Source organism: Talpa occidentalis, unplaced genomic scaffold (assembly GCF_014898055.3).
Source record: "Talpa occidentalis isolate TD23 unplaced genomic scaffold, MPIMG_talOcc4v2.1 talOcc4.2, whole genome shotgun sequence".
Lineage (NCBI taxonomy): Eukaryota > Metazoa > Chordata > Mammalia > Eulipotyphla > Talpidae > Talpa > Talpa occidentalis.
Genome location: NW_023602073.1, coordinates 128,212,020 through 128,356,198, shown reverse-complemented (window position 1 = coordinate 128,356,198; position 144,179 = coordinate 128,212,020). Strand labels below are relative to the sequence as shown.

The following is a 144,179-nucleotide window of genomic DNA, read 5'->3' as shown; positions in this document are numbered from 1 at the left end:
TTCTTCCGGTACTTTCTTCTCCCAGGAGATGCTTACCTGGGCAGTGGGTGGCTAAGAAGAATGGTAACTACCTGAAAAACCTGATACCAACAGGGGGAATCTTACTCACCTCTTGTTTTTTCCTTCTTACCCTTTTCTGTGAGAATGTTAGGGGGAACAGAAGAGATATGTCTAATATATATGTGTATGTGTGTGTGTGTGTGTGTGTGTGTGTGTTTCAGCACAAATTTTTTCTCAAAAATTCTGTCTTTCTCTGAAAATTTATATAAAACATAAAATAGTTTATCTATTATCTGACAAAAATCACATATATTCTTGCTTTTCTGAAGGAAACGTTCAATTGCTCTGAATATGGAAAAGGATCTTGCCCAGAAAATGAAAAGCCACTGGGTGTCCGAGCTGCCATGTATTTATTTATGTCAGGAGCCATTTTCATCACGGTGTTTGGCAATCTCGCCATGATCATTTCCATTTCTTACTTCAAGCAGCTTCACACACCAACCAACTTCCTCATCCTCTCCATGGCAGTCACTGATTTCCTCCTGGGATTCACCATCATGCCTTATAGTATGATCCGATCGGTGGAGAATTGCTGGTATTTTGGGCTTATATTTTGCAAGATTCATTATAGTTTTGATCTGATGCTCAGCATAACATCCATCTTCCATCTTTGCTCCGTGGCCATTGACAGATTTTATGCTATCTGTTACCCTTTGCATTATTCCACTAAAATGACGATTCCAGTCATTAAACGGTTGCTCCTTCTCTGCTGGTCAGTCCCTGGAACTTTTGCATTTGGGGTGGTCTTCTCAGAGGCCTATGCAGATGGAATAGAAGGCTACCGTATCTTAGTTGCTTGTTCTAGTTCCTGCCCAGTGATGTTCAACAAGCTCTGGGGGACCACCTTGTTTATGGCAGGTTTCTTCACTCCTGGGTCTGTGATGGTGGGGATTTATGGCAAAATTTTTGCAGTATCCAGAAAACATTCTCGTGCAATCAATAACTTGCCAGAGAATCAAAATAATCAAATGAGGAAAGACAAAAAAGCAGCCAAAACCTTAGGAATCGTGATGGGGGTTTTCTTATTATGTTGGTTTCCCTGTTTCTTCACAATTTTATTAGATCCCTTTTTGAATTTCTCTACTCCTGTACTTTTGTTTGATGCTTTGACATGGTTTGGCTATTTTAATTCCACATGTAATCCTTTAATATATGGTTTTTTCTATCCCTGGTTTCGTAAAGCGCTACAATACATTTTACTAGGTAAAGTTTTCAGCTCACATTTCCATAATACTAATTTGTTTACTCAAAAAGAAACTGAATAAACTTATCCTGTATAAGTGAATAGAAGCAAAAGGATTGGGACTTAGGAGAAGTGTGTGTGTGTGTGTGTGTGATTTCAGTTTCCATGAAAAGCAGTCACTCTAGGGAAAAAGACATCTTCTCTTTGAATCAAATACCCTCCTTTTTAGAATATTTCATACACCTACTACTTCCAAGGGAAAAAGAGTCAGAAAGGTAAAGAGAAGACGAGACTATGGAATAAAGAGTACACACAAAAACTTGAATACTGTTTGGAAGAGATCAAAATATAAATTGAACTTGAGAATTGCTCTCCCCTCTCACCATCACACATATTTTCCATCTGTTTTTTTTCAGTGCCTAATCAAGTGTATTTTAAAACATCAACAATGAAAAATTAAAGTAAATGAAGAAATAATTTCAAAAGGCATATTCTGTTGGGAATCAGTCATTTATTAGCTGAGTTAAGCTTTCACTAGAGTTTACTTTTGTGAAATTAAGTATGTTTTAAATGAAAGAAGAAATGAAAACTGTGTAACTGAGGTCATAGACTTCACCCATATTTTCATTCATGTGTCATCTTAAATCATAGCAGTTGGCAATTTCTAGTTTATTAGTAGGAGAATTCTATTTAGTACCTCCCTTTCTTCCTCAGGTTCATACACATACACATTTTACATTGCTAATTGGTCTTCTCACTTTTAATAAATGTTAAGTATGTACCAAAAGAAGTTGTGTTTGGCCTCCCGTTGTGGCACAGTGGTTGAGCGCTGGGCTGCGAAGCTGCCCACAGCCTCTGCAGTGCTGGTTCAATCCCCAGTCCCTGGCAAGAGTCCCACATGGCACGCAGACATCTCCTGCTGCCCGCTGCTCCCCTCAGCAGTGTACTTGATCAGTCTGCCTGTTCCATTCCCTGCTCTGGCTCTGGTGAATTCTCTCACCCTCCCATGCTTCTGACTGTACCCAGTGCTTGCATAGATAAATAAATAAATCTTTAAAAAAAAAATTCCTCAAAAAAAAAAAAGAAGTTGTGTTTTGAATCCACCATTGTTTTTGCTTAATACATATGTATTAAAATAATGGAGTAGTGGGAAGAGGAAGCCATGAAGAAAACTAGTATTTATAGGGGCCCCTCTGGGGAATAGAAATTTTATGTTATCTGGTGTCTTTATAACTGTAAGTTGAGACCCATTAATAACTAGTGAAATCAATTTAGTGGTCTGCAACCAGCGATAGAAGTTGAACACCTGGCTCTGGAAAAAAAAAAATGCCTGGATATGTAGAATTCGACGATTTCTTTGGTGTATATACACACACACATAAGTCTTCATTTTGCTATTTTCAAGCTACAAATATAAGGTCAACTTATTCAAAATTCCTGAACAAACCTAAGTTTGCAAGTGGGCATGAATGGCTCCAGTATAGCATGGACTACAAACATTTTTCATGAAAAGCTAACTAGAATAGAAGAAAACAGATCATCTCAGAACACAGCACTTGAATTGAGGGTAAATATTGCCTTTTGAAGTTTTAATTGTAGTTATATTTATGCATGTGTTTGTGTGTGTTTTACATGCATAACTGTTTCACTGAAATATTTTTTGTTTACTTTCTACATATTCATTCTATTCATGAATGAAATTATTTTTTCCCTCTTTGTGAAAAAGTTGTCATTATTCCTAAATTTGCTTTAATTTTAGTTCATTGCACAGATCACGATTAAGTGGTCACATTCAGTAGTCAGTTTAAATGTTAGTCTATTGCTTACTTGTTCAAAAATGGGCCTGCCTAATATTGCCTTAACCTTCTACTGCCCTTCTATCCTACCTGGCCTGCTGGTAGGTTGGTCCCTCACTTAGACTGTAGAGTAGATGTGGAATAATGGAGCTTCTTTGAAAAGGTGAAAGAAACTACAAGTACAAAATAAATGAAAAAAGTGATTTACCAAAATACAATCATTAAAGCCTGTGGCTTGCATGAGAGCTAATGTGGTAGATGGGATAGTATTGAGTCTACTTGGCAGTTCTTAATGAAATGATGTTTATTTTTGTTTTGGTATTTTGTTTTAATGTGTTGTTTTGGTATTTAAATATGCACACGTGTAAAGACTATGTATTTTAAATGACTAGTTGCTAAAAAATGAGATTTTAGCTTTACTATATATAAAGTGGAATTATTTTGAAGTTATATTTATTGCACTTACCTCTCAACTCATTAACTTGTTTTTAGAAAATAAAAACTAATTATCTTGGTGTGAAGTTGCCTGTTGACTTTTGTTGGAAAGTAATAAAATTAAAATTTGACACCTCTATGTGACCATAAAATTTCTTATGATGCTTTTTCTCTCTTTATTAGACCCTAGTCATATTTTAAAATATCGTTTACTCAATTAGCCCCTTCTTAAAGTTCTGCTCAGTTAATCTCCTTTCATGAAAACATAATTTTCACTGTACCTTTTCATGGCACTTTTTTTGGTCCAGACTATTTATTAGTGAAAGAGGGTGATCCAGACTCTTAGGCACTTTCTACCCTCCCTTTCTGCCCCACTGGTCCTACTTCCACTTCTCAGAATTACCAATGTATCCCCTTCACACCCATAATTTTATAAAAAGTTGCATGACAGAAAACTGAGCCCAGAGAGATTAAATGATTTGTCCTGATTTTACAATTAATTATCGAAACATGACTTGAATCCCACTCTTTCTTGATTTCTTATCCAGTATTCTGTGTTTAGTGAACTATTTTTTTCAAGATTTGTGATACTTCAACTAGCTTTACTTCTTTTTTAACTAAGAGTTTTAGTCAAATTGGTACAAACTGCTAAAGTCAATATAAATACTCCCCTCACACTCCAACATCTCATTACATGCTGGAATCAGTGTATAAACAGAAAACCTTTTATGATTCAGATAATTATTCCTTTTTGGTTCTCAGCCAACACTGAATTTATCCTACAGATGTCTATATATTTTTAATACACAGAAGTTTCAGTACTTTATCTTCCCAAAGTGAAACCCAAATAACCATGATATCAACATGAAATTGTTTTCTTTCATTTGGAAAAAAGAAAGAAACTGAACACTATCTGGGAATTAAAAAAATATAGAATATTTCATTATTTCCCAGGAAAGAGAGTAAAAGAGCCACTCCCCTCCCCCCAGGCTCTGCATTTAGTTCCTTTCTTGGAATTCCTGGATCTTACTTCTTCACTCTAATCCTCTTGAGAGCAAACACAAACTTATATAAATTGGATATCTCAATGGTTGGCACTACTCCTTCCAGAATTTCCTGGTGTCATGCTTGCAAAGCCACTAGAAGACACTCAATGAATCACAAGTAACTTTTCAGGAGAGGGAAGGTACTGGGTCAATAAAAAGAATTGAATATATATTGTATTTTTTAAAAATTGATTTATTCTTTTGAAAATAATTGGGCAGTATAATTAAATTTTATAGTGAACCAGAAATTGTTGTAAGTAAGACACAACAGTGAAGTTAGGTTTTTTTTTTTTTTTTTGGTAGCTAGAAAAAAACAATTATGATATATAAGTTAAACAAAGGTCTTAAATTTTCCATTGAAATTTATTGATAAAGTTTATAAATTTCTATATGGTTGCATATAAAAATGGTTTTGCAAAATACAGGAAGTATACAAGACATGATTTAGTATGTATTTCAATAATGCTAAAATAGACTCTCCTCTTAGAGATTATGTCTTAATAAAAATTTTTGTTATATGCTATTTAATTCACTGCCAGATACAACAGATTTCATTTTTGGTATTTTATCATCTTGAAAGCGGCACTTACTTAAGATATATTGCTTTTTGCTCCTGAAACCTATACACTCATTTCAGATACAAAAAGTGCTTAAACTAAAAATGAAATTTTTCTGCTGTCAAGAAATATTCTTGAATTCAACAGATAGAAAAATAACAGATATCTTACTAAGGTGCACATTTTAGGGTAGGTGTGAGATTTTTCTTTTTGGCAAACATGTCTCCAGGAGATGATGACATGGCTGTTTATAAACCATACTTTGATTAACAAGAATTAGATGGGAGAAACTATAAGCAGATAAAGCCATGGAATTCCTTGCTGCTCAAATGGGTCAGAAATGAATTGTTGCCTATGATTAGAGATGGTGAGGGTGATAGGAGGTTTACTGAAACAGAAGCAAGATATAAATGTTAGCTCCAGTGTTTAGAAGCAATGGCTACCTCTGGAACGTGGTCATTTACATGGAAGAGTTGGTAGGATGTAGAGAAAATATGCCTATCGAGTAATTTAAAAATTCTAAGTCATCTGGAATTTTATTGTTCATTTGGTTTCATTTGGAATACTGTTTGTTTTGGGGAGAGGTTTATTAGCTACCTTTTAAACAGCAGGTACTGCCTTCCTAATATTTTAATCTTTCTCAAACCAGATGTCTCTAGCAGCATAATAACTAGGTTTCATGGTTTGTGGGAATTAAATTTCTCCCATTTATTTCAACAAGCTGTTACTGCTAACCTGCCTTGTGCAAACACCTCTGTATTAAGTGCTACAGGCTTGGAAGGTTAATGGGATGCCTTTTCTCAAGAAATTTGCAGTTGAGATAGTTAATTGCAATGCTAGAAGAAGGAAACAACGGTATTTGAAATCAAAATCAGCTTTAAGATGAGGAAGTGGAACCACCATTCTCTAAGATCCTGGGATACCACAATAGTCTATAATTTTGTAAGATTATCTCCAACTGGGAGAATAAAAAAAAAAAGGCTTCTAGAAGAAAATGATATTTGAGCTGAGCCTTGAAGTGGTCAGAGATGAAGGAACTGGCAATCAGCAGAGGAAAGGGAGTTAATCATGCCATGAAGTGGGCATTGTCAGGGCAAGATGGAGAGAACTGTGTTCAGAGGGGGTGCGTGCATTGCAGTCTGAAGGGAGCAAAGGCTACAACCAGATTATGTTTGTAGTGTGCAAGACCATCTCTGCTGTTCTAACCAAGGAGTGTTTCCCCAGATCTTTTCCTGGTTGTCCAATAAGAAAAGGTATGTGTGGTCTTGATAAAGACTTAGATCATTTCTTCATGGACCCATTATTTTTAACACATTCTTGAGCATTTAATTTTAGTGAAAATTCTACTTCTACTTTTCAAATAATGTTGTAATTGATATCTAATGACAACAATTTTGTTTGGTTTGAAGTTTCGCTCTCCTTTCTGCCACTGCTTTCTGAAATGGAGGTTTCTCTGCCTATTCTTCTTGTTTATTGTCACTTACCTGTTTACCCTGTTCCCTGCTTATAAGAAGAAAACATTTTCAAGATTTCATTGCTACCCATTACCAATTGCTCTGTGCTTTTATAAGGCTAATTTGTGAACCGTGAGCTATTTGGAATAAATCAGATGCCAGATACTATTTTTGCTTTGTGATGTCATGATGTGTAAATTTTTTTAAAGATTTATTTATTTATACAAGAACCGGGGTACAGGCCAGATATGCGGGTGGGTGAGAGGATTCACCAGAGACAGAGCAGGGAGCAGAACAGACAGACTGACTGAAATACACTGCTAAGGGGAGCAGCAGGCGAGACAGGAGAGGTCTGCCGTACCATGTGGATATCTCCCCAGCCGGCCAGGATCACACCTGCACTGCAGAGGCTGCGGACAGCTTCATAGCACAGTGCTCAACCACCTGTGCCATCAGGGAAGGTCCTGTAATTTTTTTTTTATATAGATAGTTATAGAATAGATTCATAGAAGAAATCTTTTTCTTCTAGCTTAGTTTCCAGTGCTACATTTGAATATAGCCTATTTGTCAACCCTGGAACTACTTCCAAGTAGCCTTTGTTACTGTAGTGTGTAAATTATCATTATGGTCCATCTTAAATATGAGAGAATGAACAAAAACATTCAATGTCATGAATTTTCATAAATTTCAGCCTTTGCTTATCATTTATATTATACTAAAAATAACATTTACACTTCTATATTAAGATACTAATCCAGGGCCTCCCTGGTAGCACAGCCATTAAAGTCTCAGCCCAATCATGTTATTGCCAGCCACTGCTGCATGAGATTGATCCCCAGCCAGGGAGCTAATCCCCAGCCAGGAGATTGATCCACAGCCATGGCACAGCAGACCTTTCCTTTCTTGCCCGCAGCTCCCCTCAGCAGTGTATTCAGTAGATCTGCCTGTTCTGCTCCCCCCTCTGTCTCTGGTGAATCCTCTCACCCTCCCCCTATCCTCACCTTTGGCCTATATCCCAGTTCTTGTATTAAAAAAAAAAAAGATACTAATGCAAATTTGGAAATTATTCAAGATGTGCTATAGCCCTGCTTATTAACAGGTTTAATTGAAAATTAACACAATCACCCCTTTGGGTGAAATTTACTTTTAGGCTAAGGAAAGCTTTGGAGTTTAAAAAAAGAATTTATATTTGAAAATTTGTAATTCAATTTTTAAATCGTATATATATAAATTGACATTTTCTGAGTGTAGTAAAACATCAAACAGTCATTATTACTGTTTATTCCAGGTTTTAATCAGTGCTGGTTTCGATAAGAAACTTTTCCTAACTCTTTCCCCCCTTTGTCAGGAAAGATTGACAGAACATGAAAGAATGAAAGGATTTCATGATACTGTCAGATGATAAAGGGACACTGTGTGCTATTTCTTAGTATTCTAAAGTGGAACTAAGTTAAATCTGCCTAAATATATGAGCTTGCTAAACATGCATGACAATTGAATTTCTGTGAGTTGGGAGAATCCAACACAGGTGCAGAGTGCCTCTTCTGTCTGATTCATTCAAGATTGGGCCTGCTTTTCTGTTGTTCACAAAGTGGACTTGACACTTTGTTAAAGGCAGAGTCAGGCTTCTCCAGAGCCTGTCAGTGAGCTGTTTTTCCTGGCAGTGTTATCCCAAAGTAAATAGGAAGGTGAATAACCCACTGAATTGGATGTATGTCAGTTTGTCCATCTTCTCTTATTCAGCCCAATGTTACCAACAGGAGTCACAGGAGATTTGATTCACCCAAGTCTTTAAACATGAAATTTGTGATCTTTATGAATCACTCAGGGATCGAGTATATGACACGGCTTCCCAAGTTACAACCTAAGATAAGGCAGATAACTCAAGACACAGAGGAAAGGTGAGTGGAGAGTGAAGGAGGGGAGGGGAAGAGAGAGAAGCAGAGAGGAGAGAAATGAAGACAGAGTAGAGAGGGAAAGAGCAATGGAGCATTGACCCAGGCTAGAGAGACCTGGATTCCTGTACTCTTCCATAGCCTTATGCCATTTTGAACACATCGGCAGCCTTTTTATTAAATATTGAAGATTTCAAATTAGTAAACAAATGCAAAATGAAAAGCATTGTGACTTCACTTAGTTTATGTGCAATTAGAATTTTTTTTTAAATATTTTATTTATGTATACAAGAGCTGGGGTTCAGGCCAGATGTGCGGGAGGGTGAGAGGATTCACCAGAGAGAGTGGGGAGCAGAACAGGCAGATCTACTGAAATACACTGCTGAGGGGAGCAGCGGGCGAGACAGGAGAGGTCTGCTGAGCCATGTGGGTATCTCCCTGGCCGGCCGGGAATTGAACCTGCGCTGCAGAGGCTTCGGACAGCTTCACAGCACTGCGCTCAACCTGCTGCGCCGCCAGGGAGGCCCGCATTTAGTATTTTTAAGGTCAAAGAGAATTTACTTGTAGCTCAAAGAAGTTTTTAGGAAAGTGCTCTAAATGAAAGCTGACAACAAATTTTTTCCCCAAAACTCTTTTCTTCAAAAAAATAGGGATAAAATAAGATAGACTAGAAAGATAAACAGTTGAGTTTTTTTAACTTTCAAATACAAGTAACTCAGAAAACAAACACAACTGATATAATTTAAGTAAATTATAACTGAAACGAATTAGTAACAGGTGATTAAACTTGACTGTACTCTTAGGAGCTGAAATTTACTGGAAACATTTTGAGAAGAAAAGAAACATTGACTCATCTTGCTAGAAAGGAACTTGAAGAGCTAAAGCACCATGGATCTAATTTATATTCCTGAAGACCTATCCAGTTGTCCAAAATTTGAAAATAAATCCTGTCCTCCCACCAGCCGCCCTTTTCATGTTCGAGTGATCATGTATTCAGTTATGACTGGAGCGATGGTTATCACGATCTTTGGCAACCTGGTTATCATGATTTCCATATCACATTTCAAACAGCTTCACTCTCCCACCAATTTTCTGATCCTCTCCATGGCAACAACTGACTTTCTGCTGGGTTCTGTCATCATGCCCTATAGCATGGTGCGATCTGTGGAGAGCTGCTGGTATTTTGGAGATGTCTTTTGTAAATTCCATGCAAGCTTTGACATGATGTTAAGCCTAACTTCCATTTTCCACCTTTGTTCCATTGCTATTGATCGCTTTTATGCCGTGTGTTACCCTTTGCACTACACGACCACCATGACGGTCTCCATGATCAAGCGACTGCTGGCATTTTGCTGGTCAGCCCCTGCTCTTTTTTCCTTCACTTTAGTTCTGTCTGAGGCCAATGTTTCTGGAATGAAGACCTATGAGATCCTTGTTGCTTGCTTCAATTTCTGTGCACTTACTTTCAACAAATTTTGGGGGACAATACTGTTCACTACCTGTTTCTTTACTCCTGGCTCCATCATGGTTGGTATTTATGGTAAAATCTTTATTGTTTCCAAAAGACATGCTCGAGTCATCAGCAGCATGCCTGAGAACACAAGGGGGGAACTGAAAAAAAATTTATCTAAGAAAAAGGACAGGAAAGCGGCTAAGACCCTGGGTATAGTAATGGGGGTGTTTCTAGCTTGCTGGTTGCCTTGTTTTATTGCTGTTTTGATTGACCCTTATTTAGGCTACTCCACTCCCATAATAATACTTGATCTTTTGGTGTGGCTTGGGTACTTCAACTCAACTTGCAACCCCCTAATTCATGGTTTTTTTTATCCATGGTTTCGGAAAGCTCTTAAGTACATAGTGTCAGGAAAAATATTTAGTTCCAGTTCAGAAACTGCAAATCTGTTTCCTGAGGCACATTAATTAAAAATAAAAAGTCATGACAAAAGTTTATAGAATATTGAAAATGAGATTGTTATTATTTTAACCAAAAACACACACCTTACATCCCTAGATCATTGCAAATATTATTCCATTAATTCCTGTAACCCAGAACAGTGTTCTATAACCTGAACAAGAACTATGTTCTGTATCTTTGACCAATCATTAATCAAATATTTATTAATTGTGAACTCAATATCTAACTGATATCTCTGAATGCTGGGGAAAATGTATAAAAGAAATATAAAATTCAGACTAAGTGGGCTTCTATTTATACACAAGACAATTAAAGATCAATGTAAGAACCAGCAAAATAAAATGCTAATAGTTTTGGTTCCCATCTGATTCCACTCTAGGAATTCAGAAAAGGGAAGATTGTTGTGATCTGCAGCTTTGTGGAGAAAGTGTGACAGTATGGTCTTTACTATCAACTATCAAGCAATCCACCTGTCATTTGGCCTGAGACAATTATTAACCATCATTATATAAATTATTCAGTTATTTCCTCATACCCTGAAGCTCCCTACAAAGAGCTCCTTTTCAGAGAAACAGTTGATTACAAGTCAGTACCTGCAATTTGAGCTCTTATCCTTGTGAATTTTCACTTAGTGGCTTATATTTGCAATGACTTCCTATTTCCTCTGTCTCTCTCTTTTATAAAGATTTATTTATTTATGCATACAAGAACTGGGGTGTAAGCCAGAGTTGTGGGAGCGGGGGTGGGGAGGTGAGAGGACTCACCAAAGACAGAGTGGGGAGCAGAACAGGCGCATCTATTGAAACACACTGCTGAGGGGAGCAGCAGGGTGAGACAGGAGAGGTCTGCTGTGTGTTGCTCACTGGCCAGCCATGATCTAACTCTTGCTGCAGTGGCTAGCGATAGCTTGATAGCACTCTGTTTAACCCCTGCGCCACCAGGGAGGCCTCTTCCTTTGTCTCTTGACCTGAAGATTGTGTCTACACCACTGGCCACTGATCTCAAGGACTTTCCTTGTACTTAGTGAAAATCCTTCCAGGAGTGATTTTTCTGTGGTCAACTGAAATAATCACTGCTGTGTAACAATTCAGAGAGAAATTTATTAAAGAGATGATTCAGAGTAAACTGAGGATTCCAGCCAGGGGAGACAGCACCAGATATTTCTCTGAGTGTCAGTCCCATCCTGTAGTTGTTCTAGATTCAGCAACATAGGGATTGTGCACATGGGTTACATCACAGAACAGGTAATTCTTCTATGGAAGAGAGAAAGGAGACAGCTGGTTATATTTTGGCAAATAGAAAAAGGAGGGATGTTATATATAATATCAGAAGTGATCTCTTATTCTAAAGAGTCAGATATTATGGGAATTGCACAAGAACTTTAATGTATAAAGATCTTTCTATCCCAGAGGGTGCTTTTGCAGATGTGAAGGTCTGTCTGTACAACTTATCTCTGTTTCTTCCTCCAGCAACAACCAGGCTGAGAAGGGACATGGTGGCCTTGGTGTGTTGAGTTGGCTGTGTGACATTTCACAGCAAAACAATTACTTCTGTTTTTTTGTTTTTTCATTTGCTGACTTTCAGTGTCCGCAGCTGCAGCCTCAGCAGTTTCCCAAAATGGAGACATGTGTGACGAGCAATAGGATTTTTCTTTCAATTCTCACTGTGAGACATTAACAGACTAACAGAAACTTTCCTTTATTTCAAGAATTGGGAAGTACATGAATATATGTGATCATCATGTCCACATCCCTTCACACTTGGGGTTAAGTTGTAGGAGAAGAGAAGAAGGAGGGATAGACTGATTTTGAATCCAATTTCAGCCTTAGGTCAAGTGATTCAGAAAATTTAGTTTTGGTGTTTTCCGCTCTCTTTGAAGCCCTTCTCTCTAAATATCAGGACACTCTAGTTCTATCCATGGAACATTACCTGGGCTTAACTGCGTCTCAAATGTGATTAGTGAGCGGACCTCCTGGTGTTGCAGTGGTTGAGCGCTGGGTTGCAAAGCTACCCACAGCCTCTGCAGCCCTGGTTCGATCCTTGGCTGCTCCCATTCCCGCCCCCCCCACCATCCGCACCCCCCACCCCCGGCTGTTACGGGGGTCCCACATGGCGCTGCTCCCCTCAGCAGTGTACTTCAGTCCTTCTGCCTGTTCTGCTCCCCGCTCTGGCTCTGGTGAATTCTCTCACCCGTGCTTGTGACTGTACCTAGTGCTTGTATAAATTAAATAAATAAATAAATCTTTAAAAAAAAATATGATTAGTAAGGGCCACTCTCCATCATCAGTATGGTTTTCATTCCCCACAACAGTTTGTAGAAAATAAGTTGCATAAAAATACATAATAAATAGCCATGAAATATTTTTGTGTTCATCAAAGGTTATTTACTAATCCTGTGTAACTTCTGGTCTTGAATAAACATGTCAGGCTGTGTCCAGAAATCCAAGAGGGTGTGAGAAACACTGTTACTGATACCAAACGCCGGCCTCAGTTTCCCTTAGCCAATAAAAGGAAACAGAGTTTGAGAAGAAGGAAGGTAATGTGTTGACAAATGAGGAGGGCAGCAGACTCGGAGTCTGAAAGACCACTGTGCTGCTCTTTGACAGAGGGCAGGGTTATTTATACAAAGAAGTGAAACAAAAGGAAGATGGCAAGGGTTGGCATGTCCTTTTGATGCAGGCATATGGAGATTTCAGGTGGGTGCCTGCTTGCTTGGTTCACACCTGATGTTTAACTTATTATTCAGGTAGACCACTCCATTAAACTTCAAGAAGACAAAGTTAAATGCAACAGATAGGAATGCTTATCTAATGGGGCAGGAAGTGAGACCTGTCCTGTTTCACTGCATCACCAGGAGACTTCTGGAGCCTCCCACACCAAGGACCTCACCCAGTCATGCCTCTCCCTGACTCGCCCACCTCAGTGGAGACAGACACTCCATGTCCAGTGAGCCTTCTGCTGAGCGTGGCTTCCTCTCAGTCCCTCGTTTGTTTCTCTACTTGTGAATTAGTTTTTGATCTAAAATATGGGGTGTGTTTGTGTGTTACAGAGAAAAAATTATTCACTACACTTCTGGAAGGTGAGAAGGTGACTCTTCAAGGGAGACTACTCTAATGGGGTTTTTGTAATAGGGGAGAGAGAGCAGACTCCAATCTGAATCCAACAAACCCCAAATGGGGATTTATACCCCAGGAACAGGGCAGGGCAGTGAATGGAAGTGACTGTGAGGAAGCCTCAGGGTTAAGGAATCGTGCTAGGATGACTCAGCAGAATTCTTGCTGAAGGCAGGCCAGGGAGGTAAGATACTGAGACAGGTTGGCCAGAAAGGTGGAGAATTTTTTCTAAACTGACTTAACAGTATTCTTGTTCAAAGTGGATTCTACAAGGGCAGAGAGAGCAGCCCCAGCCTAGGCTCAGTCAAGCAGAGCAGATGACCCAAGGACTGATGGGACAGCAGCTTACAGGAGAGTGTTGCACTGACTGTCCAGGGGCTTCTCCAGAAGCTGCTTTAGGGGTTGCTTGTCAAGGGGAGAAGGGAACTTTGCAGGCAGTCAGTTCTAGTGTGTGGGACACTGGCCTGCGTACACTGAGCGCTGTCAGTTGATAAAAACTATTGATTATAGCGGAGTGGTCTACCTGAATAGACTTAGGTAGCCAGTGGCATGAGCTATGTAGCTGTAATGGTGCAGGGAAGCAGTCCCTAGCCATTGAGATGGATACTGAGTACGCAATACAGGATATAAATATTGATTTAGAAATCACTGTAACATCTCTCCCCCGGCCCATGTTAACTAGAGTTCTCACTCCTGGTGTCACCAGTTTCCAATCTGCTCTGCACAGTTATCTGAAGCTGACACTTTTCCTTTTGAATACCTTACAGTTTCTATACTAGATCCCTTTCGATTTTCCTAGATGTCTCCAGTCTCTGTGTGGGAGGCGCTTTATCCTGGGGTGTTTCATGGTATTTTACCACAGCAGTGGGAGGTGGGAGGAAGGATGGTAGAAGGAGGGTGAAATCTGGGTTCCTACCCCAGCAGCCTCCTTGCTACTTTGCTGCAGGGCAGCTGTGTTCCTCCAGGAAGAGCCTGGGGAGTGTGCTTCCTGCAGCCACCCTCTCCACAGGCTATAGCTGCTCCCTCCCCTGTACTTGGGCCCAGCCTGGATGGTTCCCTGCTGTTCTGCCTCAGGGCACAAGACTGTTTCTTGCAGGTTTCTTTAAATGCTGCCCACTTCCTTAAAGAGAATCCCTTATTAAACCCTCTTCAATAATCCAGGCAGGTTGGACCATCGCTTTCCTGCAGGCCATCTGTTTCCTACCTGCTGGATGTAGTTAATCATTGCTCTGAGATAAAGTCTTAAAAATTTCCCCCAAGGTACCTAGTCTGTACAAGCTCTGCTGGCCTTTCTTTGTATTTCCACATGTGGTTCATGCTCTGGGGCCCACATTCTTCAGAATCTTTGGCATCCAAGACTTTCCCCCAGTTTGCCCTGTCTGGGGCACACTCACCTTTCTCTTCCACTCTCAGGTTTCTTATTTGTTAGAACAGCTGTCATCTTGAAAACTTCTGGTGTCATTTTTGCAAATGGAAAAGATTATTTAAAGTAGTACTGATTTTTTAATTATTATTTCATTTATATAGTAATATTGAAAAATCAGGTGGGGAGGGAACACAATGGACTGTGCGATGGACTATGGGGGCCTTGGGGGTGGGTCTGCTACAGTAACAACACCTGAAGGGGGGGCCCTATGTTTCTATAAAATACTAAGAATGATGTAAAGCAATGTTGCCTCAATAAAAAGATTTTAAAAAGAAAAATCAAGTCTTCCTTAAAAAAACATATTTACCATACATTTTATTTCTTCTATTTTATAAAATTTATATAACTTACAAATGGAATATGTTGTTCTATTTATACATTTAGCAACTTTTAAAAACTTTAAAAGGGTAATAACAGTCTAGTTAATGTTGAATTCCCTTACATTTTATTTATGTCTAGCAAATATAATATTCATCGCCCTTTTTGATAATTTGTCAGATTAATACATAAAACTGTTATAGGGCAGGATGAGAGACATCCTGTCATCTACTGCACCAAGGAAAACATACTCCAGTGCGTAAAACCTTCAATAGAAAATAACCTTAATACAATTAGTGTGCAATAAAAAGAACAGGAAGAATATAATTTCAAAATCAAGAACCCAAAGTTACCCAGCCCCTTGTGGATAAATGCCCAGGCAAATGGGGTTGGCCCAAAGCAGGACCACTGAGGCTCAAAAGCTTGCCACAAGTCTAAGGCCCCTTTTGGTGGGGACACATATAAAAGGGGCAGAAGGGGCCAGACAAGTCTGAAAGGAAAAGAGCAAAATCACCTATGTCTGTAAGTGTCTCCTTCCCGGTGTCCCAAGTTCCTGGTAAAAGCCTAAAGCAGAGCAGCAAGCACGGCTTCTTCACATGTGTCTCTGTTCCACGTCCCTCCTCCAGGTCTTCTTGATCTCCCTCCTTCCTTCTCCCAGTCTAGAGTCTCTAGATTCTTCTTCCTGCTCATCTCCATCTTTCCTTGGGTGGGGCAGGGAAACTGGACCCTCTCCTTTCCCTAGGGGCTATCTTGATACAAAACTTCTCCAATGCTTAACTAACTTGTAAATTTAATGACTTATAAATGCATTGAATTCTAGGGTTCCTAATATTAAAATATCCTTTATACATTTAGAAAATTTCTCTTTTGTCTTTTAAGTTAAAAATAACAGCTATATCAATTATTAAATATCAAATTTTAAATGAGAATTACAAATACTCTTGATAAATAAGCTTTTGAAAAATACTCTAAAATGATAGATTCTCTTAAATATTACCTAACTAAACATGACAAATGTAAAAGATTACTTTTAAGCTGGACACAAACTATACTAATACTATGATCTTGATTTTCTTCATCATTTCTACATATAATTCAGAGCCTTTGGGAACAAACATAAGCAGTCCTTATACTCTTCTTATAGATCAAATAAAGTTTTAATTACATTAAGCTTGAATAACAAAAATAGGGAAAAAGTTGTTTAGGAAAAACTATCTTTTTAAAAAGGAAACATGGTAAAAAACTTCAACAGGAACTCAAGACTAAACACTAAAAATGTCTCCCTCTGATCATTGTCCTGTGGGTTTTTAGGCCTCTTTCCAGAGATAAACACTTTCTTATGTGACTTTCTAGTGCTGTTCAGGTATAGCCACATACCACTATATATGTACATGCCACTCTCACAAAATTAAAAAAAACTGGCAGAGTGATATCCAGGCTACTCTACAACTTGGCTGCTGCCCTTAGTATTATGTCTTAGAGATTCATTCCATTTTAGGAAAGTTAACAGCTGTCTGATTTTTTTTTTTTTTTGAAAAGTCTGTAGAATGCTCCATTGTTTGGAAATATCATAGTTTCTTTAACTAACAAAATCCCTACTGTTTCTGGTTTTTAAAAAAAAATCAGAAAAAAAGACACAAATAGACCGTATTGAATGGGAGAAAATATTTGACATCATAGGACAAGGGAGTAATAACCAAAATCTACAAAGAACTCATACAACTTACCAAAAGGAAAGAAATAGCCCAATCAAAAAATGGACAAAGACTCTAAACAGACACTTCTCTAAAGAAGATATAAAGATGGTGGGGCCTACCTCGTGGCGCAGGCAGTTGAGCGCCACCTGTGAAGCTGAAAGCAGCCTCTGCAGTGCGGGTTTGATCCCAGCCAGACGGCGAGGATCCCACATGGCGAAGCAGACCTCTCCTGTCTTACCTGCTGCTTGCCTCAGCAGCATATTTCGTCAGTCTGCCTGTTCTGTTCTCTACTCTGTCTCCGGTGAATCCTCTCACCCTCCCGCGCATCTGGCCTGTACCCCGGTTCTTGTATAAAAAATAAATAAATCTTAAAAAAAAAGAAGATATAAAGATGGATAATAGCCACATTAAAAGCTGCTTGTCATCACTTAGCATCTGGGAAAAGCAAATCAAAACCACAACAAGATAACCAGCTCACACCTATGAGAATGGTTCATATCAAAAGACCAGAAATGAATGTTGGCAACAATGTGGAGAAAAAGAAACTCTATACACTGTTGGTGGGGATGTAGACTTGTTCAAACCATATGGAAAACAGTATGGCGGTTTCTCAAAATATGATTCAGCAAATCCACTTCTAGGTATCTACCCAAAGAATACTAAGGCACTAATTCAAAGGGATATATGTACTCCTGTGTTCACTGTAATCCTATTTACACTAGCCAAACTATAAAATAACATAAGAGCTTTAATCCAGAAAAGTGGATGAAGAAAGATCTGGTATATATAAACAATGGAATACTACTCAGCCATAAAAAAAGATAATTTTTTTTGCCTTTGATACAATAGGGATGGAACTGGAAGATATTCTGTTAACTGAAGTAAGTCAGAAGGAGAAAGAAAAATAATATATGATATCACTTATATGTATAATACAGAGCAGCAAAACAAAGGGTCAGATAGAACCAGATCAATAACCAACCCTAGACATCTAAATGTAAAACTGAGACTAGAAGAGGGAGATGGAGAGAGAACCACGTGGAGAGGAGCACAATGAACTATGGTGGAGCATCCTGTGTGTTTGGTGGTGTGATGACACCTGAAGTAGGTGATGCTATACCTCCAAATCATTTATAATGGTGCAGCCAATGTTACCTCAATTAAAAGAAAAAGAACTGTTTGAAAACATCTAGCATTTGGTATTAAGTGGAGTGAGTATATGTTGGATTTGAGCTAAATTTTCTCCTTCCTCCATCCTTCCTCTCTTCCTCCTTCACTTTCTTCCTTTCCTTTCTGCCTTTCTTTCATCTTTTTATTCTTCTCACCATTCCCATTGTGTGAGGCTGTCCCACATCGTTCCTCTGAAGGGACCATATCACTAAACTGATTCACCTCTCAGAGCCAATACTCAGGTGATTTGCTGTAATCTCTTGCTGTAATAACACTGAAGGTTGTTAAAGGACACACCTGTCAAAAGCAGGATGCAGGTAATTCAATCTCAAGAGGCATGTCCTGTGTATAAATGCCGGTGATGGCACAGCCTGCCAAGAACCTGTGTTAGAGATTGGGCCTAAGTGTCTTTTCTGGAGACAAGTCAGTGAGGAAATGAGCCATGGAGCATGATGCACATTTGCTTGGTAAGAAAGCTTGGCAACACAGAAAAGTCACCTTTCAAAGATTTTAGCTCCAAATTTCCTAGTGAAACAAATTCTAGAAAACTTAAGGATATATTTCTAAAGTGAAAAAAAAATCACATTTTTTTTTTGCATGTTGATAGAATGAAACTTAAAATAGTGGTCTATAAAAATAATTTGAAAATTTAAAAAATCATTCAAATTACAGAGAGGAAATGAAAGCAGAGAAATTTCTTAAACCTACTTTGCAGCTAATCGCCCTTACCTAAGAAACTACATATCACTGAGATTTACCAAAGTAAGAGGAAATCATTATTTTTACAGAAATAGTCTCAGACTGGAATGTTTGAGTTATATAACTTATAAGAGAAAAAAAATCTGCCTGAAAAGCAGGAATGAGGTGTCTTCTCTTAGTTTTTTTCTCCCTTATTTACATTATATTATTGAGCTTGTTAAACCCTCACCTTTAAATTTGAGGGAAATACATATGAATGTCGACACAACTTTAGGCATTTAATACTTGGGGAAAAATTATCACATGTCTTCTTTTTCATTTTTTCCCCAAAATTCTGAGAAAATTTATATTTTCAAAATCATTTCAGAACCCTTTGTCTCTTTTCTTATTCTGTTATCTTTTTTTTTTTTTTTTTTTTTAAAAAAAAGATATATTTATTTATTTATACAAGCACTGGGTACACTCAGAAGCGGGGGAGGGTGAGAGAATTCACCAGAGCCAGAGCGGGGAGCAGAGCAGGCAGAAGGACCGAAGTACACTGCTGAGGGGAGCAGCGGGCGGCAGGAGAGGTCTGCGCACCATGTGGGACCCTCCTCCGGTGGCCGGGGAGCAGCCGGGATTGAACCGGTGATGCAGAGGCTGCGGCAGCTTTGCAACCCAGCGCTCAACCGCTGCGCCCCTTATTCTGTTATCTTTCTCCTTTAAGAATTAGCTTTGAACTAAAAGGCAATGCAATTCTTGCCCGTCTCCAGAATTATCAGTAAGTATTTGTTTTCACATCCTGGCAAAATAATGAACAATTTTCTGTGCTTTTGTTTGGGATGCTGTCATTAATTTGGTCATTTGTTAAACTGTTACTGATAAAAAAGAAAAATAATGGCATAACAACACAATTCTATGATAAAAGTGAGATGTTATAGAGGAATTGGCTTTATTTTATTTCATTAAAATTTTACTGGATCTTTTTTTGTGATGAATTTCCAAAGGAAAGGAATCTCTATTCTGTTAAGTTTTTAAATAAGAAACAAAAACCTCACTTGTATTTAATTTCATGACAACTTCCTTTTCTTATTAACAAAGTAGCAGTTCAGCACACATATTTGATTTCCTTATTTCTTGGTAATGTTAGGGCAAGAATCTAAAATAAGGGCTTAGTTTAGCAATTAATTCATGTATAATCTTTCAAAGAAATGCACATTTGCTATATACTTTTATCGTAATCTGGTACTTAAATGTTTAAATTCCTGTTATGTGTAACCATGCATTAATTAATACTACTAATTTTTAGCAACTGTTTTATAACCTGTTTCAAAAATAAAAAGTAAGCAGTGAAATTCCTTTTACAAGTAGAAAGTTAAATTTTATCAAACTATTCTGATATCAGACTTTCAAAAATGAAACGTAAAGCTTCAAAAATTGCACCATAATTATTGAAGAGTGTCTATTTTGTCTTAGGTTTGCAATGTATATGAATATGTAGTTTCAAATATATGTTTTTGGGGGTAATTATTAGCTATCTTTAGAGAAAATAATTTTCAATTAAAGATTTTTTTAATTCACAAAAACAAAGAAAAAAAGGTAGGATCAATTGAGTTTATTAAAGAAAGTCATTAGATAGTCAAAGTGTCATTATATGCAGTATTTTAGAATTTAGGAATCAAAGTGATTTCTAATCAAATAACTTGTGCTGTGTCCCAAGATGGGTAGTCTGCAATTTATATTAAAACTGAATGAGACTTGCCTTCCTTACATTTTACTTTCCTCTGTTTGGTTTCTCAAGTTCAGCTCAATTGTATAATAGTTGATTGGATTGGTCCTACTCAAAAATATCTAAAGAACAATGCTAATCTGAGAAATTGAATTACTATATCCAGAGAAAATAAAATGTGCCATAATGTGAAGTTTCAAATGATATACATTAGAAAAAAATGTTGAACTAGAGTATCAAATACTGTAAATATTATTTTAAAAGGAGCTTGTATTCTCATTAATCTCTTGCAAGTAAATCTGTGAGGACGTGCTTATGGGTTCATTTTCCCAGTGGACCAGTGAGTGTTAGTCTATTCTCAGGCCAAAGTTCACTTCCCCAACCTGCTCCTAGATCTAACAAACGCTTGTCATTGGTCATTGGTTACATGGAAATGGAAAAGCAAATTACACACTTGTCATACTCTGTGTGAGTCGTTCCCATTATTTTCACATTTTAAGGGCAGCAGCATAAATTATATGAAATGACAGTTTAAAAAATGAACAAATCTGTATGTCCAATTGTTATCAATGTAATATTCAAAATCTATGGACAAGACAACCTCCTCTTGCATTTGTATACATGAATGCAGCTGCCAAATGGCAAGAGAGTACCTGTGAGATTTACAGAATCTATCATTTGAGATTATATATGTATAACCTTGTAGACTTTAGTATATTTTCAGCTTATTAATATGTTGCTCCCAATTCTAAAAACTATGTGTTCACTGTGGAGAGAAAAATGTCTTCTCAGTTGAATTGTATGTAGTAAGTGCCATGAGAAAATGCATTTATAAATACCCACAAAATTAAAAAAACAACACAATCTTCAGATTGGAGTTATTCTTTATACTGAACATTAATAGTTCTATAGCACTAGCAAACTGATTAATTTAAATGAGACAGGGAAATTCTTGACTTGCATATGGATTTGGAAACTTGTGTAAGGGCAACATGTTAGTGCAATCCAAACATGCATCTACCTGGTTTACTCAGATAGTGTTAACTGGGTTACTTAGATGTTGGGTGACAGAATATTCACTCTGTTGTATTTAGTCTCTTCCTGGATTATGGATGGGGCTTAGACTAACTGGTAGCTCCTGAGCACTGGTGAGAAACAGACTCTCAGCCTTGATGCCAGCATCAGCATCTGTGTTTTGCAAGATCCCCACACACTAAAGAGATGCCACACACACTAAAAGATGGGAAGCAATGCTCCTGGTCAGCAGGGAGTTCTGCTGAGATTGGAAATGCAGGCTGTCTGGCTTCTCTGAAAAGTTCCCTGCCAATGACTTTTATTATTTTTCCTCTTATTTTACAGAAAGGAGAACACAGTGCTTTTGATAAAATCTCACAGTGCACACCGGCACAGACAATGAATTCTCTTGATCTTTGGAGCCCCCCAGAAACAGAATTTTGCTTTGCTTTGGTTAACAATTCATGCTCTAGAAACGTGAGGTCGGTGCTGAGTGTGTGTGCCATGTACGCTGTCATGGTTGTGGCCATAGTGATGACCATGCTGGGCAACATGGTGGTGATCATTTCCATTGCCCACTTCAAACAGCTCCACTCCCCCACCAACTTCCTCATTCTCTCCATGGCCACCACTGACTTTCTGCTGAGCTGTGTGGTCATGCCCTTCAGTATGATCAGGTCCATCGAGTCCTGCTGGTACTTTGGAGACCTCTTCTGCAAAGTCCACAGCTGCTGCGACATCATGCTCTGCACCACCTCTATCTTCCATCTCTGCTTCATCTCAGTGGACCGCTACTATGCTGTGTGTGACCCTTTGCATTATGTCACCAAAATCACCATCCCCGTCATAGAGGTCTTCCTGCTCATCAGTTGGTCTGTGCCCATCTTTTTTGCCTTTGGCCTGGTATTCTCAGAATTAAACTTAATTGGTGCTGAAGATTTTGTGGCGGCCATTAACTGCACGGGCCTGTGTGTGTTGATATTTAACAAGCTCTGGGGGGTGCTGGCCTCCATTATAGCTTTCTTTCTCCCTGGGACTGTAATGGTGGGGATTTACATACACATTTTCACAGTGGCCAGGAAGCATGCTAAGCAAATCAGCGCAGGTCCTAAGGGCAAACAGGTTGGGTCAGAAAGCAAAATGAAGGCATCCTCTAAAAAAGAAAGCAAGGCCACCAAGACTTTAAGCATAGTCATGGGGGTGTTTGTGATGTGCTGGCTGCCCTTTTTTGTCTTGACCATCACAGACCCTTTCATTAATTTTACAACTCCTGAAGATTTGTACAATGTCTTCCTCTGGCTGGGTTATTTCAATTCCACTTTTAATCCCATTATATATGGCATGTTTTATCCTTGGTTTCGCAAGGCATTGAGGATGATTGTCACAGGGATGATCTTTCGCCCTGACTCCTCCACACTAAGCCTGTTTCCTGCACATGCTTAAGTAGTGGTCTCCATCCTCTAAGATTTTTCCTGTAGGGACTCTTACATGATTTTTCTCCCAAAGGCAGGGCCATGGACTGATTATATAAGAAGAGTCTTCCAGTTGGTCTGAGAGACACCTAAGCAGGAACAATAGATCTACCTTCTGAGTATATCAATGCTACCAAGTGGTCAATTTCTGGAGTTCTGGGGTTCTGAGGAGGGAACTCAAATAAAAAGAAACTTTCTCTCTCTCTCTCTCTCTCTCTCTCTCTCTCTCTCTCTCTCTTTCAAAGTTTGCTGATTTCTAAATTTCCAAAATTAAAAACTTATCATTTCACTCCTTTTGCTTAGATTAAATAGGGATCTTCTCCTTTTATTTTTGTAAGCAGCAAAATAGGAGATAAACTTGGTCTTTAGACTCATTGACAGCCATGTATAAGTGAGTTTATCTAAATTTCTCTTGATGTTATTTACAATACTAAGGGAACTGGGGAGAGAGCTTGAGAATTCTGGAAGCCTGAATTATGGGGCAAGCAAATGACATGAAAGGGGAGAAGGTAGCTGAGAATTGTAGTTCCTTCCAATTTTATTGGTTTTAATTTAAATCTCATTTCAGAAAGAACTCATGTGAAGTCTGTAATACCAAAATAAAATAAAACGATCCTATTAAATGAAAATAAAGAGTAAAGAGTTTAGAAATATATTCTTTCTTTTTCTCAATATATACTTTTGATCTGAGGATGCAGTTTATGAGCAGACCTACAGGAGCTGTGTGGCTGTGGTATGTGCTTGCTAAGGCTCATCATGGTAGAACTTTTTCCACAAACTAAAGTTATTTCTTTTGCCCAGAGTTTTAGGATATTTCTTGCCTCTACGACTGTCTCTTCTCTCTGTCCTATTTGCTTTTCTCTTCCCTCTTCTATCCCATAAACTTACTTTACCAAATTATGTCCTATACTAAATTCTTTTCATTCTTCACCTCATCTTTCTGTCTCTCCAATCCTGTAGTTCTTAACCAGAGCCTATTTTTGCCCACTGGGGACATTTGAGACTGTCTAAAGATATTTTCAGTTGCCACAGCATGACGTGTATCTACTGATAGCTAGAGAGTGAGGTGGGGGGTTGTGTTCAAGTTCCTACAATAATAGAGTAACTCCCCACAACACAGAATTATCTGGCCAAAACTTTCAACAGTGCGATCAGTGAGAGTACCTGCTCTAATCTTATCTAATCTGAAAGCTGGAATGTTTTATCTCAAATATATTTGTTTTCTTTCCTATCAACCCTTGCCACACCCACTCCCTCCCACCCCACACCAATTTGAGTCCCTCATTTTTTCTACAATGTATTTCTTTTTGGGTGCTCCACTAAGTCCTCAAACTCATCAGATATGGCATCTTCCTTCTATGTTCTATGTCTACTGATCAAATCTGTCTCTTTTGACTTGTGCTTTGTACCAGACTTGGAATACATAGGTGTGTTGGTTCTTTACCTAGATGAAATGATTCTTATGTCCTTATATTAATGATATTTGTATTCCACAGTGCCTGAAATGGTGGCTTTTCATAAAAATCTCTGAACATTCAAATGGATAACTAAAACATAGAAAATGAGGAAAGTTATTCAAATACACAGACATAAATGATTATAAAACAAAGACTATTGATCAAATGAGGCTCTTGCCCTTGGGAGGGAAGTTGAAGAATAGTGCCTATTTGTTAAAAATAGTTGAACTGAATATAATTCCTGTTCTCATGGACTTTGGTCATAATCCAGTTTTGCACTGGTGCACTTGTTCAAATATACAAACAATCTTATTAAATGAAAATATGTGTTCAAATTAGGAGAATGGTGATATTTGACCATCATCAGTCAATATTCTGGGGAACTCTGCTGGTGGGATTCATTCACAACTGACAATGTGAAGGTCATGCTGTAAGTGGGTAATGGACTAGGGGCAATGCTTAATTTCTGTATGACTCTTCTTTCTTGGAATAAAGATAAAGCTTTCCTTTTCCTTTATAAAATATAAACATGACAGATTAAAAACTTCGAAAGAAGACTTGAAGTCACAGGCAATATCTTCCTTGATATCAGCCTGAAAGATATGTTAGTATCAGTGGCAAGGAAAACAAAAACAAAAATAAACAAAGAGGACTACATCACCCCAGAAGGGTTTTGGATGGCAAAAGAAACTTGGATCAAAATGAAAAGACATCCAACTGAATGGGAAAATGTCTCTGTATATGATACCCTTGACAAGGGCCTGTTAATTCCAACTGTTGATTCCCTCCCAACACTCTGACACAGTTGGAAAGATTGCAAATTTGTGCAACCTTTATGGGAAACAGGATAGATTTCTCAAAGTGCTTAAAACAGAAATTCCACAAGATCCAGTTATCCCACTTCTGAATATTTATCCCCCAAAAGCAAAAACACTAATTCAAAGAAATACATGCAACTTCATGTTTATTGCAGCATTATTTAAAATGGCAAAGAAGTGAAAGAAATCTAAGTACTTATGAACTGGCAGATGGGTGAAGATGTTGTATATAGACACATGAAATACTATTCAGCAATAAAGAAAGCTGAAATCCTGTTATCTGCCACAACCTGGATGGATTTAGAAGGAATTGTGCTTGTTGAATCAAACCAGACAGAAAAATACCATATGTGATATATAATAGAGAAAATTGACATATTGATTAAAGCAAAAAAGAAAACCTTTGGGCTATACGACCACTTGGTAATTACCAGAAGGGAAGGAAAGTAGGTAAATTGTGAAAAAAGAGACTCTGGTATGGTGAAGTATAGAACAGGACTTTTAATGTTAAACTTTATGTATTATATATACTTGCTTCTCCATAATGCATACATGAAACATATAGGATGTTATAATGCAGTGTTACTTCTATAAAAAGAGAAAAAGAAATAGGATGAATGAGTAGAGAAATAATTATGCATGCTTAGTGTGAAGAACAAACCAAAACTTCAAGTATCACAGAAAAATACAGCAAAGTAATTTAAAAACTGACTCGAGATCAGTTAGCTGATTTGTTAGCTCTTTTTCCTTGTAAAAATAGACCCATAGAGATAAACATACTCAACTTTACTATATTTGTATACTTGATATCTTCCTTTTTCTCAATTAATATGTTGTGAATTTATTGGTCAATCATATAGAACTATGTCATTAATATTAATGACTGAAAAGATCTTGCTGCATGAAGTCTACTATAATTTGTTTAATCTATCCCCAATTAGAGGACAATTCAATAAAAGGTTAATTTTATTTTTAACTATTACAGCAAGTGTTCCATAGAATTTCCTTTAGTGTGTTTAGTTTGTCCTTATGTGGTCCTTTTCCTGGGATGTATTCCTAGATATGGCACTGTTGATTCCAAGGATTCATTATTACCATAAAATCTGTATTTTTCCATTTTCACTTCTTGTTCCAGAAAGGATTTCAGCACAACTTACATAAATGCATGCAAGAATAAGGGACATAACTAAATTTGAATTTCTTTAAAAACCCATTAAAAAATGAACTCAAGGAAATGAGACTAGAAAAAAGTGTGGTTTGTACGACAAACATGAATCATAATTATGACCTCCTGACTCACAGGAAATACTCTTTCCCTGAACCCCAATGCTGCCCTCTCTCGGATTTCTCACCCCTCTCTTTGAAGCCCCCTCCTATGTCCCTGTCACTCCTATACTACATCTGGATGACTGAGGTCACATCTTTGCAGCAGCATGATTTCTAAATGGTTGCACCTACTCCCCATGTCTATGAACAGATTTAGTACCTGGGAGGTAGAGGAAAGAAGCTACTGATTAAATTTGCATTCAGTGATTTTATATATATAATAACCTACCCTGTTATCTTGTACAGAAAATAATTAGCTACATTTGTACATGTTTCTTGTGTGACTAATACATGCCAGGCTCTCAGATAGATGTAGGGTTTTAATGATGCCTAAGGTGCAGTCCCTCATCTGATGTAGATTTACTTAGCGGGAGGCACAGTAAGTAAACGGGAAACATCAGTGTTTTAGGAGCTTCTATGAAAGAGGGAAGTACAGAGTATTAAGAGGCACAGGAGTAGACCATTATCCAGTCCTTGGGAATTAGGGACTAAATACTTTAACATCAAAGTACAGTGCAGAGGAGGCTCTGCAGGAGGTGGTGGGGAGACTTGCAGAAGATAAAAAAATTCCTATGTTTATGGTGTTTACTAGTACAATAAGATAAAAGATGAATTAAGAACCTTTTTAAAAGCAACATGAAAAAAGAAACATAAACAATAAATAAATACACCACATAAAGTGTAAATTCAGACCAGATGCAAAAAAAAGAAATTGGGTAAATGAATTAACGATTCTAAAGTGCCATTATATTGAGCAATAAGATTCATTTTATGTAACCTTCTGAACACTCTAAAACCGCTAGATTACAGGGGCCTCCCCTGATGGTGCAGCGGTTGAGTGCTGGGCTGCGAAGCTGCCCGCAGCCTTTGCATCGCCGGTTCGATCCCCGGCCACCGGCAAGGGTCCCACATGGCATGACAGACCTCTCCTGCCGCGCTTGCTGCTCCCCTCAGCAGTGTACTTCGTCGGTCTGCCTGTTCTGTTCCCGGCTCTGGTTCTGGCGAATTCTCTCACCCTCCCACGCTTCTGACTATACCCAGTGCTTGTATAAATAAATAAATAAATCTTAAAAATAAATAAATAAAACCTCTAGATTACAATGCTTATTCCTTTAAGAAATTATACTTTACAAGAGTACACGATTCAAAATCAGGTCTGTACCTCTTCAAAGCTCTTGCTCTTTGCCAGCCCATTTTGAACCAAAGTTTCCTCCTTTCATACGCATGACATTTATTTTGAATTATGGCAGAGGTGATTACCTAAAAGCAAGAAGTCTTATATGTCTTAAACAGATTCTGGAATTGCTTCTTCACATAGACTTTAAGAGAATTGACTTTACTATTTCTTCAGTTAAAAACCTCACTTCTCAGCCCCTCGTCATCAATGGTGATTGTTTTTCCAGATGGCAAACATGGTAGAGGCAATTACTAGGAACTTACTTACTAACTTTCCCAAATACCACTGAGGACATATGAGTTCCTTGAGGGTTTTCAGTTAGAATTTTTTTTCAGCTGTCTCCAGGTACCTTTCTCTCTCCCTAACCAACACAATTTATTTTGAAGAAGCTGGATACTGCTCTGCATTAGGAAAACAATAACATTCCTGCCTTGCATCTAGTAACATTAGTGTTATTAAAGTTCAAGACTGTTAAAATGAAATTTTAATTATAAACACAACTTTTGACTTGTTTATAAATATTTCACTTACCCTTATTTTCTATTTATAAAATATGTAATCATTTTGAGGAAAACTTTGATAATGGAGCATAAATGAATCCCCAAATTAAGCAGGAAAACTTAGAAAATGCAATTTCCACTTACTTTTGCTCCTGATTGTTATGTAACCGGAATATATTTTTGCATGTCAGTAGAAGATGGAATAAGAGCCTAACTGGGGAAGGTGAATAGTGGCTCTAGAATAGATAGTCATTCATACTTCTGTCCGTCCTACTTGGTTTATTCTCTGCCAGGGACTGTTCTTAACATGAATTTTAGCTCGTGGGTCTTCATAACCCTCTGGTAGTGTAGGTGTTATATTATAGTTAATTAATAGATGAGAAAACTTGACACAGAAGTGTTAGATAATCTCTGACAAGGTATCACATCACTGGAAATGGACTTTATAAAATTAAACAAATCCAAATACATTTGTGATTACGTGTTACTTTTCAATAGGTTTGATGAAATATATCCCAGAACCAAAAGCCTTTTCTGAGTTTCCTTTTCCAGGCCTTATTGTAGTTGTAAGACATTTGTTCTCATTTTTCATGAATTCTTGGTCATATTAAATTAGAGCTATAGGGACTCCTTGGCAGATTGTATATGAACTATGACTATAAACAAAGGGGTATAATGGCATATAATAATGTAGGATCTTCCTTTGTCTGATGAAGTTCTAGAATCAGAAGTCTATTTCTCATATGTGGATTTGATACAAGGCAAAATTTCTAGCAGTCTTTAGGCTGCAGGGAGCTTTAATTTGGGAAACAGGGTGTAACTAGGACTTTTGAAAGAAGATGAGGAAGAATCAACCTCCTTCATTCTTTTGACCTACCCCAATTTCTCTTACAGGCCCCACTGGCAGATCATCATCTGTTGTGACCTTTAGAATACTGTCATGTTTGCAACATCAGCTTGGTTTACTTTGTGGAATAACTTTTCTGTGACTGTAGGAAGCCATTGCATGTTCTGGAGGCTTGGTGCCAAGACATTGAAAATACAGATATGATTGAATGTTTTATTGTGCTTAATCTAATCTCTGTTGAGAATAGATATATGAGTCTAAGTGTGGTTACTTTGAGCAATGTAGACACAAAAGAAGGGAGAGAATAAGTGATAACCTAGAAATTAGCAGAATAAAAATTTAACTCTGTTTTCAGGTTAATTGTTTCACTACTGTGACTTCTTTGACTGGAACAAAACCTAGAGTTAAAAAGGACGTCATGATGAATAAAATGTGTGGTTACAAACCAAAGGGCTTATGATCAATGATGTTTTATGTTGAGAGAAATATGCACAAATAATCCTAAAGCAGAAAAGATATATGAACTCACAAAAAAAGTTGAGCAACAGAATATTTAAACCTAATGACTTTAGATTTTTGCATCTAATTAATTGTCAATTTAAATGATCCTGTATTGAGAAGGAAACTTAAACTACTGAGACCTGTGAATACTGCAAACTAGGTCCCTTGGTACCCCTTCAGTGTCCATTTGAATAACATACCAAGTAAAGGAGTAAATTCTGTTTGGAGTATAAAATCATTAGCTGCTGCACATTTGTCTTCTTTGCTGATGGAAGAGGAATCTACATTCCTTATGCCCACCTGCTACTAGAAGAACTTCTCCCCATGAAGTTATTCTGATTCTTAGGTCTGTAAGTAGCTTAGAAATTCAGAATTCGATTTACTACAACTTGGTTAAAATTTCACAGGGTAATGTTAACACATTCAAAATACATTTTCATATCAGGCAGTTGTCTTAAGATGTACAAATACCATGTGTTATCTTCAGAAATGACAGCATGTAGAATTAAAATAGGCTAACTCTCTTCTATTTTTTTTATTCTATTACTTTTATACAGCATATTTCCAATTTATACTTGTATAGAGCAGAAGAGATCAAAACAAAAATATACTTATATATTTATAAGAATTAAATGGTTGATTGACCTCTGTTGCCTCCCAGTGTTTTAACCTATCATTTCTTATTTTTGCAATTTAAAATGAAATTTCTTTTACTTTTTTTAATTGAGGTACAAGTGGCAGAGACCATTACATAAGTTTCAGGTGTTTGGTATAATGATTATATGTTTGTATATATTGTAAAATGATCACTACAGTAAATCTAGTTAAGCATGTCTTTATTATTCTGCATTTATCCATCTCTCCATTCTTTCATTTTATGCCACACTTTTTTCCTGGGAAGCATTGACATGAGATTAAAACCCAAAATCTGTTGATTTATTTTCAATTTACATACCCCTGGGGGCAAGTCAGAAGTTGCTCCTTCCCTCAGTAATGATTTGTTTGCAATAATTAATTCTTCACTTGGTTCAGACTCATAACATTAAATCTCCATTTAGCAGCATATATCTTATCAAAATGTAAGGGATATTCTCTCAAGAATTGTATGCTATATACACACTGTGACATAATCAATTTTTTCTTTCAGGAAACATTTACCTTACTTTCCTTAGTTTCAAAAGGACATAGATAAAATAGGACTAATAGAAACAATTCTCATAAAACTTTGACTCTCATGCTGTATTTGACTAACATGGCACATTGGATTTAGAATCCAAGAAAATAGTATTAGGCTTCAAAGCACCCTTTTGTCCTGCCTCTACTATCTCACTTTCCAATTATTTAGCAGACAAAGATGACTTTAATTTATTTTTCATTTTTGTGGAACAGGTTATCAGTTTCCAGAGAGTGAGGAAAATAGAAACCATAAATGAGTGCTGTCCTCAACCAAGGTGCTGAAGAACAACCCCTGGTCTTATGCTACCAAGTGAATGGGTCTTGTCCCAGGACAATCCATCCTCTGGGTGTCCAGTTGGCCATCTACTTAACCTGTGCAGTAGGCATGCTAATCACAGTCTTAGGAAATTTGTTTGTGGTGTTTGCTGTGTCCTATTTCAAAGCCCTTCACACTCCCACCAACTTCTTGTTGCTTTCTCTGGCCTTGGCTGACATGTTTCTGGGTCTGCTGGTGCTGCCCCTCAGCACGATTCGCTCAGTGGAGAGCTGCTGGTTCTTTGGAGACTTCCTCTGTCGCCTGCATACCTACTTGGACACCCTCTTCTGTCTTACTTCCATCTTCCATCTTTGTTTCATTTCCATTGACCGTCACTGTGCCATCTGTGAGCCCCTGATTTATCCTTCCAAGTTCACAGTCAGGGTTGCCTTCAGGTACATTGTGGCAGGGTGGGGGATTCCAGCAACTTATACTGCCTTCTTCCTCTACACAGATGTGGTAGAGAGAGGGCTCAGCCAGTGGCTGGAAGAGATGCCTTGTGTGGGCAGTTGCCAGCTGTTGTTCAATAAGTTTTGGGGTTGGTTAAACTTCCCTGTGTTCTTTTTCCCTTGCCTCATCATGATCAGCCTGTATGTGAAGATCTTTATAGTTGCTACCAGACAAGCTCAGCAGATGAACACCATGAGTAAAAGCCAAGCTGGGGCTTCCAAACGTGAAAGAAAAGCTGCCAAGACTCTGGGCATTGCTGTGGGCATATACCTCTTGTGTTGGCTTCCGTTCACCATTGACACACTGGTTGACAGCCTCATTAATTTCCTCACCCCACCATTGGTGTTTGATATCTTCATTTGGTTTGCTTACTTCAACTCAGCCTGCAATCCCATCATCTATGTCTTTTCCTACCGGTGGTTCAGGAAGGCACTGAAACTCATCCTCAGTCGGGAGATCTTCTCACCAAGGACACCTACAATTGATTTGTACCAAGAATGACTTCTTTAACTGAATGCAAACAAGGGGCAGAGCCTTTCAGGAAGAATGTATGATCCTGTGGGAGTGGGCTGTGTGGTGATATGACTATGTGGGCATGCTGCCAAAGCAGTGTGGTTTAAGTGGAGTAGAAAAAAAAATTCAATTTGAAAAGAGAGAACAGCAATCTTTTCCTATAATATTTCTATTATAAGAGAGCAAAGTCATCTAAATGCTAATTGCTTAAGTCAAAGCTCTGTGCAAATATTTGGCTTCTCATTTGTTATTTCCTTGAGACAATTGTCATAGAGAGGTGGAGGGAAAAGAGCACTGTGGTCAGGATTTCTGGGTTTTTGTCCTAATTCTGCCACCAGGTCAATCCTCAGCAATCTTTTTCTCTTTCTTCCCTTACAGAGTCATCACATCTACAAGGTTAGGGGTTTGTATGTCTGCTCTCTAATACATTCTTAAGTTCATATATAAAATGTTGTTTGAATACTAATTTTGCATCAATTTGTCATAATCACAGGCCAGTCTTTGGAGTATCTCTTTATCAGAATATTCTTTTAAAACTTCCTGTCTCCTGGGAACACAGTGACCAAGCAGGTTTGTAATCTTGATTTATCCATTTCAGTGATGACTGAGAAAATGTATTTGCTATATTGCTGAAGGAATTTCCCTTTCTTTTCCTGAATAACTGAAATGAACTGAAATAACTTGAAAATATGTGGAATAGTCTGTAAAATGATAATGACTCACATCTTACCACCTAAATTTTTACTCCTTTTCTGAAAAAAAAAAAAAAAAAAAAACAAGAAGGTTAGACCTGCTACCTTTCTTTCTAAGAACATCAGTACATGATTTCCTTTGGAAAAGCAAGTCATGCTATATGCTTGTTCTGAATTGAAACAAATATCTCTTAGGAATTATTACTGGTCAAGTACTGACCCCTTCATTCACAGGCTGCTTCTTTTCTTCCTAAATCTTTTCTACAGGTGTCTCCTCACTCTACTTCCACATTTCTGATGGACATTTTTTCCCAAATTAATAATTGCATTGGAAAACTTATTTATAAATTGATTTGAAGCTTCTGATTACAGATGTATAGAGAAATATAGATAAAATATAGATTGGTTTATGAAATCAATCAGTAAATAAAGAAGTAATTCCTATTTTGTGAATGAAGTTACCTGAAGTAGATTCATTCCATTCCATTTATTCCTTTTTTTTTGGCTAGAGAGATAACTTCTACACTCTTTCTTTTTTCTAACTAAAAATAATTTATAAAAAGATATTTCAATGCATTTGGAAAGCTTAAATTTTCTTTGAAAGTAATAATTCTTTCTTCTCAATATTGCTCTGTAATATACACAAATGTTAAGTCATTACAGCTGAAATAATATATTTGGTATGTAAACATACTTCTACAAAACAACAGGTATAACCCATATAACTCTTAATCATTATTAGAAATTAATTTTCAAATGAATTGTAAATTAAAAGATATCATAGTGCACATATATAGTTTTGAGACATTAAGGAACCAGGAACACTGTGCCCTAGATATAGCAATAAATATAATTTTTAAAGTATAAATCAGTCATAACTTTAAATAACACAGTCCTGGAAATGAATTAATTGTCAATTAATTGCTTTTCTAGAAATGAATTCACATCTGTTCTCAATGCACTGGGCACAGCACTGGCAGTCCCGAAAGTAAGAACACTCAGCTACTTTACAAGGTGGAATGCTTTGTGTTAGCCACTTTTCACAAAGCTGGAAATAATTCTGCTCTTTCACATCTTATGGCTTTCTGATAGATAGGTTAGTTGCATTAGTCAGGATAGACACCAGAACAAAGAGAGGGGAAAGATGGGATGGGAGGAAACTAACATTTACTGACAGCCTATATTGTGGAGTATCTCACAGGCCACACTCACTGGGGCTGGTGAGTGTGGGGGACACTTATCAACCTGTGTTGCAGATTAGACACACAGAGATTCAATAATTTATTTTCTCCTCCTTATTTGAAACCCTTAATGTATTTACTATATCCCTTTGGTATTAGGAAAAACTGTGCAGCTTATAAACTTTTGAGTAAGACTAACATCTAGCTACGTCTAGCTGGCAGGAGATTGGCTTTTAATGAATCATTGAAATGTGAGAGCATGAGTGTCGTGGCTCAGTGCTTATATCACCAGTGAACCCGAGGGGAATGAGAACAAAAAAAATCATATCCTTAGTGGACACCACAAAGGGGAGCAATGTGCGTGTGTCGACAGGATCGAAAGCCCAGCTCCTTCATCTTTGCTATGAGAACAGGATGTAACAAGCAAAATGTGGCGATCAGAAAATCTGTTTAGGCACTTGGACAAATGAACGTTTTTGTTTGTTTATATTTAATGATATTTTCCATGAAGTATGAGTATAATACCATAGTATAGAGGAATTTGACTTTTCTGGGAAAATAGCCTTCCTTCTTTTTTTCTAACAGAGTGAGAATTAACTAAATTAAAACAAATATTTCTAAACTTTTCTGCCATGAACTTTTTTGGTCCTTTGGTAATGACTATGGAGGCGCTCTCAGAATAAGACTTTTAAGTGGATAAAATTAAAAACAGAATTATAAAGTAATGAATTTATATTGAAATACAATTATCAAAGTATCTTTTAAATAACCAAGTTTGCAATATAATCATAGATGTGCCTCTTTATGAAAGCATTGGGTGAGAACTTGCCAGGCAGGTGCAGGACTAATTTCAAAGTAGTGATAAGCAATAAAACAAAAATCTCATGATATCTGCAAAAACTATATTGTGATACATATTTGTTTCTACTGGTGATAAAAATTAGAAGTTGTGCTGATATAGGTACAGTTTTTGCCTACATTCAAAATAGAAGGAATTCTCCATATTTCAAATAAGATTAGTGAATATAAAGACAATATTTCCCCTGTAAAAGTTTATGAACTCTCTGGTTAAGGAGTCTTCTTTAATGCAGACGTCAGGATTAGGGAAAAAAATAATAACAATACAAAACACAACACAACAAAACAAAACAAAACAAAAACAAACAGTTATAAACCAGAGACAACCTGCAGGGGAGGAGGAGGGAGAGGGATCAGAGAGAGGGAGAGAGGAGCACAGGGGACTCTGGTGATGGTGCACAGGTGCAAAAATTCTGTGGGGACTACATTGGGAGGTGTGGGGGTGGGAGGAGCAAACATTGTTTAAAAATGAACAATGATATAAAAATATATATATAAAAATAAATGTGGACATCAGGGCAATCATCTGAATGTGACAGTTTTGTCATCAAATGTGAGCAGACAGCAGTGGCAGTCAGACCTCACCCCACTGTGCAAGGTCTCCCTCCTGATCCTGCTTGTCCACAGCAAGAGCATGCCATTGAGAAGTGGGTCAACAAGCACAATCATTTCTTGGTATTTAGACACATGCCTAGAATGTTTTTGTCTTTTAAAAATCTTTCTGTTTCACATAAAAAATCAACGTGGTCTCAAATTCCTGCATAGACTTTTTTATTTTTTTTGTATGAACTGGTTCCTTATTTTTCTCTCAATATCTCTCAACTTAATTACATCACTTTAATACAACTTAGTCAAACTAGTTTCCAGATTAGCCAAGCTGGCATGTGTGGGTAGAAAATACACATATGTGTATGAATATAAGTACACACATGTGTATGAATATAAGTACATGAAAAAATGCCATGTAAATTGTTGAGACTTATGAGCAGTGCAATTTCCAGAGCAACAATCCCTTTGTATTGCATCTGAATAGCTTTTTTCCATTAAGTTAGTTCTTCAATGGTTAACAATAGCAAATGTTCATTTTTGTTCATGTTATATGACAGCAGCTCTGCTCCCAGCTGCAGCTAGCCATGGGTCAGTTCTTCACTTCTTGTTCTAACACCAGAACTGAAGGTGATGACCCTAATGACACAATTTGTTCTCATGACAGAGAGCAGTAGTTCAAGAGGTGGGCTAGAGCTCATAAATTCATTTAACTCTTCTGTTGGAACTTGGAAAGAGCCACATTGATCCATTTTTGTTTGTTTGTTTGTTTTTTAAAGGGATTTGCAGGCTTTTTCTTTTTAAAGATTTATTTATTTATTTTATACAAGAACCGGGGTACAGGCCAGATGCGCGGGAGGGCTAGAGGATTCACCAGAGACAGAGCGTGGAATAGAACAGGCAGACGGACCGAAATACACTGCTGAGGGGAGCAGCAGGCAAGACAGGAGAGTCTGCCGCGCCTTGTGGGACCCTCGCCGGGCCGACCGGGATGGAACCGGCTCTGCAGGCTGCGGACAGCTTCACAGTGCTGTGCTTAACCGCCTGCGCCACCAGGGGAGGCCCTGACCCATTTTGTTTTGATCAAAGCAAGTTCCATAGCCAAGCCCAACATCAGCGGGCCTGGGACATTTGACTCTTTCAAGGGAGTAGGTGCCAGGGACATTACAATGGGAAAAGAGCAACAAATAGAGATGGGAAGAGCGGAAGAGAAAATCTCAGTGGCTTCTTGTGATGGCTGTCAATGGCCAGGACTGAGGATGGTGAATCCCTCTAGTTTCAGTTTGGCTGCCACCAGAGTTCCAGAAAGAGCTTTGCAAACTGTAAGAGTTTGCATAGCCAGACGGAGCCTGATTCTCTTACACGCTCTAAGTCCCTGTTAGTGACCTCCTGATTCTTCATGCTCCTGAAGAAATACCATTGCAACAGGGTGGTCCCCAGGAAAGGGGGAGGTTCCCTGCCCCACCCAAGGGAGGGTGGAGCTGAGCAGGAAGAGGAGAAGCTGCAGAAGAGACTGAGGAAGGAAGCAGGATGGAGCCAGGAGACCTGGAGGAGGCGACCCTCCCTTGGGTGGGGCAGGGAACCTCCCCCTTTCCTGGGGACCACCCTGTTGCACCATCACTTTGGTCTGGGACATGCTGCTTGACCTGTTGAGACTTTCATGGCTTTTCTGACAGGAATGCACAATGGTAAACATTTTAGAAGCTTCTCTTAAATAATTAGTAAGAAAAGTGACTATGGTGATTGTGGATGGGTGAACTGGTGGTGGCAATTTCATGGGGACTACACCTGAGAAGAGAAAGCATGCATTGTACAAACATGAAGAATGATGTAAAAAATATATAAATTTAAAAAACCTAAAAAAGAGCAAAATATATGTTGCACATAGAATACTTAAATACACTGGGGAAAAAAAAAAACACCCACAAGGAACATAAGCTGACAGATGCTATATTGTACTCTCTGCCTCATTACAGCTCACTGGTATCTTCCCGAAAGGAACTTATACTCTCATCTGCAGCCCCAAGTTTTGTAACTGTAGCTCAGCAGCACCTCCAGTTCTGCTTTGGTGGCAGTGGGTCTTGCACAGTTCTGTACATATTTGCATTCTTTAGGAATTACTGCCTGAAGGTCTGACTTCTAATTAGTTGGAAGCTAGGTGTTATCCCAAAAGAGTCTTCCCTATGGAGCAATAACTAATCTTCAGTGTCTAAAATCTAAATAAAATAAAATAGGGTGGCCCTCCCTAGTGGCGCAAGGGGTTGAGACACAACCTAGGAAGCTATCAGCAGCCACCACAGCGTGAGTTCCATCCCCGGCCAGGAAGTTACCCACATGGAGCAGCAGACCTCTCCTGACTCATCCGCTGCTCCCCTCAGCAGTGTATTTCAGTCAGTCTGCTTGTTCTGTTCCCCACTCTGTCTCTGGTGAGTCCTTTCACCCCCCACGCCTCTGGCCTGTACCCCAGTTCTTGTATGCATAAATAGATAAATCTTTTAAAAATAAAATAAAATAGGGTGCTTGTAAATTGTTATTAAATAATTTTTATTGAAACAACATTGCATTATAAATTAAATGAGCTTCAGATATCCATCTTTATAAGTCAATATTTATATATACTATATTAAGTTCACCAACAAAAGTGCACTTTTATCCTTCACTATATAACTGATTCTTTTTGATCAACTACTCACTTCACTGCCACCTTTGCTTCTAGTAGCCAGTAATTATCCTTACAATCTAAAAGTTTATTTTTGTTTTATTTGTGATAGTTGTTTGTTTGGTTTCACTATATATCACACATGAATGAAATCATATGGTGCTTGTATTCCTCCATCTAACTTTTTTCACTAAAATTAATACCTCTAGTTTCATGTATGTTGTTGTACATGGCAGGATTTAATCATTTTTTTTAGCTGAATAGTATTCTATTGTGTGTGTGTTCATATCTATATATGTCTATCTATCTATCTATCTATCTATCTATATATATATCTTCTTTATCCAATAACTTAGGTTGTTTTGAGCTCTTGGATACTGCAAACAATTCTTTGAAAAACATGATTGTGCATATGTCCCTTAAATTAGTGTTTTTTATTTTTTAAGTCAACATCTGAAAGGGGATGATCACTTGATATGGAATTTCTATTTATAATTTAATTTAATTTACTGAGAAATCCTCAAATTGCTTTCCATTAACACTGTACCGATCTATAAACCCACCAGCAGTGTACAAGGATTCTCTTCTCTCCACATACTCTCTGGGACATGTATCATGTCTTATGTAAAACAGTCATTCCAACAGGTATGTGATAATAATTCATTGTAGTTTGAAATTGCATTTCCCTAGTGATAAGAGATGATGAACATCTTTTCAAATACCCACTGGCCCTCTGTAAGTTTTCTTTGGAGAAGTGTCTTTTCAGATCTTTATGCCCACTTTTTGACTGCGTTATATGTTTTTTATTTGTTGAATAATATGTGTTCATTATATATTTTGGATATTAATAGTCTGTTGGACAGATGATATACAAATGTCTTCTCCCATTCAATAGTGTATCTTAACTTGTATGCAGTTTTCTTTTGCTGTGCAGAAGCTTTTTAGTTTGGTACAGTCCTATTTGCTTATTTTTGCTTTTGTTTCTCTTGTCCTTGGAGCAGAGACCCCAAAGACACTTTAAAGATCAGTGTCAAATAACATATGCCTGGGTTTTCTTCTATGTATAGTTTTAGAACTTACATATAAGTCTTTGATCCATTTTGAATTAATGTTTGTGTAGTGTTAGATATTGGTATTGTTTCATCTTTGTCTATGTGGCTGTCTAGTTTTCCAAGACCATTTATTAAAGAATCTTTTTTTCTTTTACTCCAGTGTGTGACCTTGGCTCTTTTTTTCATGACAGTGGCAAAAGTGAATTTAAAATTATGCTAAAATGAGGCCATGTGCCTAAAACAATTTTGGAAAGGACAACAAAGAGAAGACATATAAGTTGTCTTATTATAAAGTTTCACTCAAAACAATAAGTTATTGAGCCTCCCTGGTGGTGCAAGGGGTCAAGATGCAACCTATGAAGCTCACCACAGCCACTGCAGTATGAGTTCGATCCCCGGCCAGGGAGCTACCCACATGGCACTTCAGACCTCTTCTGACTCGCCCGCTGTTCCCCTCAGCAGTGTATTTCAGTCAATCTACCTGTTCTGCTCCCCACTCTGTCTCTGGTGAATCCCCTCACCCCTCCACAACTCTGGCCTGTACCCAAGTTCTTGTATGCATAAATAAATTTTTAAAAAATATAATAAAGTATGCTTTCAAGGCAAAAAGTTGATTTGAAAAAAATCACCACAACTAATTCATAAAAAAAGTTGAAACTGAGTTTTTTCTAGAACGCTAGGAGGAAAAGGAAATATGTCACTGGTATAAATACAGAATTAGGGGCCTCCTTGGTGGTGCAAGGGGTTAAGACACAACCTATGAAGCAATCCGCAGCCTCTGCAGCACAAGTTCGATCCCCAGCTAGCCAGGGAGCAACCCACATGGTGCAGCAGACCTCTCCTGACTCACCCATTGCTCCCTTCAGCAGTGTATTTTAGTCAATCTGCCTGTTCTGTTTCCCACTCTGTCTCTGGTGAATCTCACCTCCCCCATCAAACCTCTGGCCTGTACCCCGGTTCTTTTATGCATAAATAAATAAATCTTAAAAAAATTAAATTAAATTAAAAAAACAGAATTATAAAATTACAAAATCCACATTAAGAGTATTCTTTCATTATATTATATATGTAAAATTTTAACAATGGTTCCCATTTAGAAGCAGAAAATCTTAGTTGGAAGTGCTTCTACATTTCCATGAAGAAAACAATTATATACCATAACTTTTCCAAATAAGAATTACTAAAACTATTTTAATAATGAAATGAAATTAAAGCTTTCATGTGAAATGGAATATTCCAAATTTTAATATACGATGAGTCTGCATTTCATTTCTTTAACACGAACTAATACTGGAATGGATAAAACAGCTTATTTTTAAAGAGCTGAGTGGTCTTACAAAATGAGTGGTCTTACAAAAATGAATATGCAAACTTCATTAATTACAGGGTAAACAATGTGTCTCTCACAAAGGGGAGGGGGCACAGTGGGCTATGGTGGAGGCTGAGGGAGCCTTGGCGATGCAGTGATGAGCCTCTAAGGAGGTGTGATCCTATGTTTTGCTTACATACCTTGTAAACCACTGTTACCTTAATGAAAACAAAACAATATGTCCTTCAAATTCTACAAAAGTTTTTAAGGCCAGACACTGTACATTTTTAATTCTAAAAACTTGAAAGGTCATCAGGAAACTAGATAAACATAACGTCATTATTAACAGCTTTATTTCCACACCTTATACTATGGGGATTCAAACTTAAGGGCTTTGTGTATTTGGAATCATTTAGTTAGTTTCCTGAGGGGACAGAATGTCCTGGGCATTATCCTAGCTCCAATAAATTAGGAAACAAACACCAATAAAATGTGGCATTCATGCGTGACCATGTAACAGCTCTTTGAAGATCTGTGCTTCTCAGGTATGAAGGAATAGGTAATGCAAAAGATGTATTTTATAAATTTTAGATAAACTGCATTTTATGCAATGATGAAAATCAACTGCTTATTCATTTGGAAGTGAATTATTTTATGAAATGAAGATACAGATCAATTTCTAAACATGAAAATCAGGATCTGCAATTACAAAGAAACAGGGGTAGGATATACTGGCCATTACTGACGTATTGTGTATATCATTTTTTTTTTTTTTTAGGGCTTCTGAGGTTTGGAATGACATTGCAGCCATAGAGAAGGACAGTATCTCCAAATATCAAAATAAAGCATCATGAGTAGTGACTTTCCCCCTCCAGCAGCTGAGCTGCTGTGCTATGAGAATGTGAATGGATCCTGTATCAAAACTCCCTACTCACCAGGACCCCGCCTGATTCTATACACAGTGTTTGGCTTTGGAGTTCTGCTGACTGTATTTGGAAACCTCTTGGTGATTATTTCAATTCTTCATTTCAAGCAGCTGCATTCTCCAGCCAACTTTTTGATCGCCTCTCTGGCTTGCGCTGACTTCTTGGTGGGAGTGACTGTGATGCCCTTCAGCACAGTGAGATCTGTGGAGAGCTGCTGGTACTTTGGACAGAGTTACTGCAAATTTCACTCTTGTTTTGAAGGGTCCTTCTGTTATGCCTCTATCTACCACTTGTGTTTTATTTCTCTCGATAGGTACATTGCGGTCACGGACCCGCTGGTGTACCCAACTAGGTTCACTGTATCTGTCGCTGGCATGTGTATTGCCTTCTCCTGGCTCTTTTCAATTATTTTCAGTTTTTCCCTTCTTGGTACAGGTGCAAATGAGACTGGGCTGGAGGATCTAGTAAGTGCTCTCACCTGTGTGGGAGGCTGTCAAATTGCAGTGAATCAAAACTGGGTATTGGTAGATTTTCTATTATTTATTGTTCCCACCCTTGTGATGATAATTCTTTATGCCAAAATTTTCCTTGTGGCAAAGCAACAAGCTAGAAAAATTGAAAATATGGCCAATAATGCTGAGGGATCATCAGAGAGCTACAAGGAGAGAGTGGCCAGGAGGGAGAGAAAAGCAGCAAAAACACTGGGAATCGCAGTAATAGCCTTTCTGATTTCGTGGCTGCCATACTTCATTGATTCAATAATTGATGCCTTCCTAGGCTTCATCACACCCACATACATTTATGAAATATTGGTTTGGTTTGGCTACTATAACTCAGCAATGAACCCTTTGATATATGCTTTCTTTTATCCTTGGTTTCGAAAAGCAATCAAACTAATTGTTACTGGTAGAGTCCTGAGGAAAAATTCCTCAACAATAAACTTGTTGCCTGAGTAGCTTCTGGTTTCTGATTGGGGAATCTGAAGATAGACTCACAGTGGTACATAATAAGGTGAAAAGAATCATAAGTAAACAAAATTCAAGCCTATCATGCTTTAGGAAATATAACATTAACACTCATTTGTAATGGAAACAGTAAAGTGTTAGAGCTAGAAACTCCTGGATTGTAATATAAACTCTGCCTTCTTTTTTTTAATATTTTATTTTATATAATTCTTACTTCATTTTTCATTTTTGCACAATGTATGCATTTCATTTTGGTTATATTCCCCATACAATTAAACTCTGCCTTCTTAGTTGTGATCTCTAGCTACTTAGTTTTCTCTGAGTGTCTCTGTTTTCTTATTGTTAATAATCTCTCCCTTGTAGTATACTTGGGAAAAGTTAAGAGTATATTGTTATTATAAATCCTCACTTATTACTTTGTACTGAAATTCAATCCATGGCTATATCTTTTCTCTGTTACTTCGTAGTATTTTTCTAATGTAAATGCTACTAAAAGATTCTTAAGAGACAAGGGGGTTCCTTTCTCAGCGAGGGCGAAGGCTTTATTCTGTTTTGTCTGGGGTCAGATTTGCAAATGCACAAATGTGAGTCAGTTGAGATAGATATATTCAGAGTCAGTTGAGATAGATATATTCACTATGATATCATTTCAATCACCTACAATACAATGGGAAATATAACTGGTGTAATAATTTGTATTTGTAGGTTCAGTGAGCTTTTTCCTCATGTCTGCTCATAAAATTACATCAGAGTTCAAAAATTTAACCAGTGAGTATATACTTAAAGCAAGGGTCTTAAGATTGTCATTGTTTGTTACCATATTTGAGAACTGATCTATGATTTATTCACTTAAATTGTACATTGTTCGAAGAATTCTTTACAGGGCTTACTAAAATGTGTAACTTAAAATGTGTTCAAAAGAAAATGAAAAAAAAAATAGAAGGCATAAAACAAAACAGAGACAGAGCTGGAAAATGTATTCCTTGTGACCCAAAAACTTAGCTCCAAAGCAAAACAGGGAAACTAAATTAATTATGCAAATCACATTGGCTGAATTCCAGTCAGTTGTTTCAGAGAATTGTTCTGGTACAAAGACTAGAGGACACTGTATGTATGTACAATATGAATAAATTACTTGAGTCTATGCTAGATTTAGTTGTATCATAGACATAAAAATTTTAAAATTGAATTATACTTAAAGTCACTCTAGATTGCTCATTGTACAAATGATTGTTCAGTTCCAACATAAAATACCATCAATTTATTTCATTTCTAGTGGTTCCAGTACAGCACTTTTTCTAACTCTGTCCCAAAGCTGTAGAATAATCATATTGCCTCATTTTGTGACAAAATGTTTAAGAAATTTAGTGGCTATCATGAAATTTCTGGATTCAAGTAAGTCCTTCTAGTATTAGATCAATGCATTCTTAATTTATTTTTCCTTTCTTAGTAGATTTCTATTATACTAAGCAAATCATCTATCACTTCCTTTTCTAGAACCACATACTGTCTGTTCATTTTTATGTGTTTGAATATTGAAAATTTTGATTGTTAAGAAGCAAGCTATGCCACAGTATTCTATTCTGTATACTACTCTGGTGGTGTGAGCACTAGTTAATTCACATTTGTTTCAGTGAATGCTTATTGAGTGGTTCAGTGCACAATACTTGGGCCATAAAACAGAAAATTATAAAATAAGATCAATTTAAATATAACAGGCACTTAGGCCTAGGACTGCTTTACCTGCACTCATTCACTGGATCTTCACAACATATGAGTGAATGAATGTTGTTATTTCTATCTTACATGAGGAATCTGAGGATAAAGAGATGTGCACAAGGCTAAAGTGGCATATTTCTTAAACAATAGGAGCAGGATGCACATGAGGGAGTCAAAAAGCAGGGAAAGAAAACAACTTTGCTCCCCTCACATAGGAGACTATGTTCCAACCACTCTACTTAAGTCAGTGAGAACAATTTGGAGCACAAGATCTCTACACATATTTCTACAAAGGGAAGATAATAATCATCATAAAGGAAAATAGAAGCAAAGCTCTTTGGGTATTGGGGATATTGGAGGGAGTAATTAATTTCCTATAATAACATTTTAATCAGTAGTGGAAAATCATAGATTTCTGCACATGCATATTTCTTATTATTAAAATAGTATTTTACTGAGAAAGACTTTTTCCTCCTTAGGTGAGTGGGCACTCCTTCAGATAAACTGTATTTTAACTGCTAAGCAGGATCGATCTGCACAAGAAGCAAAAACACAATCTTATTGTTTTGTGCTATTGATTCATTTGATTCCTTTGCTCACTGTCTCCGAATAATCCATTCAATCTTTTAAACATTGTTCAAATTAAAAACAGCGGTTAGCTTTTTTCCATGGATATTATTAGTTCATTTGTATGAGGAACATTATGATTATGGTTACAAATTTTATGCTTCTTCTTTTTTTTTAAATAAATTTTATTTTTATATTCCCTGTACAATTACAATCCCCTTATTTTGACCCCAATCCCTCCCCTCCCCACCCCCCACCCCCATAGAGTGTCTCTTGTTCATAGTTGTTTGTTGAAAAATTTTATGCTTCTTTATTTGCAACACATGTATTTTACAATAACTTGTTTTTATTTTATCTTTAGTATGTACAAAGATTAAAGAAGAGAGATTACAAGTGGATTTCTATGTATCCTCCTTTCTGTTATGCATAGTTGTTTCCCCCCAAAGCCATTCCTCAGCAAAATGTCTCACAACTTCTTCTTTATACCTCCAGTGTGGATCTAATATTATGCTTGGAAAGAACAAAATAATCAATAACATTTACTGAACAACTAGGTATTTCCTTTAAATATTTAATAGGTCTACAAAGAGCAAACATAGAGTTTCATATTAAGAAACTATGATTCTTTGTGGGTCATTCTTTATCCATATGTGGATATGATGCAGTTGATGTTAATTTGTGCCATGAGTGTTGCCATTATGTAAATGAGTTTTATTTGAATTGACATCTGGAAAGGGCCTCCTTTTCTAATTGTAGCATATTTGTAGAAAAATATCCTCACCAAAAATGTTTTATTTTTCACCTCTCCTACTATCTGCTACTAGAATGGCATGCTAGACTCACAAGATAATAGAGCTGAAAGTTCTTTTCATTCATTTGTGAAATATGAAGCAATAAGACAAAGGAACAGTCAAAACTGAACCAAAACAAGCCCTGGAAATCTGATGGCAGAAATGAGGCTACCAGAAAGCACTGTGTTGGGGGAACAAAAAGAATAGGAGACCCAATGGACTATGATGGAAGATTATGGGTGCTTTGGTGCTGGGCTTGGTGTGACAGGCATCTGAGAGGTATGAACCCACACTCCTAAGTTATGTACAATGTTGTAAAACATCATCAAAATAAAAAATAATACAATTTGAATAAACAATTTAACCTAAATCACCTTTCTCATTTTTGTTTATGTTAATTTAGTTATGATTCTTTTACTGATGAATCTTTGATTTACAATTCCATATCTATTTCAATACAAAAATCTATGGTTTTTATACATGCAAACCACTAGAAAAGAGATTAAGAAAACAATCAAAAGGGATAAAATACCCAGGAAGAAAGCTAACCATTCTTGTTTTAATGCAGAAAACAGCTTAAATAAACTGAGCAAGATCATACAACCAGAGTTTCATGAATTCATGTAGGGAGCTAGTCACTGCAGCCATGTCCAATCGTCCACAGGTCCTGCATTGGTCCACCCTCATTTCCTTCAATGTGTGGTCACAATACAACATTCCCTTCTGAGGATGTCCTTAACCCCTCCCCCTCCCTTTATATATAACTTGCCTGGTACTATAGATCCTTAGCTGTCTGTGTGTGAGTGTGTGCGTGTATATATATATAAATTAGATATATTGGTTGTGTGACCTCATGCCAATTGATATTGATGAACAGTTAAACACTTTTACTCTGTTTTTGGTTGGTTACCTATAACCTTTAATACAAAGAGCCAAAAATATGAATATTTCTTTTTCTATTCTCTCATAAGCTAACTTCTCACTTTGGCACTGGGAAGAGCCCAGAGCACCATTAAAGTGAATTTCTTCCACCTTCCTCGTCTCACACTCTTAGTCATTGGGGAGATGATGTATTAACTGGAATTTGAGGATTATCTTAGAGAAGTTCAAACTTGCAACCCGTGTGTCAATTACAGGTATGAGACTGAAAACTTCAGATGATGCAAGACAAACAAAAGATTGCTTCTGAATTCTGCTTTTGTGTTAGAATCATTATCCTTGTGAAACATGACTGTTGTCTAATCCTGCTCGTTATTGGATGTAAACGCATTTCCTCAACATGGTCTGAGAGCAGGACAGGAAATGTCATATATGTGTCTTTAGGAGCCTCTAATTGCCATGTCATCTCAGCAAGGACTTGATGCACTTTAGAGACTCAGCCTAAAACTGAAAATATGCAATAACTTGGAAATGAAGGACAAGCTTTTTCTTTTCATAGTAGATACTCGGGTTGCTTTCTCCAGGTAACTGACTCTCTGGACATGTCAGATGAATTATCATTCATTTTCACTCTCACTGTTTTTATGCCTGGAGTTGACCAGATGTGTCTCTCTTTTGTTTTGAGGGGAATAATAAAAGGCTTTCCTATAGAAACAATCACCTATGTTATTAAAAATACAAATGGGGGCCTCCCCGGTGGCACAGCGAGTTGAGCGCCTCGCTGTGAAGCTGTCTGCAGCCTCTGCAGTGAGGGTTTGATCCCAGCAGGCCAGCGTGGATCTCACATGGCGCAGCAGACCTCTCCTATCTTGCCCGCTGCTCCCCTCAGAAGTGTATTTCTGTCGTCTGCCTTTTCTGCTCCCTGCTCTGCCTCTGGTGAATCCTCTCACCTTCCTGCACCTCTGGCCTATACCCCAGCAGTTATATAAAAATAAATAAATAAATCTTTTAAAAAAATAAAATAAATAGGGGCCTCCCCGGTGGCACTGTGGTTGAGCGCTGGGTTGCGAAAGCTGCCCGCAGCCTCTGCAGTGCCGGTTCGATTCCTGGCCGCCGGCGAGGGTTCCACATGGCGCGCAGACCTCTCCTGCTACCGGCTGCTCCCCTCAGCAGTGTACTTCGGTCCTTCTGCCTGCTCTGCTCCCCGCTCTGGCTCTGGTGAATTCTCTCACCCTCCCGCGCTTCTGACTGTACCCAGTGCTTCTATAAATAAATAAAAAATAAATAAATCTTTAAAATAAATAAAATTAAAATAAAAACGGATCTGGATAGTGGATCCTAGAAACTTGGTTTCAACATAACTTGACAAAAATTTGGAAACCAGCAGATAGTGCCTTTGTTACTTCAAGACACAGAAACAGCAGCTTTAAGTGCAGAGAGTACTATTATATACTATGACATGATAACATAAGTGTATTTTATTAGGGAACACTTTTATAACATAACCCAAAGGACAGTCCTGTAAATAGAATAAACTTTCCATTGCAATCATGTTTTCCATTCTTCTTTTTCTCATTTTTCTCTGAACAATAAGAAGTTTGCCATAATCCACCACTATTTCCCCAACTGATATTTAGATACAACTTTTAGGGTTCCAAGCCATTAAAAAGTGTATGTTTGGAGAAATAGCTTTATAAACATGTTTGCTTCTGTTTAGGTTCCAGCACCTTCCAGAAGCCTTTGCCCTTGAGGACTCTGCTTCCTAGTAGGGGAAGTAATGAGTTGGGCATCCTCCTTGTTCTTCCTCATGGTTTTCCTCTTCCCCAAATCCCAGAGATCATCAGATTGTATCACTTCTGCCTTTCTCAGTACTATCATTCACTAACTCTGGTTTCCTTCTCCCTTTTTCATCTTAAATTTAATACCCAGCACTCTGTCATTCTCTCTAGCACTGCTTTCTGTACACCAACCTGGAAGACACAAACACTTACTACATTACATATTAAATAGCTTGTTTCAGAAAATTGACTCCTATGGAATAGAGTGTTATTAAACCCATATCACATCTGAGATGACTATGGCCTGAGAGGTTAAGAGTTGGGGAGATTCTGGATTCAAAGTTGTATGAACACCTGAAATCTGATCCTCTTTCAGGCTCATGTGTTCTAGAATGCCAGCAACCACTATCCTTTCACCTCTCATCTGGTAGATGTCATACTCACCTCCTCACCCAGTTTAAATACCATCAACAAACATTTTAAGTTCCTAAAAGTGAAGCTAAAGATGGAAAAGATCGTAACTGGTTCTCATGATTTTTGGTAATAGTTTGTCTGTCTGTCCATCATCCATCCATCCATCCATCCATCCACCCACTGACTAACCATCTACCTGTCTATCTTATGCCATATTATTATCAATTATAGTATATATCTATTCTATGCCATTTTATATGATCAGTTAATATATAATTACTGAGTTCTTATAGTAAGCTAAGTCCTTTCTAGTCTCTTTTTTATTATACATCTCAGTGGTGGGTAATATTTCATTCATTTTAGAGATGAGTAATCTGACACAGAGAGGCTCAGCAGGTTATCTGACATGACATGACAGGAATTGTCCTCCATGCTTTCTGATTCAAACCTTGGTGCAATCTTTCTTTAGGAATTCTCCTTCTTATCCAGATTTTCCCCTTCCACATTATACCCAACTTATCCACTATAGCTGTTGACTACTCTTCAAGAAATAACATAGTAGTATTATGGAAAGTTGAAGGATGACTCTTGCTAAATTCCACAGCTTCTGAATATAGCAAATGGTTAATATTAAGTGGGAAAGTTGGAGGATCTTAAAGATCTACTGCAAAAAAGCAAAAAAAATTGAAAATTCATTTATCAATACTATATATACATCCTCAAATATATTAATCACTTAAAAATGTTGTTACTAAACTATATATTAATCACTTAAAAATGTTGTTACTAAACTACTAAACTATATTATTGCAGCTACAAGTTAGTTTCATTAGGTAGGAAAAAATATACCAGAACACATATTCAAAAGATGTTTTCCTAAAAAAAAAAAACTAAAGCTTAAACAAGGCAAACCTGGTTTCAATGCACAGGTAAGAATAGAAATGTTTATTGGCAATGTTAATTTTAACACATTTATTTAATTCCTTGCTCATGTACCCGCACACTCTCCATTATACATACAGTTACACTTTGAGAACACATATTTAAGTACATACATGTATGTGATCATATCACAGAGTTTTATAAATGGGGCCAGAGTTTTTGGTTTTGTCTTGTGTTTAGTCAAAAATAGATTGTGGCTGTCTTTCATTGTCAATTTACATAGAACTTCTTACTTAGTGTTCTTTAATGGATTTATAACATCCCATTACTTAAGCAGGATTTTTTTTTTAAATCTTGACCCATGTTGATCTACTGTTTTTCTCCAGGGAAAAACAGCATTGTTAATTGTAGTCATCATCTAGTACATTATACTCCTAGTACTTATTTATCTTATAACTGGAGGTTTTCAATTTTTTGACATCTATAAGGAACAAGTTTTGATTTTGTGAAACACATGAAGAGAGATGTTAAGCAATATTTTTCTAAAAACTTATATATGACAACACATTTTGAGTAATATATTATTTTTCCATAATTTATGATATAGTTTTTAAAACATTTATTTTTATTTATTTATGCATACAAGAACTGGGGTGTAGGCCAGAGGAGCAGGCAGATAAGAGGATTCACCAGAGACAGAGTGCAGAGCAGAACAGGTAGATCTACTGAAATACACTGCTGAGGGAAGCAGCAGCAGGTCATGTGGGTCATCTCCTTGGGGTCACCCAAGTGGGTCACCTCCCTCGTGGGGGCTCAAACTCATGCCTCAGTGGCAGGTGATAACTTGATAGTGTTAAGACTTAACCCCTGTGCCATGAGGGAAGCCCCAGGTTATAGTGCTTTTTATTTTATCATAGACAAGGTATAAACTTTGGTCAGTGTTGTTAGAAAAACAGAAAACTGCCTTCATAATGACTGGAAGGAAAGGCAATAAACCTTATGGGATGAGAAATCAGTCACATAAAAGGACAATCACTGTGACAAAAATTGCATGATCTGCTCATGGTTATTCCCACTTATAAAATATCCCCTAAATATAATACATGAGCCCTTTCCTGACTATGAAACTATGACTCAGAGCCCAGTCTCCATGAAACAAGCTGCTCAAAATAGAAAGAAAGTGAACAGAGAAAGACAGGGAATAGAAGACTTTACATGGAACAATGAGCCCTTTGAAAGTGAAAGAAAGATAAGCCTGGTGGAAAGGGAAGAAGGCACAGAACATCTGGAAGAACAAAATAATTAGCAACTGACAGCAGAAAAGTGCATAGATTCATGTCCTTCATTATTTAGTACATAAATTTCTATACAATGTCAAGACGTTCACTAAGAAACTAAAAGCATAAAGTTTATGCTATTGAAATTGAGGTACCATTTCTTTTTTTTTTAAAGATTTAATTGAGGTACCATTTCTCCTCCCTAATTTAAAAATCATTTCATTGCACTCTGTTCATTAAATGAGCTGCAGTTTTTCATATCACAGTTATTGGAAATGCCAGTGTATTACCAGATCCATTTCACATTTTTCAAATTATCATTTGAAATAGAACATTATAAAAAATTTAAAAATGGTTGATGAGCTATCTTTTAATACTTGACTATATATGGCAAGTTTTAATACTCTATAAGCTAAGGGTAAACTAAAGTTAAATCAAAAGAATAAGAGCAGTTACAATAATTGAATGAGCAAAATAGCTCTTAAACATAATAAGGTGTTATAAACCTTCCCTTCCACCACAAATTAATAAATGAATCAATCACTTTTGTAATCACAAAAGCAAAAATGCCATATTGTGATCCATAGGGTTTAGCGCCTTTGCTTTCTCTCTTTGACATATTGGTCTTTGATGTGACTCTCTTTTCCATCAATCTTTTCAATATTTTAGTCTGTCTTCTAATTACAAAGTATATTTCTTACAGAATCATCTAAAGAAAGCCAGAAGAAAAAAAAATAGAAATCTCTTCATGTCCAAACTTAATTTATGCCAAAGCTGACAATTGTTTATGGTGTACTGTTTGTTCCTCTGCCTCTACTCACAGGCACCCATGCAGAACATGGCAGTGCTGTATGCAGGGGGCAGGAGACAGGAGATGGATGCTGGGAGAATTCTTAACACAGAGACCAAGCAGACATTATGTGCATTTGATTTAATTGCTACCCAAAGTACCCTGGGGGGGAAAAATCAATAGCCAGGTGAAAACTATTCAGAGATTTTTGAAATGAGAAGAAAATTTTGTAAGACAAAGAGGAAAGGAAATCAAAGAATCAAAGATGTTTTCAGGATACAAAGGGGATTTCAAAGGATTACAGGAGAAACAGAGGGAAGTCTCTTTAAGGGTATGCTGATCTCAGAAGCAAATATTTTTGAAGAAGTGACAGGGAAGTGCATATTCTAACAAGAGTGAAAAACAATGATATATCCTATTAAATCTGAAGAGCAAATTTGATTTCCCTTCAATTGTCTTTATTTAAAAACTCTTTTCAATTGGAAACTAGAAAGTTACGTTCAACTTCCTAGAACCACTTGCTTATGTTTGTTCAGAGAACAAATTCATAGTTGCTGAACTGTCCTTGAAAATCTTGCCACTCACAATAACCTTTATGGCTTTCCTAAACCATGGGTAAAATAAAGCATAGATCAAAGGGTTCATGGCTGAGTTATAATAAGCACACCAAACACAAATCTCATAAATATAGGCAGGAGTTATAAAGCCCATAAAGGCATCAACTAATGAATCGATACTATATGGTAACCATGAAATCATGAATGCTATCACTGTGATACCCAAGGTTTTAGCTGCTTTTCTCTCTCTTTTGGCCACTCTGGATTTATAGCTGTCTGATGATGACTTTGTTTTGCTACCAGTATTTTCTATCTTCTTAGCCTGTTGTCGAGCCACCAGAAAAATATTACCATAGAGAATTATCATAATAAAGGTAGGTATAAAGAAGGCTAAAAAATCTATCAATACCCAGTTTTGATTTACAACTACCTGACAGCCTCCTATACAGTTGACAGCTCTAGATAATTCCTCCAGCCCGTCATCATAGGCACCTGTGTAGAATACAGCACCGCTGTACACAAGGGGAAGGATCCAGGAGATGCTGACGCACAGCCTGGACACAGACACCGTGAACTTGGTAGGATATACCAGAGGGTCAGTCACAGCAATGTACCTGTCGATGGAGATGAAGCTCAAGTGGAAGAGAGAAGAGTAACAAAAGGCCACATCACAGCAAGTATGGAAAGTACAGAAACTTCGCCCAAAGTACCAGCAGCTCTCTATGGACCTGACCATGCTGAAGGGCATCACAGACACACCCACAAGAAAGTCAGCACAGGCCAGAGAGGCAACGAGAAAGTTGGTCGGAGAATGCAACTGCCTGAAATGAAAGATTGAAATCATCACCAGGAGATTCCCAAACACGGCCAGCACAGCTCCCAGGCCAAAGACTGCATACAAAATCACCCTGGGTCCAGGGGAGTAAGGAGATTTCACACAGGATCCGTTCACGTTCTCATAGCAGAGCTGCAAGGCTGCAAGCTGGGACGAGTTGCTGCTCATGATGTTGCAGTTTGCATTTGAGAATTCTGTTCTTCTTGATTATAGCAAAGTATATGGGAGTCTAATTTTTAGTATTCCTGGGGAAAAAAACATAAACACACCAGAATACCTGAGAAAATTAGCAGATACCATTACTAATGATTTTCTAATTCTAAAGTAAATGGAAATATTTTATACTAAATTAAAATACAGCAAAAAATGCATAGTACAATTTTACTGGTGTTAATTTCAACTGACTAATGCCTGGTTGTCATATTTGATAAAAATTCCCATTGAGTCATGAAAATATAGTTTTATTTTTACCTCCAGAGTTCTTCTTTGCAACAGGCAGTGGTTTGGAAAGTAATTATGGAGTTGAAGGATCACTTCCTTTTATCTTTACCTCTATGTTGTGGTCCTGCTTTATTGCACAAAGCACACAGTCCTTCCAGATTTAAGTAAGTGCCAATCATTGGGATAATCCTTAGGTGGAATCCCTACAGAGCAAGGTGTGAACTTGGATGATTATTTTCAACATTGATTATTAACAGTTATTCTACAACACACTGCTCTTACATTAAATTCTGTTAGTCATTATGTCTTTTAAGGCAAAGATTTCTTTTTTTCTTATACTTGAACCTCACTTATTTTTAATTCTAAATTTATACCTTATTGGATTTTTCTTATAGACATAAAGTGAAAACAATGAGAGTTAATACTTAGCATTTTCTCTCTTGCTAAGAATTATTTTTTGCATCTGTATTGGCTACCAGCAAGCAGAAAATGTAATTTAAGTACAACATGAAATCAATTAAATACATTGTGCAAAAGCATTTTAAAACAACATAGTACTTCAATGCACCAGTGTTTCCTGGATACTACTGTCCCTGCTAGGGGAAAGGACATCAGTTCTCTTTTCAAGGCATTTTCATCAGAAATAGATCTATAACGTGTCTTCATTCGCATGAAAAAAGGGCAGTGTACTCTTGTGTGCACTCTTGACTGCACAATCATTTGCGGTGCCAGATGATACAACTTTCTGTTTCTGAGCTAGAAAAGATTAACTGGAATAAAGACCAGTGGGAAATAGAAACACTTTTTTTCCTTTTTATAATTTGCCTCTTTTTGGAATATTGGAACACCGGAAAACAAGGAAAAATATTATCTAACCTTCTAAAGAAGGGTTCAAGACTTTCCAAAACAGAGATGTGATCTGTTAGTTGTGAACTTGCTTTAAGTTATAAAGTCTGTAGATTATGGTGTTAATCCATTTTACCTTCTGATTGCCATTCCAAAAAATAAGTATTCATAACCCATAATCTTTCAGATTCCTGGAAGTCTGATTTTGTTAAATAATGTTATTTGCTTTCATAGGCAAAGGTCTAGGATGAATTTCTCCACTTTAATACCAGTGATATTTGAGTTCTGATAACACTTTAATGGGGGGCTTTCTTCTGTACATTGAAAGTTGTCAGCAGCATCAGTTTTATTAGGTACCAGTAGATGCCAATAAAATCCGCCCAGTTGTGAAAATCAAAAATTGTCTGTTTTTTTTTTTTTAAATTCTTTCTTTCTTTCTTTCTTTTTTAAAGATTTATTCATCCATTTATACAAGCACTGGGTACAGTCAGAAGCACAGGAGGGTGAGAGAATTCACCAGAGCCAGAGTGGGGAACAGAACAGGCAGATTGACGAAGAGGTACACTGCTGAGGGGAGCAGCGGGCGGCAGGAGGGGTCTGTGTGCCATGTGGGCCCCTCGCCCGTGGCCAGGGATCAGGGATCGAACCGGCGATGCAGAGGCTGCGGGCAGCTTCGCAAGCCAGTGCTCAACCGCTGCGCCACCAGGGGAGGCCCTCAAAAATTGTCTCTTGACGTTGCCAGAATTCCTCTGAGGATATAATTGCTCAAGTTACCAAAAGTAACTCGTAATATTTGCTGCTTTGGCTAGAAAAATAGCTTTATATCTCCCTCCATTACTTGTCATTTGTCAATTAATTCATCCATTTAATAAATATTTATTGAGTTTCAGGAGCCAGCTTTAAAATAATGAACAAAAAGATATGATACCTAACCTAATGAAGTTTGCAGTCTCGAGAGAGGGAAAAACCTAAAACAAGAAAATGAAGAAATTGATGTATGGATACAAAATTGTAAAAAGTATTAGAATGTGAAAGGTAATAACTTGTGATAGTACAGACAGCACATAGACAGACAGGTGTAAATAAAAGGGGCTTCCTACAAACAGACTAAGGTAAAACTACAAACAGAATAGGCTAATTTACTGCTTTAAAATTATAGAATTTCTACATAATATGTACTAGGAAAAGGGAAAGAAGGTAGAAGTGAAACAAAACAGTTGGGATTTTCAGACTTTTTCTAACAGAAGAAAATAATGCCAAGGAAATATTATGCCAAGTAGGGGCGAGGGGGGGCTGGGGGGTGGAGAAGCCAAGCTCTGGTGATCTAAAATTGGAACAAAGTGGGAGGCCTAGAGCCCTGTGGGAGGTCAGGAAGAACCTTGTTTGAACCCTAGATATCCATAAATTGGTTTATAAAACAAAGAGCTAGATATCTTTCACTTTTTTATCAGCTCTGATTTTCCATTACTCTAGCTTAGCTAACTCTTATGATAAGCCATCAAGATTTATACCTCTTCCTCTTTCACCAGCCCTCTACAACTTTCAGGACCCAACTGGGACAGGTTTAGAAATGCTACTGGTATAACAGACTCAAACCAACTTGAGAGCATTAAATCTTTTGAACAAAAACATGAGAGCAAGATCTGAAACCAGCTGCTTTGATGGACCTAACCATCTCTAAAATACTATCAAGAGCTCAGAGAGCCTCTCTAACTGATTTGAATATTTAAAATGTATCTTCAAAAAATAATCACTTATCTAATCAATTGTACTGAAAACTGAGAAATTGATGTATTTATTGGAAAGTGTTTAATTAGAGTTAGAAAAAGAAGCAGAAACTGTTAAAGGAGCCGCCCCTGAACCAGTGGGTAATGCTCATGGCAGCTTCATAAGAGCTCTGGAGCTTGTTACTCCACCCCCTGACTTTTCAAATGAGGTCTGCTGGGAAGTAGGGGTGGAGTGGAGCCGCCAAGCAGACATTAAAAAGACTGAGCAGGGCCTCCCTGGTGGCTCAGGCGGTTGAACACAGCGCTGTGAGGCTGTCCGCAGCCTCTGCAGTGCCGGTTGGATTCCCGCCAGCCACAGAGCAACCCACATGGCGCTGCGGACCTCTCCTGTCTCACCCGCTGCTCCCCTCAGCAGTGTATTTCAGTAGATCTGCCTGTTCTGTTCCCCACTCTGTCTCTGGTGAATCCTCTCATCCTCCCGCGCATCTGGCCTGGACCCCAGTTCTTGTATAAATAAAAAAGAAATCTTAAAAAAAAAAAAAAGAGCACTGGAGACTGGTCTCTCTTTTCAACATAGGTAGTTATTTCTTGCGCCCTATCTCTGCTTGGCATCAGATGGCATCTCTTTCCTGTAGCTCCTTCTTACAGCTGTCCTGCCCTGTGGACTGAAAGTGCAAGCTCTGGCTTGTACCTTTGTATCTGCTCAGTAGATGGCACCAGCTTTCACGCCAGTCTCTGCTAAGCAAATGTTATCTGGAGTAGAACAGGTAGCATCTAGCAACATGTTGACCAATAAAATTCCTTCTCCCCTCTCTTAGCTATTCCTGATCTTACTCCTCTATATAAATAAACACTTTGTGTCTCTCTCTGTATATCTACTTTGGGTCTTTCTTGTATTCTGAAGCATGCTGGTAAAGACTCACAAACTGGATCATTTCTTTTTTTTAAGAATTATCCCTTTATTATAAGATTTGCATTTATTTTATTTATTTTTGCATAGAAGAGCTGGGGTGTAGGTCAGAGGTGTGAGATGGGGGGGGGTGGTTGAGAGGATAATACACCAGAGACAGAGGGCAAGACAGATCTACTGAAATACACTGCTAAGGGGAACAGCAGGCAAGACAGGAGAGGTCTGTTGTGGAATGGGGGTTAGCTCCCTGATCAAGAATCGAACTCAGTCCACTTAGACCAACACGGTGGTAATGCTGAGACTTTAACCCTTGGACCACCAGGTAGGCCCTGGGTTATTTCTTTTACCCTCAGGATTGCTCCATAATAAAACTAAGGGGGATTTGTTTGCATAACTAGGGATTCTGATTCTCAGAGTCAACAACAATGCGTCTAAATTATTTGGTGGTAAAAACTGAGCTGTACTAATATGAAGTCATTTCTAGAGCTCATTTCTTACCACTCTGTCTCGATATTCATGATCTGCTGTAGGAGCAGGAATGTAGTCATTTGTTTCACATACTTCACTAGTATATATGTATATGCAAAATATGAGGATGTACCTTTCAAATTTTAAAATCCTGATTTCCAAAGTCGCAAAGTTCTCAGATAAGAAATTATAGCACTGTCAATTACAAATTCTAGGTTTTGACCAAGTGAACCTGAAGCTGCGGTGGAGTGAAAAGTGAGACCCACTAGGGAGAGGTTTGCAAGGAGATTGGATGCATCTAAGCACATGGTCAAAGCTATGGACTCTGAACACATATCCCTACACTTGAATCCAAACACTCCCCAACTTCTTAACCTTGCATGCTACAACATCTCATGGGAATAAGAACACTGTCTTCCGCATAGTATTATTATGAAGACCCAAGAGCTAATTTTCTTTCTTTTTTTTTTTAAAGAAGGCCCGTTTATTTATTTATTTGACATTTATTTATATTTATTTATACAAGCACTGGGTACAGTCAGAAGTGCGGGAGGGTGAGAGGATTCACCAGAGCCAGAGCAGGGAGCAGAGCAGGCAGAAGGACCGAAGTACACTGCTGAGGGGAGCAGCGGGCGGCAGGAGAGGTCTGCGCACCATGTGGGACCCTCCTCTGGTGGCCAGGGAGCAGCCGGGGATCAAACCCGCGCTGCAGAGGCTGCGGGCAGCTTCACAACCCAGCGCTCAACCGCTGCACCACTGGGGAGGCCCAAGAGCTAATTTTCTTAAACAAGTTACATAATGCATAGTGCAGCATGTATTTATGTTTTACTGGAGACTCGGACAGCATGCTGGTATTATGTTTAAGGTGAAAGAAGGGAAAATGACACCATGGTAAGTGTATGACAGTGTTGAAGAAAGACAGTAGTGACACAGTCTGAAGAGCTGGGGGACTTGGGGAGGAGGGAGATGTTCAATACCAAGAAGCAAGGAGCATGCCTACCTGCTCACTCTGCTTGCTAGGAAGCAGTCTTCATGTGAAAGTCAGGTTTCTAGAAAGTGCTGGAAGTCTATAGAAAGACTCATGTTCTAAACTTAAGGCTCAGTAGTTCTTCATTTTAGTGTTGTCTTGGTACTCTAACACAACTATATCACAATGTCAGTGTCTAAGAATCACTGTCCCATCAATTAATATTTTCAATTTAGCAAAGGGGACATTTTTGGCAAATAAGACATATATTATTCCTTTTTTTTTTTAAAGATTTATCTTTTATTTATGCATACAAGAGCTGGGGTGTAGGCCACAGGTGCGGGGGGTGAGAAGTTTACTAGAGACAGAGTGGGGAGCAGAACAGGTGGATCTATTGAAATACACTGCTGAGGGGAGCAGTAGGTGAGACAGGAGAGGTCTTCTGCACCATGTGGGTCAGCTCCCTGGCCGGGGATCGAAGTCGTGTTTCAGTGGCTGCAGATAGCTTCATAGCGCTGAGACTTAACCCTTTGTGCCACCAGGGAGAACTCTATATTTACTCCCTTTAAAACAAACCTAGTCAGCCCCTAGACAACTTTAAAATTAGTTAAGTCAAAAAAAAAAAAAAAAAAAAAAAGGATAACAAACCTGGCATGATTCCATGGAGGCAGGTGTCCAAGCAATCAGTCACCCCCATTTCATAAATGTCTACTATGAAAAGAAAAATGGATTTTTCTACTTTTTTTTCACATTTTTCTACTTTTTATGTTACAGCAGTGAAATTAATTAGAAGTATGTAGTCATATTATATTTTCATGTTTGGTGTTAGTTATAAAGAGGAGCTAGTCTTATGCTAAGATGGAATTAAATGGAGGTCTCTTCCTAAGGGCTCTAAAATCCTTGCACATGTATGGTGCTCTTCAGATAATATTGAATAAATGTGCTTGCACCTGATAAAGATCAAAATTAGGGAACAGCCATGTTTCTTAGAATTTATTATTCTAATGTCAAGGGCAGGATTTGGAGGCAAACTTTTGTTTGTCTTGCATCATCTAAAGTTTTCAACTCATAACTATATTTGACCTATAGTTTTCAAGTTTTGACTTTCTTTATGATAGTCCAGTAAATACGCCATCTCCCCAGTGATTGAGAGTGTGAAACATTCCTCATTATGATTAAAGTAGGAGACAGATGTGTTAATGAGGCTCTGGGGTCTCTCCAGTACTTAAATTCAGACATTTGTTAATGAGAAGGAGAGATAGAAGTTCTGTGTTTCTGTCTCTTTGAATTAGTGTCTAAAGGTAACCAAACGCAAAACAGGGTCAATGTGTTAAACTGTAAATTAACAGCAGTTATTAGTGATAACACACAACCAATATATTAATTATGTTTCTAATTATTATTTTAAATAACAGTCTGTGCAGCTCTTCAAGTTAGTGTCTGAGTCATTCACTATTTCATTCATTACATAATTCTTTTATATAAATAATTATTAGAAATATATGCTGCCATTTATGGAACACTTGGAGTGGTGTGAGAAATAATGCAGCATTATTTTTTCTCCAGTCGAAGCCTCCAGATGTGATTGAGCAAATCTTCATCATCCTTTCTGTCTCAGGCAAACCACTTATCTGTCCAATCACACTGAGTGTAAATAATTCCATTTTGATTAAATCTAATTTAAAACTTCCTTCATGACTACTTGAGTATTCTTGTGATCCCTGTCCTCAGTGTTAGCCAAGTCTGAATTTAAAAGGCTTGGTTTTACATCAACAGATACACCAAGATTGAAATCATACCAACCATCTTTTCTGACCACGAAGGCATCAAACTAGAAATAAATCATAAAAAGAAGGCAAGGAACTATCCTACCTCATGGAGATTAAAAGCCACACTACTGGAAGACCACTGGACTAACGAGGAGATCAAAGAAGAAATTAAAAAATTCTTTGAATTGAATGACAAGGAGGACACCAATATCCTAAATGTATGGGATGCAGCAAAAGCAGTAATAAGAGGAAAATATATAGCAATAGAAGCTCACATCAAAAAACAAGAAAGAACTCAAAGAAACAACCTAATCTCGAAGCTCAAAGATCTAGAAAAAGAACAACAAAAAAACCCCAGAACCAGTAGAAGAAAAGAAATAATAAAAACCAAAGCAGAAATAAATGAAATTGAAACTAAAAAAACAATCCAAAAGATCAATGAAACCAAGAGCTGGTTCTTTGAAAAAATAAATAAAATAGACAAACCCCTAGCCAGGCTCACAAAGGAAAAAAGGGAGAAAGCACAAATACACAGAATCATAAATGAAAGAGGAGAAATCACAACGGACACAGCAGAAATCAAAAGAATAATCAGTAACTACTATGAACAGTTATATGGAAACAAGTTCAACAATCTAGAGGAGATGGACAAATTCCTACAACTCTACAATCACCCAAAGCTAGATAAAGAAGAAATAGAACACCTAAACAGACCAATTACAAGCAGCGAAATTGAAATGGTAATTAAAAACCTCCCCAAAAACAAAAGCCCAGGACCTGATGGATTTACAAATGAATTCTACCAAACATTCAGAGACGAATTAGTGCCTATCCTTCACAAACTCTTCCAAAAAATTGAGAAGGAAGGGACAATACCAAACACGTTCTATGAAGCCAATATTACACTAATACCAAAACCGAATAAGGACAACACAAAAAAGGAAAACTATAGGCCAATCTCCCTAATGAACACTGATGCAAAAATCCTCAATAAAATTTTAGCTATCAGAATCCAACAATGTATCCATAAGATAATTCACCACGACCAAGTTGGATTCATTCCAGGGGCACAAGGATGGTTTAACATCCGAAAATCAATCAACGTTATCCAACACATCAACAAAAAGAAATATAAAAACCATATGATAATATCAATAGATGCTGAGAAAGCTTTCGACAAAGTGCAACACCCATTCATGATAAAAGCCCTTGAAATTCTTGGGATACAAGGAACATACCTCAACATCATAAAGGCCATCTATGACAAGCCAACAGCCAGTATCATTCTCAATGGTGAAAAGCTGAAAGCAATTCCATTAAGATCTGGAACAAGACAAGGATGTCCACTCTCACCACTGCTTTTCAATATAATACTGGAAGTCCTAGCCAGAGCAATAAGACAAGAGAAAGACATCCAAGGAATCCAAATAGGAAAAGAAGAAGTCAAACTATCACTATTTGCAGATGATATGATAATATACATAGAGAACCCCAAAATCTCCACAGAAAAACTAATTCAACTCATCAATCAATTCAGTAAAGTGGCAGGATACAAAATCAACACGCAAAAGTCAGTAGCCTTCCTATACACAAACAATAAATCTGAAGAAGAAGAAATCAAAAAACCACCCCTTTTATTATCGAAACAAAAAAAATCAAATATTGGGAATAAATCTAACAAAAGAGGTAAAGGACCTATACAAAGAAAACTATAAAACACTGTTAAAAGAAATAGAAGAAGACACAAAGAAATGGAAAGACATCCCCTGCTCATGGATTGGAAGAATAAACATTATTAAAATGGCCATCCTACCAAAAGCAATATACAGATTCAATGCTATTCCAATCAAAATCTCAATGGCATTCTTCAAAGAAATAGAACAATTATTGATGAAATTCATATGGAATCACCAAAAACCCCGAATAGCCAAAGCTCTACTGAAAAAAAAAGAAGGAAATGGAGGCATCACACTCCCAGACTTCAAACTATACTACAAAGCCATAATCATCAAAACTGCATGGTATTGGAACAAGAACAGACATACAGACCAATGGAATCGAATAGAAAATCCAGAAATAAACCCACAGATTTATGGTCAACTAATCTTTGACAAAGGAGCAAAGACTATGCATTGGAGCAAAGAAAGTTTGTTCAATAAATGGTGCTGGGAAAACTGGGTCGCTACATGCAAAAGAATGAAGCTTGACCACTACCTCACACCATACACAAAAATCAACTCAAAATGGATTAAAGAACTAGACATAAGACCTGAAACCATAAAATACATAGAAGGAAATATAGGCGAAACACTACGGGATTTGCACATCAAAGACATCTTTACAGACACATCACCCAAAGCAGTGATAGTGAAGAGAAAGATAAACAGCTGGGACTACATCAAATTAAAGAGCTTCTGCACAGCAAAAGAGACAATAACAAAAACAAAGAGAAACCCCACCAACTGGGAGAACATTTTTGCACCCAACACTAATGATAAAGGACTGATCACAAAAATCTGCAAAGAGCTGATGAGACTCAGCAACAACAAAGAAAATAATCCAGTCAAAAAATGGGCAGAAGAGCTAAAAAGAAACTTCTCTGAAGAGGAAATGCAAATGGTCAACAGACATATGAAAAAATGTTCAACATCACTTGTAATCAGGGAAATGCAAATCAAAACTACCATGAGATACCATCTCACACCAGTGAGAATGGCACATATTAAAAAAACTAGCAACAACAAATGTTGGCGAGGATGTGGAGAAAAAGGAACTCTTGTGCACTGTTGGTGGGAGTGCAAACTGGTCCAACCACTATGGAGAGCTGTGTGGAGATTTCTGGACCTACTAAACATAGAGCTTCCATATGATCCAGCAATTCCACTCCTAGGTATTTACCCAAAGGACACAGAAACATCAATTCCAAAGAGCACCTGCACTCCTATGTTTATAGCAGCACTGTTTACAATAGCTAAGCTTTGGAAACAACCCAAATGCCCAAAAATAGATGACTGGATCAAGAAGATGTGGTACATATATACCATGGAATATTACTCAGCATTCAAAAAAGATAAACACATGCAATTTGCAGCAACATGGATGGCACTGGAAGGGATCATGCTCAGCGAAATAAGCCAAAAAGAAAAAGAAAAATACCGGATGGTCTCACTCATAGCAGGAATCTAGAAAACTTAAATAAGGGACCAGGAAAATGAATATAAGAAAGTGAAAATCAAAATCAACAAAAAACTATGAACCAGAGACACTTTTTGGGGGGGGGGGGCGGGAGGGGAAGGATTGGGGTCAGAATGGGGCGTTTGCAATTGTATGGGGGAATATAAAAATAAAATTTAATATTAAAAAAAAAAAATAAAAAGGCCACTTTTAGATTAACAAAAAAAAAAAATAAAAAAAATAAATAAAAGGCTTGGTTTTAGGAAAGAGGCATGTGTGGTTTTTCATTCTTATCCTATTTTCCCTTTCTGTCTCTATCTCTATTCCATAGAGAGAAGGAAACACTAGAATTAAAAGAGCACAATAAATTTTATTCCAAATTTATTTTCCACGTGACCTTCTCTTGGTGGTCATGACTTCTGTGTAGTGAACTTTCTTTTAAGTCATAGCTGTCTGATGAATACATATCGGGGGTCTTCAGCATCCCTGCTCTGGAATTGGAGAGGTCAGCTAGAATATTTCACTCACACCAGAGAATTGGACGATGAGTGGGTTCACCCAGAAGGAGTCACAGATGTGCCTCATCAAAGCAGCTATATGTGGGCACCTGCCGAATTTGGAATGCTGTCTACCAGGATTAGGATACAGCCAGGCATGAGCAATACTGTTGACTCATTGTCAATAATCTCATTTACTTTATTATACCCTGGAAGGTGAAAGAAGTCTCAAGCAGAAAGGAGAGTTAAAGGAAAAGTGTAAAGTCAAACTTACATCCTTCCCACTTTAAGGATCTAGGGTCTAAGTCTGGATACCACTGCCTGTGGCAGGAAGGATAAAAGTGCTAAACTAGATGTGATTCTAAAGTTTTAATCAGGATTGAAATCAGCTTTTATTTGGGATTTTGTTTTGGAAATTGGGTAGAAGTCTATGCCATCTTCGGATATTATTTGTGATTGGGAAGGGTGAGTGAATAAAGCCAGCTTGCATCCACTAGCACATAAAATAGTGAAGTTGTTTTGTGTTTGCAATACACCAAGGGAGGACTGTCCCAGACCTACTGATATATCTGATGGGAAAAGCTTTCCAATCAGACTAGAGGGAAGGAGGACTCTGAAGACTGGAGCTCCATTCCTTTATGCTTTTCATGAATATTTTGAAGAATGCTTTCACCATCTTATCATATATTATGAAACATATCATTCTTTTTAAAAAATATATTGTAATTAAGCAATCACTATCAATTCTGAATCCATCTTATATTCCCTTATTTAAGCTTTCATGATTAAAATTAAATGTACGAGATATGAAGTGCTCTTCTAATTGTGATCATTTGATTTCTGGGTCAATATTCAAAGTTGATATTTTAAAACACTAAAAAACCAGTATAGCAATATGTCAGCATAACCAATCAGAAAGGATGGTACTATGAGAGGAAGAGCAAGCCCTGGAGATGCCTTCCTTTGCCTTGTATTGGTTTTTAGTCGTTGGATTTTGAGGTGATTGGGAGGTAGGGGAAAAGCGGCTAAAGGAAATAGGAACTTTGCAAATAGTATTTAAGCATTTCAACATTTTCATAATTGTAAGGCTGAATTGGTACATGCTATCTGAAGATCAGTTCTTTCCATGTAATTAAGCACAGTTTTGCGTAACATAATTCTTGAAATTCCAGCAAAATTCCACCAAGGTATATCTAAAAGATAAAAATCAGATGGATCAAATTGACTGAAAAACCAGAGTAGAGGAAAAACACAATCCAAAACACATATAGTAAATGTTACTAAGAGCTATTCTTTTCCTGTAACCTAGAAGAAATTCTAAATCCCAGAAAGAGCAAACAAAGAGAGCAAATAGAAGAAAATAATAATAATAATAATAATAGCTATAAAGGATGTTCCCTCTCACTCCTGCTAAAGTGCCTAAGCATCAACATTAAAATGCAAAGAGGAAAATTTATAGATATAAGGACTAAATTCAAAAAAATGTAAAAACAAAAACCTTAAACACTCTTAGGACAAAGACAGAGGGGGTTTGCTAACAAAAATGAATTAACAGTACATTGGCATCAATTTTCTCATCAGTACACTAGGCTTAGAAGACAAAGGAGATATGTTATTTGAAGTTACGAATTTGAATTCTTTCAATCACAATTTTGCTTAAATGAAATTATAACTGAATTCCTATAAAATGCTTTAAAATTAATTGAAACTAATTATTATTTATTATTATATATTTCTATATATTATATAAATATACTATATTATAACAAATGGTTTAATATGGTGTTGTAATAAATTACAATTAATATATTTTAATAAATATATATACAATAAATTTATATATGCATGTCTATATATCTATATAAGCATATATAAATACAAAATATAGCAAAGAATAGATGGTCATGGATCAAAAAAAACAGGCATATCAAATATAAGGAGCAGAGTTGAGACAATTTTTTTTTTAATTGAAGTAATGTTGGCTTACAGCACTGTATATACTTTAGGAGTTCAAGTTCACACATCTTCAAATGAATGCTGCCACTCCACGCTCACCAACAAACTGTCATTAAACTTCCACCACAGTCCATTTGGCCCTCTCCACACTTTGTGACTCCCCATCTGGTAACATTAGCAATGGAGCTGGATTCTTTTTTTTTTTTTTAAAGATTTATTTATTTAAAAAAGAACCCGGGTACAGGCCAGATCTGCCGCGGGAGGGTGAGAGAATTCACCAGAGACAGAGTGGGGAACAGAACAGGCAGACTGACTGAAACGCACTGCTGAGGGGAGCAGCGGGGCAAGACAGGAGAGGTCCGCAGCGCCATGTGTTTTGCTCTCTGGCTGGCCAGGGATCAAGCTCGTGCTGCAGAGGCTGCTGATTGCTTCATAGTGTGGTGCTTAACCCCTTGTGCCACCAGGGAGTCCCCTCACATAGTCTTAACCCAGCAAACCTCTCTAACCTCTGGCTCTGCATGCTTCATCCTTGCTTCCCCACTGCCACCACCTCTGCTGCCCCACAGGATTGCAAATCCACCTGCATTCTTTCCTCAGGGCTTCACACCCTGGCTCCTTGTCATCCTTCAGCTTGAAGTTTACTCGCCCAGAAAAATCACTGTCACAGCTAGCACTGGTATCTCGACAGTTTTTTCTTTCCCTTTGTTTTCACATTTTCTTAATTGACAGTTTTTTCTTTCCCTTTGTTTTCACATTTTCTTAATTGTACCTGTCATAATCTGCCACAATGCCATCTGCCGTTTACTTGTGGTTTACTTCTCTGTCTCTCCCAAAGACATGTAATAACGCTGAGGTTGGCACTTCCTTTAGTACCACCGTGAATAAACTGGGTAGTTTTTGCTCTTGTTTTGTTTTTTCATTCCTTTATGTTAGTTGAATGAATAATTTAATGGGTAATTAAAATAGAAACCCATGTCCCAGTACTAGGAAAATGCATGTAAATGCATTTTAAATACTTAAAAATTAGGGGCCTCCCCAGTGGCGCAAGGGGTTAAGACACAGCCTATCAAGCTATCCGCAGCCTCTGCAGCAAGAATTCGATCCCTGGTCAGGGAGGAGACCCACATGGCGCAGCAGACCTCTTCTGACTTGCCCGCTGCTCCCCTCAGCAGTGTATTTCAGTAGATCTGCCTGTTCTGTTCCCCATTTTGTCTCTGGCGAATCCTCTCACCCCCCACACCTCTGGCCTGTACCCTAGTTCTTGTATGCATAAATAAATAAATGTTTAAAAAAATTAAGAATAAACTAAGTTGACTCTGCCTAAGGTTTAATGTTGAAAGTGCCTTTAAATTGTTTATTTGGTGTCAGTCAGCAAGACTTGTCATCCCCAGGACTCAATGGAGACCACAGAACATAATTTCAAAAGGCTCACTCTAAAATAATCTTTCTGATGAGTTTAGAGGAAATAAATATCTGAAAGCTGAATCACTGATGAGGTTATTTTCATCATAATGAAGTATTAGTTTTGCTTGTTAGTCATTTTTATAGAAGTCTCTAAAACATTCACCAGTATGCACTCCTGCCAGGGTGGATGTGAAAGCCGCCACAGGTCAAGCAGCACGGCCTGGACCAAGTGCTTATGATGGACAGGTTGGGAGCTGGAGCCAGTCTATTGATAGATAAAAGTTCTTTTTTTTACATACTGTGTTATCCCTTTTTTTTTTTAAAGAGGCACGTATTTTATTTATTTATTTATTTGTTTGTTTATACATGCACTGGGTACAGTCAGAAGCACGGGAGGGTGAGAGAATTCATCAGAGCCAGAGCGGGTAGCAGAGCAGGCAGAAGGACCGAGGTACACTGCTGAGGGGAGCAGCGGGTAGCAGGAGAGGTCTGCGCGCCATGTGGGACCCTCCTCCGGTGGCCGGGGAGCAGCCAGGGATCGAACCGGCGCTGCAGAGGCCGCGGGCAGCTTCGCAGCCCAGTGCTCAACCGCTGAGCCACCGGGGAGGCCCCTGTGTTATCCCTTTTGAAGCAACCTGAGGTAATGGCTGGAACTTAGGAATCTGGGTTCTAATTTCTATCTCTGCTCTCACAATTTGTAGGACTTTGGCCAAGTTAGTTTACCTTAGTTTACCCAGTGTGACATGATAGGACTCAAATAGATGGCCTTTAAATTTCTTTCTAGTTCTAAAACTTCTAATACAAAGTGTACGTGGATAACAGAGTAGGACATTTTCTGTGTGCCCTTCGGGAGAGTTCTGGTGTACCAGGACAGCTTCAGGGTGCTATTATGATGATAACCTCAGTTACTTGAGAGATGCTCAAGCTGAATTGGACACTGAAAATGATAGCCTTGATCATCAGAGTTAAGACTGGAATAAACAAATAAAAGCAAAAATAAAGAGGAGAAAAGGTTACCCTACTGTCAGAGAAAGAAGAACTGTGAATGAGCTCCACGCAGGCAGAGAACTCACCTGAAAGCATGGGTGAGGGAAAGGTTGGATGCCATCGAAGGACTGGGTTCAGGAAGGTCTAGAAGGATCAGAATGTAACAGACAGCAGGGCCGTACCGAGAATAAATCTATCCCCTGAGAGATTAATATATAACATTATAAATGGCACTTTCGAAAGAGTAAACCTTTAGTGTGTGTGGCATCTCTTTAGTGTGTGGGGATCTTGCAAAACAGATGCTGATGCTGGCATCAAGGCTGAGAGTCTGTGTTTCTAACTAGCTCTCAGGAGCTACCAGTTAGTCTAAATCCTGTCCATTAACCAAGAAGAGACTAAAGACAACAGAATGAATATTCAGTCACACAACATCTATGTAACCCAGGTAAAAACATCTAAGGAACCCAGGTAAATGCATTTTAACATTTAGCCATTACTCAGGCTTCCATATCCCTGGGCAGATCAAGAATCTCCTGGTTCCACTTACATTAACCTATTTGCTAGAGACAAGCCCCATGAGAATTACCTGGTGCTGTGGAACTATTACTTAAGGTTTAGCATAAACAATAATTACAATCTGAAGATTGTATTTCTTCTTTAAAAAATTTCCTTGAATATGCAAATACTTTTGATCCTTCCACTTGTTACATGCAATTCAGTTAAGGAAACTTTTCTCTCTCCAAGGTGAACATTGTTTTCAAAATTTGGAACAACATATTAGTACACTAAAAATATACTGAAGGTACAAAATTACACATGAATAATCTTAAACAGAAGGGGGAAATACCTCAAAGGATAGATTCTGTAAGTTTCACATGTTCTCTTTTTCTATTTAGCAGCTGTATTCATGAATTAGGTGAAAATTGTCTGGCCATAAACTTCAAATCTTACTTTGGTATCAAATTGAGCATATTGATTTGCATATTGTTTAAGCTGCTGTTTTATATAGTTTATGCAAGAGCATAAATTATTATTTTTTTTATTATTACTTTATGTGAAAATAATGGAACTGACTCACCCAGAGTATGAGTACTTGACATTATCTTAGTGTGTATTTCCCTCAAATAAGAAGGGAAATATTAGTAACTTCAATAATATAATGCAAATAAAGTGGAATCATTGAGAGAGGACACATCATGCCTACTTTTTCTGTTTTGATTTTTCTTCTCTTACAGTTTACATAGCTCAAACTACCTCTGAGACTTTCTACAAAAAAAAAAAAAATCAGTCTATTTTGATATGCAATAATTAAACTTTTTTTTTTTTTTTTTAGGTAAGGGAGGTTAAGGTGAATTAAAGTGACCCGGATTTATTTTCATAGATCAGTATTTTAAGTTTTGTTCCTTTAAATATTAAAAAAGAGAAAAAAGATGTCTATCTGATCTTTTTCCACTAGTAAAATATTCTTCCATTTACTGACAATGATTCAGCTGATTAGATAATGTGGAGCTAGTAACATTGAAGGGTGACTTGTGGTTATGCTCAAGTGTCTTGCAGAGCAAATGAGCACTGTGCATCATGACTCAACCCTGTTGACTTCCCTCCAGAAACTGCAGTAGATCCAAGCTCCTAAAGGCAGGCTCTTGACAGGCTGCACCATCACCAGTATTTATACACAAAACATACCACTTGGGTGGAATTACCTGCATCCTGCTTTTGACGAGCATGACCTTCAACATCCTTCAGTGTTGTTACAGTGAAAGATTGTAGCAAGTCACCTGAGAATTGGCTCTGGGAGGGGAATCAGTTTTGTACTATGGTCTCCATGACTTCAGAGGGACAACTTGGGCAGGAACTGTGGAGTAAAATGAAAAGATGAAAGGCAGGAGAGAGGTCGCAAGGTGGGTTTATTCTGTAATCTGGCCCCCTCTTCCAGTTGTTCTGGGTTCAGCATTCATCGTGGTCAAGTCTCACCTTCAGAGTCTTGTGATGTCCTCTCAGTGGCAGAAGAGCCTTAGTTTTTAAATTTTTCATGTATGTGATATCATAATACATTCAAAGCTTTAACCTTTTTATAATATTAACCAGATCCCAGTTTATTATTGGTTTTGTGAATTTATTTTTAATGTACTTGAGTGATAATATAGGGGACCCACTAAGGGTCCCCACTACAAAGATGTATTTGGGAATAAAACCCTAGCAGCAAGGGAAACAAAAAGCAAAAATAACAAGGGAGATTGTATGAACTTCAAAGCCTTCACACCACAAAAGAAGCCATGGAGGGCTTCCCCTGGTGGCGCAACAAGTGGTTGAGCACCGCACTGTGAAGTTGTCCGCAGCCTCTGCAGTGTGGTTCGAGCCCGGCCAGCAGGTGAGAATCCCACATGGCAAAGCAGACCTCTTCTGACTCGCCCGCTGCTCCCCTCAGCAGTGTATTTCAGTCAGTCTGCCTGTTCTGTTCCCCACTCTGTCTCTGGTGAATCCTCTCACCCTCCCATGGATCTGGCCTGTACCCCGGTTCTTGTATAAATAAATAAATAAATAAATCTTTAAAAAAAAAAAGAAGCCATGGAAACACAAAAAGCCAAGCTACACAGTGAGGAAAAGGATTGGCATATGATACCTCTGACAAAGGGTTAATTTCCAAAATTTACAAAGTGCTTATATGATCCAAGAGCACAGAAACAAATGGCCCATATACAATATGGACAAAGGACCTCAATAGACACTTCTCCAACAGGATATTCAGATGGCCTGTAGACATACAAAGAAATGTTCAACATTACTTATTATAAGAGAAATGCAAATTAACCCCACTGAGCTACACCTCACTGCTGTGAGAATGATCCATTAAATGACCCATTCTGTGATGACTTATGGAAGCTCAGGCAGCAGGCCAGACCCAACCAACACAGCTGGAGGTGCTCACAGGGCTCTGAGAGGCCACAGAGCAGCCCACAACAGTCTGAAGGTAGGGCTTGACCATGGTGAATGCTGAACCCAGAAGGACCAAGAGAGGATGCCAGAAACAGAGTGAACAACCTTTCCTTAGGGCCCCCCACTAGGGCTTCCAGTTAGACCAGGGGAGCCCCCACTGGGACACCCAAAGAGCATGAGGGAGAGGAAGAAGGATGAAGGAAGATGAAAGTTCATAGCCAACAAATGCTTATTCCACTTATTACCAAGTGCTGGATATTTTCAAACAGTAAGTTTTTTAATCCCTGGTGAAAATTTGACTCACTTTTGTCTTTTCCTTTTGTTGTCATGCATAAGCCAGTGATATTTTTTTCCTGCAGTTCTTTATGTCTAAAAATTTCCAATTAGCTGGATGATTAAGGAGGGTTTAATAAAAGGACACACTACAAGGAAGTGAGCAACACTTAAAGAAACCAGCAAGAACAGCCTGGTGCCCTGAGGCAGCAACAGCAGGGTGCCACTGCAGTGCTAGGCCCAAGCACAGGGGAGGGAGCAGCTATAGCCGGGGGAGAGGGTGGCTGCAGGGTGCACACTCCCCAGGCCCTTCCTGGAGGAACACAACTGCCCTGCAGGAAATTAGTGGGGAGACTGCTGGGATAGGAACTCAGATTTTACTCTCTTTCCTCCCACCTCCTATCAGTGCTTCCAATGGTAAAATGCACCCGGACTTGCCAGGGTAAAGCACCTCCTTAATCCAATCTGTGCAGGTCAGCCTCCCACACAGAGAGACAGGAGACATCTAGGAAAATTTAAAAGATCTAGTATAGAAACTTTGTAAGGTATTTAAGAGGAAAATAGCAGCTTCAGATAACTGTGCAGAGCAGATTGAAAAGTGATGACATGAGAAGCAAGAACTCTACTCAACATGGGTGGGAAAGGAGACATGCTAGAGTGATTTCTAAATAAATATTTATTTTGAATATTGTGTACTCAGTATCCATCTCAATGGCTAGGGACAGCTTTCCTGCACCCTTATAGGTACACAGCTCATGCCATTGGCTATCTAAGTCTATTCAGATAGACCACTCCATTTAAATTAAATAGATTTTTTTCTACCGACAGTACTCAGTTACTCAAGCCAGTGTCCCACACACTAGAGCTGACTCCCTGCAGCTGCCTGCCAACCCCTAAAGCAGCTTCTGGAGAAGCTCCTAGACATTCAGCACAATGTTCTCCTGTGAGCTGTTGTCCTTGGATCGTCAGCTCTGCTTGACTGAGCAGACTAGAAAGCTGGCGCTGCTTTCTCTGCCCTTGTAGAATCCAGTCTAAGCAAGAATACTGTTAAGTCAGTTTAGCAAAAATCCTCCACATTTCTGGCTGACCTGTCTCAGTATCTTACCTCCCTGGCCTGCCTTCAGCAAGAATTCTGCTGAGTCATCCTAACATGACTCCTTGACCCTGAGGCTTCCTCACAGTCATTTCCATTCATTGCCCTGCCCTGTTCCTGGGGTATAAATCCCCACTTGGGGTTTGTTGGATTCAGATTGGAGTCTGCTCTCTCTCCTCTACTACAAAACCCCATTAGAGTAGTCGCCCTTCAATAGTCACCGTCCCACCTTCTAGAAATGTAGTGAATAATTATTCTCTATAACACACAAACACACACCCCATGTCTTTTTAGAGTCAAGAACTAATTCACAAATAAACAAAAGAGGGACTGAGAGGAAGCCACGCTCAGCAGAAGGCTCACTGGACATGGAGTATGTCTCCACTGAGGTGGGTGAGTCAGTTGTAATGTCTGCGGCTGTGCAGAGAGAGGCATGACTGGGTGAGGTTCTTGGCGTGGGAGACTCCAGGAAAAAGTTCCCTGGCAGTTATTCTCACACCCTCTTGGCTTTCTGTACACAGCCTAGAATGTTCACTCAAGACCAGCAGTTATATTGGATTAGTAAATAGTCTTTGATGAACATGAAAACACTTCATAGCTGTTTATTATGTATTTTTATGCAATTTATTTTTATACAAACAGTTGCAGGGAATAAAAAGTGTAGTGATGATAAGAGTGGTCCTTACTAATCATATTTGAGACAGAGTGAAGCCCAGATAATGTTGCATAGATGGACTTAGGACATAGAGTGTCATGATATTTAGAGAGAAGGGCTTAGAACGGAAAGGAAAAGACAAAACTAAATTTTCTCATTCACCACTTGAGGTAAGGCTGAACTGGGATTCAAGAACAACCTGCCCTCCTTCTGTTCTACAAATTAATTCCAGATGTGAGAGGATGTTGACATGATGATCACAGATGTTTTATGTTCATGAAAAGAAAGATTCTGTTTCTCTCTTAATCTTTCTTTTTTTTTAAAGATTATTTATGCATACAAGAACTGGGGTACAGGCCAGAGGTGTGGGGGGTGAGAGGACTCACCAGAGACAGAGTGGGGAACAGAACAGGCAAAGTGACTGAAATACACTGCTGAGGGGAGCAGTGAGCGACACAGGAGCAGTCTGCTGTGCCATGTGGGCAGTTCCGTGGCCAGTGGCTGGGGATCAAACTCATTCTGCAGAGGGTGTGATAGCTTCACAGTGCTGTGCTTAACCCCTTGCGCCATCAGGGAAGCCCTCTTAATCTTTCATAGTAAGAATTTTACTAAGTACAAGGAAAGGTCTTGGGGTCAGTAGCCAATGGTGCAGATACAACTTGCAAATTAAGAGACAGAGGAAATAGGAAGTTGTTGCAAATATAAGACACTAAGTGAAGATTCACAAGGATAAGAGCTCAAATTGTACTGACTTGTAATCAACTGCTTCTCCTATGAGCAGCTCTTTGTAGTGAGCATTAAGGTGTGAGGAAGTAACTGAATAAGTTATATAATGATGGTTAATTATTTGCCCAGGCTAAATGACAGGTGGACTGCTAGTTCTTATGTGTCTGCTGGTCACAACAATCTTCCTTTTTCTGAACTCCTAGAGTGAAATCATATAGGAACCAAAACCATTAGCATTTTATTTTCCTTTTTCATATATTGGCCTTTAATTGTCTCATGTCTGTAAATTGAAGTCAACCTATTCTGAACTGCATCTTATATTTCTTTTGTACATTTTCCCCACTAAAAAGGAGTGTCAACTGGATATAGAGTTCACAATTAATAACCATTTGATGGACTAATTTATTAGTTATAGATATTGAATATAGTTTCTTGTGTAGGTTATAGAACACACCTCTAGAATACTGGTATTTACTTAAAAAATCTTTTAGTAATCTAGGGATATAAGATATGTGGTTCAAAATAATAGCACTTATTTTCAATATCACATAAACTTTTGTAATGACTTTTTTATTATTGTGCTTTAGGACATAGATTTGCAGTTTCTGAACAGGAGCTAAATGTGACTCCTGACACTGTGTACTTAAGAGTTTTCATAAACCTGGATAAAAGAAGCCATGAAAGAGGGGACAGAATCCAAGTATCTAAGGCACACCAAAAGGCCAATCATTATCACGAGTGGAGTAGCCTAAATATGGGTCAACAAAATAGCAGAAAACAGGGCAATCCTATTCCATACTCCATTCATGGTGATCCTTACCCCATTTTACAATCCTTAATTTCATCATATCTACAAAGTCCCTTTAGCTGTATAAGGTGGTAGTGTCACAGGTTCTGGGATTGGCCTGTGAGGACAATTTCTGTCCCCCACAATATCTGCCAGCCCTACTGCCAAGGAGCTGCAGTCCCTGGAGAATGGCTGTCTTCTCCACGTCCTCCTCCTCCCTGGCAATTCTTTGGATTGTTGTACCCAGCCAGCCCTGCAAAGGCAGAAGGAAGAGTACCCTTTGTCAGAAGAGAAACTGGAAAACAGCTGTGAAACTGTCCGCAGCCTCTGCAGCACGGGTTCCATCCTGGCTGGCCAGCGAGAATCCCACATTGTGCAGCAGACCTCTCCTGCCTCACCCGCTGCTCCCCTCAGCAGTGTGCTTAGTCAGTCTGCCTGTTCTGTTCCCAACTCTGTCTCTGGTGAATCCTCTCACCCTCCCACACATCTGGCCTGTACCCCAGCTCTTGTATAAATAAAACAAAATCTTAAAAAAAAAAAAACCAAAAACTAAGGATCAGAAAATATATGCAGTCAGACAAAATGAGACTTTCCCCTTCCACCTTTACTTTCCAGTCAATGCAAAGACTTCATTAGGACTTTCCGTCACCTAAAGACTCAACTAGTTCATGTATTAACTCCTGTGCTCCGAAATACAAGGAAGGGGCAGATGCATAAAGAGGCGGGGAAAGATAGTGCAAAGCTCATAAATGAGATCATCTTTTCTATGCATAGGAAAAGAAACAGAAACACTGACTGTGAACAGAGCTGAGAATGATAGGGCCGTTGGTTTTCAGCGTTCGAGAAATCCAGGGTTTTGATTTTCATAAAAGGGTCTAAAAAAAGCTTCGTGCACACAGAAAATGGACAGCAGCTGCATTACAAACATGCTCAGCAGTGCCCCTGGGTGAGAGTAAAAAGGGAAAATCTTCTCAAAAGAAGGAACTTTTATTTTTGCTAATTTGTATTAGTTGCGGGACGTAAGGTAGTTATCCTACTTGAATAAATCTTACCTTTCTGAAATCTCACTCTTAGAATTTTTATTCCTTTCCTAAATTATTTCTCTTTGCATAGTTCCTGAAATTTATTTTCTGCCTTCATCTGCTATCAATTCAAAGGGGAAATCCTCTGAGAATGGTATGTTTTGCTGTTACTGCTTACATATGAACACTCTAATTCATTTTGTAAATAATTACTGTTTAGAAGTTCATATTACAGGTGAAAAGGATGTAGTACAAATAAATTTGTTATAGCCAGTGAACCAAAGGAGCTGCAAGGAGAGGATAGAAAATAGGGGCAGGACATGTGGGGAGTGGGGGAGCTCCCAAGAGGGTTTTCCCTGCCTCCTAAATTTAACCAAGCTGAAACATATAATATTTTAAGCATTTTTATCTTTAAGTGGTCTTACACTTGCTTGGTTTAGAAACTGTCTTCAGAACTGATGACATATTGAGCTTTGGCATTAAATATAGTTGCAAGCTTATCTTTACAACTGTCATGTGTATGGGGGGGGTGTGTATGTTTATAAAATAAAGTATAAATATCAGCTTCTATGTAATATCTAGGAAGATAGTCTCTGCTTTTTAATTTCTGAGAAATGCTATTCTTTTTCTAACTGATTAACAATAAGTATAGTATTGCTCTATTGTTATTCCAATTTTCTAGGTAAGCAACAAAGACATATAAATATGGTAAAGGCCTTAAACAAAATTGAGATCACATGAAAGATCTGGATTCAATTTCAGGCAAGCAGCAATCCTTGCTTCCCTCTGGACTCAGGTAGTGAATATAACCTTTACAATCAATGAAGGTGCATTGAAAAAAAACCAAAAAGACAAAAAAAAAAGTGCAACATTTACAATCCTCACAATGAATCTCTAAGATACAGCCTCCTGTATTTACACCTCAGAAAAGGAGACTCAGTATCATGTATGTTCTAGCACTTTTTCTCATTCGCTAAAGAGTTAGTTTTTAGTGAATAGGTTAAATGAATCCTACCCTGAGCCTAAAGCTGGATTTTTCCTAAATACAGAACATCAAAATTTTCCATTTGATAAAACCAAACAAGGAAGAAGTGGGTATTTCTTATAAATGTGAAGGATTTATAGGCAATTCTTGATGGGTGATAATAAAGAAGAATTAATCATTCATTTACTTAACAATGTTGAGGAAGATTTTTTTACTATTGGAGCATTTCATAAGTACATTTTCACAGCACGAATGAGCTCTCACTGGCTGATTTAGAACAATTTGAGCGTCAAGATAATTAGGGAGAGGAAAAATTTACAAGTCATTGAAAAATAGGAGTACATAAAGCCACACAATTGATGACTGATAGATCCATTGACTGACAACAGGTTCTTCCTTACAGTAGAATACCAAATGCCAACTCCTATACATGGAAAGTGCTAGAGTTGGAATATCACAATTCCATGCTTTGGCTGAAAAAAATTGTCCAAAATGCTGGGTTTATTTATAAAGCATGGGACAAGTAGGTATAATAAGTTTTGTAACAGGATGGTTCCTAGGAAAAGGGGAGATTCCAAGTCCCCTGCCATACCCAAGGGAGGGTGGAGCTGAGCAGGGAAGAGAAGAAACTAGAGAAGAGATGGAGGAAGAAAGGAAGCAGGATTGAGAGCCAGAAGGAGGCCTGGAGGAGGCACATAGAGCCGAGAGACATGTGAGGAAACTATGCTTGTGTTTCTGTCCTGAAAAGGTTGAAACAGATGTGGGTGAGAGACCCAGGGGGGAGTTAACAATCTTGATTTTGATTTTGCTCTTTTCCTCCTAGACTTGTCTGGCTGTTTCTGACCCTTTCCAATAGGTCCCCACCAGAAGGTGCTTTAGACCTGTGGCAGCCTTTCAGGCCTCAGTGACCCTGCTTTGGGCCAACACTGTTTGGCTGAACATTTACCCACAAGTGGATGGATAACTTTTGGTGCTGTATTTGGAAACTATATTCTTTGTCTTTTCTTTGTTGCACACTAATTTTACAATTATACAATTACTTTCCATTAAAGGTCTTATATGTTTTTGTGATGCAGTGGATGGCAGAACCTATTTAGAACAGACAGGTTTGGGGATTCTGGGGTGCCCCTCTCCCTGTCCTGTAAGTTCTGAAATTTCCATTGTTAGATTCTTTCTTGACCAAAATCTTATTGATACACTATTATCTATGGTTTCTTTTTTTTTCCCAGCAATTTAAAATATTTACACTTCTTGACATGTCAGTGTTAGAATATGTTTTCAATTGGAATAGCTGCTTTGACATTAAAAAAAGGGTGTTTTCAAATACTATTTTATTGCTTTTGAAGGAATTTAATTCATAATCCCAGAAATAATTTGCTTAACAATAATGTAAGTTTTGATGCTGAAAATAAGATTCCTAAACTAAGTAAAAAGATGAAAGGAATTGGGAGCTATTACTATCTCTTGGCAGTCTGTATTACTGGATTATTTCAAAGGTAATAATGTCTCAAGTTTCCTTTTGTATCAAGGCTTTATTTTTTTTCCTGTACTCTGCTGCCCCATAGTGGTTACTATTAACTATACCAGGCTGACTAAAAAGACACAAAAGCTCAATAGGTAAATGCCAATCCTGGAAGCGTCTGTTTAAAAATGAGCTCTCCGCAAATGCCCAAAAATAGATGACTGGATCAAGAAGATGTGGTACATATATACCATGGAATATTACTCAGCATTCAAAAAAGATAAACACATGCAATTTGCAGCAACATGGATGGCCCTGGAAGGGATCATGCTCAGCGAAATAAGCTAAAAAGAAAAAGAAAAATACCGGATGGTCTCACTCATAGCAGGAATCTAGAAAACTTAAATAAGGGACCAGGAAAGTGAATAACTATAAGAAAGTGAAAATCAAAATCAACAAAAAACTATGAACCAGAGACACTTTTTGGGGGGTGGGGGGCGGGAGGGGAGGGATTGGGGTCAGAATTGGGGGGTTGCAATTGTATGGGGAATATAAAAATAAAATTAAAAAAAAATGAGCTCTCCGATGCTCAGTGAAATAAGCCAGAGGGAAAAAGAAAAATATCATATGGTTTCACCTATAGGAGGAATATAGTGGAACCTATGAGGACAAATGAGGTCCCTCATCAGACACTTTGAAAACATGCCAGTTCGAGACTATCTATGCTCTCCCAAGCTTCCCACGCTCTCCCACCAAGCTACCCTTTCATAAAAACAACTCAAAGAAATTTTCTTACTTTATATTCATCAGAATCACATGAGGTACTTGTTTAAGATTTCTAGGTCTGGCACCCAGCAGTTTTTCTCAAGACTGTGAAATATGCTTTTTAAAATCAAATGCCTCAAATGATTCTGACTTTGTACAGAACACTTTTGGAGAAGCACTGATTCTGGGGAAATAGTGATATTATGAAGGAAAGAATGCTAAATGTAGAGTCAGAAAAATCAGGCCTCTTCACCCCACTCACACTTGCTAAGCACCTTTTGGTACCAAGCATCCATACTGGGGGCTAAGAGGGCACATAAAAGTCACAATCTGCATTTGAATAAGTCAAGTCTGGTTTGGGTGAAGTGAAATAAATAATTATGATGTTCTGAGATAATAACTCTGGAAAGAGAGAGGTGGAGCCTTTCAGGGGACAAGAGTGGTGGAGGGAGGAACTTGGGGAGAGCCAGACTGAAGATATTTGTTGTAGAAAGCTTTCCAGTCAAAAAACTGAAATAAATTAGCAAGAACAGTGACACACTTAGAATCCTCAATTTCTGCAACCCTGCACACATCTCCAGCTCCCTGAACTTGTATTTGTTATTTGTGTAAAAATAAGTGCTTTTCACTTTTACTTGACAGCTTAGTGTTTACAGTGGTTAGTGTTTGCAGCTGGTAAATGATGAGACAATATGGGGTGAAGGGAGATAGTTAGACAAAGGAAGCAAAGAGGGAAACTGAGAAAGAGAAGCGGTTCCCCACTCCCATCTCCTTAATTCAGCAGTTATTTCTTCCTCTTTCACCACCCAGTGCCAGAAATGCCTGCTTCTCACAGTCTCTTCTGAAATAAGGTCACCACCCAAGCACACTGCTTTTATCAACTCATTTAATTTTCACAAAGATATGAGGTAATTTTATCATTTCTACTTGACATGAAAATTGAGGTCCAGGCTTCAAGTGACTTACCCATATTCACAGTGAATACATGGCAGAACTAGGATTCCAATAAACATGTCTGTATCTTTTCTGTGAGCTATTTGATGACAAGGACTAGTTTCTTCTCTTCAATTCAGTGGCTCATAAAAAATTAAGCACCAGAAATGACTTTGTAGGAGAAGAAAATGTCTTCTTTCACCTTCTGATGGTCTCTGGTTGGGTCTGAAAATTGTAATGAACATGACATATTAATGGGAGGAAAGCATGCAAATTTGATTGAATTTTTATATAGTGTGCAGGAGTCTTCACAAGAAAATGAAGACTCAAAGAAGTGACCAGAACAGGAAGTTTTTATACCTTTTAGACAAATAAATAAATCTGTAAAGATTTCACAAGCAAATGGGGTTTTGGCTAGGGGCAGAAATAGTGAAGTAGTAGCAAGGCTTTTATAGCCTTCTTGGATCTCAATTCCCTGTCTCTGGTGATAGAAGTTCCCCTTTGTCCTGCTGCGGAGAGAGTACCTTTCGTGTGGGAGATTTCAAGGAAGAAAGACAAAGAGGGGAGGTCAGAGAGAACTTCTGTGTCAGCTGTTTCTCAAATTCCTTCAACATAAGATATTCAGGCCAAGGTGCTATGTTTTGAGTTACCATATATCCTGAACCACATCAACTTCAAAAAGGAAAAAAAAAAACAGGCAGATGGAGAGGAAGTGGTTTGGTTGGTTTTGAGAAGAATACAACAGATCATCCTACATTTGCTGGTGCAGTAACCTTGCCTTCAACCAGCGACATGTTGAAAATACTTTCAAAGTCAAGGCTCAGCTGATTATTTCCTAACTTTTAAGTTATAGATTAGCTAACTCACTGTTGTAGGAAGCTCTTCAATATTTTAACATTTAGACTGTTAAACACTGCGCTCTAGAGTAACCTGCCACAAATTGAATCTATGGAAATCAATCTCTTTTCCCCTACAATAACCAGAAACTATAAATAATACCCCAGGTCCCAAGATAAGGCCTGAACTATAGTGTTCTCACCCCTCCTCACCCTGCTCTCTGACTATCTGCATATCTTTTATTTATTTTTAGGTGAAAAAAGGCTTTACTATTTCCCAAGGATTTTGTTTTAAAAAAATTGAATAATTCAGAAGTATATAAAGTATAAAGTAAAAAGTTAAAAATGTAAAATTTATATGTTTATTCTTCTGTAACAGGGTGGTCCCCAGGGAAAGGGGAGGTTCCAGTTTCCCTGTCCCACCCAAGGGAGGGTGGAGCTGAGAAAGAAAGAGAAGCCAGAGAGGAGACAGCAGGAGGAAGGAAGACGAATGGAGAGCAAGGAGACCTGGAGGAGGCACATGGAGCAGAGAGACACATGAAAAAGATGCATTTGCTTTTTGGTCCGGGACTGGTTGAAACAGATGTGGGTGAGACACCTGTGGGGAAGTTACAAATGGCAGAGTTTATCTTGATTTTGGTTTTGCTCTTTCCTTCCATACTTGCCTGGCCCTTTCTGCCCCTTTCCAGAAAGTGCCTTAGACTTGCACCAAGCTTTTGGGCCTCAGTGATCTTGCTTCAGGACAACCCTGTTTGGCTGGGCATTTGCTTACGAGGAGATGGGTAACTTTTGCTGCTCTATTTGGAAATCATATTCTTTGTTTTTTCTTTGTTGCACACTAATTGTTTTAAAGTTCCTTTCCATTAAAGGTCTCATGCACTGAAGTATGTTTTGACTAATGTAGCAGACGGCAGGTTTAGGAGTTCTAGGTGCCGCTCTCTCTGCCCTGTTCACATTTCTAGACATTGTTTTTCTCTCCCCCTCATTTTCTCTCTCTATATATAATTAAAAAATGTTTTTTAAAGATTTATTTGTATTTATGCATACAAGAACTGGGGTGTAGGCCAGAGGTGCAGGAGGTGAAAGTGTTCACCAGAGACAGAGTGGGGAGCAGAACAGGCAGATCGGCTCAAATATACTGCTGAGGGGAGCAGCGGGTGAAACAGGAGAGGTCTGCTATGCCATGTGGGTTAGCTCTTTGGCTGGGGATCAAATTCATGCCACAGTGGCTGGTGATAGCTTGATAGCACTGAGACTTTAACCCCTGCACCACAAGGAAGGCCCTCAAAAATGTTACTATAACACATATTCATTTCATAGACACCTTCGGATGTCAATGATATAAATCTAATATACTAGCTATACTAATATAATGTAGTATTCTACATGCTCATATTAACACATTTTATGTTTGTATTAACTAATTTAATGCTTCCCAACAAGTCTACCAGGCTATAGCTCTATGTCCTAGGTGGGAAAACTGAGGCGAAGAGGTTAAGTGACTTGCCAAAGTTTTGGAACTGGGATTTGAGCACAGCAGCCCTACTCCAGAGATCTCTGACTGATGATGGCATTACACTCAGAAAAATTCATCATAAGTTGAAGATATCAAAAGGTGAATGTACCGTAAGTCAAAGATGTCATAAAGTAGAAAATGTATGTTACACAGGTAACCTGTCCAACATCACATAGCTGACCTAAACGTGCTCAGAAGACTTACATTAGCCTATAGTTGGGATGTATTTTGAATTTCACCACTAGAATTGTTACAGGGCAGGGAGAGGGACACCCCAGACCCCACACACCTGCCGGCTCTAAATAGGTTCTGCCATACGCCCCATCGACACAAAACATATGAAACTTTAACGGGAAGGAATTTTAATACAATTAGGAAACAATACAGGAAAGGCAAAGAATATAGTTTCTAAGTCAAGAACCCGAAGTTATCCATCCCCTCATGGGTAAAAGTCCACCCAAGCAGGACTGGCCCAGAACAAGGCCCCAAAGCCTGTCACAAGTCTAAAGCATCCTCCAGTGGGGACCCACAGAAAAGGATCAGAAACAACCAGACAAGTTTGGAAGGAAAAGAGCAAAATCAAAATCAAGACAAAAACCTCCATTTTCACCTCCCCACAGGTCTGTCACCCACATATGTCCAGTCCACGACCAAAAGGCAAGTGCAGTTTCTTCATGTGTCTCTCGGCTCCATGTGCCTCCTCCAGGTCTCCTTCTGGCTCTCCATCCTGCTTCCTTCCTTCCTCAGTCCCCTCTGCAGCTTCTTCTCTCTCTGCTTAGCTCCACCTGCCTTTTGGGTGGGGCAAGAAACCTGGAACCTCCCCTTTTCCTGGGGACCACCCTGTTACAGAATAATTACCTTTCCTCTTTTTCTCACCAGAAGCAGGAGAAACAGATGAAGCTTTTTAATCAAGTCAGAAAGCAGAAACACAAAACACAATATCCAGAAAAAAAAATTGCTGGCAACACAGTGCCCTGCAGAGGATCAGCTGCTTACCCTTCTGATCCTGTGACTGAGTGGGAGCTGCCAGCTTTGTGAGCATGTGTTACCACAGGGCTCACTAGTCCAGGAAAGGAACAACATTGTAAATTTCATGCAAGATTTCTACTGACTGCATATTGCTTTCACAACATCATAAAATCAAAAAACCGTAAGTCAAAGCAGCTTGAGTCTGGGGCTGAATGTGCTCTGAACCACCACACTTCTTCACTGATACCACGTGGTTACATGTGTGCAAGTGATTCCCTTGGACAGATATTTATGTTGTTTCCAAATGTTTAATATTTAAAACAATACTGTGACATATGTCATTTCAGCATACTTGCCCAAACATTCCCTCAGTACAGATTTCTAAAAGTGAGCTTATGCCTGGAAGAGTTAATACATTGCTTTTACAAGTTTGCAGAAAGACTGTGCATCTGCAGAGCTGCGACAAGGTACCAGCGTGCTCATGCCCCCGGCCCCCCTTTATACTTACCCTGTCAGTACTGTGTATTATTATTCTTTCTCATTTTTATCAATCTCTTAGGTCTCACCATGCTGTTTCACCTAAGCCCTGTGATCCTGGAAGACAGTGACGGTTAAAGAAATCTTCATGGCTTTTGTGTTCTGGGAATGGTTTATTGCAAATAGCCACCTTCCTCCTTTGACTCATGGATGCCCCCACTACCACCACCACACAGCCCCTGTGTGGTCAAGGCCAGATAGAAAAAGTCAGTTCCCATTCTTTGCCTTATAAATGATTAACTGGCTTTCTGGTCTCCACCAATCAATTGTAACAAAATGCTTATTAACCAAACTTTGGTTAAGATTGTCCCCTTACTTGGGTTCCTGAACTTTGGCCCATCCTCAGCCTAAGGCAACAAACAGCCAGCACCTCCTAGAACAGACTAGCCTCAGGATAAAATTTCTCTATGGTCTGATTCTGTCACTCCCATTCTAACCTTGTTTTCACTCCTAATTCTTTCTAGCCTTGTTAACTCTTCTCTATAAAAGAAAATTTCTTTTACCTGGCTTAGGAGACATTTGCAGGCCTATGGTCCAGAAGCTCTCCTTGCAACTACTGATATATAAGTCTGGGATATCTAGTTGAGACTATGTTGATTATATGCAGCAATACTGTATCAGACACATCAAACTGTAAAAAAAATTTAAATAAGACAATTTTGGTAATACAAACAAACTCAAACACTTCATGATGCAGACATTCTGCTCTTGGAGAACTGCAAAATGGGGAAGGTTTTACAGCATGAGTAAAGTACAAGGAAGTGAAAAATAGAAAATATCTGATTGACTGGAACAGTATCGTCAGCATTGTTTGGGGTGAGAAAATTCTGAGTTGGTTTGCTGTTTGGTAATTGACTGAACATACTGTTCCTGGTTGAGCGAAGCGTTTATAAGAACATGAAGTTTATCGAGGTTTCAGTTAGTTGAATTTACACCTTGTGTTATAGGGCAGCCCCGATACAAAACGGGGTGCCTGACTGTGGGTCCTCACCCGCGCTCTTAAAAGGACTTATCAATGCTCTACTGCAGGCACACGCGAAAGGTTAATAAAAGGTTTATTTACAAGGGAAGGGGAAATGAGGAAATATACAACTCAGGGAGAAAAGTGGGAGACAAAGTTTTAAATGTGTCCTACCCGATCCAATGATCTGGAATCCCAAATGGCGCTCTGAGAGCTTGCCGCGGGCCAGGAGCCATGAAGCCCGGAGGCGAGCAACAGAGCGAGCCCCCCAAGGCCCACGTGTTTGGTTTTTATACCAAACCTGGCTGAGGTCCCAGCCACCTTCCCTTTGGTGGTGACAGGATTTGTCTTTCCCAATGTCTTGATGGCTTTGGTCTGGAGTGGGGGTGGGGTCCACAAAGCCTGCATGGGATTAGCTCAGGACATCCTTCCCCCTAACACTTGGACAGCAGGGTACTATGGTGTGCCTAGACATTTTTTTCCAACAATGCCAAGATATTAGATCTTAATTATTCCCCTGACAAAAAATAAATGATAATTATGTGGTGTATAAAAGTGTTAACTATTGCTATTGATACCAGAATTGTCAGGCCTAGTCTCCCAGCCAGGAACAGATCCCAGGCTGCAGGGGCAGCGCTGAGCCCCAGCCACTAGACCCCCACGGGTTGGTGTCTCATGAAGCCGCAGCAGGAACTTCGCAGATGCTCAGGCAAGCAAGCGAGAAGAGGCAGGTTTGTTTAGAGAAAGAAAAAGTTTATTGAGGAGAAAAGGAACAGAAATAAAGTGGGACTCCCAGGCCATGAAACCAGGCCAGGGAGGGGCAAGGAAGCCAAAGTGGAGTCGTGTCTCAGGGAATATACACCTTCTTTCCCTAATTATTCTAAAGCTCCAACAGTCTCTTTGTGATTGGTTAGTTCTCGGTTGTCTCACTTAATCTGCTGCTGAGTGGGGGATCTTTATCTAACAGGTTCGTCTTTCCCCATTTGTTGCATCTTCCCCCTTGTTTGATATATTTATCTTTATGGCCCAGTCTCCCAGATGAGTACCCCTGCATTTTAGGGAAGAGAAAGTTAAACATCAGCTATTGAAGAAAAACAGGCTGGCGCCCATAGGTGCTGATCCCTTCTCATCTGCCCCTTGCATAAATATCCCTGCACTCTGACAAAGGGCAGGACGGTGATGTACCAGACATGAGTCTGCTGCCCTCCTAATTTGTCCATAAATTAAACCACTCTCCCTTTCCCCAAACTCCACCTCCCTTTATCACCTGAGGGAAACCAAGGCCAGCGTTAACAATGTTGCCCTTGGTCCTGAGATGTTTATTATTCCCAGTGGAATTAGTTACATTCCTCTTGTTGCCCTTATCTCTGAAGCCTTCCTAAACTCTTCAGAGGTCCCCTCTTGCAATGTCCCTAAAACTGCCTAATTACCCTAACTTGCTCTCAGATTCACTACCTTGCAATCATATCACAATATATAAATGTGACTAATTGGCATGTTTATATAAACTTGTATAATGTTTTGTCAGATATATTTCAACTTAAAAAGCTTTAGTGGTAAAAAGATTTGCCTTAGATGAAATTATTTAGGAACTTAGATTAAGACATGTCTGTGAATTATTTACTCTCAGTGCTAATTTTTCTACTGTGATGTCTTAGGTTGGTTTCTCTGGAAGTTTGAATTGAAGTGGGGAACAAGAGAATTCAGGAAGAACACACAGAGGAGAAGGGGAATAAGGAAAGTCTTATGAGTAAGAGGGAAAAACTAAGAATTTGGGCTTGGCTGGTACTGTGCTACCTGAAAATTCAGGAGCAAAAGTTGCACCACAGGATTAATGTAAAAAGTTGAACAAGATTAATTACCCCACAAGTCTGCTGGGGGCCAGGGGTGGGTGTGGAGCACCAGGATGGGGGGTGGTGATGTCAATCTGTCTTTGGCTGAGTCTGAGGAATGTAGACTCCAGACCAGGGCAGCTCCCCTTGGCCCAAGACAGTTCTCCAGAGAAGACAGCTGTGATTTGTTATTAGCAAATACAGCAAGTGTGGTTTGATTACAGTGCAGATTAAAGGGAATGTATAACTATAAGAAAGTGAAAATCAAAATCAACAAAAAACTATGAACCAGAGACACTCTGTGGGGGGTAGAGGGCGGGAGGGGAGGGATTGGGGTCAAAATAAGGGGGTTGCAATTGTATGGGGATTATAAAAATAAAATTAAAAAAAAATAAAGGGAATGTGGTTGAATAATCCATAGTATCCACCTCTTGATATTATCTCTCTTATAATTCATAAGAACATATAATTCACTTGTACTAGAGCTTACAAGTATTTTCTTTTTGTCTTTCACTTTATAATTTTAATCTTTCACTTTATAATTTTAATGAAGAAATTATAAATTTTTGTGTAAAGGGAGATCAGCATATGCTACCCTCAAACACGTCACTTTGGCATAAAGAAATTTTAAACCAGACATTTGAGATTCAGCAATTTTGAAACTTGTAATGGGGGGTCCCCAGGGAAAGGGGAGTTTCCAGGTTCCAGTTCCACCCAAAGAAGGGTGGAGGTGAGCAGAGAGGAGTAGCAGTTGGAGAGAAGACTGGAAGAAGGGAGGAAGGCAAGCAAGATGGGGGCTTGGAGGAGGCACATGGATCAGAGAGATATGTGAAGATGAACTTACTTCTTGGTCTTGAACTTGGTGAAACTGATGTGGGTGAGAGGTCTGTGGAGAGGTTAACAATGGCAACATTTATCTTGATTTTGTTCCTTTTGCCCCACACGTGCCCCTTCTGCCCCTTTCCTATAGGTCCCCACCAGAAGGTGCTTTAGACCTATGGTAGGCTTTTAGGCCTCAGTGGCCCTGCTTTGGGCCAACCCTGCTTGGCTGAACATTTACCCACAAGTGGATGAGTAACTTCAGGTGCTTGATTTGGAAACTGTATTCTTTGTCTTCTTTTTGTTGTACACTAATTGTATTAAAGTTCCTTCCATTAAAGGTCTTATGCACTAGATTACGATTTGTCTTGATGTAGAGGATGGTAGAACCTATTTAGATTGGGCAGATTTGAGGGTTTTGGGGTACCCCTTTTCCTGCCCAGTAACAAAATCTCAAAACTTTTCTTATCTGATGAAAACAGTAACTTTTAAGAAATTCAAAATCACGCAGCTAAAGAACTTGGTTTCTAAATGGTATTTTCCTTCAAAAGAAACAATGATTATGCAGTAAAATGGCTGGTATTTGAGTCAAAGCAGGGCAAACACAACATAATCCTGTAGTATCTCATTGTACCAAGAGTTAAGGAGGTACTAGGAATAGAAAAAAATGGGTTGTGTCAAAGGACAGAGAGCCAACCTAAAAAAATCCCCAATGATAGAGGCAAGTTAAATATAACCTAAAAATCCATGACCTATAATGATATAAATAAATGATTGAAAAAAATAAATATATTTGGTAGAAGTGACAAATATTACTTACAGGAGAACTGAAAGAAATTAAAAATCACCCTTAAAAGCAACAGTGATAACTGCTGAGGCAAAATATACTAATGAATGCTGAAATCAGTAGCAAAACTTTAAGGAAAAGAAAGATCTATGCAAAGACTCAAAATAATTCTCCCTAAGTATTTATTAATTGCTGTTGCGGCTTCATCATGTATCTATACATTTTAATATTATCTCCTTCTGTGGGAGGCATCAGTTCTCATTTTTATTGTAGACTGGTCTTAGTGATTATCTTCTAGTGAATTAGTATGGAAATGGAAAAATAATATCTTCATATTGTAGAAAAATCACAGAAATCACCTTAGCCAGGTCAAGGTAAATATCACTAGTAATATAAAAAATCTATAACTGTGAAAACATCAGACAAACCTAAATCGAGGGAAATTCTATAAAACATCTGATCAGTACACTTAATAATGCCAAGGTCATAACAAAAAAGGAATGGTAACTATCCCAGACTGGAGGAGACAAAGGGTACACATTGTAAAAATGCTCCAGACATCCTGGATTGGATCTTGGAACAGAAATTGGACATTAATAGAAAACTAGCGAAGTCTGAATAAAGTTAGCAGTTTACTTGGTACTACTATGCCAATGTTAATTTCTTAGTATTGACAAATACACCATGGTTATGTAGGAATGTAACATTAAGGGAATCTGGTGAAATGTATAGAGAAACTCTGTATTAAATACTTTTAAAATAGTTTGTTTTGACAATGAGGAGGAAGGGAAACCATATCCTAATTACAGTGAACTACATGAGCAAAGTACTGACATAAGAAAAATCCTGTTATGTGATTGAAGAATTGGTGGGAGGGAAGTAGGAGAGGATAGAGATGAAGCTCTTTAAGTCAGCATATTCCAAAACATAAATTCTGAAGCAGGAAATGGCAGGTTCCAGATCATGTAGGTCCATATATATATAAGGTGACCTTATCATGCATCATCTGAACTGGGACATATTTGAAAATGACAGTGGGGGTAGGTGGGGAATTGCTCAGCAAACAGGAGGCTGGAGCAGTGCATAAAATGGACTGTCTTCAATAAAGTAGTCATAGGATCACACTATTTATATGCCTTGATAAGGGACTTGAGAGTTTATTTTGAGAGCAATGTCTTTTATAATGCATAACAGCCATTAAGCATAAAAAATTCAAAGGTCAAGTACTTTCAGAAAAGACTGCGTAAAAGAAAGCTACACTTGCTTATTGAACCACATCTCAGAGCCTTTAATTTACTACCGTGTGTTGTCAATCTTCAAGAATGTATTTTAACAAGCTTCCCTTCCTGTTTATCTTTTCATAGATACCCTTCTCTGATTGCTCAACCTACAAAACCCCCTTACCCTGCTCATTTTGCATTGTTTAATTTTGGGGGCACATTGTAATCATGTGGAGAGGGCATGAAGTTTGGAATTGTGCCTTTTAGTGGTGGCTGTGAGGATAATACAGTTGTGTAGAGCTGGGGATACAGATGCCAATGAGGAGGCTGTGTCAGTGGAATGGGATGCAAATAACTAAAGATAAGAGAGAAGAGGGCACATAGGAACAAGATTTAGACAGTAAAATTACAAGGTAGTATGCAAATTATGTTGCTGTAAATGTCCATCTAAAATTTCTATGGGATGCCTTCTTATTACCTCTGTTTAAAAGTCAAAGCAAAATTTTTGCTTTTTGGCATATCATTAAACACTAGTGTGGTTTTAGAAAGAAAACAAGCAGACTACAAAGAGACATGATGTATGCTTGAAAATAAGGCACAACAAAGCAAACTCATATTTATTAGTAATTTAACAGAATTATTAATAATTCAATTAATTATGAACCTAATCTAGGGCAGATTAGGCCTTCAGTTTTCTCAAATCAAAAATTTTTTACAAGTCAGGCCTCCCTAGTGGTGCAAGGGGTTAAGATGCAACCTATGAAGCTGTGTACAGCCTCTGTCGCACGAGTTCAATCCCTGGCCAGGGAGCAACCCACAAGGCGCAGCAGACCTCTCCTGACTCGCCCGCTGCTCCCCTCAGCCATGTACTTTGGTCAATCTACCTGTTCTGTTCCCCACTCTGTCTCTGGTGAATCCTCTCACCCCCCGCACCTCTGGCCTGTACTCCAGCTCCTATATGCAAAAATAAATAAATTTATTAAAAAAACCAAAAAAACAAAAACTTTTCACAAGTCAACAGGTACGCCTCTGTCTTATCAGTGAATCCTTACTGCAATATTTTCGTCTTTGTGTCTCTTACTTCTCTGGCTTTCCTGCTGGATTATATGATCATTGTTTTAAAATATTTTAGTTAGGGCGATAGATGAAAAAGCAGTTATCTTCTTCCATTCACTAAATCTGCTGTTCCAGACACTAGAGACAGAGCAGTGGGAAGTTCCTTATCCTACATGGGAGGGGTTAATTGGGTGGTATTTATATTAATAAGGCAACAGCAACGATATGGATAATTTCTAAACAGTGACTTAGTTCAGATTTCCCTTCAAAAGTCTTTCTAAAAAGACAAAAATCCTCACAATTACTAGTTTTGTAACATCCGAATTGTATCTATCTATGTTTGGACATAGGCAACTCTCATAAGGGTAAAATATTTTGAGAGAAGTGAAATGATCACTGGTTAAATTGGCAGAATTTCTTAGCCTTACTGAGTTCAAGGCATGTGGCTGAATTGCACTAAGAAGCAGCAAATGGAATGTTGGGGGACTATAAATATAAGGAAATCTTGTGAAATTCATTTATTCACTTGCTTCTAAATTTTGCAGTGTTACCTAAAGTATATCTATTTTTTTTTTCCATTTCCATTTGGGTGAAATCTAATGCTTAGGTTTTCAAAAGACATGAAAGGAATCAACCCACAGCATATTTTAAAACTTGAGAAATTGGAATGAGACCAGGAGGAATCAGACAGCTGAACTTTGGTCCTAGTTTAGTCAGTAGCAGGATCACCTGAAGAAGCCACTTCACCTCAGGTTCTTCTACAGTGTCCTGTGCTTTCCTCTCCCAAAGCCCAGGGACCTATCAAAGGGAAAGTGAAAGGATATTTGAAGAGTGCACCAGTTCTAAGGCTGATGTGAGTTCTTTGCAAGACAATTCTTTGAATGATTGAAATGCCTCTCCTGAAGTCCACCAACTCCTTCCGTGTACAACTTTTAGGTCTTCATTTACTTGAACTTTCTGTAACAGGAATATTATAGTCGCCTCTTTTTATTTTTTTTTTAATGTACTCCTTTATTTTTCCTCTACCTTTTTGCTGGCTATGTCCTGTATCTCTGGTTACTTCTTTTCACCTTTTCAGCCTTTTTTTTCTCCCTCTGCCTTCCCACACCCCCCTTTTTAAAAGTTTTATTTTTATTTATTTTTGCATACAAGAAGTGGGGTATAAACCAGAGGTGTGGGGGAAGGGAGAACAAGATGATTCACCAGAGACAGAGTGGGGAGCAAAACAGGCCGATCTACTGAGGTACACTGCTGAGGGGAGATAGGAGAGGTCTGCTGCACCATGTGGATCACTTCCCTGGCCTGGGATCCAACTCATGCTGCAGTGGCTGGCAATAGCTTGGTAATGCTGAGACTTTAACCCTTGCACCACCAAGGAGGTCCTAATTGCCAAGGAATTCTAAATATTTCTCAAATATATTTACCTTAGTGCAGTCCTTCAATATCCCTGACTTGGGAGACTCTTAGCTAGGGAATATTACTGTTGTAATAGCCTCCTAGGTGGTTGCTATTTCTCTCCTACCCTCTATCTACTCTTAGTGCTATTTCCTTTCATTTCTCTCACTTGTTCAGGGTCCTATTTATTTGATATCTGTGGAAACTGATACAGTACCTGGAATATGGCAGGTTCTCAGTAAATATTTACTGAGAACAATATGGTAGGAAGAGCTCAAGATTCTGAATTAGGGCATGTGGACCTGTGCTGCTCATAATTTTCTATGTGATTTTGATGGAGTTTCTTTGGGTTTTAGTTTCTTTAATCTGTGAAATGAGAAAGTAGAACTAGATTTTCTGTGAGATTCTCTCTAATACACCCTGGTTGATATTATTGCCTATTATGGAGCTTAAAGCACTTAAAAATTGAAGAATATTGATTTTCACATAATATGAATTTCCACTCTATCTTAACAAAACATGGGCAATATTCCTAAAAGTCTACAATCATTTCTAGCTGAATCACGTGGCCCTGTTAGATGGAATGTATGCCTTCAGACTGGCCAGCACGGCCACCTCTCTCCATTGCCTGTTCTTCACCGAGGCAGAGTGTAAGTTCCCGCTTAGCATCATACTTGCACTGCATTTTTCTTCAATAAAGATTAAAAGATTGAAAATATATCTTGTTCCCATATATCTGTTAAAAGTAGAAAAATGAAAACCTGAGAGACACTTGTGTTTCTTATCCATGCCTCATGCACTTTGTATATATGTATAATATCACTCTAGAATTTGCTCAGGTAGTACCAATGCAAACTGTTCTGGGTTTGCTTTTTTCCTACCGACGTGCATTTTTGATGTCTTTATGATCCTTTCATAAAACAGTGCTACCTTAACATAGGCAAAGTCAAAGTCAGTCTTTATCTAATTAATTTAGTGAGTTATTTCTTTCCCCTGAAACAAGTGATGCTGTCCCCCCAACCCCCAACAATGACAGAGTATTTATCATTACAACATTCTCTGCTTTTTTCAACCCCTCAGAAAGCCAAATACTGCCCTTCAAAGATGCTAAAACTGACTTGTCCATGCTGTGAAAAACATGCAAGCACACGAAGGTGACTACTTTTTTCTTCCTGGTTCCTGCTAAGATTGCGTATTTGTGTCCGCATATTTTACAAGACCTGTGAATACCATCTACAGCAGAGCTAAAGGTTGGAAAACAAGAGAGGCATGAGCTGATGGGGCGGGCTGAAGCCGCACTCGGGAGGCGCCCGCCACCGGCTGAAGAAGACAGCTGCCCCCCATTCCCGCCTCTGTTTTTTTGCACGCAGGCCACGGCGTTCACTACCTGCGTGTCCAGCGTCCAAGACCACCTGGCTTGCCATTTTGCAAGCAGCCCCTGCCTCAGCGCAGACCCGCAGGGGGCGGTTGTCACTCATCTCCGCGGGCCAATGAGCGGGCAGCAAGCCCCGCCCCCTCGCCGGCCGGCGCCGGGGCCTGCGCACTGGGCGGTCCAGCGCCGCCGCCCACCGGCCGAGCGCCGTCGCGGGGTGCGGGCCCGGGGGTGTGCGCGGCCGCGCGGGAGGAGGACGCGGAGGAGGTCGGGGTAAGAGGGCCGGGGAGGGGGTCCTGGCCGCGCGCCGCGGTGGCCCCGCAGCTGCCGCTCCTCGGCGCTCGCGCGCGCTGTCGCCGGGACGGCCGCCGCCCAGGGACCGGCCGCAGGCGCCGGGAGGGCGGGCGCCGCTGCCCTCGGCCCCGGCGCGGGGCGCGGTCCCGCAGGCCCGGCCGCTCCCGGCCGCGCTCGCCCCGGCGCCCCGCACCCGCGCGGGGCCGCGCCGGGCCTGCCGGGCCGGGCCGGGCCGAGGTCGAGGATCCGTCCCCCTCTGCCCGGGGAGGGCGAGAATTGACCTCTTCCTCTTTTGGGCTCACGGCTGCAAAACACTTCAAAGTTCTCTTCCCGAATTTGGGGGGAGGGGTCCCGAAAATAGAGGGCTACGGCAGGGGCAGGTCGAGGTTCATTCAGGCCCCGTGTATAGGTTTTATTTTTTATTGGCCTCGATGACGTTGACACGCTTTCTTTGATCTCAGTGCTTGTCATTAATTGGCTTACGTAGAGACCTGTAAACTGCAGAAATGGGGTTCAGGACGCTTCCCCCTCTGCTTTTTGGGTTGTTGCTGTCTTTAAATTCAGACAAAATGACAATCTTGCGTTTCTCCTTAAATGCCTGCCCCCACCCACCCCCCTTCAAGCTACTTGCTTGGCTGTGATATACATATATATATATCAATTTATGTTAAAACTTAATTCAGGTCAGATGCCTTCTGACTATCACTAGATGTAATTTAAAGCTTGTGCAGAATCTGGAAGAAAAGGAGGTGATTATGAAATGCTGTGCTCTTTTTCAATATAGGGGGTAGACCTTTCTTCTCAGGGGTGCAGACTGAACACGGTGTTGAACTGTGTCTTCTGTGGGAAAACCTTTGCTTTGCAGGCCTCTGAGAAGTATGTCTCAAACTGTGGCTAGTTCAGAATCATGCTGTCGTTTCAAAGTTGTTTAAGTTCACATGATGCCCTATTAGTTCATTCACATCTGCATCATTTTTCTTAAGATATTTTACTTTCGCTGTTCTCAGTAACACAGTTAGCCATAGTTTTAGTTAGGATGCCAAACTTTAGCTAAGTGCTGGGGAATTTACACACCCGCAAGTAAGTCTTAGTAGTTTGCTGTAATTCCATTTAATTTGAAAGTTTAGTGTGTGAAAGGGTGAAAAATAATCTTTGGTATTGTGAACTAAAGCCAAAGAGTATAATAGTTTGGCAGATGGAAGGGTTGAGCTAAGGAATGCAGTTAATGTAGTTCAATTAGGAAGTGATTTTTCTGTAGAGTGATCACTTTCATGGTACATCTGTCTGCATGAATCCCACAATATTGCAAGGTTGTGTCACATATTTTATTTCAGAGGTAGGATAGATAAAAATAATATCCAAACTAGATCCTTTTAAATAATGATTAGCACTATGCTGCAAGAAGTCAGAGATCAACAGAGAATGGCAGATTTCTCTAGCACGTGATGTGAGTTTGTTGGGAAAAAGGAGTCAGTCACATGGAGATCATGGGAAGAGCTTCTGGAGATAGGAAATGGCACCCAGCAAAGGCTTGGAGAAAGACAGCATAAGCCTGTGACATTCAGGATCTCAAGAAGGCGTTGGAATTTGATGTCTTAGAAATGGTAACATTTTCCCTCAGACTGGGTATCTGTTTCTAGGAAGTAGATAACATTTATTCATTCATTCTGCAAATATTTATTAAGCACTTACTTATTTTTTTAGAGGTTTGCTTATTTATGTGTACAAGAGCTGGGTACAGGCCAGAGATGCGGGCGGGTGAGAGGATTCACTAGAGATCGAATGGGGAGCAGAACAGGCAGATTGACTGAAATATGAAATACACAGCTGAGGGCGGCAGCAGGTGAGACAGGAGAGGTCTGCTTAGCCATGTGGGTAGCTCCCCAGCCGGCTGAAGATCAAACTCGTGCTGCAGAGGCTGCAGATTGCTTCATAGTGCAGTGCTTAACCCCTTCTGCCACCAGGGAGGCACTTAAGCACTTGTTTTATAGCCAGCTACAGAGAATACAACCATCCACAAAAAACAAAAAACAAAGCAAAAACAAAAAACCTACCCCTTTGGGAACTTAAATTTTGGACACAAGATAGGGAGAAGCCTAGTGCTTTAGGCTGGTACTCACAATTAGAAAGTGAAACTGACTTTCTACTACTTTGCCCATTCTATATTTACAGAGCATGAGATTTATGCTTAATGGAAATCTTAAGAATTCTGAAATGTGTCCAGTAGTAGCTGGGGGTAATGTTGGACATTCAGAATTCCATTTTAAAATTCCCTTTGTTTTTTTCTTTTGTGCTCCTTAGAAACAATCTTGAGAAGATTCTCTTTATGATTATTGCACTTTGATCTTCTCATCCTGTCTTTTTCTTTGTAGTGTGCATATATTGTCATAGAAACATTATTATTGAGATATCTAGATGAACCTTTCTCAGTAGAACTTTCTGCTAATGTGGAAATGTTCTTTCCGTGAGCTGTCAAAGTCTCTGGTCACATATGTGATATTTGAACATTTGAAAGGTGGCTAATATGACTGAGGAAATGAAATTTTCATTTAACTACATTTATGCATAGAAGTACTAGGATGTAAGTCAGAGGTGCTAGGGGTGGGGGGGCTGGTGGTGAGAGGATTCACCAGAGACAGAGTAGGGAACAGAACAGGAGGATCCATTGAAATACACTGCTAAGAGGAGCAGATGGGGAGACAGGAGAGGTCTGCTATACCATCTGTAGGTTAGTTTCCTGGCTGGGGATCAAACTCAGGCCACAGCATTGATGGTGCTGTGACTTAATCCCTAGGCCACCAGGGAGACCCTACATTTTAATTTAAATAGACTGTGTAGTTAGTGGCTACTCTGCCAGAGAGTGTAGATTACGAGTTGTTATAGTGAGCATCAAAATTAGGAATTCTGAATGGACTTGGAAAAGCTTTCAGCAAGAATGCTTTAGAGCCTGTTAGCTTTGGGCTAGGTGCTGGAGACTGATGTGGAAAACAAACATCAGAATAACTTGGTAGTGCTTGATGAGGGTATCCAAATATTACCTCAATTAAAAAAAAGATTAACTTGGTTGCTCTACACATCACCCACCTTCTCACAACCCAAGAAATGGAGGCTCCCAAGGCAACCCAGCAATTCTTGGAAGAGCACCCCCTAGAGAAACAAGTTTGACCACTTTGCCATTGTTAAGTTCCCCTGACCACTGAGTTCCGGCACCTTGAAGAAGATAGATAGAAAACAACACACTTGTGCTCACTGTGGATGTAAGGCCAACAAGCACGAGATCAGACAGGCTATGATGAAGCCATGTGACATTAATGTGGCCAAGATCAATACCCTGATCGGACCTGATGGAGAGAAGACTACTTGTATTCAACTGGCTCTTTGACTATGATACTTTGGATGGTGCCAAGAAAATTGGGATCATCAAAATTGAGTTCAGCAGCCTAATTCTAATTTTTTTTTCACCATTAAAAAAACAAAAACTTGGTTGATTTAGGCTATTGCAAAGATTATAAACTTTTAAGTCATTTTATGGTAGCTGTGTGTGTATGTGTATTTATAGTAAACTTAGTCATTTGGTCTCTATTTCTCATACCTCATTATCAGAAGAGCCAACTATTGTTAGATATCACTATTAGCAGAATAAGAGAAAAAGAGTAAGCTATTTAGTTGTGTTGCCTTGATTCACTCGTGTGGTGACACCAAGCCTGTTTCCTCAAGAGTGAGTTTAGCAAAATTTCCTACAGGTTCTGCAGAATGGTGGTAAATTGGTTTTTCTAATTCAGTGGGCTCTAATTTTGTTACTCAGGGAAGCGATATGGTTTAGTGTTTAAAAGATAGGGACTTTAAGATTAATTTTCATATTTTACTCTGCTATATTAAGCATGTTACTTAATTCTCATTTTGCTCAGTTTCTTTATGTAAAAATCAGAATAATAATTGTACTTATCTCATATGCTTTTTGTAAGAATCAACTGAGAAAATATAAAAGCCCTAAGCACAATATTTAGGTATTCCTAAGAAATACTTAGCTACTTCTAACAAATTCCAACCAATTCAGAGCAACTCTTTGGGTGACTGAAGCTTAGTTCTAGCTCAGACTTAGTGTTTAAGGAAAGGTTGAGTAAAAGGAAAAAGGGGTCCTTGAAAAGAAACAGGAAGGCTTAGACTAGGCTGGTATGAGTTTTGAGGGTTCACGGAAATGCTATAATATTGACAGGACCCAGTAATTATACTCTCTCCACTAGGGCGAGAGTAGGCCTCAGGTAATCATGTGCTTCTGATGCAGCCCAATTTAGGATCTGTTAATGCTCACCCTGCAGTTGCAAGAGTAGGTTGTTCCTTTCCTCTGTGTAAAATGGGCTAGCTCTTGGCCCCTGCATGTGTATCACCATTTTGAGCCTGGTAGCAGGACCAGAATGCTAAGTGTTTTCCCCAAGGAGAAAGATTTCCAGTTGCCAGTTCCACTGGCAGTGGAAACGTTAATTGACAGATTCCTGTAGCCTCAAGGACATGTGGTTAAGAGTATGTCTTGAAGACATGGATGTGAGATTCACTTGGCTTTTCAGGTGACTGTGGAAAGTTACTCCTGCCATCCTGCTGTGGCAGTTCTGAGTCTGAAATGAACTATGAAAGGAGGAAAATGAAGCATCTGAATGCTCCCACTAGGCCTGGGTGGCCAGCCACATTCCACCATGCACCAGAGTTTTAGGTAGTTCTGCCCTACCCATCTCAACAGGTCAGCATTTGTACTTGCTGCTAGCACTGGCCCTTAGAAGAAAAACAATTATTTCATTGTGGCCTCTTCTCCTCTACCAGACATTCCACTAACTTCTTATTGTAACATATTCAAACTAAATCTCACATCGAGGGCCCAACCAAAATTTCATGTAGTTTTACTCATGGGTTGATTTGGAACCAGAAACCTGGAATTGAGTCCTACTTCCACCTTGTGGATGGTTTTGCTTACTTTTCATTACTTAGTAGCCTTTGTAAGCCACAGTTTGCTCATCTTTAAAAATTCCTTTCATTAAGCCTCTGCACAGCAAAAGAGACATTAACCAAAACAGAGAGACAACCCACTGATTGGGAAAAAAATTTTGCACTCCAGTCAACTGATAAGGGACTGATCACAAAGATATACAAAGACCTCATAGGACTCAACAAACACAAAATAAACAATCCAGTCAAGAAATGGGCAGAAGAACTTGAAAGACATTTCTCCAAAGAGGAAATACAAATGGCTAACAGGCATATGAAAAAATGCTCAACATCCCTTAAAATCAGGGAAATGCAAATTAAAACTACATTGAGAAACCATCTTACACCGGTAAGAATGGTACATATCAAAATGGCGAGGATGTGGTGAAAAAGGAACTCTCCTACATTGCTGGTGGGAGTGCCAACTGGTCCAACCACTATGGAAAGCTGTCTGGAGGTTCCTCAGTCTACTAAAAATGGAGCTACTGAAAGATCCCGCAATTCCACTCCTAGGACACAAAAACATTGATTCAAAAGAACACCTATACGTGTATGTTTATTGCAGAACTATTTACAATCGGTAAAACCTGGAAACAATCCAAATGCCCAAAAATAGATGACTGGATCAAGAAGATGTGGTATATATACACAATGGAATATTATTCAGCAATCAGAAAAGATAAACTCATGCCATTCGCAGCAATGTGGATGGAGCTAGAAGGAATTATGCTCAGAGAAATAAGCCAGAAGGAAAAAGAAAAATACTGGATGGTTTCACTTATAACAGGAATATAGGGGAACAAAGTAAGACATCAGTGTAAAAAAATAACAGTACAAAACACAACAAAACAAAAACAGACAATTATAAATCAGAGACATCCTGCAGGGCAGGAGGAGGGAGGGAGGAGCACAGGGGACTGAGGTGATGGTGCACGGGTGCATTGGTGAAGGAAACTCTATGGGGACTACACCTGAGGGGTGGGGGGAAGCAAATATTTTTTAAAAGTGAGCAGTGATGTAAAAAATAAAAAAATAAGAAAAGAAAAAATAAAAATTCCTTTCATTAATTCGAAAGGAAACCTGCAATCCTGTGTTTATTGCACCACTAGTTACAAAAGCTAAGATATGGAAACAACCTAAATGCCCCAGAACAGATGAATGGATCAAGAAGATGTGGTATTATATGCAATGGAATACTATTTAGCAATCAACAGATAAACTTGTGACATTGGCAGCAACAGGGATGGAACTAGAAGGGATTATGCTCAGTGAAATTAATCAGAAGGAAAAAGAAAAGTATTGGATGGTTTCACTCATAGGAGGAATATAGGGAAACTGAGCAAAGGGCCAGACAAAAAAGACAAAACTGACAGACAAACTAGATCTGAGGCATACAGCAGGGGAGGGGAAGAGCAGTAAGGATTATGGGGATGTTTCATGGGTGATGTGGTGGTGGGAGATTTATGGGGATTATACCTGAGGAGAGAAATCAAATAGTATACAAAATGAACAATGATACAAGAAAATTTTAAAAATTAAAAAAAATTCATGAAACTTTTATCATAAAATAAATAAAACAAGGTTTATGCTAACACCTGCTTTAAAAAGGAGAGTTCAATAAATGTTAGGTCATTCCTCTCTTTGCCTTTCTCTCTCGTCTCCCACTTGTCCCTGTCATGAATCATCTGATCCAGGGTTGACCTGGAACTTCCCAGCCTTTGGTAAATGACACACAGTGTTTGTACCATGTAATCTCGGTCTGTCTACCCTAGGTTTCTTGTGTTTGAACATCTTGTTCTCCATAACTGTCATACCCAAATATTAAATGTTACCTTTCTGTTCCATAAATTCTTTCTAGGTAAAGACATTAGTGATACCTCTTTTTTTGTAGTCCCTATAACTTTTGCCTAGCACACGTTCTTTGGCTCATTTGAATTGCTTTTGTTGTTTTACATTATTAACTTTATCCAGTCTCCTCAATGACAGGCTGATTTAAGCAGATACTTTATCATTGTTGTTTTGCAATTTGAGCATGTAGCAGACTGTTAGTAGAGAGTTGGCTTTACAAATGGGCTGCCTCCAAGTTAGCAGTATTCAGTCACGGTCAGTGAGAAGATGAATGAAGGAGAATTTGACATTTTTTTTGCTGTGCACAATCCTCTATGAAGTGACACACTTTTCATTCTCTTTCTAAACCCTGAGTGGTGTGGTGTGACTTTTTTTTTTTAAAAATTTTTTTTTCTTTTTTTTTTAATAATTTACATATTTTTATATCATTGTTCATTTTTGTACAATGTTTGCTTTCTTTTCTCAGTGTAGTACCCATAGAATTTCCACTACCGGTTCACCCGTGCACCATCAGGTATGGTGTGAAGCTTTGCTTCCTAAGCTAAGATGCTGACTTCTGGACAAGGAGACTTGTTCTTGCTCTGACAAGAATGTGTAGTGAGCATTTTACAGGGCATTCCTTTTTGTTTTTTTTGTCCCCCCTCTTGTCAACTCTCAAATTTGACTTTCTTTCCCATTAAAATTAGAGTATTCTCTGTCTATCTACCCTAAGTTTCTTCTGTTTGACCATCTTGTTCTCCATACCAGTCATACCCAAGTATCAAATGACTTTCTTTCCCTGAGCCACAAACATGTTACATTAGATATCATGAAATTTCTGGGATGGCATGAAGTCTACATTCCATTTAATAAACATTTATATACATATTCTTTGCCAGGAATTGTTATAAATGTTGGTGAAAGATAAATATCTTGTGGTTCCTACCTCATGTTTGCTTGCAATTTTCTTTGAGAAAAAGTGTATAAACCATTTGTACAGAAAAGGGACTTAATAACTCTTAGAGGGATCAAGAAAGTTCTCAAAAGGAATGTACAAGATGAACCATTCAGCATGTTAACATGACTCTGCCCTTTACAATCTACAGTCCAGTTTTGGTTTTTGTTTTTTGGGGTTTATTTGGATAGACATGGGAATTTTACTCCTTGCGTCCCTTTCCCTGATTTCCTTGACTTATTTGATGTCTCTCCCTTTGCTGAATTTCAGCCCTGTTTGGTTAATCAGGTTTGCATTTGTAACCTCCCAAATTGATAATTTGGAAAGTGTAAGTCAGTAACTTTAAAAATGCAATTATGTGACTTTTCTGTTATTTAGATGACTGCTTAGAAAACTACACAGCCCACCAGCATCTGATGAAATTAGCGTGTAAGCAAATCAAAAATGTCTTACACTCCAGGAATTGGCGGTGACCCCGCTCAGCTGGCCCAGCGGATCTCCTCCAACATCCAGAAGATCACACAATGTTGTGAGTTGAGTTTTAAGTTCACTTTACTGTTTGTTTTCAGTTCTTGACTGAACTTGGTGACAGTTAATAAAAGGACAACTCTAGTGTTTGAGAGAAGGAGGAACATTGAGAAGATGTTAACTAGGTTAGAATTCTTCAGAGTGACCATAAGAAGATAATAGGAGAGAGAACACATTGGATTTTTTTTGTAGCGTTAGTCCAGATATCTAAGAGGCAGTTTCATTCCTGAAATAAAGGCTCAAAAAGGTATTTCCTTGTTGGTTCCACATAAGGTTAATAAAACTTGGTGACATAATCGCATAGGTTAGGAACTAGGGACCACTCTCAGAAGCTGAAAAAACATGTTTTTTTATGTGTTCATTAAAAGTAAAATCTAGCTGGATATGACTTAGGTTAATTTTGTAAAGGGTAAATGTTTGATACATTATTAAGAAGCATTGAAGAACCAAGAAGGATACATTTTAATCTTCTGAGGCAGAAAAATAGGAAATAATTATTAGGATTCCTCATAAATTATCCATTGCTACTCCTATCAAAGACAGTACTGATCCAGTGTGAGTTTTATGAGACATTATTGCTCATTGGACTAAATACAAGAATAAAAAAAGCCACTGGCAGAGATTTGAGGTTATAGATTATTCTGTTTTGTTTTTTGTTCCATAGCCCCAAATCTAGATCATTCTAGTCGTCTTGTTCTCAGTATTCTGGCCTCTTATATTACTTAAACTCTTGCAAAATGTGTTTAATACTTTCTTTTATAATACTTCAGCCTACTTTGTTAAGGTCACTCTTCTTGCCAGAATGTGTTAACACACTAGTCAAATAAAGAATGTTTTCAGATGACCACACTCTGTTTCCTTGTCTAATCATTAATTTCTCAACAGTTATTAGTTTACCTGAATAATTTGAATGAGAAGCCAGTGTGTTTTGGAGGCAATGGGAGTAATATTAATTTATAGGTCATTCTGAAGAAGTTGCTGCTGTGCAAAACTGTGCAAAATAACCCTTCTTCTGATTTGGTGTGATTTTATAGCCTTTGGCTATTCTTAAAGGGACAGGGTAGTGAATTCTGTAGAGGTCTTACATTGTTCATAGCAGGGAATATAGGGTGGTACATCCAGCACCGTTCCAGTGTGTCCCAGGGCACCAGCTTTGGCTCCACCTTCTCTCCCAGCTTCAGATCTGTTGTGATGGTAGTCACAGAGAGCGTCACTTCTTTTATGGCTGCTGATTTGAAACAGTGCTGGTAGTGAGGAAATACCCGGAAAGAGCATTTAGATGGTACCCACAGCTGATATTGGAAAAAAAGCACTTGAGGCAAGAGTAGCAGGTGATGAAATCAGAGAGGAGGCTGAGCAGGTCATGTAACCTTGGAGGCCATTTGAATAGTTTAGATTCATTCTAAGAGGCAGGAAAAATACAATCACATCTGCACTTTGCAAAGATTACTTTGCTGCTTAGAAAGTAGTTTGGGAAAATGGAAGGGCAGTGGCCATTGCTGAATTCTAAAGAGAAAGATGTTGGTGTGCACCAGATGGTAGCAGTGAAACAGAAAGAAGGGATGGGTGTAATTTGGAGGCAAAACCAGAAGGAGTAGCTAATAATAGTGGGTGGGATTGAGAGGGAATGAGAGGCGTCCAGGATGATACCATGGTTTTTGCATTGAGCAGCTAAGTGGATGGCAGTGGTTCTGAGATGGGAAGGACTGCAGTTAAGGAGAAGTGAGGAGACTTGTGACCAAGTGCATTTTGAGATGCCTTTTTAAACATCTAAGTGGAGGTCCTCCCCGGTGGTGCAGCGGGTTGAACCCTGCGCTGTGGAGCTGTCCACAGCCTCTGCGGTGGGGGTTCGATCCCGGCTAGCCGGCAAGAATCCCACATGGTGCGGCAGACCTTTCCTGTAGCACCCGCTGTTCCCCTCAGCAGTGTATTTCTGTCATCTGCCTGTTCTGCTCCCTGCTCTGTCTCTGGTGAATCTTCTCACCCTCCTGCGCCTCTGACCTGTACCCCAGATCTTGTATAAAAATAAATAATTTTTTTTAATGATTTATTTATTTATTTATGCAAGCACTGGGTACAGTCAGAAGCGCGGGAGGGTGAGAGAATTCACCAGAGACAGAGCGGGGAACAAAACAGGCAGACCATCGAAATACACTGCTGAGGGGAGCTGCGGGCGTGGCAGGAGAGGTCTGTTGCTCCATGTGGGACCCTTGCCGCGGCCGGGGATCAAACCGGCACTGCAGAGGCTGCGGGCAGCTTCGCAGCCCAGTGCTCAACCACTGCGCCACCAGGGAGGCCTAAAAAAATAAATAAAACTTTAAAAAAAAAAATAAACATCTAAGTAGAAATGTCAAACATTTGGTTTAGATACATGAATTTATCTGGATAACAGAATGTCATCAGAGTATAAATGGTATTTAAAACCTCAGGTATAATATAATCATAAAGAAATGAGATTAGAGAGGAGGGATGGAGCTTTAAAAAATGTGAATGTCAGGAAGACGGGGAGAAAGTGGCATAAAGAATCAGAGAAAGTATGATCAGTGAGTTAAGAAGAAAATCAGAATATGGAATATGGTCGATTTCTAGAAATCCAAAGAAGTGTTCCAAGAGTGAGCAAAGCATCCTATGTGTCTCACACTGCCTAGAAAATGAGTAAGATACAAGCAAAGAATTGGATCAGGCAAACTGCTGACATTGAAAAGACGTGTCTCATGTCCATGTTCCAAGTGTAGATGGAGGAAGGAAGGAGAAGAAGGACCTATGCCTTTCATTTAAAGAGCATTCATTCATTCATTCACTTCTGCTTGTGTCAGTCCTCAGAATTTAGTTGTAGTCATATGTGTCTGCCTAGCTGCCAGGAAGGCTAGGTATAACCATAACTGGATTGCCGTGTGCCACTAAAGTTGGGGTCACTCCATTTGGGAAAGAAGGGAAGAATAAACATTTACTAGGCAACTAGCAGATTCTACTATGAAGCTGAAAGAGGGTCAAAGAAAGGGTTGCCTTTCTCCACTTCAAAAGGGAGATTCTAGTCAGAGTACAATTGCTAAAGAATTGATGTTGAAGGGGAGAGAGGAAAAGGGGTGGATCACCAGTGTCCGGCTCACCTTTCTACAGAGTGGAGCAGAATGTGGTATAGACCCTAAGTGTGGTCACTGGATTTTCAGAGTTCCTGTCTGAGCAGGTCTGTTTCCATAGGAAAAGGAGGCAGAGGCATCTAATCCACAAGGGGAGGTTGGTGAAAGTTTATGGAAAGAAGAAAGAATGGACTGCCTATAGTTTTGATGCTTGAGAGAATGGACGTAGCAGGGAAGTGGAGAAGGGTTGTGTCCCAGGTTGAGTACTCATTTGAGATTTGGGATCATGATTTTAGAGAAACCACTTGTCCAGTGTCTCAGTGATTTAGATAAAGTTGCTGTTTAAAAGCTAACATACCACCCAGTGTGGGTTACTAATCAGGTCTATTCATAAATTGGTGGAAGTAAAAGACAGAAGTGTGAAATTTCAGTTCACTTTTTTCCCCATCTGGTAATGCTAATAATACTGGGTGTGATAGAATAAAATGGTACTTTACACCACATTTAGGTGCTTCTCTTTATATTACATTTGCATCTTTTGAATTTGTGTCAGTACAAATTATGTAGGGTTTTTTTTTGTTTGTTTTTTTTTGTTTTTTTTTTGATGGGACCCTCGCCGGCAGCCGGGGAATGAACCGGTGCTACAGAGGCTGCAGGCAGCCCCTCAGCCCAGCGCTCAACCACTGCACTACCAGGGGAGGCCCACAAATTATTTAGTTTTATAAAAGAAATTAAAAAAGATGCTGTGAGCAGGGTAATAATATACTCTTATAGTCAGACTGTGTATACCTGTTTGGCTATAGCTAAAATCTTCCTGAATTCTGCAGTTTATTTTCACATGAATTTTGATAAAGATTAGTGAAAACTTGTAATGAGTTATATAGTTTAATTTATACTAAAATAAGAAAATAGGGCCTCCCTGGTGGCGCAGTTGTTGAGCGCTGGGTTGTGAAGCTGCGCGCAGCCTTTGCAGCGCCGGCCGCCAGGAGAGGGTCCCACATGGCATGCAGACATTTCTTGCTGCCCGCTGCTCCCCTCAGCAGTGTACTTCATGAGTCTGCCTGTTCTGTTCTCCGCTCTGGCTCTGGTGAATTCTCTCACCCTCCCGCGCTTCTGACTGTACCCAGTGCTTGTATAAATAAATTAATTTTAAAAAAGATATTAAAAAAATTAAAAAAATAAAATAAGAAAATAGCAATCAAAAATATTTTTGCTTCTTGGAAAAACCCAATTAGTAAGATTGGAATTTTGCCTTTTTTTTTTTTTTTTTTAAACAGTGTTCTATTCTGGCCATTCTGTTTTGCAAAGACTAGGATAGATGAGACAAAATATGTATACATTTTTAAAGTTTTATTTGTTTTTGCATAGAAGAACTAGAGTGTAGACCAGAGGTGTGTGTGGGTGAAAGGATTCACAAGAGACAAGAGTGAAGAGCAGAACAGGCAGATCTACTGAAATACACTGCTAAAGGGAGCAGCTGGTGAAACAGGAGAGGTCTGTTGTGCCAGGTGGGTTGGCCGGGGATCAAACTCAGGTCATAGTGATGATAGCACTGAGATTTAACCCTTAGGCCACGAAGGAGCCTGAGAGAAAATATTTTTAAGCTTGTAGTGTTTCTGTTAAAATGCTTTTTGTTAAAAATAATCTGCAGTCTTGTCATTTGCTTTCCTAGTGAAGTATTTGAGCCATATTAAAATAGTATATTTTATATTAAACATTAATAAATTTTGCAAATGCTTTAAAACATTTTTATCAGAAATAGAATTATAATAAAATAACATACCTTTAAAAAAATAATAGGTCTAGCAAGCTAGAAATCTAAGAATTTTTCTGTGGAGCATTTAAAATGATTAAGAAAATATTTTCATCCTTTGGGAGCGCCACAGTAGGTTAGAGTTGGCGTGCAAATAAAATCATAACAACAGTTACCTAAAGTAGTTGTACCAAGTTATTCTCCTACCAGCCAGTTTATCAGAATTCATACTGCTCCACATGCTTGCCAACATTTGACATTAACAGTCTTTTAAATTTTACTCACTTCAAATGTTTTTTTTTCTCACTGCGATTTGTACTGAACTAGTAGGATCAGATTTTTCATAATGTGGTTGAGTTAGGGAAATCAATGGACAATATGAAAACTATCTAATTGGGTATGCATGTGTATGTGTGCACACTTCCTGAAATCAGATTCAGAGGGCTGTGTGACCCTAGGAGAGGAAACTGTTTCACTTTCCATGATAGGATTTTCTTAGATATATTTCTGTTGACTGGATTATGCCATCTTCCAGCTTTAACAGACAATAATTCTAAGCCCACATTTAAAGAATCCTGAAAGCTCTTCCAGTGTATAGGACTATTCTCTTTGTTATTCACATACCAGTTGCCATATCTGGATCCATAGTACATGCTTTTAAAATCCCCTTATAGAAAGTCATTCATTTGTAAGACCAGGTAGAGATCTGCTGGATTTATATATTATTTATTTTTATTAGGATGGGAGAATTGTAGTCACTAGGGACTTTGGGGTGAATCACGTCAGAATCAACCAAGTTGGAATGGAAGGAAATTGATGAATAGAAACCGCTGAACTCAGACTTTACCGTGTGTACATATTATAGAGTCTTGACACCAGCGCTAATGAGAATTCTGGCATTTCAGTGTTTTATGTTTTTCTTTTTAAAGAATAATCTAAAAGCAGAAGGTGGAGATTGACTACAAGTTAACCTTTGATAATTGAACCAGTAGATTGGTGGTAACATGCAGTATACTCAGCTGAATTTGTGAGTGCAGAAGTTTTCTGTTAAAATATGACTGTTCTCTCTCTTCTCTCTCTCTCTCTCTCTCTCTCTCTCTCTCTCCCCCTCCCCCCTCCCCCACCCCCACCTTCCCCTTCCTCCTTCCTCCTTCCCCCAGATTTGGGAGAGCAGAACTTTTTAGGCATAAAAAAGTCTGAATGTAAACCCGTGTTATAAAGGTTAACAGGTGACTGACAAATTTTATATTGAATCTTCCTTATTTCATTTTTCCATAATTTATCTCCTGTAGATTAAACCTGTTAGTCCAACGCAGGCATATTTAGAGTTGGAAAAAAAAAAAAAAAACACACAGAGAAATCTCTGTGTTGTGATTAGCTTCTCATTCTGTTTTCGTAGTTTCCTTATTGAAGCATCAGTGCTTGACTCTTGTTCTCCTAATGTTTTTAGGACTTTGAGATGAAATCAAGTTTATAAAAGTCTGAGCCCCCTTTTGTTACTTTTGGGAATGTATACAGTTCTTTTCATTATGAAGAGTCTGATGAAGGGACTCTTGTTTTTGTATCTTAACACTTGACTACACAAAAGGGAAGCAATGTTACCTACTTCTCTTTTTTGTCCAGGGCAAACTTTTTTGTAAAAAGTGCACCAGTCCTGAGAAGTTAAGGAATTTACTGGAACTGTATATTTACCCAGGAATTGGTGGTTTTCTTTTTTTTCTGGGGTGGTCTATTGATGGGTGGGAAAACATTTTTTAGAATGAAAAAAAGTTGCAAGGATGTTTTCCTTTTCCCCTCTCCATACCCTCTTCATTGCTGTTTCATTGATATACAGTCATCTCTACATCTGAAAATACTTGGGGGAGGTTTTTTCCCCTCCCAAGGAGAGTAACTTCAGTAGCTTTGATTTCACTTTCTACATGCATAAGGTGTTGACACAGAGCAAGCTAGGTGTGGAAATGAATGTCTTATCCCAGGGAATTTTAACAGAGAGTGACAGCTTCTTCTCTCCTGTGACTTTTTGTACCTGACCAAACACAAGTGCTCTTTATGACTGAATGAATTATTTTTGTTTCATTTATGAACAAAAAGTTTAAGATATGGCTCCAGGGTGCTTCCAAGAGTTTCATCATTTACTGCTCCTTTATGTGAACCATCTATATGTCTGTACCCCATCTTACGAAGGGCTCCAACCCCAGACCTTGGTACTGTGTGTTTTAGTTTCCCATATCCAATTTAAGGGCACATCCTAATGGTTCTGCTTGTCAAATTTGCCCATTCCTCTCCACCTTTGCTGAGAGCACCCAGGTCCCACCGGGGCTGTTTCTTCTTTGCATGGTTGCAGCCTCCTTATGGTAAACATAAGTCAGATCATGCCATCCCGTAGTTTAAAATACTATAATGACTTCCTGTGGCACTTACAATCAAATGGAAATTCCTGCCACACCCCATCACGTGGTCCAAGATCTGATCTCTATGTCCTCTCCTGCCACTTTCCCCGTTGCAGTGCAGCATTCTAGCCATCTTGGCTGCCTTTCTGCTTCTTGACCAGTCCAGCTTATTCTTAAATTGGGCCTTTGCATTTACTCTTCCTCTGCATCCGACATCTTTCCAGATCCTCACAAAATCGGCTAGGCCTCTAGGTTTTAGCCCAAAGTCACTTCTGTACAAGTGTCTTCTCTGACAGATCATTTTGCTTCCTCCAGTTATTCTTTTTCATATCAGCCTGTTTTGCTTTCCTAATGCCTTTTTTCAGTAAATGTACTATGATAATTATTATGATAGTTTTTGCATTCCTTACTAAAATATCACCTCACTGCTGGAAAGTGCTTTGTCTTGTTCATAGTTCTTTCTATCTGTACTGTAAGAAAAGTAACTGGCAGTGAGTCAGTCCACAATAAAATAAAAATGAATGACCTTAAGTAGTTACTCATTGTATCTAAACTACATTTATATATTTTAAAAAAGTGGTCACTAGCAGTGGATAATGTTTATTTTTCCATTCTTTGCCTTTGACCTTAAGGCAGTAGTCTCCGCTTACTCATGTGGTGAAAAGATACTGACTTAGGAATATTTTTTGTTTTTCATGTTTTAGTCTATATTTTCCTAAGTGCCAGAATTTTTTTCTTACCTGATTTGAAATCTCTAATTTATTCATGCATAATTTTACTCTTCAAGGGCTTTGCATACAGAGGCTATTAATAGTTTGTTGATTGACAAAGGATAAAACTGAACATTTCAGAAAAGAGAGGATGGTGATTCCAAGATGTGACAATGGAAGGCAGGAAGACAGTTTTAAGAAGAGGGGAAGCTGTCAGATATCCTGACTACAACTTCAGATTACCTTAGTTGAGAGGAAACAAGCCATATGGAGAAATCTTCAAGGAAATGCATGTTACCATCCTGTGAACTCTTGTTGAATGGTAAATCATGGAAGGTGAAAGAGAGGATGAGAAGGATGAAATCACACTATGATACATTGATACATGCAGCATTTTGAAAATACAACGTACACTACAAGAGGGCAGCTAGGGTTGTTGCTTCAAAATAGTTGGAGGGGTGTCAGGTGGAAGGGGATCTCCCTTCCTTCAGCTTGGTGTTAAGGAGTTTAGCAAGAGACCAGTAGAAGGACTTGATGGTGATTCTGAATGGTCCTTCCATTGGGACTCTCTGCAGATGTTGTGGAATGGACCACATTTCTCGTTCATAGAGGTGCTTAGCCGAGGTCATGCTTCACAGGTCTGTTAACTTATTCATTAGTACTTTTTTTCACCATCCCCTCACAAAAGCTCTGTGATGGTCCTTGTTATGGACTGGCTTATGTCTTGCCACAGTTCACGTATTGAAATCTTAATGCCCAATGTGACTGTGTGGCAGGTCCTCAAATACAGTAATTTTCAACATCATCTCATTTTAACATTGATGGGAAAAGAACAAAAAAAGATGGCTTTCCGCTGAGGTCACTGTGGACTTTCACACATCTGCATGGTTCTTCTCCAGTTACTCAGGTTTCCTCCCGCATCCCAAAGATGTGCTCTTTAGGCTCATGGGTGTGTCCACATTGTTCAGTCTGAGTGGGTGTAGGCATTGGCATCAGGGTGTCCTGCAGTGGAGATGCCAGTTCAGAGTTGGGTGCTGCCTTGAGCCCTGAGCTGCCAGGGTAGGCTCAGCCCACCCTTGACCCTGAACTGGACTAAGGAGAAAGAGTGAGTGAATGAATACAAATGATTATTTAATGTGATGATGTGTTTTAGGTCTTTATTTAGATGATGTGGCCAGAAATACGCCCTAGGAACTTAACACCTATTTATATGAATTAGCCAGTGGTAAAACTGGTTTTATTATATATTGTTTTGCTTCAAGTCAAGTTTCTAAGAACCTATGGACAGCATTAAATGAGGGCTTACTGTCATTCCTCCCACCCCCAGCTGATTGTTTTCTTTTCTATATTGGTTGTGTAATATTCCATCATATAAATATGTCATCATTTAACCAAACCTGTTAGTGGGCATTTTATCCTAAGATTAAATGTCTAAAAGTTTAGGAACTTACCATTTATGCTACCTCCACAAATAAATCCCTCTAAGTTCTATATAGATAAAATAAAGTCATGAGTATCTGATAAAAATTACCATAGCTAGGCCTCCCACATGGCGCAGCTGGTTGAGCACTGCGCTGTGAAGCATGGGTTCAATTCCCGGCCGGCCAAGGAGAAACCCACATGGCATGGCAGACCTCTCCTTCCTTGCCCTCCTTCCCCTCAGCAGTGTTTTTGGTCTGTCTGCCTGTTCTGCTCCCAGCTCTGTCTCTGGTGAATCCTCTCATCCTCCTGCACCTCTGACATACCCCAGTTCTTGTATAAATAAATAAATCTTAAAAAAAAAGTTATCATAGCTGTGTTTTCACAATCCCATTTATTTGAAAATTAAACTATTACTAGAGTTTTTCCACATAATACATTTAATATCTTCAGTGATTGTATTGCAGGGTAGCTTCTGTTTTATTAGAGTTCATGGTTAGTTGTGTGACAATCACCCAAGTTCCCTGTGATGCTGACTATACATTTTAGTTGGCTATGTATAGGTCAGACAGGAGAAGTTAAGTTGGCCTTTCAGTTTTAATTTCCTGTAATAATTTTGACTGTTCTTTTTCTTGTCTCATTTACCCTTGTTTGTTTTTACCAATTGCTGAGTGATAGACTGCATTAAGGAGAAATTGTCTTTTATACTTATTCCAGACTGTACATTTTCTTTTTAAGATTTATTTATTCATGCATACAAGAACCGGGGTACAGGCCAGAGGTGCAGGATTTACCAGAGACAGAGCGGGAAACAGAACAGACAGACTGACAGAAATACACTGCTGAGGGGAGCAGCGGGCAAGACAGAAGAGGTCTGCTGCGCCAAGTGGGATTCTCGCCGGCGGGGATTGAACCTGTGCTGCAGAGGAGCCCCATAGCACTGCACTCAACCGCCTGCACCACTAGGGGAGGTCCCAGACTGTACATTTTCTTAAAGCAGTTATTGATTGGTTTGCCTGTTAATTGATTTCAAAGAATCCAAAATTCATATAAAATAGTGTATTCTAAGTCTTGGAGCGTTTATTTTCCCCAGTCTTCTTTCTTATTCTAGTGTCGTTATCATGCTCCTTACTTGAAGAATCCATCATTGCAGTACCTATTACTGATACTGAGAATGGCCTCCTACTTCTCTGGGATATTTGATTCTTCATCTCATTTAAAGTTGTAAGAGAAAGGCCTTAGACATCGTTAAGATGCCCTCTTAGCCTGTGGACTATTATTTTCCCACTGGGGAGTGTGGAAGCCTTTAGGTAAATACCAGCTAAGCTTATTTGTAAATACCCAGCGCACTGCCTTGCTGTTTGGGCGAGGGAGGAGACCTGAGCAGGATAACCCAAGTATATCCCAGCGATTTTAGTTGTATCCCCTTGTCCATACACAGTTTAATTCAGAAACTTCCTTGTAGAAAGTATGTAAGTTAGTATCTTCCAACTGTTTTTTATTAAATGTTTACTCTGTGCCTTATATTAAGTATTTTGTGTCTACTTTTTGTATTTTTTGCACATTCCTATGTGATTATCCAGTGAGGTCTGTCACTTGAGAAAATGTATGTTTGGAGTGCTTAAGTTACTTGCTCAGTTTTATTTGAACCCAGGACCAGCTGATTCACACGACACTATGAATTTGAGTCATGTCTCACTTGAACCATGACATTACTTGTGCATTTATGTGCATTCTTTCATCCTATGAGTATTTACTAAGCATCTCTGATGTACTTGTCAATGTCTGGATGCTGGCAATGCCTTAGTTTAAGATAAACCAAATAATTGCCTTTATGTGCTTACCCTTTCAAAAAAGTCAGGCATAAATCAATAAATTCTATATTTGAAGGAGAATGTGAAGGGTTATGAAAAGGTAGCATGTCAGAAAACATAGCAGCAGGGATCTGGTGTCCTGGAGAGGTGGGAGCATAGCTAGGGTGTTAAAGGAGTGGAGAGGAGGCCAGTACATGCAGAGCACAGAGGGGGGAGCTGGCACTGAGCCCACTTTGGGTGGACCTCCCAGGCTCTTGCCTCTCTCAGTAGAGCAGGCTTTTCAGTAGAGGAGGCACAGTTGGGCTCAACCAGAGTGTAAGATTTGTCGGTTGGTTTAGTTGAATAGCGAGAGGGACTCAGGTTGTATGGAAGAGCATGAGTGCAATGACTGATGAGGAAGTTTTAGTTGACAGATGAAGATGTGGGAGATATGGGGTCATGGGAGGGAAAGCGACACTGTGGTTTGACCCATGGGTCAGAGACTTTTTGGGGTCAGGGCACCAGTGGGAGTGATTTTCCCTTCATTTGACTGTTGAGACAACTTTAGCTTAGAGAGATTAATAGCCCAGAGTCAGCAGCCAGGAAAAGTGAGGTCAGTTTTCCAAATCAGGTTGTCTGGCTCCCAGGCTGCTCCCTGGCCAGCATTATACTGTACTTCTACTTCCTTCCTTAGTTAAGTGTGGGTGAGACTGTGTCAGAATCTCAAAATAACCTCGCTAAGGGTCTTACTAGCCATTATTTTTTCTATGAGTAGCAATTACAGCTCTGAGTATTTTGGGTTGACCATCAGGGATGCTTTGTGTTAGGAGATACCTGTGCTCTGTCCTTAGTTACTTGAAGACAGTTCTTTGAAGACTCTATGTGTTTGTTGGGGCTGGTCTAGTTCCTACAGCCCTGCAACTCCCACTGGTCAGACAGAGCTTCTCCCTGTTCCCCAGTGAACTCTGACTGGTTATATACATATACCAACTGCTGCCTATAATGCAAAAAACATTCTTTTCTGAGACACATTTTTCTAAAGTAATCCACTAGATGGCTGCAGACCCACGAGGAACAGACTGGGTCTTCCCTGCTGATGGTAATGAAGAACCAGAGAGGGGACTGTCTTATTTTTGAGGAAATAATAATGCATCTTTTGGGGATGTGTTGGAAATAGTGTTCTCTTTATATTAATGAAAAATGTAATATCACCACTTTAAAGTCACCACTCTGGAAGTGATGATGTATAGAGTTAAAAATTCTGGGTAATACCAAAATTGTTCAGTGCATCCTTGTAAAGGTACCTCTAGCTTTAATTCCACTGTCCATATATCAAATGAATTTTTATTCACAAAATTGTTTATGGTTATGTAAAGAATTCATGCCTTAGTGTTCATGATTATTTTTCTTTAAAGTTGGACATATGTCAGTTGAAATTGAATATGGTTATCCTACAAATCAACACTCCAGGCTACATTATGGAATGAAACCTGAAAGACCTGACTTGGGAACAACTAGGAATAACTCTTGTTTTTCCAGATCCTGCTTGTCATGTACCTAGAAACCTCTTTTTAATGTTTCCTTCTCTCTCTCTAAGCTAGTTTTTCTTAAACATTTTTGAATATGGTCAACTTGAGTGTGGAAGAAGATCCTATAAACCATTATCCTATCATTAGTACTTAGTGGAAAAAGTACTAGGATATAACCTAAAACTGAAGAGTAATGAAATAATAGAATGGTCATAATATAATTAGGTAAGCAAATTCAGTGCAGAAGTAATTGTACTTCTATTTTTGAATGAATGTCAAAAGGGCAGCAATTGAAAATAACTTACAGAAATCAGCATCTTTGATCTATTAATAACATTTTTTTTCCTGAAATTGCAGAAATTATACTCAGTTCAGTGAAAATTTTGCAGCATTGTTAACTGTTGTATCAGATAGACTTAGTAACATGTGTACTTCGTAACTCAAGTAACATGCTGAATTGAGTCTGTGAATATAAAGTTTTGGTAGTTTTTACCATTTTAGGATCAGGCTGGAACAACTTTTTCTCTAAGGGCCAAATAGTAAATATTTTAAACTTTGCTGGCCACATATGGTCTCTTGCATATTCTATTATTTATTGTTTTATTTTTTGTTCATCTTTTAAAACTGTAATAACCGTTTTTAGCTGGAGAGCTATATAAAACCAGGCTTTAGGCCTCACTGCAGGCTACTGTTTGTGACCTTAATGTGAGAAGTTTTGCTAGTCGTATGTAAAATGATGTCTTTGGAAACTTGTCAGTTCATAGGACGTGAAGATAGGACAGGCACTTGTTTTCTGATTAGGTTTAGCTGGGCAGAAGGAGGAGCCATGTAATCCACAGGTGAGCCTGAATCTTACTTCAAGCCGTGCTTGAAACAGCAAGTCTCTTAGTTCACTTCCTTTGTATTATTCCTTCAAATTTGCACACATTTATTTTTCCTTAGTTTGCTTTGGCAACTATCATACACCTGGATTATTAAGTAATCTTTTAAAAAGTCTTTCACGTTTAGCCCTTTTAAAACACTAAAATATATTTTGAAAACAAGAATTCTATATTCTAATCCTAGCTCTTCTACTAATAAATAGCTATGGTTTCTTGGACAAGTCATCATCCTATTAGGTTCTTACTTCATTTGTTAAAAAAAAGGGGGGTGATGGTGGTTGAACTAATGTCACAAAATACTTTTCCTAAATTTGACTTGGTCATTTCAAATTTATGTTCACATAGGCCCTTTGTCACTTGATCAGATGATTCTTTAATCCTAAAATGTAGAGCTGTGCAATTTAAGGAATGTAATTTAATCAAAGTTGATGTTCAAAAACCCTACCACTTCGCCTGGTACATAGTGGATGCTCAGTAAATGTTGTATGAATAAGCATTCTTATATATGCCTGTGTTTTAGAAATACAAATCATTTTTTATATAAGTTTCAATCTTTTGAGTATTTCTTTGTGGGTCAGTCTTTAAAATACTCGTTGAGTGTCAACAATATGATGGGTTCTAGAGATAAAAAAAAATGGAGGTCCTTCCCTTCAAGGAATTTACCTTCTAGTCAGGGAGACCAGCAGGAGCCCATCATTTCAGTATATCCCTAGGAATGCTTTTACAGGTTTGACTCTCTAAACTAAAGGGATCTGTTTTTATACTTCAGAATGATGGCAAACACTACTACTGTTCCAACATTTGGGATTGTCTGCCATTTTGCCTATATTGCAGGTCCTTGTTTGAAGTATTTTTATAGCATTCACTTCTACTGCTTTCTCTTTGCATTTATTTGATGTTCTTCCCCCCAATCCCTCCACTGCTGTATTTTATGCTGTTTAAGTATAGGGGGCCTTGTCTTTCTTACATTGATGTTCATGAAAATTATTTAGCACTGTTTAAAGAAAAACTTCATTTAATGAATTACTGTGTTATTAAAATAATTGTGTCAGAGTGAAAAGGTTATCAGCCAAAGCATTTGACTTGTAAGGAATTTCAGTATCGTTACCTAAACAGTACTTAGTAAATCCTGCTTTTGATTACAACTAGTTTAAGAATTGGGCTTTTTTCGCGATTGATTCTAAGATAGTAATCACTTGTATTGCTCATAATGGAGGTAAGCAAAACCAAAAGACTTTTAAAACAACTGTGTTGCCTTAGCAATGAAACTTTTCCCCAAGGACTGGTCCTATTATAACCCAAAAGATCCCAACATAATAAAGGATTTGGGTATTAGGTGGCCAAAAATATCCTTCATGGCTTTTGTTTCCTACAACCAGCATATTGACTTTTTTTATGCTCGAGCTTTTTAAAAAAGCCCCTGCTTAACATCATGTTACTACCCCTCAAAGAGCAAAATTCTTCTCCCATGTCCTCAAAAGGGGTAAAGCCAAAATCCAGACAGTTCTTGTGTCTCAGTGCCATGTGCAATGGGTCATTTTCTTTCATCCTCCTATTTCAGCGAGCTTGAATGGCAGAATTGCTTAGCCTGTGGACCAGAGTGTGATTTTTCCCACTGGCAGCACACTTATATCAAACAGTGAAAGATGTGACTAGGGAAGGAGATAAGTAGTTAAAATAGCTGAACATACACATTGCAGAGCAAAGAAGAAAATGTGGACAGGGCCTGTGACTGCCTGTCTGTAACTGGAACATGGTTGCAGTTGGTATTCATGTTTTCTCCTTTAGTGCCACTCCAGGTTCCTTCTGTCTTAATTCAGCATCTCAGCTGTTTGGAGTAACCTTGACTCCCAAACCTTGGCCTTTGTTGCTCCAGCTCCCATACTTGTGTGGCTGAAGATAACAGTATTAGCAGATCCCCTGCAACTAATGAAGTTTTGGTGGATACCTTAATGCTGAACTCAGTCATCACACTATCCAGGCCCCTAAAGGCAAGATGTAGTCTCAGCTTCTACCCAGGGAGAAGCCTGGTTGCATTCCTCACTTGCGTGGTTTCTTCTAAATCACTTCCAGGGATAGAGGAAAATTTGTAAGTGGATAAGTGAGTCTCACGAAATACTTCTTTTTACTTTAACCCTTTAATTCTCAAGTGCAAGCTTGCTTTCTGCCTGTGAGTAAACCAGCACCCTAGATTAACTGTTCCTTGAGAGCAGAGATTCTGTGCAGCTTCCTAAGATGTCTCCCAGGTGACACCGTAATTGAATCCTCAATAGACCATTAAACATTCTAAAGCCCAGTAGTGCCTAGATAATGGAGGAATGATAGAACAGTGAATGCCCTTGTCCTTGAAAGGTCTGTTCAATTTTTTTTTTTTCTCCAAAGAGAGTTTGTTGATCAGAAGCATAGGTGTGTGGAGTACCACGATTGTGACTACTATTTGGATTAGGAAGGTCAGCAGTGTGGGGAGAGGAGTAGAGGAAGCGTACAAAATCTATACTATTATTTAAGCAAATATAAAATCCTGCCTATTTCAAGATGGGAGAAGCGTAATCATCTTGCCCACTGAGTGATTGACTGACACCCACATAGAATGTCACCATATCACTATACTTTTCATTGCTGTTGCTGCAAATTGGTATAGAAATTGCAAGTAATAATTTTGAGTAAGGAGAAGTCCATGTAGGTGAGCCCATATGTGGCTCTTACTCCTGCAGTCGTTACTAGTTAGTTATTTTAGGAGTTTGGCAAGGGCAGGCTGACAGAAAGACAGAACAAAATGGAGGAGGAGATGTACCAGTAAGATAACTACTAATTGATACTGGGCAGCTCAGGTCACTGGGTGACCTTGTATGGCATTATTTACTCTTTATCCAGGACTCAGTAGCAGGACTGGAGATACTCCTCAAAAGGATAACATTGACTTGCCAAAGAATTTGATTTTGCTGTAAGACTCTAAGGGACTCCTATGCTTTTCCTATAGCATCCTGATAGCACATGTGCACTTACTTTACTGTTGCTCCACCGATCATTAGAGTCAAGTTGGAGAGCTGCTTGAACCACTGCTTGAACTAGGTGGATAACCTTTTCTTTTGGAAGTGGAAGCCAGAGCTGGCAGCCTTTTGGGTCATTCATCAAAATGGGTTGGAGTAGCAATATTCCCTATTTGTATCTGAGACTGCAAAGACAATCAGTTTGTTGTTTACTTACAGGAGTATACCAATGCTCCATGCACATTAGTGGACCAAGATTATTCATTGAGAAAACAAAGCCTTGTGTTTTCATGGAATTTATCTTTTACTGCTGACATACTTATATCCTTCCAAGACACTTAAGGGTATATGTTGCCACTTGAATTTGTGGTCTTAAAAGCACATGTAAGCAGTGTGTTGGACTAGCAGTGTGTCCTATAGGAGGCGATGGTCAGTATCCTTCAAAATTGGGTTGTAGTAGAGTGGCTGTAACCCTGAGATAAGACTAAGAAACAGATTCCTCCATTTACTGTGTTAGCAGATAGATACAAGATGCCAGAGATTACGGTGACCTGTTCTAGTGAACATCACATTTTGAAGCATATTTGTAATTAGAGTCACCATCTGAATAAGCTTCTGCTAGCCATCATGGGGATTTGCTCTTTGCATCCTCCAGACGGGCCTGTGAAATGGGAATATGTGGGTCTCTGCTCTCAGCTCCCTGTGTCTTAGATGGCATGTCTAAACAATATATAGGAAAGGTATTGCTTTTTGTTTATTGTTTTTGTAAGAGAGCAGAGCCCTCAAGGACATCTGATTATCTTTTCCTTCCCATGAAAGCCCTGACTCAAGGAGAAAGGATAAAAATCGGGGTTGTTAAATATATCTGTTTTTTAAAAAAATAACCAGGGGAAAAAACCACTTGGCAGATTTAGGCTCCTTCTAAACCCTATCCATTTTATATAATGCTCATACATTATGTATCCTATCCAAGATTGATATACATTTCAGTATTGTTTTATTTCACTCAATGACTATTATTAAGATCCTGTTCTTAACCCAATTTTATACTGGATTATCAGGCCTTTACTCAATTATTTCTAGTTCTTCATATATTAGGGATATTGTTACTTTCTTATAAATGTCTCTACTTTTTGTTTCTAAGTCTTTGATAGCGTTTGTTCATTATTCTAATTACTTTCTGACCTACTTATTTTTCTTAGTTTTTCCAAGTCTAATACATGCAAAGTTGATTATCAGTGAAGCTGAATTTCTCATGTTTATTTGCTTGTTGTCAATTTCAGGATTTTTTTGTTTTGTTTTGTCCATTCTTCATTGGCTAGCTCTCTATAACCAATTTGTAAGAGCTTTTCCTCCTATATTAGGGATATTCATCACTGATCATATGCTGCCGATATTTTCTATGTATATACACACGTGTTATATGTATTTGTAATATACATATTTTTAATATTTAAAATTGTGCTGTCAAATTTGTCATATTTACTGCCATAGTTTTTAGTTTTGCATTGTACTTAGATAATATTTTATTCCCCCAAGATCATAAATAAGAGCATACGAGAAATACATATTTGTAGTTTCATGTAACAGTTTAATGATTTCCATTTTTATATATAGTAATTTACTATAGATTTATTTTGGCATATGAGTTAGGAGAGGTTCTATTTTAATACCTTAATGGTTAGTCAGTTCCTGGTTTCATTTATTGAATAATTTATCTTTCTCACTATGACTTTAAAAGACAATGATCCTTCTAGAGATAAGTGACTGCCTATATCCTATAGAGGTCCACAGTAAATGTTTCTTATCAACATGCTTTTTTTTTTAAAAATCTGTAAACCTCTACAAGATTATCCAAGAAAATTTGTTGACGTTGAGAAAGAAATATGTAACTAATTTCAGGTAGCCATAAATTAAAGGGAGCTAACAAAATTTCTCTACTGTACAAAAGAAAAATTTGCTCCCCTTCCCAAAATAAATCCTTTCAACCTGTCTGAATGGTTAGCATTTACTGTATGCTCTGTAAATTTTCTGCAATATTTATATTTTTCAGTTTTGACTTGAGAGCAGTGTAATTACATCATCCTGAATGAACAAAAATTATCCTGCATTTTGGAATACACTCATTCCCTTAATCCCATAAGTAATGGCTTAAAACCATTTAAACTATATAAATAAGCCACTGATTTTAAATTTAAAAGAATGGGTGGGTTGGATCACTTTTCTCTAATTCTTAGAAATAGGAAAGTTCTTTTCTTTGGGATGGATTTTCTCAACTTTTTTCTAATTGACTATTTGTGTGTACACTGGCATAAAGCTGTCAGACCTTTTTCTGAAGAGGTTTTTTTTTTTTTTTTATTTCCTTGCTGATAGACTTCTGGGTTGTGAGCTTTGCATAAATTTTAAACCCCTGGCTTATAATTTTAAATCCACAGAGAAGTAAAAGTATAGTACAGCACACTTTTAATATACCCTTCTCATGAGTTTGTTTGCCAATTGTTGACATTTTTCACTCTTGTTTAAGTTCAAATTCAAGTTTCTCCAGTTGTTCTCATACTTTTTAAAATAGCATTTTCTTTTTTCCTGATTCAGAGTGTAGTCAAAAATCATACATTGCCTTTTGGGTGTTTTACAGTAGTAGTATTTTAAGTATTTTAGTTCTTTAATTTAGAAAGTTTCCTGACATTTGTCTTTCTCCCCACCATTTTTTGACATTGATATATATTTTTTAAAGTTCAGACCAGTTGTTTAGCAGATGATCTATAACCTAGATTGCTCTGATTTCACATGTTAACATCTCCCACAATTTTCTCTTGAAAATTAATCCACTATCATTACTAATTAGATATAAATCATTTTTTTCTTTCTTCTCAAGTAATGATTTCTGTAGTTATCTGTTTTTTTTTAATCTTTGTAACTTCCCAATTGCTTATATTTCTTTTGCCTTAAAATGTGTAACAGTTATAAACTTACTTTCCTTTATAATAGCTGTGGAAATACAGAGGACTCTGAATCAACTTGGAACACCTCAAGATTCTCCTGAATTGAGGCAACAATTGTAAGTATTTAAAAAGGAAAAAAGGAGGGAGAGAAGGAAGGCAGGCAGCAGACAGGAAGGCAGAGAAGACAGACAGACAAGCAAGCAGGCAAGGCAAGTAGAGAGGGTTATATTTACTGGAGAAACAGTGGGAAACTAATAAGGTTTTTCTGCTGCCTTATTTGTACCAAGATCCGAGCTTTTGGGTAACTTCTCCTGTCTAGAGGAGGCAGGTGCCTTTTTTTTCTTTTTTTTTTTTTTTTAAGTTTAAAATATCTAGCTTATTCTGTCAAAGCAGAACTTCATTAGTTGCCTCTTTTAATAGGTTCATTTGTACTTTTTATAATTTTTTAATGGGCAGTTTTTGGTGGCTTTTGGAAATTATATTCTAAGCTCCTGAATGTGATTCACTTGTATAATCCTACAATCCTATAATCCAGATTTTTATTTGGTTTAGATCCAGCAGGTATCCAATATAAACTGTCCCCCAAAGCTTATACCTGCATCCTTAAATTTCAGAAAACATTAGCTTCTGTTTAGGAAAAAAAATATAATTAAGTTATATAATACATTTCAATAAATTTATTTCCATTTTGTTTATACGGAAAAAAGGTCTCAGGGATTTGATAATTTGTCCAACATCATTCTGACCCTGTATCTTAACTCTTACTTCAGTTCTGTTACAGTTGCAAATTTTAAATAATATATATATTGTATACATTATATCCCAAATAACATTAGCCATAGAAGGAAAAATTGAAGAAAGGAAGATATTAAAAAAGAAGTAATAGGAATTTATACTTTTTTATGAAGTAGAATTTGAAGGATGTACATTTACCTATAGTTTGTATTTTCCTGCAGTACATGCCTCACATCTAAATAGTATCCCATTGTTTATGAAAATAAAGTTAAATGATTTTTTTTAACATTGGTTTAACATGACTTTTTTTTTTTAACATTGGTTTACAACACTGTAGAAAACATGTAATTCTTAGCAGTTACAGTATTTTGCTAAGGTTAATAGTGGAGAGACATCATTGAGGTCCTCTTTCAGGATTTTTAACTATTTTTCTAAAAATTTTTAAAACATATTAAAATAGGGTACTTAGTAAATAGATGAAAGTATATTAAAATTCTTCCTTATAAAGTACAGACAGTTATACTTAAACATATTCATGTATATATAATCATCATTTTAAAGGATCCTTAATGTACATGTTTAAAATGAGAGAGACTATATTTGAGAGGTACTGATATCGTTTGTAAGTCATCACGTTAAAACAAGTCTTTTTTTCTTAGTATCATTAAATGCTATTTTTTCCCACAGCAAACTTAAATAATAGTGAATTTTCACTGTTACTTATTACTTCTTCCCCTCTTTTTTTTTTTTTTTTTTTTTGTTGTTTTTTTTAAGTACCTGTAGTATATGAATACCTAGGTAGAGAAATAGAAGAGACCAGATGTACCTTAAAACCTCGGAACTGGTCGGCTTAAGGCAATAAATCCTTGTCCTTGCTCAACTCCTCTCCCAATTGTGGAATACAGATGAAAAGTTTCCACATCCCCACTATCTCAAGCATCAGTCTTGAGTTGGGTGTGTCATCTTCCTTTCTAAATCACTGTTAATGTTTGTCTCTCAAATCTCACTTACTCCTGTGTGGGTATAGAACCTCCCATGTATATTTGCTCAATATTTATCAAGGAATGGAACCTGAAAATGTTATTTTCATAGGGAAAATTGGAGTCAGTCTATTAAAAAGTGATTTTTATAAAACTGTTCATCAAGGTTGGTCAAAGCGACAGAGTTGTGATTTAAAGAAATAGGCTAGTTCTTTGGCTGTAATGCATGTTTTCTCACTATAGGCAACAGAAGCAGCAGTACACTAACCAGCTTGCCAAAGAAACTGATAAATATATTAAAGAGTTTGGATCTCTGCCCACCACCCCCAGTGAACAGGTATCAAGCTTTAAGATACATTGTTGATGTGTTGAATGTGAAAGAAATCAAATGCACTGTAGAATCTTTGAACTGTGTTAGGCTAGAAAGGAAATCAGGGGGAAATTCTATCTGAGATTAGTTTACAGAACACAAAACTATATTTAATTGCCCAGGTAGTATCCTGTGGTGCAATAAAGCAAAAATTATTTCCATGCAGTTGCCCTGACCCATAATTAAGTGCTCAGAAAATGTTTCTTGAATAATTGTTTCCTGGCCTTGCAGGACTGCATACAGCATGCACACTCCTTCAAGATGTGAGGTTTCTAGGGAAACATGTTTATTTCCTTGTTTACTTAGTGGAAGTTACAGCTTAGGTAGGAGTATATGATTTTCCTAAGGGGGTGGGGAGCTACTGTAAAACATTGTCAAAACCATGGCCCAGTTTTTAGCATGAATATTTTAAGTGAGAAATTCAGTGTTATGTGCCTGTCTCCTCAAGGTAAATAAATACACACAATATTTGAACATATTGTCAAGTGTTCTTGAGAGTTAACCAGTCCGGCTCTGCAGTTGGAGTGAATGAAAATTTCAGAATTAAATAAAGAGCCAGATAGTGGTGAAACAATTGCACAAATTCTATAGAACCTCACAGCTTGACTTTGGTAGGTTTTTTTCTCCCCTTTTCTCTAGCGTCAAAGGAAAATACAGAAGGATCGCTTAGTGGCTGAATTCACAACATCACTGACAAACTTTCAAAAGGTCCAGAGGCAGGCTGCTGACAAGGAGAAGGATTTTGTTGCTCGAGTTAGAGCCAGTTCCAGAGTATCTGTAAGTATTTTAAAAATTAACTTGATATTCTCTAAGGTCACTTAAAATACTACAGTGGCATGTTTTTAAGTCATGAAGATCTATGATGATCTTGAAAATTAATATTTGAGTATTTTCAAGTTATTCTGCTCAGTTTTTAAAAGGATGATAGTATTGTGGCTGTTTTTGTCTGTGTCACAAAAGATTGTAATTATATAAAAATATAGAAACATTATATCAAAAAAGCTTAGAGGACTAATCCTAAATGGTAGTGCCACATTTAATTCAAATTGAGGTGGTCACTTTTTGTTCCTGCTAGTGTAGAGAGGGTATGAAAATTAACAAAAAGAATGTATCGTAAATATTGAAAATGAATACCTCTTGAAAAATAGAGGAATACCTCTTGGAAATAGAGGAATAATTTAAATGGACTTTTGAGTTATGCACTTTGAGATTCCCTTAGAAATTATGACAAATTGTTTCCTACTTCTTAGAGACTAATGGGTTTCTATCAAATAATATTTATTATATATTCTTTCCTTGTCAATTTAGAGTATAATTTTATCATTACTTAAAGCAGTTGGCCTAAAAAATTAAAACAAGAGTTTTTCTCTGTCTTTGTACACATACACACACACACAAATCAGTTTAAATTATTTTAAGAATAAATGTAAGTGTTGTGTGTTTTCTCTTTGCCTTTCCCAACCCATTCTGTTCCTAAATTATTCAGGGTGGTTTTCCCGAGGACAGCTCAAAAGACAAGAATCTTGTATCCTGGGAAAGGTAAGAAATACAAATCATGATACAGATGAAAAGATAATTTTTCAAATAATTTTTATATGATACAGTCCCTGGTACAAATATAAAGCTTTTTGTATTTTATGTCATGAATATCCTTAGTTATTCATAAATTGAAAACAACTAATAAACTTGAAAAAAATTTCAAAATAATTACTTATAAAGTGTAAAATATGTAAATATATGAGTCCAATATAGCTATAATACTTGATAAGTAATATACCCAAGTATTACTATATGAGGATTGTCAACTTAAAAGTGATACTATTTGACAATATAGTTTCTAATAATTAAATGTTAATTCTAAAAAATAATTTCGCTGAAATGAAACATGAATAAAATTTGATTAATAGTTCTTTTATATTTTTGAAATTTTTGTGAATAATTCCCTGACTTTGAAGATTAGTCTATGTAAGTATTTCCTAAATAGGAGGAAAGTTCCTTTGTTTTAATACCAGACTTTTTTTTTTCCCCCTCATATTAGCCAAACTCAACCTCAAGTGCAGGTGCAGGATGAAGAAATTACAGAGGATGACCTCCGCCTTATCCATGAGAGAGAGTCTTCTATTAGGCAACTGGAAGTAAGCTTTACATTATAGAGTTGGATTGCTGCTCTGTCTTCGTGAGTTTGTCTTCAAGATGCTTAGATAATCCTGGGGGTGCCCAGGGTCAAGAAAGAAGACTGAAAAAATGTATCAATTTAGTGGCATGTTTCCTGTAAATTAGAATAATTCCTTTTGGCTTTTTAAAAATAATCTCTTTAGAATTAGTGCTAGAGTGAACAAAATGCTTCCTTCCATTTACACCTTTTATTTTCATTCTGTTAAGTCAACTCAGGTCATCTTAGTGTTAAGAGAGCATCGTTCTAGAGATGATATACACCATACCTACATATAAGACTTTATAAGGGCCTGAGAAGTATTTTGTTTTTCTTTAGTATGTTTTGACATCAAACTAAAGCCTGATTATTAAGCCTGATTTTTTATGAAACCTGTTTAATCCCAAGCAAGTAGACTAATAGTACATAACAATAGCTAAAATTTATCGAGGCCTTCCATGTGCTATGTGATAAATTCTCTATAATAGCTGTCTCATTTAGTTCTCATAAAAATGCTATGAAGTAGTGAACTGTGTTATTATCATAGCTATTTTACAGATGGGGAAACTAAAGCACAGGATAACTATTTATATTGCTCCACACACCCCTGAATAAAATATTTAAACTTTACCTTTCATTCAGGCAAAATAGTAGTTACCATATATTGAAGAAAAGTAAATTTATAACTGCTTTAGCACTATTCCATTGCATATTCAAATTGATTAATATGAGACTTTAAATTTATAGCTGAACATTTTATTATTTTGGATTGTCAGATTGATATATATATATATAAACTTTTACTAAAAATATATCACAACAGAAATATTTTGCATTCTTGTGAGGAAATATTGCTTGTGGTAGCAAAACTATCAGAATGTATACCATAAACTAAGTAACCTGTGACCCTGCTCTATTACATTTCCATTTCTAGACTTCCTTAATATTTGTAACATTGCAAACCTATTTTAGAGAACTGGCTACTATTACTTAAGGTCTCCTTACTTAGGAATCCTTATAATGAAAGATTTTTCTGTTATTTCCAAAATGAATGTCTAGGAGCATGCTCATCTGTATATGAGTGATGGTTGGGGTTCTTTTATATTCCCCTTTTGTGTAGTGGAGACTGAGTTTTTTATTATAATATGTGTTTATTTTGTTTTCTCCTCTTAGGCTGATATTATGGATATTAATGAAATATTTAAAGATTTGGGAATGATGATTCATGAGCAAGGAGATGTGATAGGTAAGGCCTACTGATGAGGTTTCATGAGGTGAGAACACGCTACCTGCACTTTACCTGTGGTAGCTTCTCAAGCAAGAATAACTGCTTTGGTTGTCTCTTTATCTCACTTTCGATTACTAATAGTTTAAATGACTGGCTTCTGTTTTGTTTTTTTTTTCCCGGAAACCCCAGATTTAATCCTGGTCTGCTACCCCTGACTCCTGAAGTAACCATGTAGTTTCAGCCTGACTTCAAGTTTATCCCAATTTAATTTTCATCATGCCAAGGACTTCTTGGGAACCCTGTGCTATTTGTAATTGTGTGTGCTCTTTTATCTTTTACATAAGGACAGGTAGACATTTGCCTGATCATCCACTCATATTTTTTATTGTTAATTCAGTGATACTATTTACATGCTAAAATTTTTTTTTGAATTCTTCTAAAACAATCAGTGACTAAGACTCCCATTGTAATAGTTATTCAGTTAAGGTGTGGTTGAAGATATGTCAGAGTATATCTAAAGACACAAAAATGTATTTATACATTTCTGAGTTATGTTCAGTTGAAATAGTTGGCCCTATCGTTCAATATAACATTTACTTACAAATGTTACCTTCTTCAATAGGCCCACTAGATCACAGGGTAAAATTTTAGAAACCAATTTATTCATTCATCCAACAAATATTTATTGAGTATCTACTGTGTCCAGAGGGGTGTTATAATAATCTGAATTGGGTTTTTAAAGACTCACTTTGACAGTTAGGTTGAGAACAGACAATAACAGGCAAAGACCAAAGCAAAGAGACCACTTAAAATGCTGTTGTAGGAATGCAGGTGAAAATTGTGTTGCTTTGGATCAGGATGGAAGTAGGGAAGAGATGAGAAGTGATGGAATCATGGATAATTTTTCAATGTGAAGGCAAAAGGATCTACCAGCTGACTGGATGTAGGTATGAGAGTGAGTTTGAGGCTGACTTTACAATTTGGTGATGGCCCATGAAAATGATAGTGTTGTAGTTTTCTGAGATGAGGAAATCCATAATTGAAGCAGGTTTGGTTGGATATAAATTATTAACTTTGGGGTAAGTTTGAGGTTCTGGTTAGCATCCAAATGAAGGATTGATAGGCACTGGTAAAGTGAACATGTTGTTCAGGGAGATGTCTTTGCTAGGGATATAAATCTGGGAGGTCATCTGCACGTAGGTGGTATTTAAAATTGTATATTAGGTGAGATCACCTACGAAACATGTCAAGAGGACAGAGGGGTCTGAGGACTAACCTATGGGTCCTATAAATATTTAGGGCAACCTCATTCATTTGTGTGTCATATGTGGTATTTTTTTTTTACTATATAATTTGTTTATAGATATTTTACATCATTGTTCTTTTTTTTTTTTTAACAATGTTTGCTTTATTTTCTCAGGTGTAGTACCCATAGAATTTCTACCACCAGTTCACCCATGCACCATCACCATAGTCCCTTGTGCTCCTCCCTCCCTCATATTGTCCCTCTCCCTCCTCCTCCCCTGCAGAATGTTTCTGATTTATAGTTGTCTGTTTATTTTTGTTATGTGTGGTAGTTTTTGAATAACAGAGGCATTTTTATGACAAATTTTTACGTATTTATGACAAATCATATGAACCACAAAGCTTAAAATGTTCACAGTAAATATTTACAGAATACAGAAAAAATATATTTATAAAAATATTTAGAGAAAAAACATGTTCCAAAAAATCTTTACAGAAAACATTTGTTGACTCCTGATTTAGAGCACAGAGAACTAAAGAATGGTCAAAGGATTGTGAGACCAGAGTAGTAGAAAGTCAGCAATTGGATACTGAAATCAGTATGTATAATAGCAGAAGCATAAAAGAACATCAGTGAATCAGGCTAAAGTGTTCAAGGAGTAAGAAGAAAAGACCATGGATGTTTACTCCAAGGAGCATTTGATGAGTTTCATTAACATAACATTTAAAACAGGACTTGTTAGAAATGAGGAAAAGATTTGATTTGCATTTCCCTGATTACAAGTGATTTTGAACATTTTTTCATATGCCTGTTGGCCATTTCCATTTCTTCTTCAGAGAAGTTTCTTTTTAGCTCTTCTGCCCATTTTTTGACTGGATTATTTTCTTTGTTTTTGTTGAGTCTTATCAGCTCTTTGCAGATTTTTGTGATCAGTTCTTTATCATTAGTGTTGTGTGCAAAAATGTTCTCCCAGTCGGTGGGGTTTCTCTTTGTTTTGGTTATTGTCTCTTTTGCTGTGCAGAAGCTCTTTTAATAAAATACCGGATGGTCTCACTCATAGCAGGAATTTAGAAAACCTAAATAAGAGACCAGGAAAAAGACTTATCAATACAAAGTAAAAATCAAAATCAACAAGCAACTATAAACCAGAGACATACTAGGGGGGAGGGGGGAGGGAGGAGCTGGGGGGAAAAGAAGGACTAGAGTCAAAATGGGGGGCGGGGTGCAATTGTATGGGGAATATAACCAAAATGAAAATGCATATATTGTGCAAAGATGAAAAAAGATGTAAGAATTGTATAAAATAAAATATTTAAAATTAAAAAATTAAATTAAAAAAATGAGGAAAAGACCATCTCTTGTGCAGTAAAGTGACTCCTAATCCACATCCAGGCCTCACCTGCCTCCAGGAGGATGAGAAGGAAAACTGTCAATGTCTGAGAAAGCTGTGTGGGCCTTCAGGGAGGGCTAGGTTTAGGCACAAAAGTTAGTTGATCAAGGCCACTGAGCAATGAGAGTTTTCATTGTTCTATGTTTACCCTAAATAAAAGTTGTCTGGTGCTTAGCGCTGACTTGGCCAGCAGAGAATGCATACTAGGTGGCAATACTTTTCAGCAGTTACCAGGTAGACCCGCAGTTGTTTTGTAATGAAGATAATCAAGCGTATTCTTTTTGACTTTTTATGTTTTGTTTGGATCACCTGAGAAATAGTCTAGGGAAGAATTCTAGCTAGCTTAAGAACAAATTCAGCTTTGCCTATATACTACTAATGTTAACATTTGAAATAGTGACCATCTCACCTTGAATAAAACAGTTATTTATTGAACTCTTTTGTCCATGTTTAAAAGTTTTGTGTGTGAATGTTTTATATTAAAGATAGCATAGAAGCCAATGTCGAAAATGCAGAGGTGCACGTTCAGCAAGCAAACCAGCAGCTGTCAAGGGCAGCGGATTATCAGGTAAAATTAGCTATAACCAATCTTTTAACTTGGACTTTTAAATGTGTGTGTGTGTGTGTGTGTGTGTGCAAGGTAGATCAGAAATATGTCAGTCAACTTAAAACTGGGTTCAGTCTGTTTATTTTCAATCTTGAATCAGGACCCACAGGGACAGGAAATTTAGTGTTAGTGTCCTGAGGGCAACAGGAAATAACTGTAGGCTTTTTTGACAACTGGTGGTCTCCAATGCCGTTGTGATATTCCACCAGAAGCCTATTTGATAGGCTTCTCCCTCCATTTCTCACTGTTCTCATCTACCTTTTATTTCTTTTTTTGTCAGTGATACTCTGAACTAAAGAGGCAAAAATCCTTGTCCTAGAAAGTTGTCTTTACGTCCTGTGGAAATTGTATTAATTTGGAGTGTCCTTAACCATTAGGTTAACATTTAGGTCAACATTCAGCAGATCTTTCATCAGGAATGAATTTGCTTCTTAAGTCAATCAGGTTAATATAGGGAGTCTATATGTATGTGTGAAATATAAAGTATATAAAGTACTATGCAAATTTTAGGACTATGAACTATTAATATATTTTAAAATACGTAGAATTGGGTGTTAACCAAGGGTAAGATCAGTGTCTTTGGGAGTCCCTAAATAACACCATAGCATTTGATTTTTTAAAACTCCACATTTTGTTGCTCGTAATTAGGTTATCAGATATTGTTACTGTTTTGTAAAACATCTAAGATATTGTCACCACCTTTGATAATTTCAGTTGCTGCTCTCCTTATATTATAGCCTTAGAAGTTCCCTGTAGAGTCAGTGTCACTTTTTACTGGACAAATCACTGCATATTCAGTAATACAGACTATGAAGCTTTATAGAGATCACCAAGTTGTAGCCAGTTGTATTCACTGGCAGTAACTTGTGTTTACTCCTTATGCATGTGATTCAGATGTGCAACTCAGAGTTCCTCTATGTAATAGGCAAATTTATACTTAAGATTCATGAATAGTTGAACACACGCAAACAGGGCAATCTGTAAATGGCAACAGTATTTACTATCAAACATTTTGTTTAGAAGGATTCATCAGTGACTAGTTTACATCTTATTTTGTTACGCTTTTGGATTTGGGGCAAATGGTAGATATATCCCAAAATTTTACTTTTCTTCTTCCTGTGGAAGAGCAAACCTACAGCCATCATGGGGGAAAAGAACCCATCTTCCCAAGCTTTTTCTCCAGATCTGGAGCTTCTCCCCACTTAACATCATAAGCCCAGAAGGAATGTTGAAAAAACCCTGCAACACAGTGCTAGGAAGAGAGTGGCTTTCCAGGGGTCCCTTTGGAAGCCTTTATGTTGAGCTTGCCCCCTTGCAAAATGCAGTGCTTCTAAATAGATTGGATGAAACATGCCCACAAAGGAAGATGATAAATGCTCTTATCATGGCAGACCCAGAACCTTGCCACCCCCCTTCCACACTAGGTGGGTGCCCTAGGCCACAGATAAACCAAGTGCACATCTGGGGTGGTTTATACAGGCACATTACACATACATCTGAGATAAACTCAGTAGAGTCTAGGGAAAATTTTGGCATATTGATATTGAAACTTTAGAGAAATTGTGTTTAAAATGTAAGGAGTGTCCAATTGAAAAGTTAGATGAATATGTGGAATACTGTAAGTATTCATGGTTTCAGGGTAATTTCAGTCAGAAACATACCTTTGTATATTTTTAGAATACTTCCAGTTGACACAAAGTAAAATTACACAATTTTTTTACTTTATAAGAAAAAGGATTCCTGCATGTTGCTGTGAGACACACAAGCCATTAAAGAAACACAGAGATCTACACCTAGTCCAGGAGTGAAGAGTGGAACTAAACCCCAATCTTTATATTTTAAATGAATATTACATATTTTTAGCTCTTTGGTTTTTATTTGTATGTTGAGGTTTTGAATGCAGATTCTGTTAAAGAATGGGAATGATTGGAAAACAGTAAGTTTACTTTAGGAAAAATTGCCAGGTATTTATAATTGCTGATATTTGCAGAAAACTCACTTTGAAAAGCGTTTTTTTGATTAAAAACTTTAAAATGTATAAACTTTTAAACTGTTCTTTGTTTTCATATGTAGGTAACAGTCTATTACTTATATCAGTAATTTTAATTCTCAGCATCATCTTTTTTAAGCCAACTACACCCTTAGAAAAAGTTAATTTAGTTAAAAAAAAGTTAGTTAAAAAAATGTTTTTGAAAGAGTAGTGCCATAAGAATTGATATTTTTGAGAAGCAAGAAATACATTGAAAAAGTTGAGGACATCAAAAATTTAAGAATAGAATTATTATATGATCTAGAAATCCCACTTTTGGACATTGAAACCAGGTTCTAGGATAGGTATTGGCATACCATTTTTCATGGCAGAATTATTGAAAATAATTAAAAGGTGGAAGCAGCCCAATTATCCATCAACAGATAAGTGGATAAACTAAATGTAGTATATACAGACAATGGAGTATTTTCAGTCTTGAAAGGGAAGAAAATTGTGACACAGGCTAGAACATGGAAGAACCTTGAGGACATTATGCTAAATGAAATAAGCCAGTCACCAAAAAAAGACAAATACAGTATGAGTCCACTTATGTAAGGTACATAGAGCAGTCAAATTCATGGAAACAAAGTGGAATGGTAGTTCCCATGGATTAGGGTAGGAGGGAAATCAAAGAATCAGGAGTTGTTTTATGGGTATAGAGTGTCAGATTTATAAGATGAAAGGGTTTTGAAAATCAGTTGCATAATAATTGAATATATCCAACACTAATGAACTGCACACCTGAAAGGATTAAGGTGGTAAATTTTATGTTGCATGTGTTGCATGTGTTTTAGCACAATTAAAAATAAAATTATAAAAAAAAAAGTTGAGGACAATAAATGACTTGATTTTACTCTCAAAATTTACTGAAGTATTTTCAGTTGCTATAGAGATGCTCCACTACATCTGTAAATATGTTTTTGTTTTTGCATCTGCAGCGCAAATCCAGAAAAACCCTGTGCATCATCATTTTTATCCTTGTCATCGGAGTTTTAGTTATTGGTCTCATCATATGGGGGGTGAAAGGCAGCTAAAATTATGAAGGAGCACAGTGTTATACTACACTATCTAAATTATGTGGGAAGATTCCTGTAATCATTTTTTTTTTAATGCTATTACGTAAAAGATGGTTACCATACTTTCTTTTGGGGGAAGTTTCCTTTGAATTAAATCTGGTATTTTCTAACCCGGTCTTTTCTGAAATGCTACTGTTAGCATAGCTCCCGTGCTCTGTGATAACTGTTGGGTTCTTGCCCACATTGTATATGCCTTTCATTTGTAATTTATTTATCCTGTTGACTTAGATTTTGGAATTTAAAGTTAAAGGCCTGTGTAATCTATGTATTTCTGTTTTTGCATCACAGTGCAACATACACCCAGATTTTGTGTTACTTCATTTTAAAATATCAAATTTAATTTTCATTTGAGTCAGCAGAAGAGATAGTCTCAGTCTCAATAACTTAAAAGGAAATTAATATATCTGATTGTGGTTTTTTGTTGTTTTTCTGATTCACAGCAGCACAGATTATCTATTTAACTTTTATTGTTTTCCCTTACAGTTGTTTTCTCTTACAACCCTTGTTTATTTGTAGTGAAATCAGTGAATAAGATTGTAATATATCTCAGACCTCTGAGGTGTATATATTAAGCATCTGCTGTAGATTGCCTAGTAAAATGCTAAGGATAGGTTCTTTTTGCATAGGCTCTGTTTCAGTCTGACATTTACTGAGGAATGCGTAGTTACTAAATGTTTAATGTAATTTGGAGAAAGAGTATGACAGGTCAAGTCCTTTTGTGTTAGAATGCTGAAGATTCCAACTTAATTATTTCGCTGTGTATTTGCACAGCTATTATAATGGGACAATTAATTACCTTCCATTATGTCCTATAAAATAATGGTTGTGTATGTATCTTTGGTCATAATTACTTTTGGGAAGTAACTTTCTCACAATTACTACTTTTGAGCACCTAATACAAATTTAGTGTTTAGTTTGCATACTAATTTGTGCCATCCTTCTTTAGAAAAGAAATTGGATATTTGTCAGTTAACGCACTTGCCTTTTTTAATCAATGTTGTTTTAATGCACTAAACTGAATACTGTAAAGAGGATTATCTTAGTTTATAGTTTGTATTTTATAATATTCTTATATAGCAGTTTGATAGTGAAGGCAATGTTTTACATGGCTGTGAGACTTCAAATGGGAACAAAAAAAATGTTAAGTAACTAAGAAAATTGTATGTTTGCAACCAAAATAAAGATGATTTTAAAAGTGTCTGGGTAAATCTATTTCATGAGAACTCGTGCTTCATGGGACGAACACTTGACACTTACCTCACAAGTTTGCCACTCTGCCGCCTGAAATCTCAACTGATTATCTTCTTGGAGTACCAGTTTACTAAGTTTTCTTTTTGTCAGTCTTTAAAAGATTTTGCCACTAATAAGGTAGAACTGCATTGCATGTCCTTAATAGTTTGTGCAAAACAATCTAGAACGTTTTTTGTGAGAGATTAGGAACTTTGAGACTTTGTGTTACTAGAATTAGATTGTTTTAGTGAAGAGGATGGGTGAGAGCAAGGAGAATTCATACAGGTGTCAGCTGTTGTGTGGTTATTACAGCCTATAAGGCCTGTGCTGTGGAAGTGCGCAGAAACACACGCCATTTGAGGTGACAGCCAGCTTCACAGGGTTATATAAAGGACCCATTGACTGACACAAACTAGTTCAATTTTTGGCCACTGTTGAACTTGATAAAATGTTTATTGTTATTCAGGCAAATGCGTTTACTTCTGTTTGTTTCACAGTGAGTTTCCAAAACAAGAGCAGTTCACTTGGGGGTGTGATTTTAACACCTTTAATTAATTTTTTTTTTTTGCCCTTTTAGATCTTTCCCTGGTCCCTGCAGGCAGATATGTTAGACCTCCTTAGCAGAGGTGAAGCTGCCCTCAGAACTCGCCCAGACACTGCCCTAAGAGAAAGTCTGGGCGGAGGGTTCTTGCCTTAGGTCTGTGGAGAATGCTGTGGGGGACTCACTAAAATGTAACAATGTGTAAATTATTTAAACAGACATAGATCAGTGATTAAAAATAGGAACTTTAGTGCCTTGCATTCTTTTAAGAAACATTAATTTTGAAGGAGCTATTAAAATATTTGGAATGAAAAGGGTTATCTTCATTAGGAAAAATAAAATGAAAGTCCTGGTAAATAACCACATTTTTAAAACACTTTTCCTTTAGTTTTAGAATTGCTTAGAAATGTGAAGCTTCCAACTACGTAACAAAGTTAGAGTTCTTCTCAGGACTCAACACCTGAATCAGTTTGAGTTCAACTGAGTCTCAAACTGAAGAAGTTTACATATTAAATGATTAATATTGTTCATTGTAGTGTGCTCTAAATGACAGAATTGAATGACGGAGATTAACAAGCCTCTTTGCTAAAATTGAATGCCAGTATGGCCTGAAGTATTTGACTATTAACTGTAAAATTGTTCTGATTATGCACAAGGATTGATGGTAAAGGAATGTTGTCATTTAAACATAATGTAGCTTGCTTTTCAGTAGGCATGGCCTCACCCCTAAAAATGTAGTTACGGGCACAATGAAGCTCAGCTAGAACAGCAGGCCGTGGACGCAGCCCCCAGGCCCGCTGACCATGGTGGGTGCCCAGCCGTGTCTGCACTGTTTACTGAGAACAATGCATCTTGAGGAGGTAGCTACTGGATCCTTTAGAGTCTTCACTGCTTTTGTTAAAAATGGTAAGGTTTTGTACACAAAAAATAATGTTTTGAATACCAATCTTTTTAGACAACTTTTATCTGAAAAAGTTGAAGCCTTTTTGTTCCACAGAGTTGCTCTATGGTTAGCAAGAAAGAGCAGAATCGTTGTTCTCATTGGTGTAATTTCTATTTGTTTCTTCATGTAGAAAAAAATGTCATAATAAAAGATTAAAAACTGTGAAGTCATCCATCTTAATAGTGAAGAGTGATCTACAAGGGTAACTTACTCAACATTTATTGTTTCATATATCTTTTTTGAGGTAACGTTGGTTTACCACACTGTATATTATTTGGGGGAATAGGTTCACACCTCAGCTGTATTTTGAAAGACAAAATTCACTCTTGTATGCATGACCAGGTGGCTACAATAAAAATAAAATTTCAGAATAGGATAAAGAAGGTTATTTGGATAAATGATGAGTTAAATGATATTTATGTTATTAAAATAGGATGAACAGTCCTTACTAGTAGATATCATCAGGCATCTTCCCTGGAATGGGGGTGGAGGGCAGGGGATATGTTTTCATGATTTAGTTAAAAAAGCCTGAACTTTTCAGTCCACCAGAAGATTTGAGCAGCTTGACCTCCCAGCTAAGAAATACACTTAGCAAAATCTCCAGTAGGAGAGCATTACACTGTGCCATTTCCTTGACAAAATGCCTGACATCTCTACTTTACTATCCACACAGAGCTAAACAGTGATAAAACGATTTTCCCTAGGCATTTAAAATTTGTGTTTTCAAAATTCTGTCACATGAGAAATAGTAAAGAAATTATCTGGTTGTAAACATTCAAGGTCATCTTTGTGCATTACAGCTAGGTTTTCCAGAGTCACTGGACACAGTGAAATAACATTTTTCTCACTAAATTTACACAACTAGGAGAACTTGTTTTCCCTGCATGCTAATTTAAGCTATTCTAACATTTCTGTCAAGACTCAGTCAGGAGAATGGCCACTTGATGGCGTTGTAAGCATAAATAGTTTCCACCTAGGGACTGAGATATTTCTGCTAGTCTGAGAATGGTGGACTGGGAAGGTATGTCTGCATCACCCTAGTGAGAATCTCAAGCCTCGGGAGTCACTGGGAGTCTGGGAACAGCTGGAAGCTCCAGCTCCCTTAGCCGCGACACTGACGCCAGTGAGTCTCTTGAGCTGCCACCAGCTGTGTCAGCTGTTGACCTCACCAGAACAGGTGACCTGTAAGAAATCTTGAAGCTGCTGTGCAGCCTATGTCTGCTGTGTGCCCATAGCCCACCAGCAGCAACCTCTGAGGAAGGGGTGCCACTCCCTTTTTCTCTGTGGTCACGTATCTCACTGAAGTGACTTTTATTTGTCCACTCTGATTCAGGGCAAGAAAGCAAAGGAAATTCTTGGTGATGTAGTTTCTTCCCTAAAATTTAGAAGGCACTGTAGAAGAAGGAGGTGGTGATGTTTCGGTGTCAACAGGCAATCCAGTGCATAGTGAAGCACTGATAAGCAAAGTATCCACAACTGTAAACAGAAAACTTCACAGAGTTTTCTTTTCTAGCAATAGCAGTTCTTTGGTGGGAAAATTAAAGCACTCCCTATAAATGATAAATCAGTTTTCCAAACTAGAATTATGTACTGAGACTGGAACCCCAGTTACCTAGCAGTTTCCTCCCTCTAGTTGCTCAGTAAACATTGACCTGACTTGGCACTTACTTTGTGCCAGGCTGTTGCATGCCTGGGCACAGAGAATGTAAGAGTAAACCCAAAGAGTATGGTCCCTGCCATCAGAGAGCTTACATGTTAGCATTTGGTTTGTGAAAAGCACTGGAAGCTTTAAAAGAAGGGAATGATGAGGAGAGGAAGGAGCCATGGAAGAAAGGGGTTGTATGAAAATAGATTCATCACCCTTGGAATCATGTAACACCGTACAGTTAGGGGCCAGTCACTCTTAAGGATCAGCTTTCTGTTTACACTCTTTCTCCCTTATCAAGCAACTGCATTTAATTCATTGTCTTTTGAAAGGTCTTATGTCTCCACAAAGGAACCCTCTTGTTTTGGCAGCATCTGGATTCTTAGTTAGGGTACCTATAGCCAGGACTGACTTTTACAGGGCTTTTATGAAATTATTGCTCCCAATGAAGCTCTGGAAAATAGAAAACTATGGAAAATTTGAAATCTATGGTTCTTCAGAATGAATCCACAGTTAATGCATCAAGTTTGCTTCTGGAAAAAAAAAGTCTTTAAATGTTATAAATTTAACCCTATCTTGTCCCTTGGAAAAAAATACTTTGGGAGGGAAGTGAGGTATCATAAGGGAATAAAGAACACTCTCAACTCACAGTAACCCGTTTTCTCATAATTCAAATATGTATCAATATGACAATTTTAGTTGTCATGAATATTGTGTAATATTTTTCTACAAGTAATCCTAATTTTAAATGCAGAAATAGAACTAAATAACTGGCACACTAGATTTTTTTAGACACTGTTGCTTCTGGCAGGTTTTTAAGAGGTTGGTTACTTAATTACTCAGAGTGGGATTCCTCTAGGTTTTGTGTAGTGATGACATTTCTGCTTAAAATGTGAGTGGTAGGAGGCAAAACCAGGTTTCCTGTGCAGTCATTACATGTATAACACCCCTACTTGTTTTGGAGGGAGTCTGCTATAACAGAACTGAGTCTTTAAATAAACTTGAAAGGACACTAATTCCCACTTTGGCCAACCCAAAGTACAAATTTTTAAGTGTTTACAGTAAGTACTGTTAGACAGTAGTTGCTAACTCCAAAACCTATTAGCATTGGTAGAAAACTTAGAAATGTGACTAGCCTCAAGGAAGACTTACTAACACTGGTCTCAGTTGTTAATGCCGTTTGAAAGTTTCATACAACTGATCATAGATCTGAAATACAGTCAAACCAGGATAAAAAGAACCATGTCCACATCTCTAGGAACTAAAGATTTAACCAAAGCCTGAAATACAAGCTTTTAGTAATTGTGTATAACTGAAGTTTCTGATCATGAAAAGCTTTCAGGACAAAGCTCATCTTTTTGTCTAATTCTAAAAACTAAATTATAATTTAGTAGAAAGTAGTATATCATTTTTCACCTAGTCTATATGTTGTAGTCACTTTATATTCATTTAAGGGTGTTTTAACATACTTGACCACATCTGACCTCTTTCCAGTGCTAGATTTAATGCTTTAATCCCCTTAAAGGTAGCCATGAAATTAACATTTAATTATTAGTTTGTGATGAGGCATATCCCCAACCTTAATAAGATAACTATCATATACCATTTAAATTACTTAATCTCTTGCATGCAATGGGACATTATTTGTTCTAAATTAGGACTACCCTGTTGTCTCTGTCTTGTCCTGATTTATGAGCAAACATTTTTTTAAAAGTAATTTAGAAGTTTCATATGTTAAACACTGCTTAGCCCTGGAATGGAGGTAACTAATTTCCTTTGGAATGGCATGAACATTTCAAATGAAGAGCTGTCCTCTTTAAGTGTAACACATGTTAATGCTAACAGTTGAAGTAAACTTTCAGGTAACTCTGGGTCCATATGCAGTTGTAAGGAACAATACAAAGACCCCTTTCATGTGCCTTTCACACAGTTTCCATCAGTGACACCATCTTACAAAACTACAATACAATATCACCACCAGGATATTGACATTGATACAGTGAAGATACAGAACATTTCTACTCAGAACAGTTTGCAGAACAAAGATAGCTCCTATTGTCCTTTTGTAGCCACACAATTTGCTCCCATCCTACATTCCTTTCTTTTTTTTAACCCTTGGTGACCATAGTCATAGCCCTCCATTGTTGCTAGTGATCCTTTTAAATCTCAGATCCACCCTTTCTGGAGTTTGTAAACTCTTGCCATTTGAGATAGTCACAGGATGCCCAATGCACCTGGCCCCTGCCTCTTTTGATCCACAGTTGATTAAAGGAGATATGGCAAAAGTCTAATTGCTTCTATCAATAAAAATGTTTTGGTTGAGCAATCCTTTCACAGATGCTTCAAGGAGATGAAGACCTTAAGCAACCTCCCTGAAACCGGGAGATTTCATCCATTGGAAAAGACACCTTCAGAAAAACTTTTTCAGCCTCAGTGCAAAGGACCCTATCAAGTATTGCTGATAAACCCTTGTGCAGCCAAACTTTAGGGTGTAGACTCTTGGATTCATGGGATTCATGGACAAATAATGAAGATAGCATCAGATCCTGACTGGGCCTGCCATCTGGTAACCTGAAAATGATTTCCAGGAATTTGAAGCACAGCAAACTTGAGGAGATGACCTTCCCCAAATGACCAAACCAAAGCTGTACACCTTTCATTGCTGCTTTTTTTTTTTTTAAGATTTATTTTATTTATACAAGAGCTGGGGTACAGGCCAGCTGCGTGGAGGGTGAGAGGATTCACCAGAGACAGTGGGGAACAGAACAGGCAGACTGACAGAAACACACTGCTGAGGGGAGCAGCGGGCGCAGCAGGAGAGGTCTGCCGCGCCATGTGGGATCCTCGCAGGCTGGCGGGGATCGAACTGGTGCTGCAGAGGCTGCGGACAGCTTCAAAGTGCCGCGCTCACCGCCTGCGCCACCAGGAAGGCCCCTTTCATTGCTTCTTGCTTCATTTTCTTACTTGCTTTTCATTGTTGGACAAAGCTCTTATCAGCATTTCTCAGTCTATTACAAAAGGGGAAACTACTGATTGTTGCGTTGAAAAGAGAAACTTTTCCTTAACCTCAGAAGAATTAGCCAGTTCCACAGTCAAAACAGTAACTCAATAATCATGTCTTGAGTCATGGGTTAAAATAGTTATGAATAATTGTCTTTGATCATTTCTTGCTGAGCAAGGAGATATCTATGTGATAGCATACCACCTGTTGCACATGAATAAATTGCCTTTGGGACCGTAGATATCTAATTGACAGGAGATTAAGAAGCGTATTTGTCACAACAAGTTGCACCAAATGATCCTGGATTCTTTTGATCTAATTGGCCAGATGCCTTGAGTTTGCCTTCCAGTTTAGCCCCATCATACAAACTGGGCTTGTAAAATTGCTTTAATTCTGCTTTATATACTTAATGTTAAGTTCTGTACTTGTTGCCTATAAAGCTTTTGTAGAAATAATGTGCCTAATGAGATGATGCTGCACAAATACTTTGAGATCTCCACATTTATGATTTCGACAAGGTGCAGTCTCCAGTTAAGAAATGTCTGAGATATCTCTTACACCCTCTCTGTTACTCTGAAACACTAGGTTTCCAAATCTGTGTGTTGTCCCTCCAACTTGTGACGTCACAGCCAGGAAAAGTCCTTCCTGGTGCCAGGGGGCAAAAAGCCATCGGATTTGGGGGGGGGGGAAATGATTCTTGATCACAGGAGAAAGTGTAAAAATTAATATTCAGAGACCTTATGTAAATGCAGTCAGGAGACTAGAAGACAGTACCCACACATGTGCAATGAACAAATTACAGGACCCAACATTTCTTACATCATTGACAGAAGTAATGTTACCCACCCCAGTAGAAGGAAAGAGGCATCTTGACCCTGAAGCCCCTCCATAGATATATAAGGGGATGCTGCCCACGGAATCGACTGCACTTTCCAAATAGCCTTTTTGTTGCTTTCTAATGAGTCCATTTTGTTGGTGGACTAAGTAATTGCTTTTTGTTCGATATCAACAGGATATATCACATTTGTTTAACCATTTGCCTTCTGAAGGATATTTGACCAATTTAAGGCTATTATGAATAAGGTTGTTGTAAACATTTGTGTCTAGTTTTTTATATGAACGTAGTCTTTATTAATCTGGGATAATGTCCAGCAGCACAATTTCTGGGCCATATGGTAGTTGATTGTTTAGTTTGTTAAAAATTGCCAAACTTATTATAGTCAGAGTAGCTGTACCATTCTGCCTTCCCACTAGTGATGTTTGGGTGATCCAGAGTCTTCATTTTCTCGTCTGCATTTGGTAGTGTTATTATTTCTATTTTACTGTTTTTTCTGGGTGGTGTTTTAATTTGTTCTTCACTAGCAACTACTGATGTTGAACATCTTTTCAGAGACTTATTTGTACCTCTATGTCTTCTTTGCTGATATATTTCTTTATCTTTCCCCATTTTTCTAACTGTATTGTTTCTTTTTATACTGTTGAATTTGAGAGTGTGTGAGTGTGTGTATTGTCTACTAGTAGTCCTTTGTCAGATATGTGCTTGCAAATACTTTCTCCCAGTGTGGCATATTTTTTCTTTCTCTTAGCAGAGTTTTGTTTTGTTCCATAGAGCAAAGGTGTCTTTTTAAAATGAATTCTATTATGAAATGATTAAAGAAACAACTATAAATTAAAATGAATATGTAAAAAGAAAAATACAGATTATTAAAAAGAACCAAATGGAACTTAAAGGAGTATGAAATACAATTTCTGAAATTTGTAACTCCATGAATGACTTAAGAACACGTCAGTCAGAGCTAAAGGAATTTGCTGAGGAAATAACAAATTGCAGCATATACAAAGAGATCAAAATATGAATGGTAAAATATGAACCCTTAGGGAGAGAATGAGGAGATCTAATATCTAAGAGATAAAGAATAGAAAATGGAGATGATTGCTGAGAAATGTCAAAACTAATGAAAAATATGAATCCATATATATAAGAAACTGTGTGTATCAGCATGACAAGGGGAAACCAAAATCATTTCCTTAGAAGTCAACTTCAGAACAACAAAGACACAGAAACCTCAAAGCAGCCAGTTTCACTGAGATCCACCTACAAAGGAACAACAAATTGACAGGAGATTTTCAATATCAACAATTGAAACCATGAAATGACATTGTGAAGTTGCTAAGTAAAAATAACCGGAATGAGTGACCAGTGAAATTATCTGTTAAGAACAAGGGCAAAATAAAAACATGCCTTTGTTTTCTTCAAAAGGCAGATTTATGACTAATAGACTTCCAATTTAAAGATTAAAGATGGGGGCCTCCCTGGGTGGCACAAGGGGTTAAGACACAGCACTATGAAGCTATCCGCAGGAGTTCGATCCCTGGCTGGCCAGGGAGCTACCCACATGGCACAGAGGACCTCTCCTGTTGAGCCCACTGCTCTCCTCAGTTGTGTAATTCAGTCCATCCACCTTCTCTACTCCCCACTCTGTCTCTGGTGTATCCTCTTACCCTCCACACCTTTGGCCTGTACCCCAGTTCTTGTATGCATAAATAAATAAATCTTTAAACAAAAGACTAAAGATGAATTTTAGAGTAGAAAAAAAAATAACTAACAATAAACTTAATTGGAAAAAAAAAATAACTAGAAGGGAGGAGTGAGCTGCCAGAAGAAACAATGAGTTAAGCCGGTCACCATATAGTAGGTGTCAATATCTATTGCCTATATTTTTTAAGAATTTGCTTTTTTGAATTTAAAAAGCATAATTAAATAATTAGTAAAATGGTGCAGAAGTGAGGAAATGTGTGGGGATTATAGGAGGGAGCACTTGAAAATTGATGTGTTATTCTAAGAAACTTATTCTCCTTAAGATGAAAATTAAGATAATGAATAATTGAAGTCTTTCTTGAAGCAAATATTCATGGGAAAATTTGAAGGATATCCATTCAAGAATATCCATTCAAAACATTTCCAGTGTTTATCCCAGAATAACTACAAAATATGACTTCCAAACAAATAGAAACAAAGTATTCTAAAATTAGGAAACTTTCTTGAAAATTCCGACTTTGCCAGACAAAAAAATTCAATAAAAGAGAAAACGAAGAAATGGAAAGCACTATTGAGCAATAGTTATAACAAATATAGTCTATCCCATCAGATAAAAGGCAGCTATTTTACATTTCCCAATATATATGATTTACAGGGCCTCCCCGGTGGCGTAGTGGTTGAGCGCTGGGCTGCGACACTGCTCGCAGCCTCTGCAGCACCGGTTCAATCCTCGGCCTCTGGCGAGGGTCCCACATGGCGCGCAGACCTCTCCTGCCGCCCGCTGCTCCCCTCAGCAGTGTACTTCGGTCCTTCTGCCTGTTCTGCTCCCCGCTCTGGCTCTGGTGAATTCTCTCACCCTCCACGCTCTGACTGTACCCAGTGCTTGTATAAATAAATAAATAAATAAATAAATAAATAAATCTTTAAAAATATATATATATATATGATTTACAAAAGACAGAAAGCATAGGGATAATTGAGAGGCAAACTAGGATTAGGAAAAATAATACAACAAGCAAAAATACCAACTTAGGATAGCTGTATCATTATCAATCCTTAGAAATACTAAGATGATAAGCCTTAATAGGGATTTTGAAAGTCTGAAAATGATAAAAATTTCAACTATTGTGACAGGAATAGCAATTCTAAATGGTCCTAAACAAAGTATAAAAATTCAAAATGAAAAAATTACAGAGAAAAATGGAGAAAATTACTATATTTTGTATACTTCTCCCAATATTCAGGTAACACAAAGTAAATATTAGAGCAACACAATGGACAAAATTTATTAAATCAATACACAAAGGCTAATTCACCCCAAATTACATATTTCCCACACGCATATGTAAAAGATTTAGAAGGAAAATGTTAGAAGAATATTTTAAGACATCTAATTAACAAAATACTTCTTAGAAAATATACTGAAGAGGGCCTCCCCGGTGGCGCAGCGGTTGAGCGCTGGGTTGCGAAGCTGCCTGCAGCTTCTGCAACGCCGGTTCGATCCCTGGCCACTGGGCGAGGGTCCAACATGGCGCGCAGACCTCTCCTGCCTCCCACTGCTCCCCTGAGCAGTGTATTTCGTCAGTCTGCCTGCTCTGC

At 38.1% G+C, this 144,179-nt stretch overlaps 7 protein-coding genes and 1 long non-coding RNA gene across 9 annotated transcripts in view; 6 read left to right on the top strand and 2 right to left on the bottom strand.

The window, feature by feature from the left end:
• Positions 1–1,325, top strand: part of LOC119253452 (trace amine-associated receptor 2) — a 3,946-nt gene extending 2,621 nt beyond the window's left edge. Inside the window, exon 2 of the mRNA XM_037520986.1 lies at positions 330–1,325. Within this exon, the coding sequence (XP_037376883.1) occupies positions 405–1,325 (921 nt within the window). The 5' untranslated portion in view covers positions 330–404. The remainder of the gene's footprint in view (positions 1–329) is intronic.
• A 7,963-nt stretch (positions 1,326–9,288) lies between these two features.
• On the top strand, positions 9,289–10,373 carry LOC119253451 (trace amine-associated receptor 3). Its single transcript, XM_037520985.2, has one exon. The coding sequence runs from the start codon at positions 9,315–9,317 to the stop codon at positions 10,344–10,346; it is 1,032 nt and encodes a 343-aa protein (XP_037376882.1). The 5' UTR covers positions 9,289–9,314; the 3' UTR covers positions 10,347–10,373.
• An 11,512-nt stretch (positions 10,374–21,885) lies between these two features.
• LOC119253450 (trace amine-associated receptor 4) lies at positions 21,886–22,929 on the top strand. The gene has a single exon (XM_037520984.1). It carries the CDS (start codon positions 21,886–21,888, stop codon positions 22,927–22,929), a length of 1,044 nt encoding a protein of 347 aa, XP_037376881.1.
• An 8,084-nt stretch (positions 22,930–31,013) lies between these two features.
• Positions 31,014–32,027, top strand: TAAR5 (trace amine associated receptor 5). The gene has a single exon (XM_037520983.1). The coding sequence runs from the start codon at positions 31,014–31,016 to the stop codon at positions 32,025–32,027; it is 1,014 nt and encodes a 337-aa protein (XP_037376880.1).
• A 9,159-nt stretch (positions 32,028–41,186) lies between these two features.
• LOC119253448 (trace amine-associated receptor 7a-like) lies at positions 41,187–42,218 on the top strand. Its single transcript, XM_037520982.1, has one exon. The coding sequence runs from the start codon at positions 41,187–41,189 to the stop codon at positions 42,216–42,218; it is 1,032 nt and encodes a 343-aa protein (XP_037376879.1).
• Positions 42,219–51,846: 9,628 nt separating this feature from the next.
• On the bottom strand, positions 51,847–52,948 carry LOC119253447 (trace amine-associated receptor 6). Its single transcript, XM_037520981.2, has one exon. It carries the CDS (start codon positions 52,882–52,884, stop codon positions 51,847–51,849), a length of 1,038 nt encoding a protein of 345 aa, XP_037376878.1. The 5' UTR covers positions 52,885–52,948.
• Positions 52,949–63,415: 10,467 nt separating this feature from the next.
• Positions 63,416–83,503, bottom strand: LOC119253446 (uncharacterized). The gene is made up of 5 exons (XR_005127081.2): positions 83,330–83,503; positions 79,534–79,725; positions 69,566–69,717; positions 67,949–68,062; positions 63,416–64,708 (listed from the first exon to the last, which is right to left on the bottom strand). It is a non-coding gene; the product is annotated as an uncharacterized LOC119253446 (long non-coding RNA).
• Positions 83,504–93,000: 9,497 nt separating this feature from the next.
• On the top strand, positions 93,001–132,791 carry STX7 (syntaxin 7). 2 transcript variants are annotated; one of them, XM_037520413.1, is made up of 10 exons: positions 93,001–93,073; positions 101,232–101,382; positions 120,915–120,984; positions 122,827–122,920; positions 123,593–123,730; positions 124,440–124,492; positions 124,992–125,088; positions 126,279–126,351; positions 129,455–129,537; positions 132,544–132,791. In XM_037520413.1, exons 2-10 carry the CDS (start codon positions 101,298–101,300, stop codon positions 132,637–132,639), a joined length of 789 nt encoding a protein of 262 aa, XP_037376310.1. In that variant the 5' UTR covers positions 93,001–93,073; positions 101,232–101,297; the 3' UTR covers positions 132,640–132,791. The 2 variants fall into 2 exon arrangements, with proteins under 2 accessions (XP_037376310.1, XP_037376311.1); XM_037520414.2 differs by lacking the exon at positions 132,544–132,791 and adding an exon at positions 131,306–132,537.
• Positions 132,792–144,179: the final 11,388 nt, after the last annotated feature.

Bases quoted from the DNA above. Each gene is read 5' to 3' on its own strand.
- STX7 (XM_037520413.1), top strand. From the start codon at position 101,298: ATGTCTTACACTCCAGGAATTGGCGGTGACCCCGCTCAGCTGGCCCAG. The intron at 101,383-120,914 runs GTGAGTTGAGTT...CCTTTATAATAG, and splicing joins CCAGAAGATCACACAATGTT to CTGTGGAAATACAGAGGACT. The intron at 126,352-129,454 runs GTAAGGCCTACT...TTTATATTAAAG, and splicing joins TGAGCAAGGAGATGTGATAG to ATAGCATAGAAGCCAATGTC.
- LOC119253448 (XM_037520982.1), top strand. From the start codon at position 41,187: ATGAGTAGTGACTTTCCCCCTCCAGCAGCTGAGCTGCTGTGCTATGAG.
- LOC119253447 (XM_037520981.2), bottom strand. From the start codon at position 52,884: ATGAGCAGCAACTCGTCCCAGCTTGCAGCCTTGCAGCTCTGCTATGAG.
- LOC119253450 (XM_037520984.1), top strand. From the start codon at position 21,886: ATGAATTCTCTTGATCTTTGGAGCCCCCCAGAAACAGAATTTTGCTTT.
- LOC119253451 (XM_037520985.2), top strand. From the start codon at position 9,315: ATGGATCTAATTTATATTCCTGAAGACCTATCCAGTTGTCCAAAATTT.
- TAAR5 (XM_037520983.1), top strand. From the start codon at position 31,014: ATGAGTGCTGTCCTCAACCAAGGTGCTGAAGAACAACCCCTGGTCTTA.